Here is a 144,179-nt window from a genome sequence, read left to right on the forward strand (position 1 = left end):
ACCGTCGTTCTAAGTTTGCATAGCCGTCTTCTCAAATGCTCTGCGTATCTGTTCAGTGTAGCCTTCGCCACTACGGCATCATGGAGCAACTTTTCAAGCATCCGCACCCATGAGCTTTTGGGAATAGTAAGACTCTGCGTCTCACTTTTGGGCAGCATCGTCAAACGAGACGAGGAGGTTTTCTTTCAAACCATAACGTCGTTAACAGCTGACCCGCAAGGGAAGGCACCATGATGGGCGTGGCCAAGAATACAATGAACCCTTGCCTCTCTCATATACATCCACACGTTTATCAGTTGCACACAGGAAGCCCTTCTCATGTAAAACTCTCAAAATGCATCTCAAGCATCCCTCTCACTTCATTCATCTCTGGACACCAAAACTTTACGGTAAGCTCGCTTTCTTAGCTTTTTATACAACTACCTTATGCCTAAGTCCCTTTAGGCACACTGTTATGCGACAAGCGGATTAGGTTTTAATTTTGCTTGCTTTGTCGATATAATCCATGTTTCTTTTTCAAGTTTTGTTCAGTGTGAACAGCAGCAGCCCATCAGAGGCGCGATTGTCTTGCCAGCAGATTCCTTTTGGCCACGTGACATTCAGAGGCACACTATAGGTCTTGGTAAAACGGGTAAAAAAAAAAAAAAAAAAAAAACACCCTTTCATAACAAAATATGACACCAGGCGTCATAAATTCTGTACCAAGATTGCAGTTATCATGCAGCCGTAATTATTTAACAGAACTTTAGAGGAATTTGTGCAGATGTATTGCCTACAATATTCATGTGCACTCTTCTTTTTTTCTGGGAGCCAATACATCCAGTGAAGCGGGTCATGCAACAGGTGTAGTCTGTACTTTCTCTGGTCAATGAACAACCAATGGTTAGCTGGTAAAGCTCTGGGGAAGAGTACACTCAAATTACTGTAAAATAGTTAATTTTCATAATAGTTTACTTCGACTGGAAGTGCACCCTCCCGCCTGCCACCACCGCCAACAGCCTAACTTTTCAGCAGGCACCCAAACGCACTATTATACTGCACTAAGGTAGGCTTCCGGCCTCAAAATTTCTTATATAAAAGAATACGTACGTTGAATACATCCTAAGTGGAAGCGTTATGGAATGAATCTCTCCAAGTTCTCCGCTGTTGTTGTTTTACAGACACACTACTCGCGTCTATGCATTCAAATAGTGTCAAGTGTGCGCGAGGACATTAACAAAACGAGAATTGTACTCTCAGTTATGAGACGCCATAGTGGAGGGCTCCGGATCTTGACCAAGTGCTGTGTTCTAACTGTTGCCAATGCCACACACCACAAGCGAGTCTTATGTATACGACTTCCACAGAAACGCTGAATTCACGGCTTTGGTTTATGCAAGCTATAAAAGAAGAAGGAAATATTCCAAGATGTTGTCCTAATGGTATCAAAATGGCAGTACGATCTCGAAGGCTTATAGCTATTAAGTGAATGTAAGCTCGATTATAAGTGCATTAAATACGCGTCGCAACGCTTACATGAAGTGTAATGTGTCAAAGATGCGATGACGTTACCTGAGTATTGATCGCAAATGCGTACAGGCCAAAAGTGGCTCTTCTACTAGGCAGTTTGCTTCTCTTAAGTCGAGCTAGCCGAGAGCAGGCTAGTGACTTCCAATGCTGAAGAGCATGCTTATTAAATACTAACGATCATAATCGGCGTTTGAGCCTTTTTTGAAAAAATGTAATACTGAATGAGTGAGCGCATCAAGCGCTAAATGTCACAAGCGCGTACAGCTTGTCGATATGACGTCATGGGAACAGAAAGAGTGCGGCATCCAGGCGCCTTGTCAACACTTGTTCGCTGATTATTCCAGTATTCTTCTTGCCAACTTGTGACATTGAGGACGCGCACTGTCAAAACCCTGCGTATAACGTCACAGCAGCTTCTCAGGGACGAAAAAGGCAAATAATGCAGCGTAAGCCTTTCAGGAAATGACTCGTTTAGTGAAGCAAAAGTGTTACATTAGCGAGTGCATGTAAGGACGCGAAATGACGACCTTTGGGGTTTTACGTAGTGGTTTTCAAGCCAGAATGCGGGTTGTATGGGCAGCAGAATTTGTACATGCTGTTGAGACAAAGACCATCTTCGCGAATATTTTATCCTCGTAAGTTTAGCTCTGGACCCATGATGTGATCTTCAAAGGCAGCACGAGAAATCTCTATGTTATCTATATTTTGTTTTTGCTACTTTCAGTGACAACTGTGCAACAGAGATCACTTGGAAAAAGGAAGACAGTTTCGAAGCCAGTTGGGTACTGCCTTTCTGAATGCTAGTGGCCGCATTATGTTACACTGGTGTAATGTATAGGAACTGCTCTTGAGCACCTGCTAAATTTCGTTTAAATGTGAGCTCAAGGCGCATAATCTTACTGTTCGCCTCTAATATATTCTCTAAGATAGAGTTAGCCTTCCCTGGCATCCTTCAGCGGCATTTTCACCGTCCTTCACTATCAACCACACGCAACTGGGACTGCACTCCAACCATGCCTTTAACTGTACGAGATCTCTTCTCACAATTGCTTGCTTTGTTGGTGCCTCATCACTACATTTCGGAGCTTCGTGGATAAGGAAAGTACGGCCAAAATTAAGTTAGCTGAGAACTTATTACTACTACTCCTCAATACTACTACTGGCTCAAGTCGCGGGGAAAGGTCTTGCAGTACGGTATATAGCTGCCCGCCCAGGTCTGCACCGCTGTGCAGAAGCCGCTAAGCAGGGATGTGAATGTAGGAAACAACACTCGCCTCGAAAGATATTCATCGGTCACTGGAGAAGAAGCAACGCGGTTGACGAAAGCTGGTGAGGTAGGTAACGATTGACTGCGTACATCGTTCCTGTGTGAGGAACTGTCTAAATGCCTCTATTCTTGCAAACACTTCGTCGTTGCTAGTGCCCGCGTTTATAGTAAGTTGGCAGAGCAGGGAGGTTAAAGATGGAGAAGCTAGTATAAAAGAAAAAGGCGAAAAGGGCTGGGGGAATAGTCGGGCTGCCAGGCACCCAAGTTGCTTTTATGAGAGTCAAGCCGCTGAGACGACCAAAGCTCGATAACCATACCGATCTGGTAGCTTCCAGTGAACTCCACATTTCGATAACGTGTACATTCACTCGTCTAAATCTTAGAGGCGTTCAAATATATTTGCTCCAACGTTGCAGACGCTTTCCAAATACGACACCGTCAGCGCTTCTTTTTTGCCATATTTTGAGTACTTGCTTTGTAGCTGGTATGGCCTAACGAACTCTGAGTGCGATCTGAAATTATCGTCCCGGTGGGCTTTGCGTAGGGGTACCTTTGGTTAGGAACGGGTTCATCTCGTCGAGCGACGAGATATTTTAACTTTAACGGAAAAGACGCGGAAATAAAAGTAGAAGACAAGAGATAGTTTTCTTTTCTTTGTTTCATTTTTTAAAAGCACGACACTACCAATGAAATGATGTTAATAAATAACGAACACAGAAGTTATTTGTAGTAGCGCTTGAAGTTGCACAAGCTTTCTTCGTATATGAGGCGGATGAAAGCTGTTCGGTTGTGCCGAGGCTTGAAAACGTGTCAGATGTTTAGCGAGTGAAATTCTGAGAAGAAACAATTATGTAACAAATAAGTTAGCTTTCCTTTGGAACTGACGAAGGTCGAAGCGCGTTTCGACACAGATTTTCAATGCACAGGTTCGGGTAACAATAAATAAGATGACACAAACATCGAATCATTGCAAGTATTGAAGGCGCGTGCAGTTGGGATCCTTGGGGCATGCTGTTCACAACACATACATATTTCACGCACAAACAGGGGTAGTCAAAAGTTCCCAGGCCGCAGGTTTTGCTTCCGTTCAGCATATTCTGGCACGTGAGATCCCATTAAAGCCATCACCATCAATTATCTAGGAGGTTAGAATAGTGCTTCTTCTACCCTCCACATGTATTTTGAGATTTGGAGCCGTCGTAACTGCCTGACTATACTGCTCAGAAGCAGACCATGTGATCTGGAAACTTTTGACTACCTCTGTACGTGCTGCTAATATAACCAAGCACATTTGATTTTTTTTAGTAAGCCTGTACTCGATTTGGGATAACAGTGCGGGAGGGAAGTGAACAATTTCTTCCTTCACCAAAGTCATGAGATGAACACTGTCAATCGCTGTTGGTTAAATTAAGGTCTCGGTAACACAAAATTACACCTTTGAGCGCCTTGCAAGTATACACTCTTACAACAATTACATCGCGCTTACAAGACAACGCTTTCTCTGTTGCATTGTGTTACATGGGAACAAGACAACGAGACACAAGAACAACGTTTGCGTTGGCGCTCACGCACTTTCGACTTTCAGATCTTTTGAACTTTTCTAGCGCCATATCTCTCAAGCCTCACTGCGCTTAAGAGCTTAAAAAAATCAGACAAAGAAAACACGACGCTAGAAATTCTGTAACGCGCGCACACGCACAAAAAAAAAAAAAAATGAACACCAAGGAAACCCACTTTAGCCGACACTTCATTTCGTAGCTCATTGCACGGCATGCCTTTCAACTTGTATGTACAAAACACCTCCTTATGCTCGAGACTACAACATCTAGTTATGGCAGTAGAAAGGTCAAAATGCAATATGAGTAGTAATTGTAGTAGCAGTAGAGCGCGGAACACTCGTGGCGGTTGCGGTCACAGCCACGGCTGAGACGGCCCGCTTCTGTAAGGAGCTCTCAGGCAAGACCAAGACAAGCGCGTGGTAGACCCCTGCGTCCGGTCGGTCGTAAAAACGAATAACTTACACCATCCTATGACCCCACGAACGCATTCGCGTCTCTGAGCATGTATTCTTCGCAAAAGCCTTCATATCGCACAATATCGGTGCGAGAATGTCCAGCCAAAGAAAAAGCATGGTCCACCACAACGCTGAACCTGACGTCACGTGAAGGCTCCTTCAATACAGTGACGACAGTGAGGCTTCAGACAGCCGAGCTACGAGGAACAGTGGAAGCATCAAAAAACGCAAGCTACAATGAGGCGCCTGTTGAGTCAGCACCTTGTCACAACTCGTCGAGCAACACTGCGATCCCAGACGAGGTCGCCAAAGTCTCCTTCAGAACAGTGCCGAGGTCTCGCGTGTCTCGCACAGAAAGAAACACGCACAAAAGCGGCACTGCAACAGTTCAGCAAAACACAGCCTTAGTTCGTACCATAAGCATAGACTACATGTTCACGCCACTTTGCGACGGTCTTCTAGCAGCGTAGAAGAACGTCAAGCAGGCAGTTGATATCCGGGCAGCCAGAGTCTCGTTGAGCCACCCTGTGTTCCGGCACCATACCGTGATCATTACCGAAAGTCCTTGGTCGCTCAATAAGAGCAATTACGCCCGGCAGCAGAGGGAAATATTCGGGTGTTAGTCTCTGTGGGAAAGCCGTGATAACTTTTGTTTGTTTCTAACTCGTTTGTGGAACATAACATCTAACGTATGCTTAACTGCGAACCTTTAGCAGCCATCTATACTCAGCTCGAGACGACATGACTGCAGTTCCCAAAAGAAAGTGAAGAATTTTTAACTATTAGCAGTTGTGAGAACTTAATTGTACAGAAACCACGTCATGGTCAGAAAAAAAAATCAATACAAAGCTGCGAAATTTCAAGGTGCCATCAGCGAATCAGCACCTGGAGCAGATGGGATGGCCGGAATGAGGAGCCTGACACGAAAAGTCTAGCATTTCTACTAGAATTTTTTCGAGTCTTAGGGTTCGTTCGAGTTCAATTATTTCATCGCACTAGAACCGCAGTTATAGTAGTGCGTGCGTTTCGGCGTTCGTCAACGGCATTATATCGGGTGCCAAGTATAGCGCACAGCGAGAGAACAAGCGAGGTTTGAAACACGCGCGGATCTAGCTTTTGCTCTAGAGAAATCAAATAGTCAGCAGCGAGGGGGAGTGCGCACGAAGGTCGACAGAAATCTTGCAAAAAGCGTTGTTGACGTACGGCGCTGTTTCTGAAGGAAATCGCGCAATTCTGCAAGCGGTTAGGCTTAGCTGGCGACCTCCCGTTGGACACGATCAATCAACAGCCTGCCATTGGCTCCGGTAAGTTGGTGTCACGGAACACAGTGGTATGACGACTGGCATTGTTGACGCCGGGTGTCGTCCCCAATCTCGGACACACTGGATGCGATGTTATTGCGAAGGCTCGCACGTTCGCTCCTCTGTCATGGTCGTCGCTGAATGGTGCTGAACGTTATTTAGCAACTACATGATGGCGTAAACGAGCGACTAAAAGCACGCCGCACGGGAAAACAGTCACATCGAGAAGTCCCGCCGTCGGGAAGGCCTTCGGGAGACTTCGATCGACGGCTTGCTGCTGCACTGCGTAGCCCGTAGTTGGGTCTCAGGGCTTGAAGTCCTTGACGCTGCGTGGCAGGAAGTTGGTGCCCTTTTGTCGTGGCCGGCGGCCCCTCTTGACGTGGCCGTTCTTGCCAATGGACAGGTACCAGCGCCATCGCGTGCCACGCGAGTAGCGCATCGAGGAGAAGGTGGTATACGAGTTTGGGAGCTCGGTCAGCTGGAAGATGCACTTCTCCGAGCGCCTCTTCTGCGAGATGAGAAGAAAAGAAACAACAAATTGTTGAGTACCTGATACTGCTTAAACAGCTCTTGACACAAAGGCTCGGCAAATAATATTCTCAGCTTCGAAGACCTGAGCCGTGCCTTGGACATCACCTGAATTTTACCTCCATAACCGTTGCGCTTGTTCCAAAATCTCCTCAGTAGTTATACCTTATTATATTACTCGAAAACCACTTGTCACAAATTCTTATCGGTCTTTTGGGTGTTCTGGTAAAAATGGAAAACATGCATGACATAAACAACAGCTGCCTGTCGAGATTTTACGGTACTTTCACATCAGAGTAAAAAGAAATTCTATGCACAAAGGTATGCTGGCGAATTCTGGCATGCCGTTTGAAACAAATGCACCCTACAACGAATCTGTCAAGTTCAATGACACACGCCTCGCTCACATTTTTCAGCAACTCGAGTAAAACTGCGCGCGCGTCTGGCGTACACAAACCTCTTTCCTCTCCCACACATATGCGCACACTTTCTCATTCTTCACACACATACACTGGCGCGCACGCAATTTCTAGTTTTACGATTTTTAAACTCTTCTCCCCACACACAAGGCTGGAACAATGGTGTGGTGGTATACTCCTGATGACAAGGGAAGTGCGGAAACAATGGTGCCTTGATCAGTCATCGTACCTGCGGTGTCAGTTGCAGTTGCAACAATGTAACCCCAAGTTTACTACGCTACCTTCCACCTGCATCCTTTCTATGACACCAGATCCCTCCCCCCCCCAAAAAAAAAAAACAAAAAGAAAAAAAAAACAAAGAGAAGACGTAAAATAACATTTGTTTAGAGCCGAGCACACCAATAATACAGGACAGTGCCACTCTATCAATCTCTCTGCGGTTTGCAGTGTAGGCAGGCCAGACGTCTAAAAAGCAACCGAATTTCGTTGGCCTTTTGTTTTTATGCCGCGTAAACCATTAACCGAAACCGCCACAAACAAGAAAATAGAAGGAGGAACAAAAGGCCGGAAGCGACCCATGTATGGTAGTTAGGTGAGTTAGGACCGACGAAATGACGTCTCTACGCGAAGACGCTTCGTTATTGAGCGTGGAAGCCATCGAAGCCAATGCTTTGGAGAAAGCTGTTGGCACTGTTAAATTTTTCTTTCGCCCCTCTTTCAATACACGCTCGGTTTGAGAAAGTAGAACATTTACCAAACAGTTCCCAATGCATTTTTGTTCCTTGGAGAGCGCAGACAAAAAAAAAAATACTTATTAAGGTTAATAGTGCGATCATATATGGGTAGCACAGCAAATGATGGTCCTCGTAAATCCACGAAACGACACACAGCTAGGTCTGTCAAACTCCCGCGCAGAACGTGTTGTTTTTCTTTTTTAAAATTTTTTGCTTGCACTCTTCGCAGAGCACGCTGCTTCGAACGAATCTTTGCTGCTCGGTTGCCTTCGAAACGTAATGCGATTTCACTGCAAGCCAAAGGCTTGCCGCACTAGTTTACACGGGAAAGTATATCCGTAGCAGATTACTGTGGGCCACATGGAACATTGCCCTTCGCCACCCGAGCGAACTCTAATTTGTCGCGACGCGTCTTAGTGGGCGACTTTGTTCGCTTTGAATGCTTCCAGCCTACAGTACGCGCAAACAGGTTTTCCGAATCTCGTACCCGGACGTAGACGAAAGGCGCATTCATTCCTCTGGCTATCTAGCGAATGTTGATTTCCAAAGATAGAGGCTCAAGATGCTCTCATGACTCTCGCCGTGATGAAGTGAAGATGCAATGCCTAGGTCGTTAGGTCAATAGCGTCATATCTGTGACAGCATATTCAGAAAGCTCATCGATTACTCTGAGCATGGGAACTCGGTTAAGAAGGCAAGGCCCATATTTATGCCGATGTAAGATAAAAACCGTGTTCTCTCCACGGTACACGTGTTGCTATGAAGCTTGTTACACACAGTCGCAGGAGTCGAACTGAAGCGTTATACTCTACGTATAAATACTCTAAAACTTGCGTAATCAGTTATAGATAGTGGAGTGTAAAGTCAGGAGGGCTGATGGAATGAAATTTGCGGTGACAGGATGGCCACCAGAGCTTCTGCTGCTTGTAATAAAACTTAATTAGCTTCATTAGAGATATCGTTCTTATCAGGACGGAGATCTAATTCCCTTCCCGCGACATCTTTATTTTTTTGGAAGAAGCTCATTTGGGGTGTTGGTTACATTTATGAAAGCTAAATGTCTATATCGTATTGGGGCATAGGAGCCATTGCCATGCACCATTTAGTTCAATTGGCGCTACGTTGCGAATTTCCGCAGTTTCATGAATCATTTTTAGGTGTGTGTTGACTAACAAAGGACATTGGTTAAAACCCTTGCTCTTTAATATCAATCAATCGCCCAGCGTGGTTATATCGCTCTCTGTAGTCAAAGTTAAGAATACACAAGTGACGCATAATACGTATCGTTTAGAAAGGAAACGGTTGGGATCACAGCCTTTCCTCATATCAGTAGCCCACGGAGCAGTTCACCGTGAAGTCGATCACCATCGTAATCGTCATCTAACCTGAATGCACTGTGGCGCAAATGATACGTTGATCCACAAAAAAAGGAAACCGGTTCGGAATTGGAAACTTGCGTTTTCAAGGTTTCGTGTCTCTGCTGCGAGCCTCGGAAGAAGTGGGAAGGGAAAAGCAGGGAGGGCACGACCAGGAAGCAACGAATGCGATGGTAAAGTGGCGTGGGAGCTCGGCAGCTTTCCTTAGCCGGTTTGCATTCGGCGAGGGCCGTTTACCTACAGCGTAGTGACGACGGCTGGAGCGCGCCAACTGCCTGCACGCAGCCGTCAGCGCCGCGAGTGCGCGACGTAGCCGCCAATGTCAACGCGGGGGGCCCTCCCCCTGCGACGAGACAACAATGTCTACAGCGCGCGACAAACACACGTGGTCGGCGGCGACGGCTCTTCCGCGTCCCACACGCATGCACTGCGGGCCGGCACCCGGGCTCGGCGCCGACGGGACTCAAAGAGGTGAGGATAGCTGTCGACGAGACAAGTGGTCCCCTTCGGCGCCGGCGTGGCGGAGAACGGCGCGCGGTGTTTGTTGTCGGAAGAGACGCGACAAAGTACCGCTCGAGAATCGGCGAGCGAGCCTCCCCCGGAAGGCAGGCAGCACTGCAATCCTTTAATGTGCAACGGCAAAGCAGAACTTGGAGGATGCGCGTCCAGGTGTAGCCTGCTCTGAGGCAGCGAGTATAAAGTTTTGCACCGCGCGCAGACGACACCCACGCTACAGACAATATGGTGAAATCAACAACTGACAAGAATAAAGTTTCATCGGATAGGTTGTTGCGAGGTTGAATAGGTTGTGAGGTTGGATACATTTCCGGCGCAGAGCAACACTGGGTACAACTGCAATGGGCAGTCTCTAGACACATTTCTAGAAATTGTCCATTCTAGAAACTGCTATATAGCAGTTGCTCTTTTGTCTCCGCCTATTTTTCTACGCGTCGTCCCTCCATTTTTACAGCCTGGTTATCTATTCCTTACTACGTTCTGCATAGAAAAAAGAAAGGTCGTACTAATGAAGTAAAGAAATACGCTGTGAGAACGCACTCTAAAGACGCGTGCTTTCGAGGAACGTGCAGGCGCATATCATTAAAGGAGGATATCCTCGGCGCACCACGGCGCAGAATGGGAAAGGACCACCGTGAGGTCGGGAAAAGGTCGCTGATCTGAGACACGCCTAGCATATTACATACGTGAGGGCAAGGTGGATCAACCCACAAGAACGAAACGAAGAGCACTGCTCGCGGCGAAAACAGGAAAAATACGAGCCATTACCAAGAGCTACACGCAGAAAGAGCAGGAGCCAAGCAGGAAAGCACGGGAAACGTCACTAAAAGCCCGAAAATCGGTCTGCGCCGGTACAAGGACACACTGTATATCTTGGCTCGCGATGGCTGTTTTGTACCAAAAAAAAAAAAAAAAAAAAATGAGCGCCTTCCACGAACGTCCCCTGCTGTATAAATTTTCATTTTCGCTGTAACAACCGGCTGTAAACAAGCACCCTAACCTACCCGTGTTAGTGAGATAAATCCAGGTCATAATAAAAGAAGAACCATTATTGAAAGTGCAAAAGTGTAAGACAATGGCCCTTACTCTGCTGGGACCTCCTCGAATGCACGCTAAACCCGCGCTTTTTATCTCACCGAGATTTCGTTACCCAAAGTTAAGCTGGTATCACATTGTACGAAGCCATGTAACAAGACCTGGAAGTAAGTCAAGAACTCACAACGACTTTATTACTATCTCTGCTTCCCTTCCAGATGTCTGCGTTAACATAAATTGAACTGGTGGTGGCTGCGCAGTTAGTTTTGAGCAGCGAAATTTTACAGCGCTTCAGAGGAAATCCGGCGTATAAGCTACCCTACCACGAGTAAAGAATAAACAGACACGAGGCAGTATTGAAACGCCCGTATCATGCCAGCAAACATTCGTAACCGGCGCCGTGCAAATGCAGGCTGCTGAAAAAGCTTACGCGAGTCAACTGGGAATGGGGAAGTCATAAAAGCGGCAGACGCAACGTCGGTACCCGCAGTACGTAATAGTTTCTCCTATGGCTCAGCAGACAGCCTCGGAGTAGACTTTTACGGGCAGCCACTCAGACAAAACTAAGGAGAACGGAGGAAAAAGAAATAACGAGGAATGGGCAGAGAGAAAGGAACTCCAATCATGCAGTTTTACGAGCCATTTTGTTCTGAAATATGGTCTTGCTAACGTAGTTAGAAAAGCCTATCCAGACGGCTTAATGGAAGTCTTGTGTATGCCGACGTTCCTTACGCCATAAAGTGTTTTTCTTTCTTTTTGTCCTTGGATTCCCGGGAACTCGGAGTTTCTTCCTCTCGTTACGTGCCCGTCGGCGTGGCCCAGTTACTAAGGTGAATCAGGTTTGCAGACTGCGCTGAGCTCCAAGAATAAAATCTCGTTATTCCGTAAGAGGTGAACTGCTGGCGAGCATCGATTTCTCCCGAGGTCAACGTCCTTGGGGGTAGGAGAGTTACAATGTAATTGCCGGCGTTGCTAGACGAATGTGGAGAGAGGGGCAGGAACTGTGCATTGTTGGGATCAAAAGCTTTCGGGCGGCGCTGTACCATACACGAGCGAGGAATATCATCAAACAGCGAACGTAGACGTTATCAACCATTCGGAGGGAAACCTCTGAGCTCATAACATCCCTATATATAGTGCCGCATTAGTAAGCACTTCCCTGTCGGTCGGACCCCAGGCTTTCGCAACGTAGACAGAAATGGCTTCGGAGCCGTCGTGAGGCTTGTACGGTGGAAGTAAAATAAGAAAATGTCATAGTAAATCTGCGCCATAAAAATGAATAATAATTTCTTCGTTCGCTCATGGCATTTTAGTCATGGAATTCTCCTCGATACTTTATTATGACATCCTGATGATTCGACTATCGTTACGCTGGCTTGGTGGCAACGTTTGCGGAACCTGTACCATCACATTTGTGGCCGGAAATGCAGATAAGGGTCCGCTGCGGACGTAAGAATTGAGATACGTCTCTGTCCAGCGAACTAACAATAGCTTCAGCGGGGTGTTTTTTGTTAAAGAACAACTAAATTTCGTAACGACGTGGTATCGTTAAGTTGCCCAGCTTTATTTGCAAGAAAGCCACGCAGATATTCAACTTTTTCACGCCAGAACCTTCATGATCCGTAACAGGCCCTGACAACCGCCCCTCTCATCCATCGCCTGATAGAGGTAACCTCCAAGCTTAAAATTAATCACCCTACGGCGAACGCATCATGGAAGTCTTCCGAAGCAAGTACGAGACAAATCTACGCATTGCGGTTATAAGTTAACCAATCAGTCGATGTGCCTAACGCCACCAGAAAATACCTTTATTTTCGGTTTAAAACAAAATGCCCCGAAGACAACGGATTTTAGCCTTGTTGCGTGATGCACAAATGCGCTGCGGAGGAGTGAGTAACAGCTCGTTAAGGTCTTCGTCGCACCAGCCTCCCCACGAGACAGATGAAACAAGGAACCCAACGACTACGACGAAAATGACAAATCTATAGGGCGCGTTCTGCAGAACCAACCCTTCCAGCCCTTTCGACAAATAGTACCGGGCGTTGTCCGGAATCCGGGGCCATCCTCTTCTCTGCGCACCCCATTTCTATTCGGCGTTCTCCTTTGAAGGCACCGCTTCTTGGAGACCCTGTAGGGGGAGCCGCGCAATACAAGAGATACGCTATAAACGTCGCGGCTAACGCGTCTGCATTCCTGCCCCGTAGCTATATTCTCGGCGCGCGCTTTTTGCCGAGTACGCATAGTGGTACAGGGAAGAAGACGCCTGACGCAACGCACGTCGCTTGATTGGCGTCCCGTTGAGCTCTCCGGTGACGCGCGCGCTCCACAAACTCTCTGCGGGTGCCAGGCATTTCACCGACGCACGAGAGCAAGGTTTTGCGGCGGCATTTCAGGGAGGCTTAGAAAGGGAGTGTGTCTCTGTGTCGCTGTGGGGAGGCACGATCAGCTCTGTCCGTTTGACTCTCTGCAGTCGCGCCGCGCATGTTTGCTGGGATCAGCTTCATTAAATAGGCAAACTGCCCCACGTCTCGCACCTCCGTGGATATTCCGCAACGCACGAGCGCGCTTGCGCGTTTGAGGCAGCCCCGCCCGAGGTCACCTGGGAATCGAGCACGTTTTACTCAGAGGCGAAATGACAAGGACGTCGTTATGGACGCTCCCGCGTCACGTCCGCAATTGATTTTTGACATATGACGTGCATGTGCCTTGGAAACGCTGTGTGGATCACCTTAGCACAGGATGTGGGCAACACCACTTTTCGAAAGCTCGCCTGGTTACTTTCTCGCTTACTCGTTCAGTCGCTCGTTCGCACACTCACTCACTCATTCACCTCACCTCACTGTCCTTCATTCATTCCCTTCGATCACATGAATCATTTCGGTCACATTTCTCACCACTCACTGACATAAGTCCAGTCCCTTCGCCCACTCCGCAAATTCACCTCTGTCATAGCACTCACTCGCTTAATCACTTCGCTCAATTCACTTGTCAATCACTAACCCACATAAGTCATTTCACTCATTCTATTTTCTCACTCACACTCTCTCACCCACTCAACCTTTCTGTTCATTACGCGACTAATTGCCCCGCCCAACACTAATACACCGACTGATCACTAAGTGGAGCATTCGCTTCTTCAACCATTTATACGCGGCCTAAACCTCTTCGTTATTCCCCCTCTCATTTCCTCCTTACATAATTAAATTGTGTACCTGGTTCCTTTCAAGCATGGCTAACTGATTCTCAGCTCACTAACTTCATTACTGCCCTTCATTATTGGCGCGCTGCTCTCCTGAGTCGGTAATTAACTCGCCAATTAACTTACTTGGTTAGAATATGTACTATCCCCTCTGCAAGTCACTGCGATTTGCATAATCACATAATAATTCACCAATGGCGCACAGTTCTGTTCGATATACGTCGGGAAGCAGTAGGCGCTAACGAGAAGCGAGAGTAAATGTGCGCGCATGCGCTTACCTGTCCAGAGAGCTGTCCCTTGCGGTTCATGCAAAGGTAGCGCTTGCTGACCACTCCGCGAATACTGTACAGCTTCACCGCCACTGCGTTCATCTCCAGGACGGCTGCGGGAGAACAAGACACAGGCGACGGTTAATCTCCAGCACGGCTTCTTGGCATTCTTACATTCACAAAACTGCACATAACCAAAGAACGCGCGTTCTCTACGTTCTGAAGCGCGAATATCTGCAGTAAATATATCAAGAATGCCATTTTTTTTTCTTTTTTTGCGTAAAGCCTCAATGGCGATAGCAATTTTATGTATGTGCAGCGTTCGGGGGCAGATTTATGCGCAACCATAACTTGCACATTGCTTTTCTTGAACTGTTTTCTCTGTCCTTTGCGCCGAAATCATCTTCGCCAATTTGATTTACCTGTGGGAAATTTCTCGGGGCATTCATGTGACCAGTAAACGTTGTATTAAGGAGCGGCATTCCAGAAAGCATCCCGCCTCGTACAAAAGCGTCCTGACGCAAAAGAAACGAATGCAAACAAATTGTGCATTCTTGCTAATTAGTCTAAGAATATAGGGCAGACCCCTTTCGAGGAACCGACAATCAAAAAGGTAGCGTAAATATATAAAAGTTTCCAAGCGCGCCACAATTAATGCTTCACAACGCCATGCACGCACGCGGGCTCCGAGCCTTGCCTTCATTATCAAAATTCGCACGCATAACAGCAGCAGATCAGGTAAATGCAGCAGCCCATCGATGGTACCATAAATCATTACGAGCAGGAGGGTGAGAAGCACTCATCCGCTCTTGGATGACCTGCATTGAACCTTCTTAGTTGGGAAAACTGAGCCATTCACAAATCAAAGACCCCCCAGATTAGTACCAGCCTTTAGTGTACTACCCAGTCAGGACGCAAGTTTATACCCCTTCCCCCCCCCCCCCCCCCCCCCCCCGCCTTGCTTCCACTTTCCCCCTGCGTTTTACTTGAGGTAAATCAAAGCAATGTTTTGGGGCAGGGCATCAGCAGTGGTGTTCCTGTGATCACCCTCCCCCCTCTCCCCTTTTGTTCGTACACATGAAATACAGGCAGTGTTTGATTAAAGCTCACTGAGGCCGGCCTCCTTACAGAGCTCAGGCTGTGTTCATATTTGTTTCCCACGGACAAATCCAGCCCCACTCCTCCCCAACCACCCATCCGCCTCGGACGGGTCGGCCATTTGTCAAGGTGAGCCCGGATAGAGTTCGCTACGGTCGGGGCGAGGGAGGGGGCACAGTTTAGAGCAGCCGCCATTGAGGCGGCCACGGCGTGTGTAATTAAATGCCACCGTGGCTCGCCGCCGCCACCATCCCACGTACAAGAAGAGCGAGAGCGATTGCGCCGCCGAGATTGTAGGTTGCGCGCGCGCAGGGCGCCAGGTATGCGCTCGTGTGCCGCTCGCCCCTGCACGGGCGCTGACGTCTTCATCAAATAAACGGACTTTTATCATGCCAGGGTGGGGCACGAAACGGCGCCCCGTAAGTGCGAGCGCCGTCGGATGAACCGCTCTTCCTCGCCGCGGAAGGGTTCGCTCAATGAGAGAGGTGATTGCACGCGCCTCGAGCGGCGATGGACGACAGTGTTCGGAGCACGAAGTGCTACACCGACAAGAGAAAGGGGGGAGGGGGGGGGGGGTGCAGTGCAGGTACACTGAGACTCTTTTCGCAGTCCCGCCTCCCCTTTTACTGCTCCTTCCAGCGCCATTTGAGCGAGACAAGTTGAACGAACTCTTTTTCTTTGCAACGTGGTCCTCCCTCGCTGTACCTTGTGAACTCCTTCGCATCAATTCGATCAGAAACAGTGTGACCAGACTTGCACGTTCGAAGCGCGCCGAGCGGTTTGATCGCGTTGAAACTAGGTTTATAACGTGGCACAGTTACCTGACCGGGTTTGGAGGAGTTAGCTATAGGTTACGTCTCGTTATGCTGGTCTATCTCGATTTGCGCGTTACGTGTGCCTTGTACTTCTTTCGTTTCCTGTGATACAGTGCTCGCATGGGCACGGGAAACGGAAACAGCGTGGCGGTACAAAAGCTGGTAGAGTTGTGCGACAAAGACAAGAACATCAAGCAGCAATAAAGGTCTCGGCAATAAGCTCTCCAGTTATTACTTCGCAGCGTTCTGCCCCAGGCGCGCACACATGCAGCCTCACGTCTGTGCGGTGAGCGGTAGTCCAATCTAGTCCAATCGAAGACGTCAATAAGCATAATTCCACTTTTGCTTATCCTTCACAGCGCTCGGCAGTCACGACGGACGTAGGCTATTCCTATCGCCGCCGTGTAGTGCATCTAATCGTACTCAGAAGTACCATTTCGGTGCATGTATTCACGGTAGGCTTGCCGAAAGAGCCACGCACGAGGAAGTGGACTCGTCAAGCTTCCAAGCTCCCGCGCATAGCCGCAAGCTATGGCGCTGGCAAAATAGTGTCGACCGCATTCTGGATGAGAGCAGAGCGCCTCGCGCGCACGTATACATATACACAGACGCGCGTAGCAACGCGTCTTCAGAGCGTATTAAGCGCTCATTAGGGCAACGCAAAGGGCCCGAAGACTTGTTCGCCGATCATCGGTTTTCCTAGACGTCTCCTGTCGCAATTATGCGTCGAGCATGAGACGAGCCCTTGGGCGCGAGCGAGCGGCGTCCTCACGCATGCATGCTGGTGTCGTGATTAAGCGCCGACGGCTCGCCTTCAGCGCGAACGGGTTGAGCGGGCCTCTCCTGAAGCGCCGTGACTAACGGGTTAGCACTTGAGGCACGAATAATTAACGCGGCGTCGCGTATGCGGCGAGAACGCTCAACGATATTTGGCTCGGAGGTGAATGCGTGGACGCGATGAGAGGCTGCGGGGGGCCCGGCTGTCGGCGAGTGTTACTTTACGCCGTCCCTGCGCACGGCGTTGTGCATTGTACTCGTTACATAATGTTTCGAATACAGGAAATCTCGAGTTCTCGGTTCCCCATCTTGGATGCATATCATCTCCAAAGTGTTTTTGTTATTTTTTTTTACGTACTGATAACATTATTACATTTCACCATTTGGTACCTGAATGTACTTTAGACCAAGAATAATAATAATTGCAAATAAATTCTTTTCTTTTTTTTTAATTCATTCTGTCTCTAATCGCTGGCTTAAGGAAAGCCATGCCCACAATGTTACTGAGATCAGTTGCGCGTGTGCTGCACAATGCGATTACAGAAGGATACAATTCAAGAACGAAAGGCACCCACCGATTCTCATTAAATTGTGGATAATCTCCTCGGACACGCTCGCATGATATCGCAGAGTGTAGCAGATGAAAGGGAATTTTTCCCGGCTTAAACAAATTAACCGCGATGTAATGAAAATCGGTCGACGCCAGGCTGCAGGACTTCCTTTGAGAGGCATCCGCCGCCTCGCTCTGTAAAATTGCATCCGACTATCCAACAGAAATGAATGCAGCACACAGTCGCTCTACTTTAATAACAACATTTTAGCGCAGACGGCAATATATATCTCTGTATATATACCAAGTGCTTGCTTATCATTAAAATTTTCTTCTTGTTGCTTCGATCAGTTGCTTCGAGCTTGTATACCACTGACAACCAGAGAAAAACCCGAAAGAGCCTTTACAAGTACTTCAAGAACTAAAGGTATCTGCAAGTGTCCTGAATATTTCAATGCCAAGTAACAAATGGCGTATACAAAGGAGGCAGAATATACAAATTTTCATTAAGTCCTCTTGACCCAAATTAAACATCGAAAGACAAGACAAGGAGAAAGGTGAGCGTAATAAATGCACTAATTAAATCTTCATTTCGTTTCCCTCACATCGAATAAGCTTCGCGTAATATAAGACCCTTGTTAAATGAAGACACATAGTAATTTACCTCCGTGAATAAATATTCCCGCAGCTGATATCCCCCCCCCCCCCCCCCATCACTTTTTTTTCTTCGTTGTTTGGCCTTATCGGCCCTGTCTGCAGTTGGTCAATCCTACGATATGCTGACTACGATTTACTACTGTAGTTTTGCTCTGGTTGCTAAAAAAAGAAAAAGGACATTCCCTGTCTAGGTAGCATACCCCTCCGACTATCTGCTTTAGGCGCGACCTCTTAATCTACGGTATCGTTGTTCCCAAATAGAATCTTCCCACGCCGCTAGAGATATAACGTATGACCATCTACGCTGCAAGTGCCCACGCCGGTGCTGAAGCCATGATCGCAGAGCCTGGCTCTACACGGTCATCAATATTGCATGTTGGCTGTTGGCGCACTCTCACGCACATGATACTTTGCAGACTGCGCATGAAGTACGCTGCTTTCTCGGAACCCGCCAGAACCGCCCCGCTTGTGTAATCAATTACGCACTCTGAGGGCGCACGGGGGCAGAACGATGCAAAGAAAAGGAGAAGGACCATGCTCAGTGGTGCGCATAGCCACCGCTTGTCCCAATAACCTCATGCTGAGCGACGGGAAGGGAACAAAGCGGCGGCGCTAATTAAAATACGGCTTTCCGCTCGGCGTGTGTGCTACCCTTTCGCTGAGCGCGCCGGGTTAGTGATGTATGCTGAAGCAAACGCAATTACTCGGACTCCTCTTTGTTTGACCTCTTCTCGAGAACGTGTCGGGGTCGTGCTTGTTCCATCGCCACCCCTTCCCATTTTCTTCATCTCTCTCCTCCTTCCTCACTCTCTCCAATTCTTGCCGAAAGCGAAAGCTGCACACTGTGTAGACAGAAGACGAGTGGCTTGCTGTTCAGAGTTTACACTCGTTCACCGTTTGAGACGTAAGGACAGCGTTATAACACTGGCAGCCAAGAAAAAGAGAGAAAGGGAGAGGGTTCAGAATAGGGTGAGGAGCCCCGTACGCCTGTCGCCCGAATTGCTTCATCGGAGGCAAATGAAAAAGTGGACGGGGACGAACAGTTGGGGCCGGGATAGTCGAGTACGTCTTTATCGACGGAGTGGTTGTTACGCGGCAAAGGTTCTCATTATTTCCTCCGTGATGAGTGACCGGTGCACCGCCAGTCACGGAGTTGCCGTAAATTTGCCCGCTCCATTAGTCCCTCGCGTGCGTCGGCCACGGGAAACCCGATCGTCCGTACGCGCCTAATGGACTTGGAAATGTTCGTGAGCACTCGGATGCGCGCTGTACACAGCGTCTGCAGTGGTCATTCAAGACGGTATGATGCGATCTGGCTGACCACTAAGGCGGACAACGGGCAACTGCAAGCTGCTTGTGCGCGCTGTTTAGCTTGAATGGTATCTACGTTACCGGTCTTGGTTCGAGCTTATGTAATTACTTTCTGCCTTAACAATATGTTGATTCTCCAAACCCTAAACGATGCAAGTTACATCATTAGGGGGAAGCAAGAGGTATATTTAGATTGTAATTGAGAGATTAGTGGAAGTTTTGGGGCGCAGGTGGTCAGCTCCACCGCAGTAGCGGCTACAGACTTTGTCTGACTTGGGGGCGTCGTATGCAGCGACCAGCAGCTTCGCTGTAGAGAGCAAAACAGTAAATATATGTCAAGGAATGTGCATTTGCTTCAAATAGTCAAGAAGAAGTACCGATGAAAAAACAGCAGGTATGTAATGTATTGATTCACTTATTTTTGCTTATTAGAAATGGAAAACAGACGCCATAGAGTTATGTAATACTAACATTGAAGATATCGTAAGCAAGAACCAGCTGCAGTAGATAAGCTGAAAGTTCATGTTCATAGCCAGTTAGGTGCGTCTGTGCAAGGGGCGTCCGAAATAGGGTTAATCCCTAATTACACCTTTTGCAATTATGCACGCTGTTCTCCCTCCAGCTACCCGCATTCCGAAACTATACCTTGAAAACAGCGCGAGTGAAACTGCCTCGCTTTTTTTTTTTTATTCAGACGAAGTCTCGGATACAGAGGGCAAAAGGCAGATGAACTCTGCCTGACGGGGCTCAAGCACCCGAAACAATGCTCACAACAAGCAGCAGAAGCAAGAACAACATACGTTCTCACTACACAAAGAACTCACACTTATGCAAAAAAAAAAGAAAAGGGGGGTGAAGGTTTACACACTTGCAATGACATAATTATACATTGAATATTTACAAGGCATATTTAGAATAAGAAATATAAGAAATTTCACAGTTAACAAAACATCCAGGAAAATATATATTTTTCTCCAATCCACCGGATACCTCACGCGTCTGTGTGACGTCATTTCTGTGCTCTCGTGAGCATAACTCAATTAGCTGGTATGAAATATGGTCTGCGAAGCCTTCAGTTCTAACGCCTCTCGCCTTCGTGCTGAGAACAGCCTTGACACCTGTTTGCCACCAGTGCATCCGGTGATGCTCCCGCAGAGAAGGCTCAATGATCGTTCAACCATCTCACTGTGGTGCATAGGATACGGTGCCTGCGCCTGTCATGTTTCCTCTGAACGCTCTTGGGGTTGTGTACACCCGAGGTGTCTTAAAAGCTGCGAGCAATTCCACCTCAGGAGGCGTCGTTCATGAACTTCTCTCGACACCCACAGAGTCGGAAAACAATATAATTGGTAATTACAAATTTGGAACTTCTATCTTTTTCACCGCTTCTTTTATTTGCAGTTTTTGTCCTGCGAACTTGCAGCCCGTGGCCTTGAATCGTAGCGTGTCGGTGCGCTGCGTGCTCTTTCGTGGAGGCCAACATTGTCGTTGGAGCTCCACGGGGTTAAATACATATATGATCGCCGAAAGCGGCATTCCTAAAGAAAAAAAAAAAAGAGGTAATTGCTTTTTGCTCGAGAATTGCTTATTTTGCTGCAGCGTCAAAAAATGAGTTAGATGGCCTGCACGAAGGGCTGCATGGACATAACGATACAAAACTCGTTTTAAAGCCAAGCACGTTTTCTTTCGAAGCGTAAGTTCATGACTAAGAAGTGCCTTCTTTATTTGAAATGCCGATGTCTTCGCACGCCGGTGAGACCATGAACCGCAAGCTTATATTATGTTCTTGAAAACGAAGAAGTGAAGATCAGACAGTTTTGAGTGCATTTTCAGTATACCGCGTCTTCCCCGTTTCGTGAAATCTTGAGCTGCTTGCGATGGAACTGTTTCAAGGGGGCAAGACAAAAAAGTGATTAGGAGTTCGCTTGTCTTTTGCATCAGTTATTAGCTTTTACTATTTTTTCTCCAAAATAAAAAAGCATATGTACGGCCCAGCTTGGTGAATAACGCATTTGGTTTTTTTTTTTTTTTTTTTTTTTTTCAGCACTGTTATACGCTACCTGCTGACGATATCCAAGATATTCGTGACACTGGACATGTACTAAATGTAGCTTCCTCTCCAGATAGTGCGTTTGCTTGAACCGCCAGTTGCTACCTACGCGCATGCGCAAGAGCGTCTTCTCAATTTGTCTACATGCATTTCGGCGCCCCGAACGTCTACCGCTCGTTCCTTGCTGGGTCCGCGCCGCGCGTTATCCAGTTATTTCGAGACGGTCTATCGATTTTGACTCAGCATTACGAGAACTGCTGGCACCAGAAGCACTGTTCGTAGTCGCGGTGTGTTTGCTATAGGCCTGCCGCGAGCGTATTCAGACTGCTTGGCAAATATTCGTGTAGTTCACTATCCAGTAGGTCTTGCTCATATCCTGCACATACAATATCCAGGTACCGAAGAAGGGTATATACTTTTTCTCCCAGAACTGACCCCTCTTAACAAAACACTGAATGGGTGAGGCGAAATAGTACATAGCATCCTGAGTTTGTTACGGCGCACTACAGCTGCAGTGCATGCCTTTCTGACGCGTCAGAAAGCTCATTTTCTAGAAACCGTTGTTAATACAATTTCTACAGATGTGTAGAGAAAGCGGTACCCAATATACCAAGCTACCGTACCTTTAATAGGCTTTAATGAAAAAAATAAGTGCAGCGAGAAGAGGCCAGACGATGTGACTTTCTGTCGCTACATTCAAGGACTAAATACGCGTCCCATGTTCACTATAAGCCGTCCAAGAAAGGCGTAAATTTACAGAGTCAAAACTTCAGAAGGAACACCGATCATGTTTACTTCAGACTTCAGGTGTTAGCCATGGCAGCGGGCTCAGTGCAAAACATAATGAATTCAGCATATATCTGGCTGGGACTGAACGTATGAGAAATTAGAAGGCGAAAACAAAAAGTGAGTGAATCCACATCTAGTCCACACTGATCACATAACCATGCAGAGAAGGCCCTCTTCGAGCGCCCGCTGACACACCAGCCGATGCAGTCGATGAGAACAAGAGCAGAAAGAGCGGAAGCAGCGATAGCAGTGCGCACATAGCCCACAGAGGAAGCTTGATGGCCCCAGCGCGCGAAGCACTGCCTTTTTCTGGACAGAGAGAATGCTTGGTGAGTCAGGAGTCAGCCGCGAAGGCTAAAAGTGTCTCTCCGAGAGGTGACCGCGTCTGGGAGCGCGGGCGCCTTCCGTATACATACACAGCCGACACTTGCTCTTATCAGAGACGTCTGCTCTTCGGAAGCAAGCTACTAGTGATTCTGCAGCGTAGGACACCCGTGTGACATCTGTAAGCATGTCGTGACATCGAACGAACATGTGCAGATCGAACTTCCGGAACATGCTGCCAAACAACGTGTGCCACAGACCGCAAAAACACACGCAGGTTCTGAGGCAATGTTTGGCTGCACAGCCGGCAGCATGAGAGGCAAGAGAAAAAAAAAAAGGACTGTGGAAAATCTTGCGCATGTGCAGATGACCTCCTTAACTGCTGCTGTCACCTAATCAAAAGCAGCTGGTACTTCGGAATGAAACTTGTTCAGAACAACCATGACAATTTGAATAAAAGTTGAATGAAATCACTCAGTAGTTATTTCCTCTTGCGGTTTCATTTTGATTTTTTTCTCACGTATCCCGCTGCTATGCATCTTTGAAAGCAGCAAATTGATTTCCTCAGGTACGCCGTTTGATACCATTACGATATACAAAAAAAAAAAAAAAAAATCCCACTAATTTTGTCAAAACACAGAAGTATGCAGTGAGGACGTGAACCTATTACAGGCCACTCCCGAAGCATACAGCTCTTAACCCGAACACCAGATGGGCAACTGGCCACTGCTTCTTCGCGCTATACGCTGCCTACGCACGTAAACTATGGCGCACGTAATTGCAAATTGGGGTTAATTGCGAGTCGTTACGCAGTGCGTAACATAAAGCAAACAACCATATCTCTCTCACCCTTCCCTCAACCGGGGCTTCCTCCTTTTCCTTCGCAATAATGTCTCAGAAATATCATAAGAGAGCGAAAAAGAAGCCTCGACTTCTTCCATCATGTCCACCCGAGCTCGGGCAGTTACGCCATGTACGGAGGGGTCGAGGCCCATTTGACGCGAATATGCTAGCGTCTTCGATGACGTCGCGTTGCAGGGACGACAGTACTTAGATAGCCGCACACAAGAGACCGAGAAACTCACTGCCGGGTCTAGACAGGATTCTCGGAAGCGCAGTGCAGCTTCGGAAGGGGAAGGGTATACACCCACTGCGACGCTCCTTTTCTGTATCGCGCCTCCCGATGCTCAATTTGGGATCGCCGTCTTTTCTTTCTTCCCATGCCTGTTAGTGCTTGAGTGTGCGCTCGGAGCGTGTTGCGACTACGTAACGCGATTTGGGAACCAACTCGTTGACTGCTTGTTTGTTTTTCACGACAAGATTATAAATGCGATGCCCTATTCCATGGGAAGATGGAAGAGAAATGGGAGGAGGGAGGGGGGGGGGGGGGTATCGGAGCGTGACACGCTCGGTAATATGTATGCACGTTTCGCTCCGAGCATGTACGCTGTACATGCGTGGGCCGTTGATAAATGAACGGGTTCAATTAGTGCTCGACCGGCGACGTCGCGGAATCGGCGGCGTTTAATTTCTCCCCGACGCCGCCGTTGGCGCATTCGTCGCCATAACCAAGGATATAGTGGGCGTCTTGTACTGGTGCTCAGCCTACAGAGTTCCTTGTCGCGGAAAGTGACACCGATAATTATGCTTTGTAGACTTTGGTGTGGCTGGCCCGGAGGAAATTCGCGGGTCATTGAAACGACGTTTGAGCGGCGCGGCACTTATGAGAGTTGGCCTAATGTGGTGCGCGTCCGAAAATGAGAGTGCGTGGAAGCGAGATACGATGGTACAGAACGAGGCGGGCACCTTTTGCCTCTCGACGCATCTGTAATTTTTAGATGGGTCCAGGTTTTACGGATAAGGGCGCGGTGCTACTTTCAAGCTTCCGCCCCTTTAATGGCTCCCTTTTGTGGGCTCGACGTTTTATGTAACCGCAAGAACCGGCACGCATGTTTAAATATGTACCAGGTATTTCTGAAAAGGCAATTAATGCGTCAATGAGATTGCTATGTACTGCCCAGAGGACTTATTTACGCTTTAAGCCTCCTTGTTGCCCACAGCTGTTTGGCCGCGAATATAGGTTTGTGTGATGTGCCGGTGATAATAGGGAAACGAGGCAAAAGAGAAGATGAAAAGCTTGTGAAGCCTAGATAAGCCTACAGAAATCAGCTGCTGCGAAGAGATTAATCATGTCGATACTAAAACCTGTACTCCATGCTGCCACTCCCCCAACATTGCCTATTAACCCGCATCTCCTTGTTTTGCATAACATTTATGTGCGCTGTTCCTCTACCGTCTGCTATCTGTCTTTCTCATCGCTTTTTTCCTTCGCTCGCTTTACCGCAGTGCATGCCATTCAACCGGAATTGAGGTTGGTTAACCTATCGGCCTTTGCTTTCTTTTTCTCTCTCCCGCAATCTTTAGCGCTCAGGTTTGTTGACTCAGATACAGGAAGAATGTTTAAAGCGGTCAGCTCTGCATATATCGCTTTTTAGAGAGTTTTTTTGTTTGTTTGTTTTTAGTTTCGTGCTGTTGGCGTTCGTAGAGCCCCTTCTTCCAACCGAGATGGGGAGCGGAGAGACAAAAAGGGGTGCAGAAATTATCCTCTTTATAGTTATTCTTTCTCCTCGGCTGCGGGAACTGTTTTGAAACCCACTCCCGAGCAAGAAGAGGTCTCCTCGATTCGGCTGCACTCGCCGTTACAGTTACGTAAAGTTCTGTGGTGGTGCACCGAACATGCAGTGCCAGTTCCGGCAGTTCAAGTGGTGCAGTTGGCGGTGACTGATTTCAAAACAAATGGTCGAGTCCATGCTTGACCGTCTGCTAGCCTTGACTCCGCCAACAAATTGAGACCAACGGTGTACCGCTCACGGGTGCTGACATCGCGATTCGCGTAAGGAATTTTCAAAAACCACAATGCAATGCCACGAACCAGCCTCGATGCATGTGAAACCTCACGGTGGCAGGCGCCGGTATTGACATGCGTCCTTCTGCATGCACGGGTTTGCTCTTTAGACCCGGCGTCGAGTACGCACAACGGTTTCCTTGGCGAGCTCGAGCACCATTCTCGTCGATGAGTGGGATAACTCGAGTCCCTTCGCTGCTTATCACAACGCAGCAGCCACCGTATGGTAGCAAAATGGCAGCCGCCGCTGCGCCATTTTGGCTCTGGCAATTTATGATGTGCACAGTTTCCCTGAAATTCTCGTGAACCGGACCTGCACGGCGTCTGCACATATTTAGAATTTTTGCTTATCACAACGCAGCAGCCACCGTATGGTAGCAAAATGGCAGCCGCCGCTGCGCCATTTTGGCTCTGGCAATTTATGATGTGCACAGTTTCCCTGAAATTCTCGTGAACCGGACCTGCACGGCGTCTATACATATTTAGAATTTTTGCTTATCACAACGCAGCAGCCACCGTATGGTAGCAAAATGGCAGCCGCCGCTGCGCCATTTTGGCTCTGGCAATTTATGATGTGCACAGTTTCCCTGAAATTCTCGTGAACCGGACCTGCACGGCGTCTGCACATATTTAGAATTTTTGCTTATCACAACGCAGCAGCCACCGTATGGTAGCAAAATGGCAGCCGCCGCTGCGCCATTTTGGCTCTGGCAATTTATGATGTGCACAGTTTCCCTGAAATTCTCGTGAACCGGACCTGCACGGCGTCTGCAGGTATTTAGAATTTTTGCTTATCACAACGCAGCAGCCACCGTATGGTAGCAAAATGGCAGCCGCCGCTGCGCCATTTTGGCTCTGGCAGTTTATGATGTGCGCAGTTTCCCTGAAATTCTCGTGAACCGGACCTGCACGGTGTCTGCACATATTTAGAATTTTTGCTTATCACAACGCAGCAGCCACCGTATGGTAGCAAAATGGCAGCCGCCGCTGCGCCATTTTGGCTCTGGCAATTTAGGATGTGCACAGTTTCCCTGAAATTCTCGTGAACCGGACCTGCACGACGTCTGCACATATTTAGAATTTTTGCTTATCACAACGCAGTAGCCACCGTATGGCAGCAAAATGGCAGCCGCCGCTGCGCCATTTTGGCTCTGGCAATTTATGATGTGCGCAGTTTTCCTGAAATTCTCGTGAACCGGACCTGCACGGCGTCTGCACATATTTAGAATTTTTGCTAATCACAACGCAGCAGCCACCGTATGGTAGCAAAATGGCAGCCGCCGCTGCGCCATTTAGGCTCTTGCAATTTATGATGTGCACAGTTTCCCTGAAATTCTCGTGAACCGGACCTGCACGGCGTCTGCACATATTTAGAATTTTTGCTTATCACAACGCAGCAGCCACCGTATGGTAGCAAAATGGCAGCCGCCGCTGCGCCATTTTGGCTCGGCAATTTATGATGTGCACAGTTTTCCTGAAATTCTCGTGAACCGGACCTGCACGGCGTCTGCACATATTTAGAATTTTTGCTTATCACAACGCAGCAGCCACCGTATGGTAGCAAAATGGCAGCCGCCGCTGCGCCATTTAGGCTCTTGCAATTTAGGATGTGCACAGTTTCCCTGAAATTCTCGTGAACCGGACCTGCACGGCGTCTGCACATATTTGGAATTGAATGTCGTCGTCCACCGGGCGCCATACTACATAGCTGAAACGAATGGCGAAGCGACGCACAGAGAGAGTTTATTTGCTAGGGCGCTCGGCTACTGTGGCCAAGGATGCGGGATCGAATCCCGGCCGCGTCGCCGCTTTTCGATGGAGGAGAAAATTAAGGCGCCCGTGTCCTGTGCGATGTCAGAGCACGCTAAAGAACCCCACGTGGTCGAAATTTCCTGAGCCTTCCACTACGTCGTTTCTCATAATCGTCTAATTTGGACGTTAAACCTCATAAACCATTCATCCAAACTATAGAGCACTATTGGCATTAACGTGTGCCTGCAAGCTTCGTGATTTTCTTATCAACCCTGTTGTCCTTGGCTTCACTGAAGCTCATCTTGCCGACTTCTTCATTCCCTGCCCCTTTGACGGGCAATGACAAAATAACATCGTGTAGGAGATGCGACGATACTTCGTTGCTAGCGCATAACCAACCGCCACGTTTCATTCACAAAACAGTGGGAGCATTTTGTTTACCACATCCTTCGAACCTCTTGTTCTTTCTCGTTGTCCCGAAGAGACACGCGTCATGCACGGAGCAACAAATTCACTTCAACAAAGCGGTTCGCGCCTCGCCTGTACATCGCCCTGTATGACACGCTTCCACAAATACACACTCCCACACCACAAGGTGCGGCGCAATGAGAAACTGCCGCCTGTCTCCGCTCAAATAGCGGAGATGAATTGTCCCCGCGCACAACACGAGGCTCGCTTACACACCGCCACTCGGTGTGCGTGTGTCCCAAGGAGGCGCCACTCTTGGGCCGGCTTGTTTGCAACGCAGCGGGACGCTGATGGAACCGAGCAGAAATCGCGTTTTCGGACGCAGGTCACGTTTTCATTGGCAGCAGAGGAGGCGCGCTATTCCGTCGTGATCACGCTTCTTACAATGCGGGCACCCGCGTGAAACATTCTCGATCTGCGCTTTTTAGCGCTCGCGTGGAGCAGGCGTCAGCCGCGGAGACCGGGAGCCAAGCGCAAACACTCCAGAAGCTGCACAAAGGTCGTCCGTCCCCCTTCCTAAAAGTGCCTTGCCTCGCATCTCTTTCTGCTTTGCCCATCTGGCCAAGGTTCTTCGTGTTGCTGTTCTCAGCCTCCTCCTCCTCTTCCTCCACCTCTATTGGTCTCCCTCCCTGGCGCGACACATTCGCACGAGTCCAGCGACAAGGTGACGGGGGCAACAGGCGGATGGGGAGCAACCACTATATGCGCGAGACAAGGAATAAATAAGGCAAGGTTGGCGGAGAGACTCGTAATGGGACATGCTCTGTCACGTCCCTCAGGGCCCGGGGGGGGGGGGGGGGGGGGACGAGTCGGCCCGAAAACGAGGTACTGAAGAGCTTGGGCGGTCCCAGAGACGGTCCGGACCGGCTCTGGTCGTGGAATGAGACGTGGCTACAAGAGGCGTCCGCGACAAGCGTGGACAGCTCGTCGTTCTTGCAGTGGGGAGCGGCCGGGTACAGGAAAGGAGCGTGCAGAGTGATGAGTCAATATTGGGGCTGTGTGTACAACTCCATCACCGTTGCAACGCGGGCACGTCAACGGCTACGAGAGAATGATGAGTCTTCAGTTGCGACAATAGAACTTCACATTATCTGCTTGCAGTTTCTTATAGAAACGAATTAAGTAAAACGCGACGCGTCGAAAGAAACAGAGAAATGTTGAATGGTGAAGCTACAGATGCCATGCATGTCACGCTTTCTGAACGTACCGTGAGCCACTGAAAAGCCAGACGACGTGGAGGGACAGAGAAGGCGCGCAAAGAAAAAAAAAAAAAAAAAAAAGAAAGGCTTTGAACTTATTTTCCGGTTCAAGAGCAAAAGCTATAGATGAAAAGCTCCGATTTAAGAAACGGAAGCGTTTCCTTAGGCTAGCTTCGCAAAATAAGTATCCACGAAGCGAACGCCGATGAATAACAGCAGGTTTGCCGAAGTTGGCATTCTAAAATTCCGTCACGTGTCACAAAATCCTCTTTTCGCTAAGCAGGAACTGATCTTTTCGGTTTTGTCTGCTATGGCTTTTTGTTCTTTTTGCACTCGTTTACCTAAGAGCCGCTATCTAGCTCGCCAGCAAAGACAAGGACGTATCGGTACCCGCAGTAGGCGTGCAGATACGATCACGTCCGGAGTTTCTTTCCAGGCTCCCTAGCGTAGCGGCAGAAGACCAGATGTATCGATAGGAGCGACCGTTTGTGGCATACGCACCACGATGGCCGTCAGAACTGGCTTCAGCTGGTTCCCACCGCGGCGCCAGAGACCGAGGTGTTTTGAAGGATGATGTTGACGGCGCGGCGACACGCCCGTCGCCAAGTTGCCGCGCAGGCTCCCCAGCGTGGCGACGCCGACACCACGCATCGGACATATACCTTGCGGTTCTACTATGAGTGAGGACATCAAATGGTGTATTCGCTTTGCATGGATAGTCAAGAAGGGGGGTCCGCCGGCCGTGACTGTACTACCTGGCCACCAAGGAACGCCTTGGCATTGCTGACGCTCACACTGGCAGACACAATTCTCGTTCGGAACGTAAATTAGTGGGATTGATGACGTTGACAATGTTAAGCCGCATGTCGAACGAACGTTGCGTCTGTTTCCGATGCTCTGATTGCTGGGTCAGAGGTTTTGAGGTTTACGCCGTAAATGGCTGGAAAATGGAGCGACAGCTACATACTGTCGCCTTTCGACTAAAGGATACCAAAATGATCCATTACTTAGCCGCATAGCAGTATCTATTCATTGGTTTCCTGTGGCAAAAAAAAAAAAAAAAAAAATACACCTCAGAAGATACGTCGCGATGCCTTCGTACAGACTTTGATATTTAGATTTCAACCAAAGAGTAATGAGAGCGAGAAAGTCAAGATGAGTTGGCTTACAATTTCTAGTCTGGTATACTAAAATTGAGCAAAATGGTAAAGGCGGAATTGTTTTTTTTTTGTAGTTATTTAATAAAACAAGTTATTTTCAGCAAGAGAGCTTTAATTTTTAATAAGAAGTTCAATCAGGTACACGGTGGTCTGGAACAAGTAGCCGTTCCCTCAGAAAGAGCACTCAGTGCTCCCCAGAACTTAAACATACGGCGTCGTGTCAGGTGTGGGACGCCAGACCACTTACATCCGTACCTTTACTGGTTCCACCTTCTCTAATTGACCTAACTTCTGCCTGGCGATGAAATATACGCCTATCAGCAGTAACAACGACCTAATAGCCGCATCAGTACATGTGTACAGCCATCGGGACACACCCCTTTGGTCAAAGAAGTAGGAAAACAGAAAAGAAGAGTGACTCGTTTACCACCCATGGTGCTGTAATTCATAGTTGACTTGGCACTCCAATATTTCAAAGACCTCACAAACAGGCCTAATTTCAGAGTTCGTGCTTCTTGCTCGCGAACTTCCGCTTCACTGATACGACCAAGGTCTCGAGCAAAAAAAAAAAAAAAAAGAAAAGAAAAGAAAAGAAAAAAAAAAAGAAAACTGCAATGAACTTACTGTAGAACTCGAGTACCAACTGGGAATGGGAACAAAAAAAAAAAAGAAAAAAGGCGCCTGCCAGAAGAGAGGCATTCTCACATTTTGCATTGCAGACGCCTGCAGACACAGGCGCGTTTAGCGCGGTGAACGGCCGTTGAGATGATCTTGACACCGCGCTAACAGCCGGAACAAGGCAGAGCGCAGTGCTCTGTCCCGGCTGCCTTTTCATCGCATTAGGCCAGTGTTCCGCTCGTCCGTCACGCTGCGTGCGAGCAGCTGACAGCCGGGCAATACGACAGCGCTTTCCAGAGCCCATACGCGCGGTCGTCGGCGCTGTGGACCACCCTTAGAGCCATAATGGAGTCCGAAAGGGTTTTCCTTTGGATGAGGGGCAGTGGTGAAGCACTTTCTAGCTTCCTCTTTGAGCGATTGTAAGTCGCGCAAAGCACGTGCCCTTTCCGCTGCATACTGCGGTTCATATTCTGTACGCGTTCACTGCTTGCAGTAAGGTTATTGCTCAGTGCTGCGAAGGTCCCTGAGCTTTCGCGGACAAGCTCAGGAGGACGTCAGAAATGCGTTCAATCCACTTTTTTTTTCCTAGTTTGTTTTTGGAAGCACTGGCACTTAGACTGTGCGGTTAAAGGGGCAGCACCACGAAGAACCCTCTCCATCAGCTCACTTTCAAGAATGGTATAGCATGGCGAAACGAATGTGCATGGAGCGCAGGTTGCCTTGTCTCGCTCCTTCAAGTTTTGTCGAAGTTGTTACAAAGTGATACCAGCGCGAGCGAAGGGGCTGAAGATGAAGAATGAGCCCGGGCGGTGAATGATTCCGGCGCATGAACGCCGGTATAAATGGCGAGAAAGAAGACTAGCCGTTCAGCCGCAAAGATGTGAAAGGCGATCATACCTTTGAAAACCGATTATTTTTCACTCGTGAACGAAAGGCTTGACAGGACAGCGCCGCATGCTGCATTTACGTCGCCGGTGAACACTTTCACACTGTGCTGGGTATACCGAGGTCATCTTTGGCCAATATTGCTCACGCTTCAAAGGGTATAATACACACCCGCTACTTCGGAGGGGCGTGCATTTACACCAGTCAAGCCTTTCTAAGGCACAGAGAACCGCGAATCTGACGCCTCCACTGACCCTTTAGGGGAACGATAAGGGTAGACTGCACCCATGCTTGGTACCGCGTAATAGCCCCCCGTGATTACCGGAGACCACCCCCGAAGATTCGGCAGCTTCGATGGGGCTTTCACTATTGAACCCCCCATTAAGCGATTAATGCTCCGCGGAAAGCGTTGTCTCTGCCCGCGCCTCGTTCGGTTAGGCCGGCCGCGGCAATGAACCACTTCCAGGGCGAGCGCACAGACAATCTGGGCGCTTTTTCTCATGACAGTGTTGCACCCCTGGCCGGCAGCTCCCTGCAGGCTCTGATGGTGTGGGCGTGGCCGCTAATGAATAAGAATTGGCGCCGATATGCGGCGAAGTGGGTAGCGACGAAGAAAGGAAAGGGGCAACGATTCCTCTACGAACAGAGCGGACTATAAGGGGGTGAACCTTACGCACGCGGTAACCGCTGGAAACGGCGGCTTGGCGAAGAAAGTGAGCGAACACAGTTAAGGCGCAATGCGAGAAACCATAGAAACGTTCTTGTTGCCCTCGAGTCTATGACTGCGCAGAGCGCGAAAACCGTTAATATCGCAGAAAGCAATGTTTATCGAGGGATGATATTCAAAGTTCGCTTTGTATAACCTAATTGGAAATTACAATTAAAGATCACAGCGAACATTGCGGCAGGGTTACCCTGGGCACCTCGACGTCTGAGTCATTCACTTGTTTTCGCAACTCCCCGCAAAATTTGTAAACGTCATTTTGCACTTGCAGCGAAAAATTAAAATAATATAGACTGATTTAAAGAAATGGCAAGTGTTAGGGCCCTCGAAATACACGCGGATGCGTACACATTGTTATGAGAGGCTAGTCTGTAGAGAAAAAAAGCCCCGTGATCCCATTCTACCACAGGCCTGCATAGCGGCAGCGATAACCTCTGTCACGGGCAGGAGTGGCTGCTCTTTTGCTAACTATTAAAAAAAAAAAAGACTTACCGACAGCCCATTCATGTCGGCGTTGCATCTCTCTTCCCACCCCCACCCGGAAATAGTAACCCACACACGCACTCAACTCGCTCCATGTAAAAACAACATAATGATACTGTCCTCCGTACAAATTCTCTCTACATGGACAGGCAGTGTCCTGTCGGGAAGAGAGATGTTCCCGACGGGGCGGCCGGCCAATTGTACGCAATCACGCGACCCTCTCGTTGGCAGCCATTCGCCGCCGCCGGCCCACATAAAGCACGCATCGGCAGCACCGCTCGACAGCACCGCGAGTTAGGGAAAGAGAGACAGGGATGGAAATAGAAGAGGAAGGGAGCCAGCACGGCAGAGACAAGCGCGCGCTGCACCTTATGCCAAGCGCTGCGCCGAGATTGGATCTGCATACGACGCGCGCGCGCGAGCTCGCGGTCGAGCCCGCTTCCTCGGCCGCGGCAGCTCTCAATTGGCCGGGTTCAACAAACCGGACAGGGACAGCCGCCACAGCCGCGGGAGCAGTTCTACCGCCGCGGCGACACTGATCGTGCATGACACAATCGCACGGCAAACAACGGACGCCGTACGACGACGACGAAAGAAACAAGGGGGGAGGGTGTGCGCTACCGTCGGGTTCAGTCGAGCGCGTGCGTCGCCGAAGATTGAGCACGTATGCGGGGGCAAAACGGGAGTAAGACACAAAAAGCGCGCTGGCGGTTCTGCCGCGGGGTGAAGACAAACGCTGCCGTGCGTGCAGTGCGGTGCAGTAGCGGTGCCTCGAATAGGGCGCACCGTAATGCTCTCTTGTCTCTGTGTGCCTTCTCGTGTGTCGTGTTTCTAGGAGGTCGGCATTCGACTCTATTTGGAGCGGAATATAAGGAAAGGCGCTGCGTTGCACTGCTTGGCTTGTCTGCAGAATGGAGCATATGCAAACCGACTGTCTCAGAAGCAGACCGTACAAAGCCTGAGCTGGAGGGTTTCTAAGCATTGCTAGGCGCTCAGTGGGTGAGACGGGGCACAGTACCAGCAAACTTGCTTTTACTGAACCTGCACTGACTCAGTAATGGCTCTAATTTTGACCAATTTCAAAGAGTCAGAGTTACATCTGTCCTATTTGCTGGTGCCCGAATAAAAACACATGCGTATGAACGAGGGCGTCCTACATGTCATTTTTTTTAGCTTGCGTGATGATTCTTCTTGTTTTTAGTTAAATGCGAGCTCAACGAATGACTACCTAATCCTAACCATTCGACGTTTTCTTCCTGCCTGTCACGCACCAGTTCTAAAATAATAATATCAATCTTTTTTTTTTTTTTTTTTTCTAACTTACCCATTGCACTCTCGCAGACGGGAACGCAACGCTCTCTAGAGTTTTCTCGAGTGCCGAGGCTACTCATTATGTTTCCCATTCGCGACGCTCACCGCTCAATTTTCGGTTATTTTGCTTGGAGCAACGCCCTCTGAAGCAAAATAGACCAGTAAAACTCAACTTCGTGACTTGTGTAGAAACTGCCGTTATTCGCCCTTCCTGTTTTCCGAACAGCGATGTTCGGTGCTCTGTTACACTCGACAAGCTCTGAGCCCGTTTCTCCCGGTTTGTGTTGCACTCGGACAGCTCTTCAAGTGGCAGCACATCTGATTTCTTTATTTTCCATTCGTTTCTTTTTTTTTTTTTTAGATTTTAAAGTCATCGCTTGTCTGGACCCTGCTTGTAGAAAGACCCCTTCCAAAAGATCTTGGTATATATAAAAAAAAATGATAAGAGCGATGCTGCCGTTGCCGGAATATATGGAAGAATTTGGAAGCGCGACATAAAAATAAAAATGATTCGCAAATGACGCAAGGCGCCACGCTGTCGCTGATTCGAGGAGACTTGAAACTTTACGCGCAAGTGGGAACAGCATTTGGGTTCAAATGTTTCCTTCTATGCTCGCTTATAAAGTACTCGGAGCGTCTGTTAACGCATATATATCGGCAAGCATATATATATATATATTTTTTTTCCAACTGTGTGCCCCATTTATGGGTGGCTCATAACCCTTTGTCACGACACAAAATATAGGCCGACGCAAGTCACAACTTCCTGAAACACGCGCATTCAGCAGAAGCGAAGATGCGGCAACGCGCGCAGAATCCCGGTCGTCCGTTCCGCACTGCGGACATTCGGAAGCAACCGAAGCGTGTGGAGACACAACGACGCGCGGCAAGAAAGCAGCGCCACAAGATACCCGTGCATAAGTGCAGCAATACGGCTACAGAGGGACCGGGAAATGCAGAAACGGGTCTAGCTGTTGTTGTCTTTAGCTGCATACAGCGAGACAACAAAACGCCCAGAGAGTACCACAGCAATGCAGTCAGGCAGCAATGCAGCAAAAGATCCAGTAAGCCCAGCGGCTGAACTCCACATAAACATAGCAGTAGATTGCACTGTACAGCGACGAAGTAACACAGCAATGCGGTAATATATTGGTGCTGCAAGACAAAACGCCAGGGGGTCAGCACCGCACAAAAAGTGCAAAAAAAGATATCCGGATGGCCAGAAAGTGAGAGAGCAGCACTGCAAGATAGCAAAGGCGAAATATGGCAAGTCAGAAAGAGTGGAAGCTGGGCTAAATAACGCAGCAACGTCACAGAGCAGCATCGGCGACAGCGCCTCGCGCGCTCCTTGATCGAACGACCGGAGGCGGCGGGGCGTCGGAGCCGGCGAACGCGTGCGCATGCAAATGGCCTGCCGGCTGGCCGGTGTTTGTTTACGCATTCTTTTCGTCGCCCGCTCGCCTGACGTAACAGATTGGCCGGCTGCCAGGGAGGTGCTTGAACTTCGCGCGCCACGCCGCTCGCGCGTAAGAGTTGTAACGTGGGCAAACCGGCTCGTATTTTACTATTACACGCTCTTGCGGCTCTGGTGTCGAGTTTAATGAGGCTTAACAGCCGCTCCCCTTTTCCACCCACACGCGTTTTCACATCACTGAGCATCCAAGCGGCCGCCAAGCCTGGGACGGCATCTGTCATGCAAGCGGCGCGAATGTCAACCCCATAAAATTACGCAAATTAGAAGCCTTGCAAACAGGACGGACGCGAAAACGATCTCTATAGACCACACGCGGTACACGATATGTGGGAAAATAGCCAATAAATATAGACTCGTAACAAACTGATCTTAATAAACTATTATTATTATTTTTTTTATCCTGCAAAGCCTTGAGGTTTGCAAACACAAAATGAGATGTGATACACCAAAATACGTAGGCTTTAACTCGAGAAGCCCTATATGGCGACAAAACTGGTGAATTCTTTACTGGTATCTCAAACCAGGAAACACGAAACACTCGAGTGTGATAAACGTTATCTATGCAGAGCCGCATGCCTGCACTCCAAAGCAGACCAGCAATCATATGCAAGGCCCTCCGCCACTGGAGTTCGCGCACGTGTCCACCGTGATAGGAGCAGCGCCGGCGTCTATTATATAACTCAAGGGTCCCGTTCCCCGAGTGTTCAATAAATAGAGCTGGAAACATTGTTGCGGGGCGTTCGCGCTCCAAACGTCTATCGCTCCCGCGACACAATGCTCGGAGGTTCTTTACAGCGTGGCGTCTGAGCTGCTTCAGCATACGTTCACTTCAGCAGTGTCCCTAAATAAGGCGAATCTTGCATGATGACGCTTCAGAATGCAGGCACTAGTCAGGGCGATATTTCTCGCATAAATGTGCTGTCACGTTATTCACGCATCGCTGGATTTAACGGGGACGATTGTGTGCACACGCCCTCTGTTTCCATGCAGTCATGCGCATGAAGTATGCAGAAATGCATGTCCTGATTTTGACAGTATTTTGCCCGCACCTCTGCAAGCACCTGGCACCTGCGTTGGTACAACCAAGGAAAACTAAAAGGTGTCCCAGGTAGCAAAAAGTGGGCTATGAAGGGTGGTCCCCGGTGGGCCCGATGTAGGCAATGCAGGACAGCCCCGGTGGGCTCAATGTGGGTGCTGCAAGAGGGGCCGACGTAGGCCCGAAGCGGGCTGTCGACAAAGCCCCAATTGGCCCCACTAGGGGCCGATGCAGGCAGCCCTTGCGGGGCTGCCCACATTTTTCCGGCATTGTTAAAAGGGCACATCCCGCCAACTCCCCGCGATGGTCCTACTTCGGACCGATTTGGGCAGCCGCTTTGGAGGAAAATTTTTTTTTTATTTCAGTTAGCCCCTCAGAAAATGACATAGGACGAATGCGGGTTCTATAGCGCTAGCCACACTTGGGCTTGCCCACATTATTCTCATAGGGGTCCGACGTAGGAAATTGATGGAAAGCCCTAGTGCAAGTTTTCCCAATCAATATTTAGGCACATAATTAATTACTTTATACATGTCTGCACTTTCTAAACAGCCACAATATTAAATTTTACAATAATTCATAACATTCATCTAGCCGAAATGACTTCATTCTTGTTCAGGCTATGGAGATGTGTGTTCTGAACAGTAATATTGTACCGCGAGTTGCAGGCTGTCCAAAGCAACCACATAAGAGGCAACAGTTAGCAATCAGTTTGTTTTAGTATATGTAGCGCAATTTGCACGAGCGCGAGAACTAAAGCCATGTAAATTTCTAATCGACTAAACATGGCCACAACTGTTATACAAATCATCTATAACAGTAATTTAGGGCAACATCTAATGCAAATAAAAGTTGGAAACAATGATTACGCAATTGCACGCACGCCTTCTAGCCCCATTACGGCCGATGTGGGACCTACAGCGGTTTTGTGTGGGCAGCCCCAATTGGGCTGGGTGTCGGTTTTGAACCTAAAGCCCACTTGCTATTGCACGTGCCTTCAAATTCCCCACAAGGGACCAATTTTGGTATCATGCGGGCCCTCCCGCCTTCAAGCCCCATTACGGCCCATGTGGGATATAAAGCAGTTTTATGTGGGCAGCCCCAATTGGGCTGGACGTTGTTTTTGAACCTAGAGCCCACCTGCTGTTGCACGGGCCTTCAAAGCCCCCACAAAGGACCGATTTTGGTACCATGCGGGCACGCCCGCCTTCCAGCCCCATTACAGCCTATGTGGGACCTAAAGCGGTTTAGCTAAGGCTGCCTCATTTGGGCTTCACGAGGGCTTGCCCAAATTGAGCCCTTATTCATATTTCACCTGCCGTCAAGTAACCTACAAGGGGCCGATTTGGGCAGCATGTGGGTATGTCCGTTTTCTTGCCCCACTACGGCCGATGTTGGTCCCACAAAGATTTAATGGGGGCTGCCTCACTTCGGATCTATGAGGGCTTTCCCATAAAAAGCCCACATTTAGGTTGGATTGCCCTCAAATATCCGGCAAGGGACCCTTGTGGTCTGGATGCAGGAATGTGCTCTGCATTAGCCCAAGAGACGCCGCTATGGGACCCATGCAGGAGGAGCAGGGGCAAGCCCAAATGGGGCTTGCCCACATTTGCCCCATCGGGGACCGATGCAGGTTTTATGATGGTTGCCCCAGCCCCACTTGCCTACATCGGACCTACTGGGGCCCCACATTCTGTGCTACCTGGGGTACTTCTATGCCAAAGAAGATACATACGGAAGCATTTAACAGTCCTTGACTGCGGTAGCGGCATCACTTCATCTCGCTGTCGTCGCTCACGCAAGAGTTGGATTTTGTGGACAGGGCGCCAAACATATTTACTAACATTCTCCAAAACATCGCAAGTGATCCATCCATGTTCGCACATCTGAATACAGGGAGTATACGTCTTTATAGTTTTCATTTTGATGGCTGTTGTGAACAACATCGCAGCACACTATAATGGGAACAAAGTGCCTCTCGCATCGATCAGTGCACGCACGCCCCAAGAAGCTCTCGACAATCCATTTTCATCAAGCAGGCCACCATTCAGGATCATGTTCTACTAATCAACGCCCCGTGAAAGACAATACCGGGAAGCGTGAAGTACCCGAAGCGCAGTAGACAGCCCTGTTCGGGGACCAGGGAGTACATAGAGAACCAGCGCCTCAACAAATTTCCCACGCTCTCATTTTACTCCAGGAACGTAAAAATGTAGAAACCCGCTCACCAAGGCCACATCGGCGTACATTTCGTTAATGAGCGAAGTGAATACCACTGCTGCCACTTCAAGCCTCGGCAATCTCCCTCAGGGTCACGACGCCTATTGTTCGAACTAAGAAGTCCACCTAGAAACAATGCTCATCTAGACCTCCTTATATATATTAGATACTGGAGGGGCACGCCGACAGAGTGAAACTTGGGCATAGAAATCAAGGCGAACAAAGGACAGGAAACGGAGAACATACGCCGGGAAGCGTTGCTTGCTGTCGATATTTAGTAGCGCTGAGTAAGAAGAGATCGGAAACTTCGATCACTCATTTTCCATCCCTGCGGGAAAAAAATTGCGGTCGTTCTCGTTTCTAATTAACTCCCGTGACATGTTTCGCGTCGCCAACGGATGGCTTCCGTCCCGGTGCCGATCTTCCACATGTACACCTGAATGGCCAATGGGAAGGCAGATGGCCTTTCTGAAGACAACAACGCCATAGGAGCACTCCTCCTGCCCTATACAGCTGAGCCGAGCGTTAGCTTTAAGCAGACATCTAAAATGCAATCGACGTAAAGAGAAACACTCATCTTGTGTATACGCTTATAAGCGTATGTTCGATTTCAACTGTGGCAGCTTGTACAGTGCGCGGCCCGAGAGTATAGGCGCAACTAATGCTTCGTCCAAGTGGCCAGTCGAGGCTGAATCACCATTTCTCTTTTCTTCTCAAAAAAGGCCTCGGGCCAGGCTGCTCGAAGAGAGATACTATCGGCCTCCAGGCACGGATTTACACGAGTCTGGCCAAAGTTAGCAGTCGCCCACAAGAAACAAACACCTAGCTGCTCGGCCGCCGCTGACGCCAAAGGAAGATTAACGATGCTTTAAATCTGGCGTCTGGTCAGCGCGCCAGTGACCGGACGGACGCCGCTCTCCAAGTGCCGGGGAGTTGTTAGCGCGAATTCACGGCAAGAGCGCACACACAACAGAAAACTTTTTTTTTTTTTTCGTTTTTGTCTCGAGCAAGGCATTTCGTTTCCTAAATTACGTTCCATCCTTCGATTCCTCCATCCCAACACTCGCTTTCCCCGACCCCCGTTTTGCAGTACCAGGCAGAACCAGCTCTGGTTAATCTCCAGTCTTTTTTTTTTTTTTTTCTCTATTCTTCGCACGTTTATCTGGCCGCAACGGTAACCACGTTCGCTCAGTTCTTCCGCATCGTGTATTAAGTGCAGGGCAAATGCTCGCATTCCGTAGCCTGCCAAGACTATGGTTAAGTCCGCCAAACTAATTTGGTCAAATAAATGACTGCAACTCCATTAGAACAAGGGTAATGTGCTGGCCGGCATAGGCCGTTACGAAGCATGTTCTATCAAATAGTTTTAAAGTAGGAAGGCTTCAGGGGCAAGTAAGTAATGTGCAACATCACTCGATCCAAAATGTGATTGTTCAAGCAAAGACAGCAAGCTACTGGTAAACATTTTTAGCGAGGAGCAGGCATATTAGTCGCGAATAAAGCGGACGACGGAGGCATCACTGACATATATAACATGCGCCAGGTCTGCAGGCTCTCGCCAAAGACCGTTACCTTTTCTGGTTCAATTTCCCCGAGCTAAGAAAAGCGCAATGACAAATATTCGAGTGACCAATGTTCGCTGATGTACGCGTATTCAGTAGAGAGGAAAAGAGCCAAACGATAAGACAAGGAAGTAGACTAGACATTCAGATTCAAGATAAAAAGACCACAGTACCCACTTACTTCACTTGTCTTTGTGGTGAACGATCGCGAGATAAAAGCCTGATGAGTACAAAAGAAAAGAAAATACACAGAACAAACTTATTTTATATTGATCAAATATCAGGCAAATGACGAAAGAATCAGCGAGTATGAAAAAGATAACGCGCGACAAGCCATCGAAAGCCAGCGCACATAATCTTTGGGTGCACTGAATTTTATCCCGAACACTTCAAAACCAGGTCAACGGGTAAGGTCATGTTTCGTCACGCCCAAAAAGAGGAAGACGTTGCAGAAAGGTCTCACCGCGCCCCCAAACTCCCTATACAAAACATAAAAAAAAAAGAAAAAGTAGAAAACCTCGCAGGATTTCCTTAGGTAATCCGCGTCGCATGCGCGTCTATTCACTGGCGCCACCACCCAGCAAAAAATCTGTCGGTGTATGCCCAGATGACGCGGCCGGTATTTATAGAGCGCGCGGCAATCCACTCGACAACCTGTGCTCGTCTGAGGGGAAAGAGGGCGAAAGTCCCAGTCCTGTCAGTGTCACCGCGCGATCTGGCCCCCAGAGGTCAAGGCGCTCCATCAAGCTCGTCTCGCTCGCTGTCTCGGCGGGCGATGTCGCTGTGCTCGCCTCGTTAACTCCTTTCACTCGCACCATCCGGACATACGCATAACGCTCCTCCGGTTACTAATTGCGCGCAGTGGTGACGAAGGCGGAGCCGAGGTGCAAGTTGCATACAGGGAGAAGGGGATAACGAGATCAACCACAGCAAGTGTGGTACTTAACCTCTTCTTTACATAGACTATCTTCTAAACTGTCTTCAAACATCGTGGCGGAGAATTGATATGCTCGCCTGTTATTCTATCAGGCGTCAAATTTAGCCTAGGAATTTAATGCGGCAATATCAAAACGAAGTGAGACTATACGCCCAATGCCAGCGCCCGTTTGCAAGGCTGTCCGCTTTCCGAACGCTGTACGAAACTGGAGCGGAGCGAACATCGTATGTGTCGCTTTCCGTCGGTGACACACAGGTTTGAACTCCCGCGTTCGTTTGTGAGTGTGTATGGAAGCGGGGGACAAACTCGTCAATGCGCTACCAATGCGAGAAACCGCAAAAGAAAAAGAAGTCGATGAATGATATTCGCGGATACGGAACAAGCAATCATCTTCGCTCTCGAGGAGAGACAAAAGAAAAACAAATTTTGCCGACACCATCGTACACGGTGTGACATAATGCCGCCTCGTCCGAGATAACAGGCCTAGAAACCTGCTACTCGGCCTAGCATTCTTTAGAAACGGATATACTATACCTTTTTCTGCAGCCTCTCCGGGAGCAAGATTAAAAGGTCATTTACCCACGAAAAAAATAAAAGAAAAGAAAAGAAGCTTCTTCGCTCAAACGTTATGTATGTGGTTCGATTTTCCTTCTTTCCCTAATACCGGTCTGATTTCATGCAGTTCACCGTTTTGTCGGCGAGCCGGTGTACTCTAACTCTAACCCTCTTCGAGATTCTCAACGCAGCCTAACCTGCCTCAGACAGTTTTCCCTCGTTTCCCCCGAGACTACCGCCGACAGAAGCGCGTCATTGGTCGTTTCTAGAAAGACGCCTTCCCCTCAATTTTATTCGGCGACGCTCTTTGTTCGGCCTCGGCGGCGTGCCTATGAGATACGCCGCCGCTCCACGTCACGAGAGAGGCGGCAGCGCGCGTACTCTGATGATATACTACGTGTGCGCAAATTTAGGGCTGGCAGGAGGCAGTCAGCGGTGCAACAAGGCACGGGGCCACGTACGCGACCATTTCTCTTCTCTGGCGCTCCCCTCCCCCGTGTTCTCTCTAAACTGTAAGGACAGCCCCGCAGATTCATCTTTTCTTCTTGTTCACCCGAGACAGGTGTTTATGCAAATGGGCGCGCGCGAAGCTAGTTGCCACTCGAGCGCATCCGCCTGCTGCTGTTCTTTCTCTAGCCGCTCAGTGAAAGTGCACAGGGGATGTAGAAGGCGCCGTGTCGAACGGGGTGGTCCATCGTCCAGTCTGGGTCACCGGGACTCCCCGCGCTCACTTTCGTCTCGCCGCCCTTGCTGGCCACTGCATGCTTCGCTGCTGCTGCTGACGCTGTTGTCGATGCCGATGCCCGCTGTGCGAACAACGCACGAATCGTTTCGAAACAATAAAAGAAGCAGGGAAGACTGCTTGCTGGGTGCCGCGCATGATCTCGGTGTTCTCTAATGGAGGAGTGTGAAAGGGAGGGGAGAGAGATGACACCCCGCTTTCTCTCTGGCATTGGCGAACGATGCAAGCCGATGGTGGAAAAGATATATGTTCTGCAGTGAATGGACCTGGTGTGTATGCTACACGTATAGCGAAACTCCATATAGCCGCGGCTATAAGTTTTAGTTCATGTTAGGTTCGAACTTTATCAAGGTAGGAATGAAAGCAAGTCAGGTTAGCCTGAGGGAAAGTATATCGAAGCAAGCAGTACAAAAACAAGGGATGAGTGCGCATGCAACACTCACAGCGGGCGCTGTTCAATCTGGGACGCTTTTCTAAGGTTCATTGGGAGCCAGAGCGCCTCTATACAAATTTGGACGACGTGTATGCTTTCACATAGGCAACGAACACGAGATGGGGAAACAGACATTATGTGATACTAGGAATACGGCAACTAAGCGCGCAAAGCGAGGTAATTAGCCCAGAAAAGCATAACAGTGCCGATCGCATACTTTGTTTTCTTCTTTCCACAAAGGGAGTCTACGATTTTGGGCTATGAGTTAATTTCGCCCTTAAGCATATCAGCAAGCCAAAGCCTGGGTTCATACTCTTTTTCGAACCCCCTTCTTGATTTAGTGGACTATCTGCCTAACGCTGGCTACACAGTAAACGGTCTGTGCATGTTCCTTAGTCATGTCACAGAATTGACCCTATACAAGCAAATATTCCCCTAGATTGGTCTTGTATCAAACTTGCGATACAAATGCCCAACGCATGTCTTGCCATGCCACCTACATAAGCCATGGCTGGGCTGGATGCAGCGGCGGTGGCATCCATTCCAGCCATGATTTAGCGTGTCTCAACCGAGGCCGAGAAAAACGCGCTCCAGCAATATGAGTTGGACTTGACCGTTCTGGCCCACCAGGTCACTATTTTTTTTTTTTTTTCACCAACTCCAATGGATGTTTATATCATGAACGCCAGTAGGTGGATGCAACGCTCACATTTTGTCCCGTTCGCCGCTGACAGCTTGTCTGGGCCAAGCTTCCAGTGAAAATCGGTCTCGATGTCTCTCTGAATATCCTGCCTCTTTAGCCGTCCATGTTAATTCCCTAGGCTTTTCTCTATTTCACCCACATTGTGATGGCTCAGCTGCAACAAGTTTCCCTGGACATTCATGACGGGGGCAGCAATTCCCCATTTTATCGCATGTGCATCTATGCATCAGCGAATGCTTGAATCCGGTCGCCAATACGTAAACGGCATCGTCCAAAGCCTATATCGGTAACTAAACTTCGTCTCTTTACCTACCAGAACCACGCAGTTGAAATCTCTGAGCATATCACCTTCATTTCTAACTGACGACGCGCCCGGACATCTTTACCAAAACAGTCCCGTCAACTCTTCTTTGCCACAGAACCGAAGTTGACGCGGGGAGAGGAGAAAGGCATTAGATGTTATCGCTCAGTCACTTCTGAAGTGCGAACCGATCAAGCTTCTGCGTGTCACCACAAGCGTTCTGCTTTTCCTCATCTGCGAACAGCGCCGGTCCTTGTGCCCCACCGCCACCGTTTTCGCGTCTCCTGCGAAAGATCGAGCTGTGTTGTCGCATTCGCGACACGAACCCGGGAGTTCAGTTTTTGAAGGGGCGCCTGTCACGAAACGAGCCGCTCGCGACAGCGCCCCTCGCGCGTGGCTCATCGGCCCGATGAAAGAGCGCCCTTTGAAAAAGCTCCGCGGCCGACAAACGCACCCAGCGCTCCTGCCCTTGTTCCACTTTCCGCGCGAGCGTGCATTCTTTGTGCTTTACTTGGACTTGAGCGCTAGCGCTCGCAGCCGCCGGGCTTGCGGGAAAGCACCGCGACCGCGCTTGCCTGGACCTTGTAGTGTCGAGCAAAGATATAGAAAACAACGCCGCGTATGCGCGCGTGTGTGCGTTCGTGCGTGTGAACGCAGTTGCTTGACTTGCTTTCATAGCCAATTTCGTTTCTACGTAACAGCGAACCTTTGAGACAAATGCGCGCTTAGCGGCCGCTGTCGTAGAGTGTGCGCGAGTATGAAACAGAATTGAAACACAAATGAAAGTGGCGAAGTTAATTGATCTATGCCCAAGAGATATTCATTAAGATGTTTCTTGACGTTTTTCAGAGAACTTGAATGCAGCCCTGCTTGCTGCTGGTACAGGGCTGGATTGGAGCCCTTCCAGAAAAGAAACGCAATCTTCAAGGGATTAATCTCACTGTGTATGTCAGCTCAAGAACGTATTTTACTCAAGCTATGGGGTTTCTTGAATGCACCCAAATTATTCTGTCTTAGTTTTCTTCAAACAATTGCGAAAAAAGTCTGCCATTAAAAAAAAAAAAAAAAAAAAAAAGAAGCAAGCAAGGAGTTTTACGATTACGGTAATTTGATATGGCTGATATTAAGGTGCATAGCAAAAGACGACGAGGAAAATCCGCAATGAGACGCTGCGCTGGACAGTGATGCGACACGGGATGAGAGGGATATTGCCACTACTCCGTCAATTGCAGTACTCTACACAATTTCGCACATAACTGCAAAAATGACCCGCTGTTATTTTTAGTAGGAAGCTAATAAATAATATTTGTAAAGGCTTGACTCTACTATAAACGGTATATTGTAGTATATTATTAGTATTATTGTAGTATATTATATTAATAGTATGCTCTGTATAAAAGAGGGACAAGAACTGTCTTCAGACAACCAAACGACGCCTTGAGTACTGGATAAGGCCTTCTAGATAAACAGTCTTGGTGGCGTTGCGCCATGGCGGGACAGACTCTGTCACAGTAGGGAATTGACTTGGCTAGGACCTTTCTGGTCCACCTGGTAAAAAAAGGGAAGCCTCAGTACCAATCCAATCCAATCCCAAAAGTGATCTAGCGGCGCAGTGCATAAGCGGTGAAAGTCGACCATGAACGCACGCATTGTTTGCTCAGATTAGGTAAACTCGAGCCTCGAACCGCCGGAAATTGTAAGTTTGCCCAGGAAATGAAAACCTTATGGACGCATTTTTCCAAACAGCCCTGCGCAGTCCCTTCGTTGCTTGAATTTGAACACCCTACTTCTCTGTTCATGGTGAATCGCTCGCATCAAAGAGGTTGTTCTTTGGCTATGTACTTTAATAACAGAGCAACGATCTCCCCCGGATATAAAACTGCCTTACTTGTCTTCGGCTCGCGTTACGTTCCAGTAAATTTGGGTGCCGCTTCCTCTTTTTCCTGCGTCAGCAGACTTCAAAGCGGCGAAGGTTGTCAGATTCTCAACGGACAGGCTCTCTTGAGCGGATCCGCGCGCCTTGTTTATGGAAGAGCGCGCCCTAAAGGCTGCATACGTAAACATTTGGGACGCGAATGCGAACCTAGGATTCACAAGTCCGCTGTTTTCTCGAGTCCGCTCCTCCAGACAGCTGGGCGACAGCGCCCGCGGCTGGTTGGTATAACCTTGGCCGTTGTGACGCTGGTGACGGCTGGGTCTGCGCTGTGTGCAAGCGCCAAGCGCCGAGAGGTCAGCACACCCTGTTAACCACGAGCACTGACCGATATGAGCGGGTATAGGACGATGAACTGAGGAAAGTTGGAGCAACTTGCGTGCGTGTGTGCCTCCTTCTCCGTTCTTAACAAACACGCGTAGTATTCACTGTGCGGAACATCCTTACAAATATGTATACATGTACATCCTTTGTTAAAAGTGTACAGCCTAGCGGGTCTGCTTCTGAGTCACTTCGTGAGGCTTGTAATGCATTTCCAGTGTTCCGAATCTGCACGTTGATGGTAAGGAAATTTTTATCCTCCCTTGTCATTGGGAAGGATCTCCACTAATGCTAAGTCAGCGCCACTACACAGCTAAGAAGCAGATTTCCTGGCCTCTGCAATTTTGACAAAGGCAGTACAAAATAACTTCCATTTACTTCTGAACTATCTTCTTAGGTGCCACCGTGGAGACCACGAAGTTATCCGAGGTCGAATCTAGGCAGCGGCGGTAGCATTTGGATCGGAATACAAGGTATGATTATTTCCTGGCGGTCGGAATTATTTAAGGGCCCTCCGTCTCGGCTGCAGGAGGTGGTTAGTTCGAAACCCGCCGCCGGACACCCACCGGTAAAGTACAGCATCGGCACTTTACGCTACCAACACCATACGTAACCTGTTCCTAAAATAAAAATAATAAATATAGCACGTCTTCTTTTCGCTTGCTTGAGGCTTTTGTATAGTTCACACGTAACAAAAAATAGAGCGTATGAGGGTGGGCCCTTGTCTGTAGTTGCAGAATGTATTTCAAATTATAGCATCTTGGGGACAATAATAGGAATGTTACTTCCGCTTCTTGGCAGGTGGGAAATTAAATTGCTGGTTGCATAGCCAGTGCTCATACCCCTTATTTTCAGCTTTGTTATCATTGTGCCAGATTTCCTTCAGTATAGTCGAGAATTTTATCTGCACGGTACTGATCTTCTTAAGAATGGGTAACACGCATGAACAAATTTGGTTTTGGATTTTTTATTATTTCGTTAATTTAGTCACGGATGTTGTGATTAGTCTTTTTCCTCATCAACCACAAAACTGCAGATGTACTTTCACACAATTCAGTGCTGTAATACCATTTATAGAACCCGTCCCCCACCCCATACTTTCTCATATACACACGAACTCACTAATCTATAAGTTACACCAACCTATCCCAATGTTTTTCATTTCTGCACATGACTTTGACGCGGCTTCGGGTTCGAGCACGGCACCGTTTGCGAACTGTTTTCTCGCATATCCGCTTCGGCGCGGCCGTCGGTGCGTTCTAACTGCTCCGGAATAAATCTTCAATGTGGCAAATGCGGAATCTTCCCCTAAGCTCCGCGGCGTGCCTTCACTCGCGCCGCCGCCGACGCCTAGGTGGGCGCGCTCTCAAATGAGAGGCGCGCCGGCTAAGCGGTTCCGACGGGTGTGCGTGATGAAATCCCTTTCGCGACAGACACGCCACCGGAGCGGCCGAAACACGAATGTCGTGCACCCCCTTCCTCTGCCAGCCGAAAAAAGACGCGCCAGGCATTCTGCTTTTGCTATTTTCGGCAGCCGCGTATATTTAGAGGCCGCCGCGGAGATTTGTGACTTTTATTCGAGCGATATCTCTCTCACTCTGTCCCCTCGCCTTTTCTTCTGCTTGTCGCGCGAGGCGACCCAGAGGAGAAAAGGAGCTGCCGGGCTTTACTTTGTCTTTTTTCGCGTCGTTGACTGTTTTGCCTGCGTCGTTTGCGGGTACGTGAATAGGATCGCGGAAGTGGGACCGCTCTATGCCCATAAGCGTGCCAAACGGACGCTGTCCTCCGAGCGTCTCTGCGCGCGCGGCTACTGTGACTGACGCCGCCTTTTCAGCGGGCTTGGAGAGCAGCTGATGGCTTTCGCACGTTCTTGTCAGGTCGTTCTGAAATGATCGCAGAAGGCTGAGGTCTTCATATGGTCGGTCTCCAAGAGCCAATCGGCGACTGAGCCCTGGCAGAAGCGAGCTCAGGCACACGTGGTCACCGCTTTGGAAATAGCCAGCACGTAATTCGCGTAATTTGACTTAGAATGAGAGGCGCGGGTTGTATGATCAGCGGAAATGCGCAACTCACTCCCATAAGAAACTAAAAAGATTATATCGTCGGCTTATAAGGTACAGGTCGCTGAACGTTCTGCCAAATGGGGCATTTATCATGCAGCAAATGTTTTAGCGGCATATAAGAAATTCACTGTTGCCATCGGTCCCTAAAGCGAGGCATGTCGGCCTCGTGCGTATGCTCAAGCCCATGTTCATTTGTTTGATAACTCTACAGTCGTAGTTCAACGGCCTGAGCAGCGAACAATCAGGGTGCCATAGGCTATATGTTAAGTGATTCGTGCTACGAGATGTATTCGCGGCCACAACTCAGTTGCTTGCTATGACCTTGTCTGCTACGCCGTGTGCCTGCCACGTAAATGGGTGCGTATACAAATGTGCAACACGAGCGATACCGAAAAAGATTTGCTTGATTGTCGCCACACGAAGTACATGCTTGTTTTGATAGCTTTATTTTTTCGCAACGTTTATCTAGGCTTAGTTTAGATCGAACGATGCGCCAGCTCGCTTACAAAACACCGCAGTCAATTCATCGCTTACAGTCCCCAGTATGTTGCTACAATGTACGCAATGGCAGCAGCAGATGCGCGGGCTGCTTGTCTGAATTGCCCGCATTGCATGTCGGCCATGTCGACCTCCGCCGTTTGCTCGCTGTCTCACGATTCTGCTACGGGCGGTTCAATGAAACGCCCTGAATGATATACTAAGCAGATGCCGCAGCGAACAATAATGTGGCCGGAGAAAAGTCACGTTGTGCATGAGAAAACGTGGCGCTCGCCATCTTCCGTGGGCATCACGCTCCGTGTTTTGCTCGTGTCACTGAACCCCGCTCTTTACAAGAACAATGAAAACTTAGACAAAGACGATTCGGGGGCTCATAAGAGTAGATACACGGCGCAAAATGAACAGGACGAAACACAGAAACAGGCACGGACAAGGTGCTACTGCGACTGAAACTTATTGCGCGAACTCGCCTCTTATAGCAAGGTGCGAGCTGAAAAGAGCACAAACAAAACAATTGGCATGACTGTGTGACGACAAGCTCGTGAAAATAATGTGTACGCTCAGTCAAGAACAAAAGTTGCTTTTCCGTCAGCGAAACGGAAGGTGTGCTGGCACAATTTTCACCTGCTTTTTCGATTAGACATGTTTCAACGATTTTTCTCATCTCTTTGTCTTTGTGCCTATATCAGCTGCGAGGCACTGGTGTCTTAAAGGGTGTGAACAGGGACAGCAGCAGTCATTAAGTTTATTATGAGAACTTACAGCCTCTGAACACGTAGTAGAGAGAAATGGGTCGGAAAGGAAAGTAGAACTAGGAACGTTGGCGTGAGCAGGTAAGACGATAGTTTCATTTTAAATGTAGGAGGCCAGCTTGGACCTCCGAATGCATGCTTAGCGTTCCAGCAGCGCTTTATAAATTCTCCAAAAGCTATCACGTGTAAAGACAGAAAAGATGTACAAAGTTAAAGTACGAAGAATGTCGCGATTGAATAGTAGCGATGTCTATCTCAGTATCTCCTCAGTATCTGGCCGCTGAATCATATCTTGATTATAAAAGGAGCCGAACTTACTGATTTCAATATAGATGTTAACTGGAGAGGCATCAACTATTACTGAGACGTTTCAATCAGCATAGCTGCTGTCTGCCGCCAAGGACATCCATTTCCTTGGTATACAGTTGTCGCCCTCACGCGGTGTCATGTCTCACTCTGCTCTCATGCATTGATAGCTCCTCCAGTCAGTGGAATTACGGCGCGCGCGTACAAAGAAAAGGTCCGCATGCTAGACTTATCTTTACCATTACACCAATAGTAGTAACTTCGGGTTGATGTCACAAGTAGCGTACTATTCAATATCAGAAGAAGGCCGCCAGTCTAGTTGGCATATTATCCTAGAAAGCGCTAGCTTGTTGCGAACCACTTCGTCATGTGTGTTTGTGATTTCTTTGTAACAACTTCGCGCTTTCCAACCCTGACGGGCTTCAATATATCACTGTCTGTTTTATTCTAGTCTTTTTTTTTTTCTTAGAAACCAACAGCACAGCTGCTCCTAATTCCCACGACCACTTACTCGCCGCACAGCGAGCAAGGGTACCCGTTGCGACTGTCGCCTTCATATCACACTGTGCACTCCAGTATGTAGCGAGACGATGCTACGAGGCGCGCGAAAGAGCTCGTAAACCACCCACCGCTTAAGTCATTACGCGATAACCGTAACGGGAGCCCGCATAGCACAACACTCCAGGCACCAGGAAGAGCGAAGTCAGCGTACGGAAGGAGAGGGGGGAGATGCAATTGGTTATGTCTGCCGCAGTGTAGGACATACATCTAACTCGTTTTCCCAAGGCACCAGGAAGAGGAGGAAAACAAGCGGGTTGAACACATGTGCCGGCGATGCAGTGCCCTCCGTTCCTTACATCCTCCATCGCAGATGACTGTTCCGCTCCTTGTCTCACGAACGCTTACCACTTTAGGAAGTAAGGGGGCGACGTTTGTTTTGCAGTCGCGCCGAGGGCGGTGTTTTCGGCTGTCTGCCCCCTCCTCCTTTCTATTCTCGCGAACGAACTTTGAAGAGCGATAGGAAGCTCCATCGAAATCCACTCGTCCGCACTTATTATACGGGCCCTGCTGAGACGAACAAAGATGGTGCGTTTATATGACGGTCGATAAAGTCTCACGCGCTACAGAAACACCTGTATGAAGCTGGGAAGGCATGGTTAGCACTCGTAGCAATGAGCTTCCGCATTTTACTGTTGGCTTCGCCGCAATGTTCCGTTTTAAGTGCACTGTGGCGAAGACGACTGTCACAGTTGCTGATTTTATGTCAGATCCGTCTACAAGTATGCAGCTGAACGTTACAATCTGATAATAAGCTGATAATAACGCAGATGGGACAAATGAAATGAACGCCGAAGGAGGAGGAGGAGGAAGATGAGGAGGAAAGGCAGGGAGGTAGGCCGGAGGTGCGCCAAAGTAAGCTGTCAAGTTCATTCTAGAGGAAATTGCATGTCAGATGAAGTGCGAACATTTCAGAGAACGAGAGTTTCTGGCGCACACGCTCTATGCGCTGGAGCTTTGCTGATTTACCTGTCCTCCGTCAGCCATTTATGTCCCAGGTCGTGCCCTTCCCCTACCGCGCAGTATCTGAAGGTGAAAAACGCCCCTGAAAACGACCTGTGCCCATTCCGTATGTTAATGCTTCTATCAGCGTTTCCGAGAACGTCACCTTATAGAGACACTCCTCCCTACTGTTCTATCTTTACTCTGTTTCGTCGAATCGAAAAAAGTCGTATATGAAGACACCCCTGAAAGAACGTTTAGAACATTAATTTGCCCGTCGTGTTGCAATCGTTGAAGTGTTAATAAACAGGGCTACGGAAGATCGAAATAAAGTCAGGTCGTAATGTCGCGCTTTGCTAGCACTCTGGTCGTAAACGAATCGCACTCTTCGTCGGTCCTAAAAGATTGATTATGGTCGTAAAAGACATGCCAGGTGAGAACAAGCTTGTAAACTCGAACACTGCGGGAGTAGGGCACTCAGAAGCGTCACGACTGCCCCTCTTCTTTCCCTGGCACCACGCCAAAGCCTTTAAATCAACCATATAACGTCTATAGTGCGACTCCAATTAGTCTGCAACCGGGCTCTGGTAGTCCCGCCCCAAACATGGTTCGCTTCGTTGATCATTAAACAAAAATAAGGCAAACAAAGCACACATTGATCAAGGCGTTGAATCTTTGACCTGTGCTTTTTCACCGACTTTTACTCTGATCGTTGAATGGCAAGCTTCAGTTCGATCTTTCTGTCATTCTACTGTATAATGTCTTGACCCATCAGTTGATATATTGCCAAGTTCCTAGCTCCTTATTTGGTCCCAGCATGCAATTTTTCTCTTTGTGCTGTTTGTTACCGAACATTTTGTTGCTTTAGGTGACCTTGCTGCACTACTCTTCTCATCTATCGTCATGCAGTTGCTCTGCCTATAAAATCCGTAATGGGGCACCAATTAAGTGCAAATAGATGTACACAAGAACTGTCGAAAAAGCCTATGTGCAATGGCACGCAAACTAAGTAAGCTGCAGTTGCATAATCATGTCCCACCTCACCTCTCCTGCCTTTCCCGACCTTCCGAGTGTCGCGCCATGAGCACCACTCCGTGTTCCTAACTTTCGGCGCCTTGCACTTCCGCCTTGTGTTTAGGCGATGACGTAACGTTGTACACGACAGGGTCTTCACGCTGGGAGATGAGGAAGAAGGGTGGAAGGCAAATCGGGTGTACTCGCACTATCTGCCCCTCTCCCCTTCTTCCCCTTCCCTTCCAAGACAACACTGCTGCTGTGGAAGCGGTGCACTGTTTGGCGTCGTTGTTGACGGGACGCTGCTGCCACCGGTGGCGGCGGCGGCGGCCGCTGCAGCTATTTCCACAGTGCGCCGGCGAGGTTTCTGACCCCGGCCGCCGGTCGGCAGGGGGAAAGGACTCCGTCTTTCATTTCGAATCTGTGCAATCAAGCACCTAGGCGGCGTCGCCGCCACCGCTGCCGTTCCTTATGCTTTGAATTCTTAATTTATGCGGGCCGCCCTCAAAGCGGGTCGGGTGTCGAGTGATTGATGTCCGCAACGAGGAGCTTCTTGCTCCCGCTCCTGTCCTTTCTTAGCAGCGCTCATCTCACCTCTCCACGTGCCTTGTCCTGAAGGAAGTGTCGCGAGAGAAAGACGTCTAAAACTGACGGAAGCACCGGAGCTTGCCGCAAAAAATAAAATAAAAATAAACTGTGAACAATGGCGATAAATTAATGAAACGAATGGCGGGTGTGAGCTTGGAAATTTTTATCTCTCCTGTTAGGAAACATTGAAGTATATTTCAAGATGCACCTTGAAATGGCAGTCATATCGATGACCTCTGACACTGTGCGGCAGCGGAGCCGATAGTGAAGTGAATGAGTGATGGAGGTGGGCGAGTGAGTGAGTTACGTGGGCTAATGACTGATGCAGATCACAAAGTGTATGAGTGTGCGAAGTGTGCAGATTAGTGAGTGATGCATGTGTGTAGATGAATAAGCGAGCGAAGCGTGAGGATGGATAAGTGAAGTGGGTATCAGTGAGTAAGTGAGAGTGTGTCGTGTTGCTGCGGAGGTTGCAACTCTGCGATCGGACGGAAGTTCCAGAGCGTAGTTGCCATTTGCAGACAAAACAGTGCCAGTCACAGCTATTTATTTTCCTTTTCCATCGGCAGGAACAACGGCTACGGCGTACGCGCATCTGCCTCGGCTTCTGCTGCACGAGGTGTATATGCAGGCTGTCAAATTTTGGCGGGTGGCCCTGCTTCTTCGCCGCTATTTATTCTGTGCAAGCGCGAGCCAAACAGCTACTTTTCGAACAGGATGCCCAAAGCTAGTCAGCCTCTTCGAAGCGCTCCAGGCGCAAAAACTTGGATTTATTTACGACCTCGCTGTCAGCCCGCTGAAAGATGCACTTCGTGCAGAATCTCCAAATTCGGACTTCTGGAAAATCCTCGAAAGGTTTTCTGCCGGGCCTATGGTTCTCTTTTTTGTGGCATATGTTCCGCTGGGAGCCGTTTAGCTTGTATCTTTATCTGTGGCAGAATTGCCTGTTGGAATGGGTTCGGCCGTACAAACCCGAATGCAGTAGAAGGAAAAAAAAAAAGTTAGCTGCTTATATAGAAAATAAAATAAACAAATTACTGCTGCCGTTCCAGTCCAGCCGTGACATAACGCATGAGTAGAACGTGCTGGCTACAGCTCTAGTCCGGTCTTAACTACACATAACAAGATTTTGGCTGTTCATCGCATCCTGCTGACACCCTGCTTCAGTCGTAACTATTAGTCCGCACTCATGCGGTCGTCAAAAAGAAATGTGCACAGAAACCTTTCTTCGCAGGCGTCAGAGCACTCCATCAAGCATTTCGTAGTGCATGAAACGCCTTTGTTTCGGTTTGACAAGGTCATCTACCCTGAAGTAGTTAGACGACAGAAACAACGTAGTAGAACGCCGCGAACATTAACCACCCACGAAGGCGACAAGTGTCTGCAGGAGTTTCGCAAGCAAAGAGCAACGGGATGCTTCGGTTAAATAAGGCTACCAAAAGTCAGTGTCACCCCCCTGAGAAAGAGAGAGCGAGATCCTGAAAGAGCAGACGGGGACGCTCTCATTATCTTCTCTCGGTCTTTGAATCTCGGCTGGAAAGCACGTGGGAGTCTGTTTTCAATCACGGTCGGCCCAGCCGTGGGCATCGTTCGCCCTTATAACACGCCTTTAACGAATGCGACAGCGCGGCGTCAACCCCCAGTAAAACATCTTGAAGCATGCACGCGCGGAAAAGCAAGAAAGGCCACCAAACGGGAGCGGGCTTCGGGGTTTCTCGGCAGTGTCGCTTCTTGCTTCGTTATTTTTTGTTTGGTCCGCGAAAAGCTCTGCCCCTGCCCTCGCACGCTCTTGAACTGCCCCGAAAAGCCGGCGGGCCGGAAATAGAGTGACTTATGCGCGAGTGCCGTGTAGCCTTTCCCGTTAACCGCGTCTCCGCAAAGCAGAGGAAAAATGGAAAGTCCCGCTAACCTCTCAGCGCCTTCGTAATGGGCAAGGATCGCGATGTTACGAAAAAAAGAATAACAAACGTGCAGGAATTCGAAGCAGCGACATGGGTTGAGTCAAGAAGGGACAATATAACAGTGACCGACCGCTAATCGCCTTTCAAGAATGCCCTCTCCCAGGTCCTGAGTGCTGAAGAAGCGCCCGGGCCGCGGCTTAAGTGATTGCGCCCTGCCTCTCGTTTGTCTCTGCTGAAGGTCAACATGCGAGACGACTGTGGTTCCCGGGGAATCTCCAAATACTCTTAACCCTGCCAGCCAACTTCCCCTTCGAGACCAGTCGTCGTCGGAAAGTTTATCTCGAGTCTTCTTTTTCTCTATGCGTTGGTAACAATGCTTATCGTCTCGGCACGCCAGGCATTTATTCGCTGCAGCTATCCATTACGGTCGGCTGTTTTCTTTTATCTTTTCATCGCTGCCTTTATGAATTTGGAACAAAACCACCGCTTTTGCGTAGCGTGGCCCATGCAACACCTTTGTGCAGCGCATGTGACACGTCCGATGGTTCACCTTGAAACTGAAGCTGCACTCAGTTTGATGGGTTTCCGCTGTTATCTTCGTAACAACAACAGAGGCGGAGAAGAGAGTGTACCGCCCATCACATCAATCATCAGTTATCATAGGAACACGCAGCAGGCTTGCGGGAACTCCCTTTCCCTGCGCTCCGCAATCGTCCTAGTCGTTTTCTGTCAACTGCGGTTGCGTATATAAACGACTGCATTCGAAGAAGTGCTACTCATGTTAGCCGCCTTGTCGTCTCACTCTGATTGCTGGTGTCTTGCATTTGCATCTGCAGCCCGTATAAAGCATACCCCCTGTCGAGTGAAATGTAAAATTCGGATCTCTTAAGACATTCAGTTGCAGCAGACTATATGGACCAATTTCCCTAAGTGATCTGCCCGCTCTCATACTGGTGATGCATGCAGATTTAGTCAAAAAGCCAATCACACGAACCTTTTTCAAGGGCAAGGACAAAGACCCGTTCTTTTTTGAGAGGACAACGACACTCTTCATTACTGTAAAGCACAGAAAGCTCGATTGAACTGTTTTTCTTTATGTCTTGGGCAACATGGACAGTGATGATTACGTTACGGGAAACTTATTCATAAATGCACGTTCTTTCTTCTTTGGTGGGTAGCTTCACTGCAGTACTTTCTTGCGATGCAAAGAAACATTTTAAAGGTCATTGCGCGATTAATGGTGCTGTTGATTCCAATGCACGGAAGTGCATAGTAGTGCAGGAGTAGGGCCTGATGTTGTTGATTCTAATGCACTAAAGTGCAGGAGTAGGGTCCGGAGAAGAATAAGCATTTATCACTTAAAATTTTCGAATCTGCAAAGCTTCGTTTTGACTGTTTCGATCGTTCCAGCGAATATTGGTTTGGTTTAAAGGGTTTAACATCCCAAAGCGACACAGACTATGAGGGACACTGAAGCTGCGGTATATAGTTGGCCATAACCCCTACCACTGCTCGTAAAGTTGAAACCGAGCTTCTGCACTGCCAGGTTTAACTTGGCCCTGTTGCAGTGAAGATCGCGGCCGACCCGCTTATAGCCCCACCTCCATAAAGAACACAGAGGCATTGAGGTTAACATAGTGAAGAGCATACGCGACCAGATTAGTTTTTTACTGTAGCAATTTTACAACTGCTTCTGTACCCTTCGGTTGCCCGAGAAAATGGAGCCATAGCCTTCGGCGTTTTTACTGCCGCGACCCGGCCGAAACAGCGCTGACAGAGGTATTTGCGGCGCCTCCGCTCCGGTCGAGTCCGGTCCCTCGTTCGCGAGCTCCACTTTATACATTGTGAATACTGCCACTAGTAAAACTTTGCACTGACGCGAAGGCAGTAGCCGGAAAGCCGATACAAGTCAGATTCGCAGCTATGCGTGTGTGCGTACGTGCTTTTATGCAAACGGGTGAGGAGAAGCGCAAGTAAATAAAGTGCCCTTCCGGTTCACGAACGCGGCTTGCTATGTGCGCGCGGTGAAGCCTCGTCGATTTGGTATTCCGCCGGCGTGCGATGCTCCACGAGCTCCGGAGACTGCCTGCGCTCTCTCGATAAAGTTGACCGGCGGCGAACTGACCGCTCGGTATTTAAACACAGCCCAGTGTTCTACCACGCGCAGACTGAACCGGTGGCGACTGCCGACTTACGATGACCAAGCTTGTTTTGTTTTGTTTTTTCCTTTTCATTTTGCACAGATAGCGATATTTTCTGCGTGGAAGCTATAATTCATAAAAGGGTTTTTCATTGTTGAAACAAACTGTTCGGAAAGACAGCAATGCACGAGTTCATTCCCCTACAGCGCCAACTGACGATCTCTTCTATGAAGCGTTCAATCGTGAAGTTATAAATTTATTATTGACTGTTAAGAAAATCTTCCGCTTATTTTTGTGCACGGCAGTATAATCTTCAATATTCAGGAAAAACAGGCGGTTCCATGCCACTGTAAAAAGAATTAAAAAAAGAAGAACACTGCAGCTTTTAGCGGTATCCCTCAAGTCTACTATTTTGGAATAAGGCTTTGGTTGATTTGTAATGACTGAATGGATGAACGAACAAACGATTGATTGATTGATTGATTGGATGAAATCGAGAGCAGGCTTGGTTTTATATAATGCAACTTGATCACTCCCCGCCGAGTTAACAGCGCGTACACGTTTTCCTGGCGGGCCGCCAGGAAAACACAATGTCCCCAGGTGTCAACGAAGGTCACCCCTGTTAGCACCTACGTTTATGGCTCGTTGACGTACGTCGCTCATGCTAGCAAACATCTCTTCTCCCTTTCGCAGTCTCGAACTGAGCTCGCATGTGCGAGTGTAACAAACGGCATTGCTATCCTCCAATTTCAGATTTCTTGTTAATTACGTGTTTGGGTTTTCATAGCGTCTGTATTGCACTGGTACTTTAGCAGCCTACCCACGTGTCCTAAACAGTGCGGTAACATCTAAACGACTCCAAGAGAATTCCATCTCACAATCGGAGCTGGGAATTCGGCCCTCTTTTATTTATTTTTTTCCCCGCAATGCGTAAGCAGTGTTGGAAGCTCGGAATTTTTTTCTCACTCTCGCGGAAAACGTTCAGTTTCAGAGCGCATTTCGTTCGACAAGGGTCGTAAACCACTGTCATCGAGTAGCACGCCGCTTCGGGATTAAGCGATGATTCGGTACATCGATACAAACACTTGCCCGATTGCTCCGCGGAGATAATTAACGGAGATATGGTAGGGCGGCTCACTCGACCCGAATCCACCTCAGCATAAATCCTCGCCTCATGAATTAAAACTAAAGTCTCTGGCGACGCCGACAAACCGGAGATGCGGCGCTGGGATTGGCCAGACAGAAGACCGCGGTGTCGATGATCAGTTCAAGAGTCGGCCCACGGACGTATGGCTGCGGCGGCCCCAATTATAAACGGCGAAAAAATGCAGTTGGACGCGGTCGGCCCGGCGCAGAAGCGAGTCATCGTGTCGACATGCTCATCAGTATGACAAACACAGCCATCGCGCACACTGCAAACTCCGGCATTTGGAGAGGGGTCTGTCAACGCGAATTTACGACCGCCCTAAGGCAGGCCTCCCATGTTGACTTAGTGTATAGCAGCTTATTAGCAGCTTTAGAGCCGATAAGGATTCTACGCGCGGCCCATGCCCTGCGCAAAGAATGGGTTCTTCTCTAGTCCTCCCGAGTGTGGTCTCAGGTCTTCGCCGCTCAATTCTTTCCTCCTCCACTATATCTTCTTTCTTTCGGGACTCTGGAACGTCTTCATTTTGAGAACACAGAGTCGCATTGGTCGAACTAAGGCGTATAATAAACGGATAAAGTAAGCTTACAGTGGTCATAAGTTGACGGGCAAAACACACACGCGCGCGGGGGCATGCGGAGTGCGCGCAGGGATGAGCAAGAACACGCGAGGATCCTCCTGCAGAAACACTACGGCAAACAAAAAAGGATGAAAAAAAAAAAACGACTGCGAAGCTCTGTGAGCAGATGCTGTTCCACCCTGATAGAGCCATTGACTCCAGATGAGAAGTGTGCGAGGTTTTTGGCACAGAGGAAAAAATACATTCAGGTGCGAAAAAGTTGCGACACAAAATAAAATGGCAGCTCGGCACGCGAACGTCGTGAGAGCAAAGCGTGAGGTTTAGAGGGAAAAAGGAGCCTGCTTGAAGCACTGAAGTATAGGCACGAAAAATGCTCGAGGAAGTCGTAAACGAAATTTCGTCTCCTGCTCAGTACGATTCCTGCGCCTCTCTGTATATGTCGCTTCCAGAAGTTTCGTTAAATATGGACTCTGGCTCTGCATTCAAATATCACCACTCGGCCTTGCCAAGAAGCCCAACAAAGGTTCTCCATGACGGCTTAGACTTCCGCAAGGCGGTATGAAGTTATGCATCCTTCGCACGCGGTGCTGAGAAAGACGTCAGTATAGAAGGTTACGTTCAGGGTTTATACATGACGTAGTCTTCAGGAGTTGCAGACACGTTACACTCGCAGGCACTAGAGGCGGTGCATGTGAGGGGTCTTCAAGGCACCTCATCACGCAGGCTGTTTTGAACGTGTACACGAAACCACCTTTCGTAACCTGTCGTGCGTCACGGCGATAAACCTAATCTTATCGTTAATAGCTGCAGACCTCCGCTAACCTTACGCGGCGCGCCCGCTTTGCGCACACATTCCTCATCTTAGTGCTGCGCGGAGCCAATGACCCTTCGTTAACCAAACCAAGCGCAAAGCACCCTAAAAGCTTCGCCCGGTTTGTATACCGGGACTGACAGACGGGCGTGAAAGAAGCTGGGCAGGCGTGTCTGCCCAGTAAAGGAAAATAAAGTAACGTTGAAGAGCAATTACTACTAGCAAACCAACCCTGCTTGCTTTCTGTGAACACTCTCCGCCAAAAGAAACAAGTGCGTCACGGGAGGGAGGAGCTGCGATTTGCCTTGTGCGGGTAATTTTGCGACGTGCGGCACTATTCTTTCTCGTCTGCGCGTTTGTGAAAGCCATGCTCGGCGTCCAAAAATGCACACGTGTAAGGAACTCGGCAACCATGTTGTTTTTCGGAACTCTTTAGGATGTCACTTAGTGCAATCCATGCGGCGACACGCAGAGCTCGCGTTCGGCAAATTGTCCCGCTGCTGTTTTATCCCGCACTATATATAAGCACTTAAGTTTGAAGATGCGAGCGCCCGTTCGTCTACATACTGCCAGGAAGGAAGATGCGATTCCCCGTTTTTACTATAAATCTCTGGGCGTGTGACAGGCTCCTTTCCTTGGCACTCTTTCTTTCTTTTTTCTCCCTTTGTTCTCCTCCCACCGTGTATCTACTGGGCATCACCCAGTTAACCTCCCTGCTTTTCTATTCTGCTATTTCTTTCTTCCCTGAAGCAGTACGTCTCAAGATCAACAACTCGGATCTGTAGGTCGCGCTTTCTGATATCTCCTTCTTGAGCATGGCTACTGCTTTTTAAAGTAAAGCGTATTGGAGTTTTTGTTATTTTTAACATTTTGAGTTCGTAATAACATCACACTCTTTGTCTCCCCTCTCTGGTACAAAAAATGTTTTTAAAACACCAAGTAGAAGCATTCTCAAAAAGAAAAAAATCGAGAAACAGCAACCGAACGTAGGTTTCGACGAAACTATGATGTCACAACATGACAACCAAGGACGTCATGGATACGGCTACAAAACCTATCGTGCGCGTGTTGAATGGCAAACTGGCTGCTGCAAGTGATATCTGGGCAAACCCAGAGAGACTAGTAGTAGTAGTAGTAATATAGGCGGCCTCGCATCTAGTGACGTCAGAAACCCAATCTTGCCTGTAGAAATTATCCGATAGAGGGCCCGAAATATGAAGTTTTAAAATTCACCTGTGCTGGAGGGAAACATCGAACCGCTGCAAACTTCGATGCAAAGTACCAAACAAAAGCTGGACAGAACGTACCGTAAAAGATTTAGTACACACACACAAAAAGAAAACGACGGATTTGCCCTTTTAATAGACCACTACCTCTCAGCCTCGCTGTGACTTGGTGCTCTGAGCCGTATACAAATCATATCTCATGTCATGAAAACGAAGACCAGCTCTACATGCAGCGACATACAAAGGCGGAGGTGCAGTAAATGAGTCTCTCATAACACTCGATATCGATGAAGTCTGGCCTCTCATGTGCGTGTTTGTCTTTGTGCATTTCGTCCTTGTCACGTTGCTTTCAAACATATCAAAAGCACGAGGTCTCGAGGCTCCAAACGCGCAGCTCCGCATGCGGGCAGGCTCACAACAAAGGCGTTCGCCTACTACTCAAGACTGCGACCCTCGCGCAAGATGCGGGCGCCCGTTCGTCTACATACTGTCAGGAAAGAAGATGCGATTCCCCGTTTTTATCTCATATAAACACAACCTACATAATGGTTCAGGTACTTTGCGCAGGCCACCCTTTCATCGCTTTCGAACCGGAAAAGAAAAGAAAAGGAAACGAAATAAATAAAGAAAAAGGATCGCTCTTCAGTATTCAAGGATGCGGGAGATCTACGGGAAAGGTATCCGCTTGTCGGCCGCGGTGCTTTTTTCGAGGCATCAGGCGCACGGCTGGCGCGGCGTGCCAAGGGGGTATTCCGCTCACCGTGTGCACTGCCCGTGCCATGCAGGGGTGCGCTCTGGATACACATTCGTGCCCCCGGCTGAGAGAAGAGGGTCCACTGACCCAAGCCCTCATATCTTTGGAGGGCACATGCACTCACTCTCACACGGGCGCCCACCGTGGTCTTGCTGCGGGCAGTCGCCGGACTAGGAAGAACGTCTGGCCGGACACTGCAGAAGCCGTCCTGTCTGGCAGCCAGCAACCACGCATCCTTGTGACTGACCAGACGGGAAGGGGGATAGGAGGGGGGTCGTAGTTGCAAGCATCGAGAAGATGCGGCCTTGCAGGGGAGGGGGTGGCGACTGTCCAATTATGCCCCCTCTAATCACACGCCTGCGCGCCCCTTCTTCTCGCCGCAGCTCCTGCTCTGCGGCCGGCTGCACGTATATTCACTCCTTCTTCGTCCCCTTCTCTCGACGGCACGTCCCCTGCGTTCCTGCCTGCTGAGTTGCTCCTCCAGTTTTGCGGCGCCGACCTTTTGATGCTTCCGAAACGCCGTCATGCGGTTTCTGGCGCGACAAGCGTGGATACGTGCGTCTTCTCCTTTGCTTGCTGTTGTGTATTGCCTCTTGCAGTGCTCTTTCCCACAGTCCACATCTTCGTTCTCGCCTCTCCCTTGTTCCCGTGCAGCGGCAGTGTTCACGGCGAGAGGATCACCCCCCTGTCGCTTCGATTCGGCGTCGAAACTCCCCGAACGAGTCCGTATACACAGCGGCGACTTCGATTGCGTTGATTCGGGCCCGCAGGAATCCAGACAGCGCGAGCTGCTTGTTTGTTCACTTAGCGTGCTTTACATTGCATACATTTTCGAATTCTCTCGGACCTGTCCGCGCGGTGCTGCGCGCTCGCCCTGCGACGACGAGTGTGTTCGCGAATGTGGGGCTACAGAATGAATGACACAGTCGCGTACAGTTGCAGTAACCCGGCCGCTTTCACTGTCACGCACCTCGAGATGCAGGAGTGGTGCAGGAGAGGTCTTCCTTTCCTGACATCAGACAGCTTTCTGTCTTTGTCAAACACCAAATTTTGTCGTGATTCGGAAGCGTCTTCTTCAACACGTGCGGTGTTCAGGATTACATAAATATGTGTTTGGTGACTGTTTGGTCGTTCTCGCTCCCTCCGCAGGGACCAATTAATAGCTACTACTAAGACGACGTTATAAGTAGAAGCCATAAGGCGGTCGGGGAGGGGAGGGGGGCAGTAAGCTCACGAGACCAATCTAAAACTCGACGGTGGGCGCTCACTTATTTTGGGCGTCGGCATTCATTCTCGGCTACCTACTGTGCTACTGTAGTATGTCGCATATAGAATATATCGAAATTCCTCGAGTTGAAAATAAACTGAATTGATTGATTGATTGATTGATTGATTGATTGATTGATTGATTGATTGATTGATTGATTGATTGATTGATTGATTGGTTGATTGATTGATTGATAAAGCGACCGAGTAATGTACTGACGAAATGGCCTAAATACAATCCGTTTGCCACTGAAAACAGCGCTCATCAAGTGTTATCAGAGAGTAGTGCAGTCTGCCAAGCCGAAAAAAGAAAAAAAGAAGAGAAACGTAAAGACAACTTCTTTTGTCATTTTTAGTTTTTCGTATTAAGCTCGAACAAGAAGCTAGTGAGATATCCTTTTACACACAGATGTGAAGGGAGATTAAGTTGCGTGTATATGCATGTTATTGCGAGTAAAGGAAGAATACATGGAAATGCACGAGCCTGCCCACTAGTTCCGGCACAGCCATCACTGCTGCCTCGTACGGGAAGGAGAGAGTTGAAAGAGTTTTGAGAAGAGGGATTTAAAAGGAAGCGCGCGTCACAGCACCCGTCGTCGGCCGAAACACGACGACAGCTTTAACAACAGATGCCCATGTGACAAGGGGCCTCCACTACAGCCAGCGAAAGCCCTTAGGCGAAAGGCCTTCGAGGGTCAGGAGAAGCTACTCTCAAATTAGGTCATTATTTTATATCGGAACAGATAGCATAAAGCACGCAGTTGATGTTCATTTTCTCGTTTAGGTACAATACATGGTTAATACTGGCGCTGACTCAGTGATTACGGGAAGGCATCCCGGCATACTGTACGGTACTAGAGAGCGGTATGGCGATCTACGCACGGATGCACATGCAACCATAAACAAGATGAAATGCGCGCGAATTATAAAACGAACAGTGTGACGCAGAAGACACATTTCCGTCACAACCGGACTGTCACAGCAGGGACGGCGGCGGCGCGACTGCGCGCTGAATGGCCCCCGCTGCCCCCTCTGTGTACGCGTGTGTGCAAAATACGCGCGCGCTGTCGTCCTGACTGGTGGTTAGCGCGTCGACCGCTGCAAAGGAGGTTTGTTTAGCTGATGGATGGGCGGCCGTACCCGACGCGCTCAAGTGGACGGAGGAGATGAAATGACAGGTTGTCGCTGTTAGCGTGTTCTTTCTTTTTTTCCTTGCCTCCCTTCCCCTCCAGGCTCGCTCTCTATCCTCTCAACTGTGCCAGCCTCCCGGAGGTTGTGGCGACGTCGACGGCTCAGACACGCGCTGACAGGTGCTTCGCCCCATCGCAGAGTGAACACTATTCTTTGCGCCGCGGTGGTCTCCCGCTACCCCCGTGCACTGATGCCGGTCGTTCGCGCTCTCACAAAAAAAAAAAAAAAAAAAAAAAAAAAAAAAAAAAAAAAAAAGAAACTACTACTTGCGGCGTATGTGTGTGTTTGTGTGTTTGCGCGCGAGACAAAAAAGAAGGACGATGGTTTGCATTTGACTTTAAAGAAAAACTACATACTAGTTAGGGTCATTGCCATTGTCAGTTACCGCTGAGGATACGCACGGCACACAGCTGCTAGTGACGTGTACTGCTACAATGTACCATCCTCCTCGAACACCGCTTGTGTAGGCCGGCAGCAAAGGTTCCGCTTGTTCCGCTACTCGCTACTTCATTTGGACAAAGCGTTAAATCAATTAAACCCAGTATAAGTGCCAGTCGACGGCTCAGACACGCGCTGACAGGTGCTTCGCCCCATCGCAGAGTGAACACTATTCTTTGCGCCGCGGTGGTCTCCCGCTACCCCCGTGCACTGATGCCGGTCGTTCGCGCTCTCACAAAAAAAAAGAAACTACTACTTGCGGCGTATGTGTGTGTTTGTGTGTTTGCGCGCGAGACAAAAAAGAAGGACGATGGTTTGCATTTGAAAAACTACATACTAGTTAGGGTCATTGCCATTGTCAGTTACCGCTGAGGATACGCACGGCACACAGCTGCTAGTGACGTTGTTACGACCAAGCATCCGCATTTGCGCGCTCTATTGTTCGCCTGTGGGCATGGAAAAGTTTTGTGAATATGTGGTGATGGTCCATTGGCTCTAAGTGAGCCTGTTTCCAGGAATCCTGTTTTGTAAGCATGTTTTGCTTTGTGGACAACCTGCAAATGCCAAATTGGCCCTGTCAAGAGAACGTCTGGAAAAACACAAAGAAACGTCCCCCTGCGGGAAATAGCAGGAAGTGCTTTCTTTTGTTCACCCTTCCAGTCGAGAAGTGCTATCCTCCAGTGATGAATGCCTCCTATCCAAAGGAGACGACAGAGTGACATGTCCGCTGACGTGCAGGACAAGAGAAGAGCATGACTCATACGGCCATTAAGTGATTTCCCGGGAATGCAGGAAAGATTTGCAATTGTCGAAAAGGGACCATGTTGGGAGCCCTATGCGGCGCCACGTGCACTCGGGTTTCTGAGAAGTAAAACCCCCAGAACCAGCCTGTGGTTTCTTTGCTGAAGAATAGAAATGTACCTCCTCTCCTCGCCGTTCCCAAGCTTTTCCCGCCAACAAGTGATCACGCCCAACGAATGAATGCCGGACCAGTCAGTGCTTCAGACCATCAGTGCAGTGATGTGTTCGATTGGATGCCGATACCTGAGGGGCGTGCCCTGGATTTGGTTGGTCAGCATCTTCAGAGAGGGGCTGGACATAGGGGGTTTTTAAGGACGCTGCAGAGCACGAAATGTCGCTCTGGGCCCTGGGTAAACGGCTCATCCAGTCGATTCTCGCTATGAACTCTTAACGTTTGCCATTTTGCTGATGTACCCTTCTTTTTCGTGTAAATATTGTAAATAAGTTTTCTCAAAGTGCCATTAAACCTGCTTGTACATATTTCACCAACTTCGAAGATTCAATCCTACTTCAACCCCGAGTCTCTGCACGCTACCAAGTGAAGGCCGGGTCGCCATAGCCCCAGCGTCACGACAACTGGTGACCAGCGGTGGGGTCTGAATCTACAAGCCACAACATCTGGTGATTGGAGGTGGATCTGAAGCTACAAGCCACAACACCTTGTGATCGGAGGTGGCATCTCAAGCAACAAGCAGGAGCAACAATCGGCCAACAAGAGGGCAGCTCGGAACATCGATCGCATGTGTGGGTGAGTGCTTGGCTTTTCTTCTGATGTGGACCAGGTTCTAGAACAGGGTTAGATTTTAGAACTGGTAAAGAGAGTGTGGAAACGCCTTTAGGTTTGGTAGTTTGCACTGTTGTTTTGGAAGTAGCCGACACTCGGAGCGATCATGGACCTACAAAAGCTGCAGAAACCGGAACTGTTGCAATTGTGTGAGGAATTGGGAATTGATACAAGTGGTTTGGCACGAAAACCTTTGATTATAAAGGCAATCACAGATTTGGGAGCCGATGATGAGGAGCTCAGTGAAGCATGGAACCTCATCGGTCAAAAAAAGGAACAGCTCAGACAGCAGAAGGAGCGGGAAAAAGAGCAGAAAGAGCGGGAAAAAGAGGAAAAGAGGCGTGAGCGTGAACTTGAGAGGGAAAAAGAGGAAAGGGAGCGCGAACGTGAGTGGGAAAAAGAGGAAAAGAAGCGTGAAAGAGAAGCAAAAAAGCTGGACCAAGAAATTGAGCTCCGGAAATTAGAACTAGAGTTGAGCAAGAGGTCGGGCAATTGTCCCCAGCTAGCGGTACCTCTTCTCAACAAGGAGGCAGATTTCAAGATGTCAAAGTACATGCAGCCATATGTGATATCAGGGGATATCGGTCTGTATCTGGCTAACTTTGAGCGAACCTGCGAAAAACTGTCCTTCCAGCGAGACACTTGGTCTCAGAGATTATTGACGGTTCTGCCCTGCGAGGCAGCGGAGGTTGTCGCGCGGCTAAGCAAGGAGGACGCGGACAACTACGAGAAGGTCAAAGCTTGCCTTCTGAGAAAGTATAGGCTTAGCGCCGAGGCGTTCAGACAACGTTTTCGGAAAGCTACTAAGTCCAGGGACGAGAGTTACCCTGAATTCCTGTACAATTTAAGAGTTAATTTGGGCGAGTGGCTAAAGAGCACAGATTCCTACAGTGATAGGGACGCTGTAGTCGAGCAAATTCTTTTGGAGCAGTTTTATAACTGCCTCCCAGAAAAAGAAAGAAATTGGTTACAGGACCGAGGCGAAATTAAGTCGGCAACTGAAGCTGCCGAACTTATTGAGGAGTATGCTTCGCGCCGACAATTCAGCAACCCAGCAGTGGATAGGCCCCGCAATCCCAAGTTCAGTATGAAAAACCGTCAGGAAAGGCACTTTGCTAGAGTTGGAAACGAAGAAATGAAGGTTTCTTCAGGCAAATTCCCTAGAAAGGACGGCAGTGAGAAAAGTGGGGAAGTGACCAACGTGCAGAACACAAAGAATAAGCTTGAGGCTAGGAAGCCGCTCACATGCTTTAGGTGTAATGAGCAGGGTCACATTGCCGTCAACTGCCGGAAAGAAAAGATTGCTTTCTCGTATGTCAGGGACTGCGATGAAAATATGCAGCTTTTAGAACCCTACCTGCATGACCTAGTAGTCAACGGGAAGCCTTGCAAGGTACTGCGCGATTCGGCCGCAACGATGGATGTTGTCCATCCGGCGTATGTATCGCCTTCCGACTATACAGGACAGTGTGCATGGATCCGACAGGTAGTTGAGGAACAGAGTGTGTGCTTGCCGATCGCGAACGTGGTCATCGAGGGCCCTTTCGGCGAATTAACAACCGAGGCTGCCGTTTCAGGAAAGCTTCCTAAGTGCTATCCGTATTTGTTCTCCAACAAATCGGACATGCTGCTGCGAAAGAGGGGCATCCTTTTCGGAGACAGAGTTGTGCAAGCCTTAACACGTTCAAAGGCGCGAGAACTAGCTACACTGCTCATTCCAGAAAAATCCACAGCGGAGGAAACGGCAGTTAAAACAATGGTAAATGCGGAAGATAGCAGGTCAGAAAACTTTGAGAGCGAGGCATCTCAGATAAGTCAACTTGAAAGTGAGCTTGATGAGACGCGGAATGAGGACGTTCTTGAGAGTAACCTCTTGCCGCCAGTGTCTAGTAATCTCACGAGACTTTTAAGTGGAACCCGAGAGGACTTAGCTATAGAGCAAGCCAATGATCCCAATATACAGGAGATAAGGGAGCGCCACCGCGCCACTAAGACAGCAAACAATATTTCTTTCGAGATGAGAAAGGGAGTGCTGTATCGCTTATTCAAGGATAAGCGCGGAGTAGAGCGGGACCAATTAGTCGTTCCCCAAAAGTACCGCGGAGACTTACTGCGACTTTCCCATGGCAGCTCGTGGTCATGTCACCTTGGAATAAAGAAAACAAAGCAGAGGCTGTTGCAAGAATACTATTGGCCTGGATGTTTTAAGGACACGGAAAATTTTGTACGGTCATGCGACACGTGCCAGCGGGTTGGAAAGGCGCAAGATAAGTGGAAAGCTCCGATGGTGTTAGTACCAATCATTACCGAGCCGTTTCACCGGTTAGTAATAGATATAGTTGGGCCACTTCCTGTGACCGAGTCAGGGTACCGTTATATCCTCACTATGTTATGCCCAGCCACAAAGTTTCCAGAGGCTGTTCCGCTGCGCGAGGTGACGTCCGAGAGTGTAGTGGATTCGCTGCTGTCAGTGTTTGCACGAGTTGGATTCCCTTCCGAGGTACAAAGTGATCAGGGTAGCGTTTTCACGAGTGTCCTCACCACCTCATTTCTCGAGCGATGCGGCATTAAGGTAGTGCATAGCTCGATCCATCATCCGCAGAGCAACAGCGTAGAAAGATGGCACTCTGTTCTCAAACGAGTCCTGAGGGGACTGTGCTATGAAAACAAGCGCGAATGGGATACCTGCCTGCCTGCAGCGCTTTTCGCTTTGCGGTCAGTGCCGCACGAATCCACTGGATTTAGCCCAGCCGAGTTGGTGTACGGAAGGTCACTGCGCTCACCTTTGCGAATGGTGCGCGAAGCCTGGGAGGGGCGCGGAGAAGACCCAACAGTAGTAGAATTCATTCTGAACCTCTTGAATCGCTTACATAACACTAAGGAACTCGTTGAGGCCAGCATGAAGTCAGCCCAGGCTCGTTCCAAGGTGTACTATGATAAGTCAGCCCGTCAAAGGACGTTTTGTATCGGGGACCAGGTGATGTTGCTGAGAAGTTCAAGGCAGAATAAGCTCGAAGTACAGTGGGAAGGACCGGCTGAAGTCGTTGCAAAGCTTTCTAACACTAACTACGCAGTGAAAATTCCCGGTAGGCGTAAAGAAGTGCGCATTTATCATTGCAATCTTATGAAGCCTTATGTGCAGAGGGAAGCCGTGGTAAATCTAACGTTAAACCTTCCCGAGGAGATGGGGGACAACTTGATTTGCCTCAGCGGAAAAGGAAGCAACGCTCAGGAGCTTCTCAAAAAGACGGAGCAGAGAGGAGAACTAAAGAAATCCCAGCTGTCCGATCTGGGCGAGATAATAACAGAGTTTGAGGCCTGCTTCGTGGACAGGCCAGGCAGAACTGATTTGACTGAGCACGATATTGAGCTGACTTCAGACGTGCCAGTGCGATCAAGGTGCTACCGATTTTCTCCAAGGCAAAGAGAAATTCTGGATAGGGAAGTAACTCGCATGCTGGAATTGGGAGTAATAAAACCCTCGGAAAGCGATTATGCTTCGCCTATGATCTTAGTAGAAGCTCCAGGTAAAGACCCTAGGCCTGTGGTAGACTACCGAAAGCTAAATTCTCTCACCAGGGATCAAGTGTATCCTATTCCGAATATTGAGGAGAGAGTAGAACAGGTCAGTAGAGCGGCATATGTGACTACGCTGGACCTTACTCGAGGATACTGGCAAGTACCGCTCACTGAACGCGCCAGCAGATACGCGGCTTTCGTCACTCCGACGGGCAGCTACCAGCCAACAATGATGAGTTTCGGGCTCAAAAATGCTCCATTTTGTTTTTCCCGACTCATGGATAGGGTTTTAAAGGGGTGTGAAACATTCGCGGTGCCTTATTTAGACGACATTGCGGTTTTTTCCGACTCATGGGCGGACCATATGGTACATCTAAGAGCTGTACTGAGCCTTTTGCGTCAAGCTGGACTAACCGTAAAGGCCGAGAAATGTTGCCTGGCAAGGGCGACCGTGGACTACTTGGGTCACAATGTAGGTCAAGGTTTCAGGAAACCCAGCGAGATTAAGATTTCTGCGGTAGCAGACTACCCGCGGCCGAGCACGAAGACGGAAATTCGAGCATTCCTGGGTCTGACTGGGTACTACAATCACTACATCCCTAACTATTCAGCTTTGGCTAGCCCTCTGACCGACGCTCTCCGCAAGACAGAACCGACAAATGTAGTCTGGGACGAACAAAAGGAAGCCTCCTTCGTAAACCTGAAGGCTGTGCTGATTAGCCGTCCGGTATTGCGAGCTCCAGACTATGGCCGAGAATTCACGGTCCAGTGTGATGCCAGTGATCGAGGGTTAGGTGCTGTTCTCTGCCAGAGAGATGACGACGGTAATGAGCACCCCGTGCTCTACTTGAGCAGAAAACTGAGTTCTAGAGAGAGGGCTTATTGCGCGTCAGAGAAGGAATGCGCTTGCATTGTATGGGCCATTCAAAAATTGCAGTGCTATCTTGGAGGGGCCAAATTCACCGTAGAGACGGACCATTGTCCCCTGGCTTGGCTGCAAACTGCGACATCGAAGAACAGTCGCCTTCTTAGGTGGAGCTTGATTTTACAGCAGTACAATTTTGAAATAAGATACAAAAAGGGGAAGTTAAATGGGAATGCGGACGCGCTTAGCCGCTCTTTCTAAGCGGTCCGAGATGTTCCTCACCATGTATCCAAATTGATAATCAGGTTTTTTTTTTTTTTTTTTTTTTTTTTTTTTTTTTTTTTTTTTTTTTTTTTTTTTTTTTTTTTTTTTTTTTTTGTGCGCTTGAATATAGATGACTATGTAAAGCAGCACGTTTGGTTTTCGAGGCATACGTGGGTCCTGAACGTCTTGAGAGTGGGCTTTTCTCGAACAACAATGGCAGTTTTCTTTTGACCTGGTCTCTTCAGACGGGAGCCGAGTGCTTGCTTCGACATGTGGTTGAGTTTCAGATAGCTCAAGCAATTTGGCCTACAACAATCAAGACAACGCGACAAGCAACAGCGAGCTTCAAGCGTTCACGTGCAGGCCATTAAGTCGTCTCTTCATGCAGCAGCTGCGGCTGCTGCCCTCCGAGTCTCTTCTGGCGGGGGAGGAGGCTGTTACGACCAAGCATCCGCATTTGCGCGCTCTATTGTTCGCCTGTGGGCATGGAAAAGTTTTGTGAATATGTGGTGATGGTCCATTGGCTCTAAGTGAGCCTGTTTCCAGGAATCCTGTTTTGTAAGCATGTTTTGCTTTGTGGACAACCTGCAAATGCCAAATTGGCCCTGTCAAGAGAACGTCTGGAAAAACACAAAGAAACGTCCCCCTGCGGGAAATAGCAGGAAGTGCTTTCTTTTGTTCACCCTTCCAGTCGAGAAGTGCTATCCTCCAGTGATGAATGCCTCCTATCCAAAGGAGACGACAGAGTGACATGTCCGCTGACGTGCAGGACAAGAGAAGAGCATGACTCATACGGCCATTAAGTGATTTCCCGGGAATGCAGGAAAGATTTGCAATTGTCGAAAAGGGACCATGTTGGGAGCCCTATGCGGCGCCACGTGCACTCGGGTTTCTGAGAAGTAAAACCCCCAGAACCAGCCTGTGGTTTCTTTGCTGAAGAATAGAAATGTACCTCCTCTCCTCGCCGTTCCCAAGCTTTTCCCGCCAACAAGTGATCACGCCCAACGAATGAATGCCGGACCAGTCAGTGCTTCAGACCATCAGTGCAGTGATGTGTTCGATTGGATGCCGATACCTGAGGGGCGTGCCCTGGATTTGGTTGGTCAGCATCTTCAGAGAGGGGCTGGACATAGGGGGTTTTTAAGGACGCTGCAGAGCACGAAATGTCGCTCTGGGCCCTGGGTAAACGGCTCATCCAGTCGATTCTCGCTATGAACTCTTAACGTTTGCCATTTTGCTGATGTACCCTTCTTTTTCGTGTAAATATTGTAAATAAGTTTTCTCAAAGTGCCATTAAACCTGCTTGTACATATTTCACCAACTTCGAAGATTCAATCCTACTTCAACCCCGAGTCTCTGCACGCTACCAAGTGAAGGCCGGGTCGCCATAGCCCCAGCGTCACGACAACGTGTACTGCTACAATGTACCATCCTCCTCGAACACCGCTTGTGTAGGCCGGCAGCAAAGGTTCCGCTTGTTCCGCTACTCGCTACTTCATTTGGACAAAGCGTTAAATCAATTAAACCCAGTATAAGTGCCAGGAGAGGTTCTGTGTTGCTTGTTTTCCCTCCGCCTTGACGCGCAGAACACTGCTACGTTTGTAAAGCATTTACGGCCTCGAAGATGCAAAAAGGAATACACTGTGATCAAACTGGTTTTTGTCGTCAGGCGCTCTCTCAGGACAGCAACGCCAGGGTAAGGAAAAAGGAAACAAAACTGCGAACAACCCTACAAAAAAGGCGGCATCACCTTTGAGAGAATCCTGGAACCGATTTTTGTTCTTACCAGTCCAGAGGAAGAACGAGACAGCATATAACCTGCTAGTTTGGCGAACCTTGTTTCCGATCCCAACTTGAATTTCCTTTTTTTTTTTTTTTTAAACGTGGAATTCTTTGCCGGTTCTGCATGATATACGCGTTCGCAGACAGGGACGTCGGGACTCCGCAGCATAGACAGCAGTGCACCAGCAGCAGTAGCAACAACGCGAGGCGGAAGGAACGGCGTGCCATGCGTACGTGGCGTGTGGGACGTAGAAAAGGGCGCCGACGGCCGCGGCGACTTCGGCGGTTCTGCGTCGCTGGTAGCGGTGGCCACAGGCGATCAGGAGGCAACAGCAACACCGGAGCTGCTGTCGCCTCTTGGACGCCGTTCGCCGCAGCTAGAGAGGTTTGACACCGGGAAAAAGTAACTCGAACCGCGTGACACCACCCCTCGCGGCAGCCGACCGCACGGCCCTGTTGCTACACGTTGATAATTATCACAATCGTAATCGCCTTCTTGACTGCGTCTACTCTTCGTTATCTCTATCTCCCAACACCTCGCCATGCCGGTGGTCACCTCAGGACAACTATACGTTGACATCTCTGAAAGAAGGTCGGCACACCGAAAGGAAAAAGCTACACGCACCAAGATGATATGATGTTTTTGTCAGTGTTGCGTTAGAAAAACTTGTTGGCTGTCATGAACGTAGCAAAGCTGATGTGAGTGATTGGAATGCCCTTCGCGTGATGTCTTGATTTTGTTTACATTTTTTTCCTCTAGCTGCGTGAAAAAAGAAAAAGAAACTCATGTTTCCCTTTTATAATGTTTATATATATATATATATATATATATATATATATAATGCGGTTTCCATGAAACGCGCTGTCGCCCAATCTTCTTTCCCAACAGGTTTGGAAAGTTCTGTTCGCAGTTAGGGCAAAAATAAAGAAAGGATCCTATTTATTTTTATTGTAGCTGTCGTTTACACTCTACCAAGCTTGTTGCCTGTTGTGTGCAGCGCACATTCTTATAGTACCGATTCCTAGGATATAGTGAGGCGCACGGGGCGTGGGTGAAAGGTCCTCGATCTCATTTCCTGAAACACTGGCGCAATCACTGAGGGCCACTGACCTCCTATGAACATCGAAAGGGTGCGGAACGCACGGCGTGGAAATATCAGCCAAGAACGGATTGATTAAGGGCGTTGACAACAATCGATCATCTTGCGCGACGTCATCTGTGGTCGCGTAATTATGCTCCCCAGCCTCAGCAGCGGAGGCAGGCAGCCGCGAAACTGCCGGCGACTTTTAAATGCGCGCACACGCGAGTTGGTATACTGCGGCCCCGCACACAATCCCCGGAACCTTGCCCCCGAGACGCATGCATACCCTCCTGCTCCCCCTCATCTTTCTCTTTCTCTCATATCGACTTACACACCTCACTGTCAAACACACAGCCAGTGTAAAAAAGGGCCGCTTCACTTCTGAAGAGGTCGCTGAAGTTTAAACCTTACGCAAGCACTTCAGTCCTGTTCAACGCTAGCCTTAGATTTGCTGTCCTCAAGACCACGCTACAGCCCCTCAGTCTCTCTAAGCACAGGAATAAGAGGGCGACCAATCAATTACAGCCCTAGCTTGTGAAACGCTCCCAGTTGCGAAGTGTTTCTACTAAGGCAACATTTTCGACGTTAAACGCGGTACTAAATGTAAAAGCACTGCGCAGGTCTCTCTTCAGTGTGCTTAACAAAATACACGAGGAGATCAGTACGCGGGCGAACAACACGCACATTAACGACGATACGTTGTACAGTCGTCTTTCGTATCCCACGCAGCCTCAGTGTGCAATGTGGCCGCGGTCCCATTACAACGACATCACGACTCTCATGTAGGTTGTATAATGATCAGCCGACTGTCCGCTCTGGTATACCACAACACAAACTGAAGAAGTTCCTCTTGCATTCTGTAATCTGGCGAAACGAAGAAGGGTGAACCAAATTTTCTCTCGCAAAACTGTTGTCGAGCAACAGCTCAATAGCAAGTTCTTGTTTTCATTAAGTCCCGGGAAACCTGAGCGCAACTGTCTTGTGAGAACACCCGGTCATTACGACTCTTCTCGCCGCATGTCTTTCGAGCCAAGAAGTCTTCGGGGCGAGAAGATTTGCGCAATCTACTTTTTATTGGGTGTTAATAAACAAAATATGAAAAAAAAAATGGCAGAGAGCAGCTGATAGTTTATTTATACGTATAAAGTCAAATGCAATTTTAAGGTGGTCACTTCAAGCTCGGCGTACATATGAGTGCTCTATAACGGTTTATATTTACAAGACGGCTAGACGAAATAGATGAGCTTAACTAACCGCTTCGTCCTACAATTTTGTATATTCTTGCTGATAGGAGAGTAAGTGGCCGTGACATCAGGAACAAAATGTTGGCCGTGTTCGGGCGAAACGGCAGCTACAACCCTTAAATTAAATTCACTCCATACGCATGGCTGTCCTATTCAATGCAATAGTGCGTAAGCTGCTGACAGTGCGCATGGCAAACGCAAGGACCTCCATCCTCTCAATGGAACGTCACTTTATCAATTAAGTGCACTTCGATTCAAGATAAATCAACGTGTAAAAATGAGTCTTCATATATTGGACGCACATGCTAGCGCGATATGCAACCATTTCCTAAGACTTCTAAGTGATTACAGTTTTTGTTTTCGTTGACTCATCGGTATGCAATATGTCGGTGATGATAAAAAGGCTGACAATTGTCTCCGACCGTGCTGTATCCGCACACTTATCTCTTAGTATCGGTAATCATACGGGCATTTCGGTGCACCCCTTTGTTAATAATGTTACCTAATCAGGCGCAAATAATTAAATGTTGTGCATTGGCCGTTAGCTATGTGATCTATCTCAGCCCTTGCTAGCCCTTAGCGCTTATCTTAGCCATTGCCTGCTAACACGTTGTAAATTCGGATAGCATGGATCTTCTTCAATAGTGAGAGTGACGTTTACTGTTTTCACTGCTTGTCTATTTCTTCTGTCGAGCGTAAGCAACGCACAGATTACGGCAGATTGCACTGGATCCGTAAGAAAACGAAGCAAGCAAGCCGAGAGCCAGCGAAGGCTGCGTGAGCGGACACGAGAAGACCAAATAACCCCTAAGTAGTGCAATCTTAGTTGATGCTGTTGACAAGTCGTGCGAATAAAATGGTTTCACAGGCAGAAACTCTGAATCATCGGCTCCACCAAAAAGGAAAGCACATCCTCTCCAGTAGTATCGGCACCTCGCTCTCGAGCACTGTCAGGACAGCGTCTCGAAGTAGCACTGCTCTTAATGATAACTCCGCCAACGGACCGGTTTTGCTCGTTTCGAGGATTATTCTCCTGCAGTGCGCGAGCGAGGCAGTAAAAGGGCGCAGAAACAAGAGCGCGCCGCCCTGAACTCCACCACTTCCCCTCCCCCTCCTCCTAACTCAGTGTCCCGCACAGTTTTCGGGGCGTTTTGCATCGACCTTGCAACGGCGCTCACTCTTCTCCCCCGAAGGAGCAATTTGTTTTGTTCGTTTTTATTTCTCGTTAAGGAAAGCAACGGATGGCCCCCTCGATATACCGGAGTTCATTACGGCACCTTCCTAGCGGCTTCATTAGCACTTCTGCGCGTAAAAGGCGAGGCAGGCTGAGGGAGAAGGAGTAGGAAAAGGGCACGAGGGATCAGCCCTGAGCAATGTAGGTACCGCATATATGTTCACGTAAACTCTTGGCTTGTTCACTCTTGTAGGCTAGATTAAGGTCCATAAGCTTTTGGCCGGTACAAGGTAAAGAACATTCAATATGGGAAAGGAAAGAAAATAGAGTAATTAACCATTTGTCGCTTCAGGCAGAATGAGTGCTTTCTGTAGCTTTCACTTAGTCTCGACTTTTTCGCTTGTGTATGTTATGCCGAGAAAATGCAAGAATGCAGCTCGCGGAGAGAGAGGAACCTATAGAGCAGGATTCGACATTAAAGAGAGAGAGAGAGGAGGAGGGACAGCTTCCGCATTCTTCGCTCCTTTTTAATTTTTTTAGTTAGGCTATGAGTAGCGAAATAAATGCAGGCGGATTCGGCCTCCACAGATGTCCTCGTCAATTTGCTCTCCAAATTCGACCGACCTTCTTCACATTGTTCTCAATCAGCCTTCTTCCATTAAACTATATTCGCCCTACGGCATTGCCACAAGGTGCGCACTCCACAACACATCTACACTTAAAAACATCGGCGCTCAGAGAACCGGCTTTCCGGTCACGGGAGATCCATTGGCACGAGCTCTCGCGATGCGTCACTGACAGAGTGTGTTGAAAAGCGGGCTAGAAATAATCAGCATCTCTTTAATTCCGCTTTTCCATTAACAGCGCAACCGCGAGGGTCGCTTCAGTCGATCGTGACGTCGTCGAGAGGAGGTCCGCTTATCAATCAGTATCTGTAATAGTGTGTCATCCGAAATCTGCGCGAAAAGCGTGGTTCCGGGAGACATGAAATGGGAAGCTGGCAGGTCCGAGGTCACCGAACCTCATGCGCATCTAGCGATTTATCGTGTGTGTGTTCTGCAGCTTTTCTCTGCCTTTTTCGAACCTGATCAGTGAGCTGCAATCAATGAAAGAGAATTGTGGTCGTCGAAACATGCGAATGGCCAATTCGTGTGTCTATACTTTGCGGCGGAAGGGTTCGCCTCCAAAGGGTCTGCAACTCTGAAAGTGGCTTTCGCATTCCACCGTCTCCGGTTGGGTAACACAGTGATCTAAAGCAATGCAAGGAATTCGGATGAGAGAGAGAAGAAGTCGGCGAGAAGCAGAGACCGCCAAGGTAGTGAAATAGGGAGGGAAAAGGTCCCGTGTTGACGGCGTGCACTTGTAATCGCACAGCGATCACTTTGTCAGAAGGGGGGAGGGGGGGGGGGGGGTATTTTGGGTGCAACTGTGCGACAGTGTTGCGAGGTGACCCGATAAAACGAAGCGCCGCCGTAACTGTTGACGGACTACCGAACAGCTTTGTTTGAGTATGCGGACGAGCGACCGATAAGAATCTCCGACACTGGCCGAAGCACATCTTGAATAGTTCGCCTCTGCCCCACTGAACACGTGAAGTCAATGATTCGCGCGAAGGAAAAAAAATAGCGATTCAGTTACGCCTGTTAATGCCTGTTGCTCATTTCTTATATCAATAATGGCACTGATAGTTATTGCACAGCTGTACAATTTACGTGGGCACGGTAGCTCAAAACATATCTTGCCCAGGTACAGCATTTATCAAAAGTTTATCTTCTATATGGTGATTTGCTTCTAAGATTTGCAGGGGCTCTCGTTGTATCCGTGGAAATGCCAACTTGCCAGTAAAAGGGTAAGGAAGAGGATCAGACTTTAGGCACTTCCATTTTCACTTAGATTTCTGTTTCGGGTCGCACATACTCGTGAGCTGCAGTCATTAACTATCGCACTATATTGAAAAACCACCACACATAGAGATGAAAGCATTTAAACTCAATTTAACTAAAACCTACTAGTATAGCGCGTCCGACTCGGCACCCAAGGGATCCGGTGGGTTTGGCTCCCATTTTGCATACCCCACTGGGCCACAAATGTGTCCCAGTTCCTCTCCGCGGCGCATACGAATTGCAGCGCTGTGCACCTCCACCACTAACAGAGATCTTTTTTTATTGTTCTTATCCTCCTCCTTTCCTTCTTATTCATCTTCCTCTTCCCCTTCTCTCCAATAGCAGTTGGTGAAAGCTGGAGATGATGACGTATGATGACGCATGCGCTATTTTGTTAGCTGAAACTTTACTGTCATAAAACGCCCTAACAGGAGCAGCGGGGAGCGGGGAGTGAACTACAGGGGAAAACAATGTTTACTACTCTGTGCCCTGAAGGTTACACAAGCAAACACAATACGGAAACGTAGCACGCATGTATCCATGTGATGAGAGACCCTTCTGTAGACGAGAGGTTACCCGGAAGTGGTGGATGCGGAAGACGCAGTGTAACAGACTGTTCTGCTATCGCGCTTTCTGAGTGAACAACATGATAAGGCTGTTTGCACGAGATTAGGCGACAAACGACAGCCTGAAGTGCGAATGCACGAGTGGTAATGCATGGGTTTCGTACATCTCTGCAATGCTAAAACACACCTGCGCTTTTAAGCGCAGGTTTTGGGACTCGCACTATGCCCGCGATACCTGCAGCTAAACTTTTTTTGATGGTCTGCGTTTTGTTTACAGCCAAATGGCAGAGCTCCCGGATGTTATGCGACAACCGACAACAGCAGTGGCCCTATGCTCCAGGTTTTGGCGACGAAAGAGTGGTGTGCATAATAAAATGGCGAGGTAGTCTTGTTAGTGCGCGCATTGTCTTTAGATGTGCACTATCATGAGACATGCCAAGTATTCCAGGAAAATGTTACAACGCTTTTCAGAAAAGCCTCGGTGCCCAAGCTAATTAGAGAGCTGCTGATAGTCACCTGGCCTGATCCGCAGTATTCGTTTCTTCGTTCGGCAAGTTGATAAGATAGTAAAGCTAATTAGGCAACCTTTAATGATCGGCTTGAGGAAGAAAGTGTTAACATTAAACTCGTGGATCGCTTTAAAAATCGCTAGCTGCAATGTTTCCATCAAGTTACGATTAGCGCAGCTTTATTTATTGGCCTTCAAGGAAAGTTATCGCATGACAGTTGCTGGCTCACATCTCTCGCCCAGAGCGCAAACGAAGCTTCAGCGGGAGAGGCCTCCTGAGAAAAGCGGATTTTGTTCTCTAACACGTATCTCGGGACGCTGAACTGACATCGCTATCATGTGGAAGCTTTTCTCTATATTTTTTTTATTGCCTGAGTTATCGTTTTAGGCTGGCAAGAGGACCAATTTGCGTAAAAGAAGCTTAAACATTCCGGCCAGCTGTATTTAAAGGCGGCATGCATCCTTCTGTATAAGCACTTTCTATATCCAATCAATAAATAAAATTAAGCACATTAGTCTTTGCTAATTATTAAAAATTGGATAGCAAACAAATATATGGCACACTAGGCCACATGGTCCTCACCAGCCCTCGGTTGATTTAGTGCATGCCGCTACAAAACACTTAGCGGGGACATCCGGTATAAAGAGGTGTAAAGTTAACACAGCCCTCTACATTTCTTTTCACGTGAGAGGCGTGTGACCACTGACCCCTTTCCTAGCCATAAAAGAAGCATGAGATACAGTTCTCAACCCGCAGAGGCAGTTTATCTTATTGCTCCCCCCTACAATGCAATGTGCTTCAAGGAGCCTTCTCCATTGTCTTTACTGCACTGGCACTTAGTTTTGATTGCTATGGCTCGCTGTCTGCTCGCCCGACTGGAGGGGAAAGCTTCAGTTTCTCCAATTGTCGCTCACGAAGGCAACTTTGAGGTATTTTATTTATTTATTTATTTATTTATTTATTTATTTATTTATTTATTTATTTATTTATTTATTTATTTATTTATTTATTTATTTATTTATTTATTTATTTATTTATTACAAATACCTACAGCGCCCATTCGGCATTATCGTAGGGGGGTTGGTTTCAAACATAAAACAAACAAAAAGACAGGTATCTTAAAAAAAAAAGTGCTAAGGCGAGGAGAAAAACAAACAATCCCAGAGAGGGAGAAAGGGGGGAGGGGGGGCTGAGTGAAAATGTAATGTTTCAGCTTGAAATTGTAAACTATCCATTATCACAAATAAACCGTGTGTTTTACTAAAGTTCAAAAGGCTTGACGACAGAAGGCTGCGTCTAATGAAATGTTGCGAAACGAAAGGCAGTAGAAAAGTTTTATTTGTGTAAACCACAAAAATATCACGCAGGAATAAATAAATAAATAAATAAATAAATAAATAAATAAATAAATAAATAAATAAATAAATAAATAAATAAATAAATAAATAAATAAATAAATAAATAAACGTTAATGCAGAACGACCTGCAGTAATCTGCGTTTGGCTTTATCCTTCATTCTCATCAAAACATCCTTCACCTTTAGTCATCCTAATATCAGTCCCAGAAAATGCGCAAAGCATATTCGAACAACATCGTGGGTAACTTCCTGTGGTGTGGATCTCCGAACGTGTGTAAACGCGCTGCCCTTGCTCTAAGATGCTCTCAAACTTTTACTAGCTTTTAATCGTGATCCTGGTGACGTTCGCTTGAAAGTGAGCGCATCATTCATTAAATTCACCCGAATTTACCACTACGCCGGGCGGAAAGCATCTGCAGCACTGATGGCCGAAGTGCAGCACATCACTTATAGGGGAGAAAACCTGGGCCAGGGGGCGCTGCGCCGCTCTGTGCGTCAGCGCCCTCCATGGAGACCACGTCAAAATCTACGCGCAGCCCGGCCGCGTCGTCTGCTCCCCGCCTCATAGAAAAGCATGCTGTCGTCTGCTCCGCGCTGCTTTCCAGCACGTGTTTGCGCGCGCGCGCTCGGTTGTTTCTCTCCTCCTCCGGCCGCATTGTGGCCGCCGTCAAGGTCAATGTACAACTGGTCGCGCAACTTGGAAGAAAACGCGTGCAGCTGCCTACTGCCAGCGGCATCAACTCGATGATGAGGGTGATGAGGGCTCCTGCGAACTGTGAGGCAAATTACTAGCACACAGAAAATAACATCTGCCAGAATTCCAAAGAACTAGAAAGCAAACATAATATTCGCGCTCAGGAATGAATGCAGTTTTTGTTTCTTGCGTAAGAAAAAAACGTGTCACATTTTTAATAATATTTTAACTTGTTTCTAACGGCCTCTCTCGGCCACGTATTATCCGCTGTGTAGTTGCCCAAAGCTCAGAAATGGCTCAGACCAAAGCTTTTTTCATTCGCGGATGGGTGTGTCATCGGCCCTGGTTCAACGTTCATCGTTGCGTGCTGCGTACAGAGTGGGTTATCTGTAACAGTCAGTATTTCATTCTGCTGGTTGTGGTAGAGCTTTACAGCAAGGCGAAGACTGTGTGTGCTCGATGAGAAACTGATTGCCGCTGCATGTGCGCATTTCCGGACGATGGGACAATGCTGCGTCACAGCTCGGCGGCTCGGTTCGGCCTCCCAGGCACGTCGCAAAAGTGGTGGATTGTTTTACGGATACACGTCTGCATGAGCCGCGTATCGCTGCATGTTTTAATTGAGCGGTGAAGGTGAGATTTTATTGCTCCCAAGACGCGTGTCGCATTGCTCAAAGCCTTCCGTTCCGCTCCCTTTGCTGCGTGTTTTGCTTACTGCGTCGTATTACCGCACCAACGTTCGCTGAACGTGCTTTAGCTGTTATTACAGTGAAGTTCCTATTGTCAATGGGATCTTTCTCATGAACATGTTAAATGCTTAAGTTGTAAATTTGTAACCTCACATTGACTTCTTTCAGTGGCAAATGAAGCGCGAGTAAAATATGGGAATCATGAACAGGGCGAGATTTATTGGAGCGAAGCTATATCGTAGATATTTTCACTTCTCAAACGCAATAACTTCTAAATACTAGCAATCCCAATTTGAATTGCTTACCTAAGCTCTTACAGGTTGGCGTTCTAGCGCTAGCGTTAGTTATTCCGTTCGTTTGTTTTTGTTGTTCTTTGACGCTGATATGTACTTTGTTAGCAAGATCTTTTACCCTTTTATAATCTCACCGCGTCTCGTTTGGAGACCTACGCTCAGGTCATTTTGTTATCACGAGGATTTCATGAAGACCGTGACGAATGAGCGGTGGTCGCTCTCCTACACTTATTTTTCATTGTCGTGAAGCGTCTATGTAAGTAATCGTGAATTAATAAAGCTTGGCTTTCTATGCAGCACAGCTTCACTCATTTATGCCCTTAGTGAAATGCCTCAAGCCATGTGGTTCTATCCATGTGCTTGCCGAATTCACTTGAAGGCCCTTGTTCGGAAACGTGCCCGAAGAAATAAGCCCCAGAATGCGTTTACATGACGCGCGACGAAAGACTAGGCCAACGACGACGGAGGCAGAACGATGCTATGATAAGGTGGTTAAAGATGCCGTAACATTTCAGTTAACGTAAAACGACAGTAGAAATCCATGTCAAGTAAAGTTGACTGAACAGTTACGGTGTCCATTTTTCTGCCTTATCCGAGCATCGTTCTGTCTCCGTCGTTGTTGGCCTTGTTTTTCGTTCATAAGTAAAAATACAAATTCCTCGCCAAAAGTACGTCACTGTGACGTCACAAGCAACGTCATGTGTTTGTTGTGCCTCACAGTTCGCGGGGGGCGCTGGGAAACTAAAGCCTCGCTCAGAGTCGACACGCAGGCTTCTATGGGAGTTACGCTACCATTTGTTCTTCTACCATGGCCGCCGTCACGATCTAACAAAGGGGGCAAGAAAAAAAAACTGGAATGAAAAAGTGACGGCGCGCTTTTTCGCAAAACTCGTGAAAGTGTTTTTCTTTCTTCTCCCTTTCGTGTTGAAACGATGGTTGTCGGTTTTCTTTTTAGGTATCTCGCACCTCTGTTTGTAACTGGCGGTGCCGCAGCAGCCATCGCGGAACCAAGTCGGCCTCAAGAAACAGATACATGTCATTAATACCATCACTCGGCGCTTATAAAGGGAAAACACATACGTCAATCGTTCTATCCTCATACGCGATCCTGCTTCGGGAGCTCAAAACTGCGCATTCGCTAGGGATAACTGAAATAGGGATTGCACAGCGTAGCTGTGGAATTAAGAAGACAAAGGTTTACTTGGAGAGATGTCCCCGCCTGCATGAAAAGTCGTCAGGCATTTGCTCGTTCTTCGTCTCGCGGAGAGAGGAAACTGCCGAAAAATTGGCATGCCTCGGCTTCTCGTCAGTGATCCAGGTCGTTAAGAAACCTCTCATCGTTAAAGGTAGATAAGTCATTGATTTCGGATGGCAGCGCCACAGCAGCGAACTCCCCCTGACCGCTGTCAGCAGGAGCCAAAGGGTATACAAGGCGGCATGCTTTGTGCCTTTGTAGGGAACGCGTCCTAAACGCGCCGAAAACAGGCACCACGGCGCCGGCAGCATCGCCTAAAACGCCTGTCCCCAAAGAGTTTAATAGGCTCCTTTCAAGTGAGCAGTCACAAATGGAAAGGAAGCTCCCCAACCAGCGCCCGGAGCACTCGTCGCTGTGTACACGCGTATCAATTCTCAACGAGAAGGCTGGACCCTTCATTCTCTGAGCAACATGGAAGTGACATCAAGAGGTGCCGCCTCAAGTCCTTCAAAATACCTGCCGCTTGCCTCTGCCTTCGAGTACCGAATTCGCGTTCATGTTGTTGTTTTTTTGTCTGAGCCTGCCAAGAAGCGCTCTTTGAAAACAATGTCCGCGGCGATCAATTAGTCATAATTTCTCACTTTCGAAAGCACCGATAAAAAGCGTGCCTCCAGCCAGCCTCTATGTCAGCCGGGGCACAGAAAAAAGCAAAAATAAGAAACACCACTGGCAAAGAGCGCCGGCTTTGCGCGCACAGACGCACGACCATCCCCCCTCGTCCTCACTCTCTTTCTCCCGCTCCGCGTGCACGTGCGGCTGCCTGTAGCACGCGCTCCCGGGCGAGCGGGCTGCGCAGACTCCGCAGACAGCCGCGCGCTGCGCGGGCGCGGATGCGCGTAGGTTTTGTAGTTCCTCTCCGCTCCGCTGGAAACCGAGCGCTGGCGTCGCGGAGCAAACTCCAGCTTTGGTTCCCTATTCTGGCATGCGCGTGCAATAAAAACTGGCAAAACAAGTCCCTCCAGAAAATCCTTGATTCAACACTCGTTTCTTGGAGGGACTTATTTCACCCTTTACTCGCAATTATTCCAAATTTTCAATGCGGAACATATGAGCTAAATTATTTTATTTACCTTTTTAATACACCCCTGCATTGTCTGTTTGCCTTGCATACTAGCCGATGTTGATAGAAACCTTCCCAGTGTGAATTTACTTTAGGAGCTGAAATTACTTTTGAAAAGGTATGTATATTGGGCTCTATCACCACCGCAGGCTTGCAGCGTTGTTTTGCAAGAAAACGTATGACTGCAGTGATTGAATCAGACTTATATTATCCTCAGAGAATCGGCGATTACTCTAGAGAACAATAACAGAAATTACGCTTTATGTACCTGTCCGCTTTGAGAGTTTTTTGCGAATGTTCCATTTTTGGAACATTGGCGGCTAGCAGTGAGAATATATTTAGAAGATGTCGATTAGGCGAACCTCCGCGTTTTTTTGTTGTTTTCGTTTTTAATATTTTTCAAAGGCTGTGTCGGTTGCCAGATATGTCTTGTGATATAGCAAGATAAAGGAATCACCATTATGCAATCTTTTTCAGAGAACCTTTTTGTATGATGTACACGCCAATTAAAAAAAAAAATGAAACATGACAGTAAAATATGATTTGTCATTATAAAAAGAGTAGTATTTTTAATCATGGGTAATTGAGAAGCCCACTTTGAATCTTTAGCATCAGTTTAAAATTTCCAACTCATAGTACGGCTTCTAAAAGGTTGTTACAAGTTTTCGGTCAACGCATGTGTTTGTATTTGTCGGGGCTTGCGCACGCAGCACGACAACGTTGACATAGAGCAATATTTGAAGTCGAACTTTGGCATTTCTAACACAGTCCCCTGACCCCTGTGGAGCGTCAAACCCATATTTTAAGTTTCACAAACATTCGCGGCCGCCTGGAACTCATGGAAGGACGCGCTTCATCTCACAAGTGAACATGCGTGGACAAACATATACGCTACACGTACCGACGAGAATCTTTAACGCGAACAACTCGGCGAAAGTAAGAAAGGGGGGAGGGGCGGGGAAACAGGGAGGGTACTAGGCAAGAGTTATGGACCCGTTCGCCTCTGAGGATTTCGCAACCCTGTCTCCATTCACAACAGATGATGCTCGTCCTTTCAAAAATACCGCGCTCTCCGTCGTCGTGGCTAGCACACGTTCGGTGGCTCTTGACCGGGTGAACGACATCTGGAAAGCGTCTCGCATGCGTCTTCACACTCTGGGCGGCAGCGAAACCCATGTATTCGACAAACGACGTGGGGAAAAGACACAAGAAACACACACAGATATTATCCTCGCATCCTCGTAGGTGGCAACGCTCATATAATAGCGCACGTATCGTTTCAGCAGCTCTAGTTTGCGCATCGACGCCGTGGGCCTTCTCCGAAATGAGAAACGGGCGGAACGAATGCTTGTGACGTGTGCGCGAGGTCGTTCTTTTTTTTTTTTTTTCGCATCCCTCCCTCGCCTCCGCTTCCTCCGCAAAATGACTTATGAGTTTGCACGTCGATGCGAATGTTGACGACCCCAGGCCGTTTACATGTTACACATTCGAGTTCGGTCGCCCTCTGTTTCCTTACTTCGTTGTTTTTATAGCCGGAAAACTCTCTCTGAAGGTGGGTGTAGGCCAGAACGCGTTGAAAATTGTGAGTTACTACCGTTGCACTTCCTGCGCGCGCGGCGCTATACCACCTTTCCCCTTCCCTCATTCTCTCCTACAATTCCAAGCATTGCACCCCAACAACACCCTCTCCCACTTCCCCTTCAAGCAGCTCTCTCTCTCTCTCTCTCTCTCTCTCTCTCTCTCTCTCTCTCTCTCTCTCTCTCCAACGCTATCAACGCCATGGTGCGGGTTCGAAGTCGGCGGAGGTGGTTTCGCAACGCGGACGAGGCGGGTTCAGCATACGTAGTATTCTTCGCGCACAAGAGAGAGTACTGCCATAGTTTATTTCTTTTCGAAACAATCTGACAACGAGAATGTTTTGGAGATGCTCACTCTGCAGAAGCCCAACGAGTTGCATCCGCAGCTCACTTTTCATCGCGCGTTGAGAGGAAGCGCCCCGATCTGCGGAGCGTTTTTCTCTGGCGCTACCGAGGCCAGGAACTGCTCCCTACGACGCTTCTTTATCCCCTTTCATTTTTGTTTTGTCCTTATACGTTGTTTCCACGTCTTGTATTTGACGCGAGGATCGCCCTTCCTATCTCGTGTCGCTATTTCGGGCACTCTGACTGAACGCTTTGCAACATGCCCGCTTGCAAAACGAAATGGCGCGAAACAATGGCCTTGACAAGTGTTTGTAAATTTTAATGCGCGATAATAAGAATGTAAAACATACGTTTCACAGTGTTCGAAAGACTCCCCGGCGAATGAAGGCGGCTTTCCTTTGAGAACGCACTCGAAGAGACGTCTGCTGTTGAAGACGAAGTGACGAGTGCATGCGTAAATACCACAAGCCACGGCGCCGTGGCTCGTTGGATTAAGCTTAAACGGGGTAACATAGACTCAGCTGCATACAGTCAGGCATGAAATATTGTCTGAGCGTTGCTGGATCAATATTTTGAGCGATACTTTCCCGTAACGAACCGCTCCAATATGTGTAACCCTTTCACGAAGTCATATTTTCATGCCTCATTGTTCATTCCAACTAAAGAGTTGCCTTCACTTCTTGGTTTAGTTTATTTTTTCGTCTTATAGCGCCTCATTTAATTGGACCGTGTACATTTGCCGAAGGTCGACCGATGTGAGCTCCGAAATGTGCACTGTATACACAGTCAAAACTCGATTTAACGAAACCCGATTTAACGAAGTAATTTGTGGTTCGCCTCAGCTTTGTTAAATCGAGTTTTAACTGTATGTTGAATAGCCTATCTACATGGGTCCCAATAATGTGCTGATAACGATGAGCAATGATCCCTCATCTCCAGGACTTCGTGACTTTACGGCCACTCCAACCAATTATTTACTTGATGAGAAAGCCTGCATGCTAGTATAATGTAACGTTCTGCCAGTTCTTGCTGCTGAGCTCCCCTTTAAACAAAAAAAGAAATGAAAAAAATTATAAAGAAATAAAAAAAGAAATGCACTAATGCTTTGGTAGAGCATGCTTCAAACTACTTTCTGTTTTTCAAGAAATAAAGGGTTGGAAACTAGGAATGAGTGTCGCAAGAGGCCCATATGCACATTCCGGCAGCACACTGATGTCTGTAGCCCTCACCAAAGATGTTTAGAAAACGGACTGCTTCATCACCAACACCAGCAGTTGACATTACGACGCCGGGTATACAAAAGACGTTCGCCTTAAATGATGTGCTTTCACACCTTGAAGCTATTGCATATCGGTCCAACGCTAGGAAGCCTAGAAACGTAAAGTTGCTGTCTCCAAAATAGTAAGCAGAACATCAGTAAAAATAAAAATAAAAATTGTGAAAAGAGTTCAGTGCAGGTTTTGTAATCATTCTAGCTTTTTTTTTTTTTTTTTTTCACCCGCAAGGAAGGTGTCGTATTTCCGAATAGCCAGGTCCATTGAACTCGAAACACTGAAAGCGGTAAGTGCGAAGCAATGTACGAGCAACCTTGCGTTCTATCACTCCCTGCCGTCAGTAATGTGCAACGAGATAAGTAAAGCCTCTACGAAAGGATCGAACTCAGTTTCATAGTTCAATATTTTCGATAGCCCAGGCCGCCTTATACATTCCATCGATCAGACAGAAGCCACGTTACCCTAAATAAGCTGAGATATATATAAAAGAAAGTCCATTTGCGCATGTGAGCAAGGGGCACATTACGCAGAGGCGGCATGCAGGCGTCCTAAGTTGTCACGGCGGATGGACCTTTAAAACAGCATTTATCAAAACTCCGCCTCACGCGTACCTATACTCGCCAATAAAAATGCTCGAAGCTGTGTTTCACCGCCGATGCTACTTTGAAGCCTGCCTTTTGCGAGGAAAACCACGCTGGGTCCGCGATTCCGAAGATAGCAGTTATGACTCCTTCCTCTCTTCTTTCCTCTAAACTCCGGCACTGTATTGCAGATAGAGCGTGAGCGGTTTGCTTTCTGTGCAAGCCGGTCATTTGCAACACCGGACCCGACGGACCGACGATAAGCCTCGGGAAATATGCTCAAAGGGAGACGACGCCGCGTCCGGCTCCTCCAATCGCCGCCCCACACACCGGTGTATACATTTTACCTCTGGCAAGGTGAGAGAATAGCACTCACAGCGAGGAGGAGTTGAAAAAAGTTAAGAAAAGAGAGAGAGAGAGAAAGAGAGAGAGAAAAACAAAAAAGCGAGAAACAAGGGTAGAAACGGTGCAAACAGACAAGGAGGAAAGAGACGGTGCAGAGCATGCCTCGACGTCGTCGGCGGCCACCGTCGTCCTGTTTTTTTTCGCCCTGGAAATCAATCCGCCGGGAGCGGGCAGCCATAGCCAAAGCTGTACGTCTCTCAGTCAAGTAGGGACTGAACTGGTTCCACCTCGCGTCGCGGAGCATAGAGCTTTTATGGCGGACGACGGGGTTTTCTTTAATGCTCCACCACCACCCCCTGGCAGTTCCCCTTCGCCCTCCTTTTCTTTCAGTCCACAAATGTCACACCGCAGGTACAAACCACCACGGTCGCCGCCACTGCTGCCGTCTGTGGCGCGGTGAGAAAGGAAAGGGTTAACGACCCGGCCGCGGGGCCCAGTCCAAGTGTATATAGCAGCAGTGCAGTCGAATGGGGGTTCCAACCGAGCAGCATAACGAGCAAGCCATGCCTCCAGACTCTCTCAGCAGAACTTGGCGGACAACACCGTTGAGAAATGCGAGGGTGTAAAAAAATTGATGGCTGCCATCACGGCTTATTATGTAAAGGAAGGATATATACACGAGACACACTGCCACCACTTGTGGTTGTCAGTTGCTTTTTATATCATTTTTCCTATTTATTACTTTATATACTTCCCCTCTCGCTCCGCCGCCTGCGATCAAGAGAAATTATACTTCCGGTAAGTTTTAACGGTCTGCCAAGCATCCCATCAGCTTTAATACGGGGCTACACAGCGGTTGCCTGGTCTACCCTATCCCACCGCCACCACCACCACCCCCGTCTCATCTATCGCCGTGTCGTTTCCACTTTCAGCCATTACCAATTCGCCTTGCCTTGCATTCCCGCAAGATTTATGTGGGGGCGTTGTAAGGGGTATCGGCACGAAGAGAAGGGGTGGCGGAGAGGGGGGCAGGGTTACCTTCCCTGTCATTATTTTTTTATGGCAACGATCATTATGACTGGCGCCTTAGGCAAGTTAATTACGATGATCTTCTCTGGACGAATGTCGAGCAATGTGTCTGCGTGATCGCATGCAAGGTACGGGCAAAAAGATGAAACTCGACTATGCCATTATTTAAACCTGAGAGAGAAGCAATGAAAAACGCCCCCACGTGCTACCCCATCGTACGAAGGGAAACCAAAAAGGAGTGTAAGGTTCTAAAAGAAAACAAGAAGACAAATCGCGCGCTGGTTATGAGCGGCTTACCAACTCGAAACGACACTTGAACCTCTGAGGAACGCAGTGTAGAAGAAAGTGGGCTGTGGATTACTGAGGGTTCTTAGAAGTGCACTGAAGTCGCGGAGGTGTTCGATCCCATGACCTTGATATGAGTATCCGAAGCCAATCAGCCACCCCGACGGATCTTAATCAATTGAATAAGTGCCTTCTTGTTAGGGCGGAAGCTGAGTGTGATTCTCAGTGCTTACCACACTCTGAGAGGTCTTGGTGGACTGAATGAGCTAAACTCTACGGTGCCGTTATTCAGACACCCATACCGACCAACAAGCAAACAAAACGTTTTCTGTAGCCTCAGCCGCTAGTTCCCATTGCTTCTTATACACGCGTTACATGCATTGCGCAGTGTAATTTGAACAAACGTGAATCCGAGATCCCGAAAACAAGTTGGCGCTCACGCATTTGCTCCGAAACCGTCGAATCGACGCAGGAGCTGGTACCCCAACCACCGCTGAGGGCTCACGAATTATCGTAGCGCGCATGTTTGTCGGCGAGATTACAAAGTCAAATGACGAATAAGGAGCCGAGTTGAGCACTCCAACACCACGTTATAACTCGCGCGCACCTCTCTTCAGCACTTCTTTTATACAAGGCTAGAGGAAGGTGTCCCGTCACGCATAATCCTTCCTTTCCTTCTTTCTTGGCGCCTCCCGGTGGTTGGTCTCGTCGGCGGCAGCTCCCAGGCAAACATGTGAGGGGCTGGAGAAGGAGGAGGGGTGATTGCGCATGTCAGGGGATCGGACTGAGAGAGAGAGAGAGAGAGAGAGAGAGAGAGAGAGAGAGAGAGAGAGAGAGAGAGAGAGAGAGAGAGAGAGAGAGAGAGAGAGAGAGAGAGAGAGATGGGGTGCAAAGAAGGTTGGATAGATCGGAGGTTGCCTCTGTGTACAAGACCAGCACGTTCCCACTAAGGCACCCCGCTGTCTGAGACAGCATTAATAAGCCGCGCGATCAGCTGAAATGCCGATTGGCTGCGGCCTTTGACCGCCATTTCAGAGCGGCTCCTCTGAAGGCTCCGCCGTTGCCCCTTCTATGGCAAGAGTATAGGCGCGAATTGTCGAGCATGGCCTCCGCCGCAACGACGGGCACAAAGGTGGTTTGGAGAGGGGGTAGCCGGTGCGATCACTAATGAGTGGCCGCGTTGGGAGCACCTACAGCTCGCCACGTTGCAGGTTACTCCCATTTGAGGCGCCGCCGCCAAGTGCCAGAGATAAAAAATTGCTCGTGACTGAAGGCGCACACGTGCGCCTATGCAAATCTCCCGTGCCGCGGGCTGTTTGCATTTTCCTAACACGGGGGGCGTTTTGGTTGAGTTAGGTTTTAATGTTGTGGGCGATGCTCTAGGTTATACAACGTGGTCAATGCTTTCTTCGTGGCAGCCTGAGTGGGTTTGCTGAACGGTTGAGTGGTCGAGCTCTGCAGATATAGCAGGCTGATCGATTAACTTTTTGGTTAATGGGTTATTCGGTTTGTTCGCCTCCGACTTTTTAATCGGCTGATTGAACGAAGTCACGTCAAGTAGACCAAATGAATGCGCATTCGTTCAGTTTTCTGATAAGTGCTCTCGTGTTCACGTGTGTGCATTTGTGTGTATCAGGACACCGAATGCATAGTTATGTTCCTTCACAGGCCATAACGCGATCACAAAAGCTGGAAATGGTTACTGCAAGCGCACACTGTTAGCGAGAGGGAAGAAAAGAAGGGAACTGCTCCGCATAAACCTTTAATTAGAGACAGTCAGTTTAGTGCTTGATAACTGGAAATACCAAGCACGACAGTTAATGTGACGTTGAGTGGAGGACAGAGCTATTGTAAACATCACGTAATCAAACTGTTACCTGCGAAGAGGGGATGGTTCATTTGTTATCTGAAAGTGACCCTTTTATATATATATATATATATATATATATATATATATATATATATATATATATATATATATATCCACAACGAAAGTAAGCCAGCTCCTCTAAATTATTGAACAATAGTGTGACTGAAGACAAACTGATGACTGAGTAAAATACCGATCGGTGCCTAGTTTTTCTGAGGGCATGATTTATTTTGCGATATATTTAACACGCAAGCTGCGTCTATAGCGTACGTAAATCAATCAGTTCACGACGTCCTCTCAGTGTGTCGACGGGGCACTAACCGCAAAAGGGCGAACCATGATTAAAATAGTCCGCGACCCGCATGCGGCGACTACGCATGCGATTTGCACAATACTATGCACAAACGAGAGAATAAGAAGAAAGCGAAACAATACAAGAAATACCGAATTCCGTTACGCTCGTTGCCTGGATCTATTTCTTTTTTCACCTCGCTTGCCAAAAGTACTGCGGCGCCTTCGAAACCGTGCACGTACCCCCATTCGCGACGACACTTGGTGTCAGAGACACCAACATTGCGTATAATCTGGCACGCAGCTCTTGCGGGGAGCTCGCTGCAGAAGTCGTCGCGTCGCTGGCACCCCGAGTGAGCGCACCAGACCAACTAGGTTCTGGCGTACTCTCCCCTACTCCTGACACCTCACGACTAAGAGAGAGATAAAAAGAATTAAAAACAAAAGGGCCGGTGAGGACGATCATCCTCCTCTTCCACCTGCCATCGAAGTAGAGAGAAGGCAACGATGGGGTAGGCGAGAGAAGAGAGAGACGAGGGGTGCAGGGCAGGCATCCGTGGCATAAACAAAGCCAAGGGTCGCACCCCGCGCCTTCTATCCAGATCCTCTCGCGCGCTCTGAGCTTGACATTGGCAACAGCTCTAAACCTGTGCTGATGACGGTCGGAAGGAGTCGGTCGGCTCAGCACTGCCAAGGAGAGGAGGAGGAACAGGCACTGCCACTAGAGGGAGGAGTGAGAGGAGAAGAGCGGGTGGAGAAGGATAGGAACAACAGCACAGCAGGAAGTAAGGAGAAAAAGAAAGGAGAAAACCGAGGAACGAAACAAAAAAGCAAGCCGCGTCTGACAAGGTCGGCCCGATGAGGCATGGATAATTTCCGAAAGGGAAGTCGGGGTGGAGGAGGGTGATTTATAGAGCCTGCTGCGTTGGTTGATCGGTGCGATGAGAAATGCGGAGACAGTGACGGCGAGCCGTGCGGTGGTGCCAATGATTTAGGGGGAATACAAGGGGCGACAGGGAGTATACGTAATAAAAACGTCCCTCCGAGGTTTCCCATTCAGAGACGGCGTTTCCTCCAGGGCGTGGACTCTGTTCGCATGCTGATTAAGGCGTCCTCTGCGGCCTAATTTGTGGGAAAGAGAAAGAAGGGGAGAAAGAGAGAGAGCAACAAGTGAAAGCCACGGATGAGACAAGATCGCACGGGGGAAAACAGGTAGGATGATATCTGCGTGTTCTCGAGTTTACACTGACGCATAAAAATACAGTTGAGGAAGGAAAAGAGGTCAACGGTGACGGCTCAACCAGAATCTGACGACACGGGAGCCCTGCTATCCCGTCTACATACCCCCTCTTCCGCCGAGATAATATTGTAATACTTTGTCGCGGAGATATGAGCAAATAATATTCAAGAAAACAGAAGCTGCTTAGAAGCAAGCACAATCTATTCGCTCTGTCACATCCTGCCTGGCCTACCGTGTTCTGCCAAACCCGCAACACACCTTGAATCCGCTGTTAAATTGACGGTTCCAGCTGTGTACCAATTCAAACCGATAGATAACAAAACGAGAAATAACAACAGAAGTCTAAAGTATTCATTGTATACGCTATAATCCTACCCTCAAGTCGTCTACCCCCCCCCCCCCCCCTCTTTTATCTTTTGTTATAAAGAAAGACAGGAAGAGGGAGAGGAAATTGTTCTCACGCTCATCCTTTACATCCCTTTGGCGAGCTGCGTATAAAACGATCGACCAAATAGCCACCCCTGAGCCTATTCCTTGAAACCACCTTTGCCGGCCAAAGTGACAAATGCTCGGAAATTACTCGGAAACCTGCCCTCAAGCCTTCATACGCGGACAAACATAGAAACAGTGAGGATTCGCCGGTGCTCTCGTGATAGGCTCCCGCCTCGCTCGTTTCGTTCAGTCTGTCCCGCGGAAAAATGTGTTACGCTTTTATCCGCGCCGTAGCATCCATTACTGACGCCTTCTCCCCTGACATGATCCTCGTTTCTCAAGGCGGCAAGATTCAAAAGCAAACGAGTGCCCACTCCGTCAGTATATATATACACCCACTCTCGTTATGGCTACCGGCCGTGCAACACATTCCCTGCCAAAGGTGGGTCACATCAATTTTATTGTAGCGAACTCACGGGTACCGCACTCTATGGTCTTGTGTCCACATACATATTCCCGGAGTCCGCCTGCGGCGTTCTCTTCCCTCTTCCCAACCCTCACCACCCTGCTTTGCCTCACGCTCGCGGTTTCGCGCTGCCTACCGCGAGAATACAAAGTACCCCGCGTGTCTCCAATGGCATCATTTTTCTTCGCCCCTCGCACAGTCCGGCGGGCTGGCCGTGCTCTACGCACGCACACCGCTGGCACTGCACGCGGTTGAGTGGAGTGTGACGGGCCCTTATCGATGGCGACCACCACCGCGGTGTCCAGGGTGATGCCCCTTCACCGCACCTTACGGAATCCTGATGAATCCAATCTATGGAGTGGAGGCGAGAGTTAGACTGCACTGCTTACTCGCGTGCTTTATGCAGCTGTAGTCGGCAGCACACCTTATTGGGACAGAATCGGGAGATCAGTGCTAATGGATGGGTCCTTCGACTCTTGATTTCAAACAGTGCCGCCTCCGACGGCGCGGCGCTTTCTGCTGCTGTCCACGATGACGAGAGTTCGATAGCCGCGTTCGTCAGCCTTTTCACGAGGGAGGTGCGAAAATGTCAAAAGCTTCGCCTGCTATGAACCTCGGAAAGTAGGGGACGGCCAACATAGCTTGTAGCTCGGGCTTCTAGGCATGCTGCAATAGGCACGTTATCCTAATGATTTCCTTTTTTTCCCAGAGGCGATAGTAACAAGAATGATAGAAATCAATACCGTTCGAGCGTGTGTACGGGTAATTTTTGTAGTGTGTGTGATAACAGCGCTTCTGCGAAGCAGCTCGACTGAAGAGTCTTAAACCTGGATCATTTGAGCGAACCGAAAAGACATGAAAACCAGCACGTGGAAGAGGCGTGAATAAATATCTGCGCTGTCTACCACTACGGCCCCTGTCCCAGCTATACATACATGCTTTCGATATGTCATGCTTATATATGTATGGTTTGAAAATGACGTCTTGTACGGAAAACTTTTTTTAACACTCCGCTCGTTTTCCTCCCCCCATCCCTCCCACATCACGAATCAGTACATTATGACCACATTCTGTTCGGATACGACGTCGCCTTGAGCCTGCAGACAAACCTATCGACATATATTGTTATCAAAATCACAGGAAAAAAAATAGAGCTTCATGATGGCGCTTGAGTTCTTGGAGGAGGACATATCGCATTAAACAAAAAAAAAAAAAAATTGTTGATGCTTGCGTCAGCGAGACGTCGATTTCATTGTAGAACTTGGAGAAAATATTTTTGCAACGTTTCGCTTGATACATACACAGTATTATTGTCATCAAAGTTTTCGGCACGTTTTTCTTTTTAAATATTTGTGTATATAAGCTGTACAGGAAATCAAATCGATAGAAAGTTCGTGTTCATCCCGTTAACATTGTCTCGTACGACTTTCTTTCATGGTTGCGCAATTCCGCTTGTGGAAGACATAATATACAATTTGAATTATCCAATATGAGCAAGCATCGCCTTATTACTTTGGGGGTATGCTATAGCTGAGCATGACAGCGCTCCGGTGCGCATTACACATTTCTCCCTCGTCTTTTCGCGCTGAATTTTAACTATCAAGACACTCCAAAACGCCCGCTTCAGCATCTTCTCCTATGACAAATTTGCAGTGACGGACCTGCAAATTATCGCATTCTAGAACAGTACTTGGTGTTTACAGGAGCAAGAGGAATATGTTTTACAAAAAGTCGAGGGGGGGGTGGGGGGGGGTCAACAAGTTGTCAACCATGTGAACGACTTACTAAAAGTATTTACACACGAATCAGCATGCAGATGCAAGAGCTATTTTCAGAACTCTAATTTCCCTCCCCCATCCCCTCGCATTATCACTGTGCGACTGAAGAACAAAGAAAGGAAAAGAAAGAGAGCAAGGGCAGCCAGTGCTTTGACATTCGCAGCGCCTGCTGGCACTGTAGCAAGTAACGGCAGCCAGCACTCCACGCCGTGAGGGGCGTTTCCCGCGTGCGCTCGGCACGCGTTGCAATGAATAGTTCGCCTTCCCCCATTTATTTACCATAAATCATCCCTTTCCTCTTCTTCTCCCTCCTTTTCTCTCTTTCTCTAGCATCTAACCTCGTGCTTCGAGTTCGACCTCTGCAGCAGTAAACCGCTCTTCCGCGTTTGCACGTGCAGACTGCGCTCTCTCTCTTCGCTAAAACAGTGCACCGCAGTCAAGGTTAGAGTCAGAAGCGCCATCGGCCGATCACAAGGCTGAGCTCGCAAAGCAGCTTAATAGTCGCGTCAGGACGATGCTTTCCTTTGACGTTACCGTGGAAACAGCCGTTACATGCGACCAAACTGTGCAAGTGTGAAGCACCGTTCATAAAACGAGCAAATAATTCAGTCAGTCTGACCTTAGTTTTGCTAAGGAGAGCTGGACCCTTTCCAATGCTGCACACATTTATCGCGACATGCGGAGCATCATGTGCGCGCCGCGCTGCGGAGAGAAATAAGAAACAGAGTCCTTCCCCACCGTCATGCTATACGTCACGTATCCGTTCAACGGCGTCTAGGTTGAAGCGGATGGAAGGTTAGTGGTGGAGAAGGCGTTCAAATGAGCAAAGAAGGCGGGAACGCGAAAAGGCGTGCAACAACAACGACTACTGAAATCCGCCTCATATCCGCTACCGAAGCGGGCACGAGTTCGCTACGGCGCAACGGGCCCGGTGAGCCGAAAGGGAAGGCCTCCTCTAGACTCCCGCCATTCTTCCGCTTGTCTGAGCGAAGGCGCGAGATCTCTGCACCTTTCCTTTCCGCCGATCGCTCCTTGCATGAAGCTTGAACGGACGAAAGGGTAGCGCAAAGTTTTCACGATGAGAATAGGGGTCTCCGTTCTACGGCGCGGAACGGCTAGGTGGAAGCAAGTAACACGTTTTGCTACCTTCTTCAACTTTTCGCCTCAAAATGTGCTTCGTGCTTTCTTTTGCAGTTCATACTCTTAAAAAAAAAATGCAACAATGAGCGGTTGCAATGTCGGTTCAGGCTTCAGGGAATACACGCGGAAGTAAAAGCGAGAAATCCTAGTTCCTCCATCAGCTTCGTTTGTTGCCCGACTGACAGAGACTTCCAACCTTTCTACTCTCTCCAGCGATTTTTATCGAGTTCGCAGATACAAGCCCCACCAACAAGCACATATGTTCGAATACGCTGCGAGGCATCTTATTTCGACTTCAGTGGTGCACTTGTTAACACTTTCTGGAGAATTTATTTTGCCGTGGTCGTGAAAATGCACATTATAGTATTTTAGCATACAGGAGACTTGCTAGAGTAGACATATACCGGATCGTCGGACGCTTCCTACTCACACGTAGTGGCAAAGACGGCGTCCCTGCAAGAGCGCTGCCGGATGCCCGTGTCACAGTATACGTTTACGCTAGTGTGTACCCGCATGTTAAGTCTTTTATTTTATTGCGACTACTGAATGAGTTTGGCGAAGCATATTACGTACTTGATAATCATCGCAACTTCGGCAGCCGTTACCCGTGGTGACCCGTCAGCCATGTATCATTAAAGGCTTTCTCGCTTTTTCCCAGACCCAATTACTCAAAAATGACTATCCAAAACCCCTTCCTCATAGAGTTACTGCACAGCGTCAGATGCCCTATACGATATACGGAATTAGACACAGCCTCTCCTGCATGTTAAGGATGATCCCTGTAGTATTAGAGCGCTTTTAGGAATCAGATACGGGCCTTAAAAGGAAGCTGATCAATTCATCTGATTATATTTTCCTGCAACAGGGCATGCAGATGTAGAAGACCCATGACGCTAGAGATTGAATGCGTGCTAGCTTTTCTTTAAAAATTGCCAAGGCCCCTTGAGGGATCTCTTTCTACTTGCATCTAGAGTAAATGGGCAACGGTCTATTTCTCTCACAAGTCTACGTACATAGTTTGCCCAATCAAGCTTCATCAATCAATTAACCTTCGTGCCTCATTAGCCATGTCTTCTTCCTAATACCTATATATATATATATATATATATATATATATATATATATATATATATATATATCGTTCTTTAGAATGTCAAGAAGTACAAGTCCTTAAATGTGAGTATTAAAAACCGAATGTCCAAGGATCCCCATTTAGAATTAGTACGCAAATTCAATGTACTATATATGAATAGAGATCCAATGAATACTTCAGCATCCTTTAAACAGATAGAGAGAGGGGAAAATACCAACTCACTTCTTTATTCGTGTTTATGTGCGCACTGGAGTTATTAAGTCTAAAAAGAAATAAGTTGGAAAAGGGATCTGGGGTGCCCCAGAACGTTGCGAGACGTCATTTCGCCAGACGCAGACAGCACTGCCATAAAAAGCGATGTATGCTCCATACACATACGTTTGCAGTTGTGCACGGCATAGTTTCAGCTGCGTCGTTCTTTCGTACGTTAGAATGTACCATGAGCACGCGACCATACACAGCTGCTCTCACACACGCAATTGCTACGGGGCGCTTGTGCAGAAAAAAAAAAAAAAAGAAAAAGAAAGTACGAAATTATCAGCGGCTACGCACTGCACGAGCACAGTGAAGCGCAGTACTTCGTAACGTTCGTATAATTAGGGCGAAACAGGGAAAAATAAAAATAGGTTACGCGCAGTTAGTACAGTCGTGTTTATACACGCATGCGCATGGCTTCCCTGTCCATACAATGAGAGCGCACGGCCAGCGTGTTTCCTTTTTTTATCCCGAGAGGAGCTGTCTATCCAGGAAGTGATGCGGAAACGAAGTTTCGAATGGAGCTGGCACATTCCAGCTGCTGGGACACGAAGTAAAAGAAAAAGGCAAGGCAAAGTAAACTGTGCGTCTGCTGCTGCACTCACACGATGATGACGTTCGTGAGAACCTAGCAGTGGTCCTCGGGACGTAAAGGGGGATTACTCTACCGCACTCTCTCCCGCGCCATCACCGCAGCTCGCACTGAGGTGGCGGCTCGAATGAACAAATGAGCGCTGACCGCCGCTGCGGTCAGCGCGGCCGATGAAAGGACGTTAAACCCAGCGTATCGATCACTGCGCGGGGCCTCCGCCGAAAAAGACACCTGCTCACGAGGAAGCCGAACTCATCCACTGTGGCGAGAAAGCAGCGCACTCCTCAAGAACACACGTCGGCGCGAACGACGGATCGTGTTTTTCGGGTCAACATTTGCTCCAGACTATGGCGCTATCACGCATAATTTGGAATGTTATCCCTTCTCACGAGGAGAACCTCCCTGCACAACTCTTTCATCATGCAACAAGCATTCCATAGAAAGCTACACACCTGACGGGAACGTTGATGTTACCACTGACATGACGCGTCACGCGCATGCGCCCGACTTGGATATCTGCCAGCATGTTCTGTTTTTCTTTATGTATATTCTCCCCCCCCCCCCCCCCCTGTAATGACGCTTGGCGCTGTGAGTAAATAAATAAATGCTGTGGAGGCAGAAGATTACGTCATTAAGATATTAGCTTGAAATTTTGCGCCGGTTACAAAAAAAAAAAAAACAAAAAAAATGGAATACCGAAGGATGTCCCACCCGCTAAGTAAAGAAAATACACTGTATAAAAAAAACTGTTCCCGCACGAAAGCGAGTCGTTGTCATTTACAAACATGTGTCAAGATAACAACCGTCGTTAAACCGTACTCGCGCCATCCATCAAAGATAAGGCGTGCGAACCTCCAGGTGTTGGGGAGGACGCATATTCGCGCGCATACCTCGTCTCAAGTCTGAAAGTGCTCTCCACCACGAACGAAGGATCGAATACATTAAATGTCCAGCTTGCTTACTAATGGACTCCGCACAAATTGACCGGCGCCTTTGAAACCGCCCTCCCTGAATATTTGCGTTTCTCGGACATTCGTAGCAGTTTTTATCTACGGGACTTCCCGGCTGCTTACGAATAATTCAACTGCACCGAAGCAAATTGCACAGGCCAAGGAAAAGACACCAGTAATGGCAGAGAAGAAGAAAAGCTTGTTAAAGTTTGGTATCCACAAACCTAACGACACTGCGCTGAAGAACCTTACGATCTTCGCATTTAAGCGAATGTACAGAGTGCACATCAATCAATGTGTGACCGTTCACATAAACCGTGCAAGGAACATTAGGTCACGTCTCGAACTTCAGCCAGTAAAGTTTGCACGAGCCAAGGAGTCTACCGCTGTCATCGGGTTAGAATGTTTCGAGGTCACCGCGTCCCTAACGCGCTCTCGGATACACTATATACGGCAATAAAACGTAGCGAACTGGTTTGCCAGACAAGATACATACGTTCCCATGAGCCTCAGCATGGTGTGCCGCCTACACTTTTAAATCCGAGTGTGCCTACCTTTCCTCGGTTCATCAAGAAGGGTCACTAAGCTTTTCTATTTGGTAACCGCGGTGATGGGCCTCCATATCATGCAGCTCCGAGCTCGGGCTATCAGCTTGAAGAAAAGCCCAACTCTTTCGCAGAACTATCAACGTGTAAACTTTTTTTTTCCTTTTTTTTTTTGTCACGCTCATTTTCACACACCCTCGCAGCCACAATCTCTCATGAGTAGCTCTTAGCCACACGGAAACCAGTCCCTCGGGTTTCCGTCACAAAATCACGAGCGTTTGATAATAAAGAAATAATAATAATAAAAAAAACTGTTGGCCTCACTGTTTGTTCCGCCTTCGTACAACTTCTCGATACAGTCATTGAAATGCAAGCAACGATGCGAGCGCAGTTTTTGTAAGTTTGTCGTCGGTTCTCGCCTAATCTGGCAACTAACTATAAGCGTCCGTATAGGAAGGTTCGCATTTACGCTGTACGTGCCTTGACTGTCATTCGACGTATGGCCCTTTCCCGCTTTTTTAGCCAGGTTGAGCAGATTACACGAGGGAAAAAAAAAAAAAAAAAGCGAACGTTGTGTCACTAGAGTTTCAGTTCATCTTAACTGCATATTTGCGTTACGGGCTTCTCAAAAGGTAAAAAAAAAAAAGAAAAATGGTAAGGGAAAAGTCACATCGCTAAAGTAATTAAAACGTCAGCATTGTTTAAGAACAAATGAAGACAATCGTAGCAAAACTGTGCGCATATCTTTCTTTTTTTTAAATTCGTGTTGTAAAATAAAGGTTTCGACTGTAGAACAGTAAAAAATTCTAAACAAGAACTGACCAGAAAATACTACATGGCATTAGAGGGTACCGGACCCAATACCGCCATGAGTCGCGGGTCCCAATTCGAAGTGCTTCCGGTGAAAGCTCGCACGACGGAGTCATGAACGCGCCAAAAATCGGGGAAATATCGTCACTCGCTCTGTACAGCACAGCGGTCAATGCAAATCAATACAAGTTCGATTATGGTTACTCTGACTCGAGAAAACGCGCCAACCGGTCCAAACAGGCATCTCTTCGACACGCGGATTCTATGAGTACGAAGTCTAGCTGGACGGTCTCGCAATCCATGCAAAAGCGAAACCAATAACCTTGTCCATTGCAACTACCTGATGCTTGAAAAGCCAGGCCCTCGAGTCAGCCTGGCTGATGTTACACGCGCGGTTAAAAGAAGTGCGGAATAATGGAAAAGACGGGTTGTGCCGCACTGCATGACGCCCATGCCACGCAGTGCAGCAGCATAAAAGAACGAAGGGGGAAAAAAGGAGAAGGAACAAGCTGCTGGCGAAACTCGCCGCGCGCATGTGGAGAGAGAGGGAGAGGCTACGTGCGGCACGAGTGCGTATCCGGAATCTTCACTGCCAGTGATAAAATAGCTGGCGATCCCGAGAGGTCGCCGGCGCCAACCTGCGACCCATCCAGATCGGCGATGGGAAGGCAAGGCACCGACAGACGGGAAGCGTGCACGAAGAGCGAGGCTATCGTAACTTCCCATTTATTGATGCCGGTGAGCTGCCGCTGGACGAAACGAAGTTTCACACTGCAGCTGGACTCAGCATGGAATTCACATCTCGAGAGCAATGTGGAGATTGGGCAAACGGGGAACCTCTGGGTGGCACTTCGCGCGCAAAGTATACGGCCACCTGTCAAGGGCGGTCTACTCCGATGCACCAAGACACTTCATGACCGGCACCGAATTTTGTTGACTAAAATAACGAGGAAATCGCGGAGGCGAATCGAGATGTTTGTAGAGGGCTCTGTATATGTGACACGCGCAAGGAAATAAATACACAACAGCGCGTCAACGAAGAGGAAATAACTCCGGGGAGGCAGCTGGGATTTCAGCTGTCAGACTGCGATAAAAAGAAAAGGAAAATATGACCTCCTATCAATGCGCCCCCTCTCCAGCAATCAATTGTGTCAACCAGCGACGTAAACTCACACATGTCCCAGGCCTCCGCTATCACACGATTCGGTTCCCGTAAGGGTACCACCGCCGGTAGAATGTCCACGATTGAGAGACAAGTCATTCATTCAAGATAAATAAGAGCAAAACGAGCGCCGATCCACACACACGCACAGGCACACACGCAGGCTGAAGAAGGGTCCACTGACCATATCGGTTGCGGTCCTCCCGGGTCCCGTTGACCTTTCCGTTGGCGTGGATGACCAGGTTGTATCCCGTGCGGCAGTAGAGCTGCAAGTAACGGCTGGTGCCGCGCGGGTGCTTGACGGCTTCGCTGCCGTAGTCGCTCGGGTCGTCGGCCACCATCGCCGCGTCCTGCTCTTCCGAGGAGCCTTCGGCCATCTCATCGACGTCTGCGCTAGCAGCAGCTGCGGCCGCCGCCGCACGCGCCCGTCCGTGTCGCAGTCGGCGCACCTCCTGCGAGCTGTCGCTCAGGTTGTCGTCGACATCTTCGGCGCTGTTGGCGTCGACGCCGCGTAATGCCAGCGGCGATGCCGCCGGGGCGGCCCGCGCCGACGCGGCGACCAGAAGCAATACGAGCATCGCAGCAGAGAGGAGCACCACGACCAGGTTCCGGCATCCCGGCAGCGGCATGCATGATCATCGCGGCACCGCGGAGCACTGCACAAGCCTGACGGGCCTCTTCGGCCGGCGCCGCTTTTGAAAGCTCCCCTTTGCTGCGCCCGGCGAGCGCTCACCCCCTTCCCCCGCAGCCACGCGATTGGGCACAACCCCTTCTTTCTCTCCACTCGCACGCGCGCGCGCGTCTCCCTTGCCCCCGCGACAGAGCGCGAGAGGCTGCGACGTCGAAGCGACGTCGCGTCCACCGCCGCTGCCGTGCTTCACCGGCGTCCGAGAAACTTCTTGGACAAGCCCTGCTCCTCTCCTTCTCCGAAGATGCTGCGGTAACTCCGATGAGTCACATGTGATGGTGGAGGTGGTGGTCGCAATGAATTCAAGCGCTTCTCTCCTCTCTGAAGGAATTCCGCGTGACGCCTTCCTGAACCCCTCCCCCATTACTTCCTCCTCTTCCGCAACGTTCTTTCTTGTTTTCGATTGCCCGAAAGTGAGGTTGCGGGAAAACGAAAACGAGGTCACTGCGGTCAGGCACGTCCCACATTTGGTTCACAAATTTGCCGCCGAAGAATGTAACGGTTCGAAGAGTGTATGGACAGACTTTGATGCTCTTCTTGAATGGTAGTTTGTTTCGCGAACGGACTCTTGTATACCTTTTCCTTTACAAACTTTAGGGGACACGACTGACTTTTCACCTTTGCGACATCTGTGTCCGACCTTCTTTCCTGAATAATGGCAGTGTAGCAAAGCCTGAAAGGCTCAATACAAAATCTAAATCCCGTGGTAAGTTTCATAAAGTCGACTGCAGTGCCAAGTATTGCTCAATGCTTCCCGCGTTATTGATACATCTACGCCTCTAAGCGCTTTGACATGACGTCATGGCAAAGACGGCATCACTCTAGAGTCGCTGCTTTCTTTTTAATCGCTGTCTGCCATGTCCCAGTTACCGTCTTCTGCCTCATCAATGTGCTCCGCATTCAATTTAAGTCATCTCAATTCCTCTATCAGATTATCTCGCGTCAAGGGCGAGATTTTCTCCAGACAGTGCGTAGGCATCCACGACCCAAAGCATCTACTAGAAATCCACGCACCCGAGACCGTACGCACGTGAACAGCTCGTCTGGCTAGTTTTCTTGCTGGCGCCCGTTACCTCTCTTTACTTTCGCCGACAGTTAGGTTGAATTACACGCACAAGCGGGCAGTTAGATCCCCTCGGTCTCAAGGTCACCTGGTAGCAGCGTACCTGTCCACAACGACTTTGGGCGATAATTGATCATTAAATAGCGAGAGAGCCCTGTTTCGAGGGCAAGGGCTTCTTTTTCTCAGTTCCCTTTTGTTTTTGTTTTTCTCTCGCAGGGCAGCACCTCAGTGCGGCTGATAAAACTGCGCTCTCGCAGCCCGCGCCACCGAAGATATAAAGGGGCTGGCTCTAGTGGCGAGACCAGCAGCTGCCGACGTCGACGAGGCCACGTACGGTGATAGCTCGGCTCCTGCACGTCTCGCTGCTCCTGGCGGCTCCGGTGTTCGTTCGACGATGCACGCTCCCAGGCCAGGCGTACGTGCGATGGACACGCACGTACGTAAAACTGCCTTCGCTGCCGCGTATGATCGATTGTCTGAAAACATGTTATTCTCCAAGAAAGAAGGGATGGTTAGCTCTACTTTGTGATTCTGTAGTAACGTGGCATGTTCGGGTATGAGAGAAGGAAGGGTGTTGTAATTGACTCATTTAGCGTGTACACACGAACCAGGCCGCGAGGGAATGGATGATGTAAGGTATAAAATAAGGCAATGTGAAATAACTGCCGTAGAGTAGAGGTCGTCGAATAGATTTTGAGCACAGGAGGTTTTTTTAGCGTGCACTGACACTCACTGCACGCTGGCGACTTTGAATTCCTTTCTCATTGAAATGCGAGGGCGAATCCCTCGACCACATGCTTAATGATGAATTCGCACGCGTCGTTTCTTCCTATAGCACAGGTCCCACAGGGAGCCTTGAGTTCGTAATTCCTTTCAGGAAACGGGTCCGGGCCTTGACTAGGCTCCGCGATGGGCTACTCCCTTCCCGCTATGACCTTGGGCGGACGTTTATTGCAGTTGTATCCATATCTTCTCTTCTCCAGGCGTTGTATTCCATAAATACATGCATGATTTCAATATGCAAGCTAGGTGCCGCAACTGTTAGGAAGCACAGAAGTTTCAGCTGTTTTTTTAGAGAGTTTTGTCTGGCGATGTTGACCAAATGGACTGTTTCATTTCGTATAATGGGCGTGGTGCTAGCTGTTCAGCGTCGGGAACTCTCTTACGACGTGACATCGGAAAGCACGAAAGTCCTTATGCATCGCCCTTTAGTGCAAAGCCAGTAGAAGCAGTGAATAATTAAGACATATGCTTCAACGCTATAGCGTTAAATGGCCAGGGAATGAGATGGGAATTGAACTTAGGGCCCTCCTCGGATCGCGAGTCAGACAAAGTCTTTGGTACGGCTTGGTTAAAACGGAGTTTTTTAACCGTATTGGGTGATCTTTCACAAAGTTGGTAGCTTATTGTGCGTTAATCAATACGTGTGACATAACTGAGACGCATATTAAGAAGTTAATGACTGAGCGATAAAGCTAAGCCAAATCTCGAGCACATAATGCCCATAAGTTTTGCCACCACTGAGAAGGTTATCTAAGGAGCTGAAAATGAAATAAAATTAAATGCAATATGCAAATATAGAGTAGGGCAAAACGTCCTTACGCACCTAAGACGCATTTAGCTTAGCCATGGAAATCAGAAACTTCTTTTTATTGAATATGTTTAGTGTAAAACGTAGGTTTTACTTAAAGCAGCGGTTCTCAGCCATGGATTTGCCAGGGACCCCTTGTGAACCAATGGAACTGGTGGGGTAGACCAAGTGGGGGAGGGGGGTGATTTTCTGCGGTGATCTTGTGCGGACTGCTGTCGCAATTCCAGGAGAAGGTCGCGGAGTCGAGATTGAGTCAGGGTGCACTAGCCTCTTAAAAGCGCGCACTTGATAGTCTAGCGCACCAAGGCCTGCAGTGGGAAGAGGGGAGGCGCCGGGGCCGGTATGCATGCCGCTAGAAGGGATTAGAATTCTCCGAGGCGCTTTGCATTGTAGTCCCATCCTGCAGTGCAGCCAAAGCTCGAGTTTCACCGATGCCGGCATCAAAAATAAATAAATAAAACGCCGTACATGCTTTCTCTACCCCCTCTATCTCTCTCGCGCGCACTCTCTCGTTACACTTGTGTCGCGTTCCAATTTCGCTGTGAGCAACTGGAGTCGTCTTTGAACCTCCGTGATTTTAATTTCAACCCTAGAAAACTGTGTCTAGTCAGGCCAGACGTCTACCTTTCCTTTTTTGGGTGTGTGTGGACGCGGGTCTCGAGGACCCTCGTTTGAGAAACACTGAAGTCTTAAGGGACTAATTAGCGACCGGCATCTAGCTGAGATCAACCACATTGCCACAAACGAAAGCTAACGTATACCTTCCTCGGGAACTTCAAAAAAGGGGCCAGTTTTGCGGTGCTAATCTGTATGTGCTTTCTTGGCGAGAATTTTTTCTTTCGGAACCAAAGCCAGTTTCTTTAAGCAAGGCAATTCTTAGTTTTCAGCAACGAAACCTCGTCCTGAACTGAAATCCGAGCGCTTACGGTGAGAGTCCACGTAGTTACCCTGCTAGAAACGACAAACAGGAGGCTGTTCCCAGCGCTCCAACCTCATGACATTAAACCGCGGGGCACTAACATTTATGAAAGAAAATAGAAGCAGGAAACCAGCTTTGCAGTGTCGCACGTAGCGTAGCCATGCTTTTGTTCCTGCATTCCCGCACACGACACCGCTTCCTGTTAAGCACTGCCAGACGCAGCTGTCAAGCAGGACGGGGAAAGAGCGCAAAGAGAAGAAATGGTGAATGTACGTTAAGCGACGTCACACGTTCGTGCGTGGCCGGTTCTGAGCACAGGACGACGCGTCGGAAATAAAAACGGATCGGATATTTTTCTCTCCCGCGAAATGCCACGTCGAGTTTCAAATGAGTACAGAAGCAAGTTTGCGCGAGCTATACGGTAAATCATACTTCCCAGTCGTGCACAAAACTCGAAAAACAGGGGGAAAATATTGGAGTCAATTGTACAACTATCTAGCTTCTTTTTAGAAAAGGTTGTTGTGAACATGCACTTGTTTAGATATTTAAAGGAAGTATATGTATTCCTTTGTATAAGACAAATACAGTCAAAATAAATATAATTCAATAAATACCCCCAACGAATTATACTTAGCCTTCTGTTCGGCGCATGATAGCCTTAGTTGCTTATCGGCCAGTAAACCAAACACGGCTCAAGTTTTTGTTTATTTTTGTTTTTAATAATGCGTAGGACATTCGTATACACGGATCACCACTTCGTACTTGGTTACGACCGCTAAATAATTTATAACTGAACCTTTTCTCTCACCGGTTCCGGCTTCGGTTTGAGCAGCCAAGCGACGTATATGATGTCAAAGGTCAGCATAAGTCACACAAGACATTAAAAAAAAAAAAAAGCGGCGTATTTACTTCTTGGTCGTATTAATTTGCTACAAAACAAATGACGCCCTGCTTCAAGAGTCAGGAAAACAAATGAATGTGAACACGCGAAGATGTGGTCGCTCCCTTCGAAGCGCTGTTGCGTCCAATACGGCAGCATATTGGAACAAAGCGCAGCCGACACTGAGGGACCAGGAGATGGGGCTTCACGTGGCCTGCCTGCACTGTAAACAAAATGACACGTTTAAAAGTGCTTGTTGTAAAAGCGTAAAAGTAAAAGTGTTGACCAACACCATTTTCCCACTTCGAGTTATAGATCAATTCGGCCTCGCCCTACCATCTGATCTGCTAACCGTCCTGATTAGCTCTGTCGGTAGGGCGACTGCCCCGGGAAGGTGGTGGTGCCGGGTTCGATCCCCGGATCAGGACGAATTTTTCTTTAACTACGAAGTTTCTGAGAAAACTGTATAACTTTCCTTTGCATCCGTATGGCTGCATTTAGATGGACATTACTGAGTAATTACTCCCTTATTAAAAGTGTTTGTCCGTGTCTATAACTTGCACCTTCCAGAAAGCTCTAGAAAGGCTGCAATGAGTTACTGATGCGCCCTTTTAATGGGTGCTCTGTTGCTTTCTGCACCCTTTGAAAGGGTTCAGCTGTATTTCAGTGCACCTTTCTGGAGGATGTAAGTTATAGACACATAAAATGTGCAATTTTGTTCGCAGTGCCACTTAGTCTCATTGCATGGCCGGGTATGACGCAACGGCGCTTTGAAGAGAGAGCCCACGTGCTCGCACGTACAACCTAAAAGTGGTCGACCCTGTACAATAATATCGTACGCATAATTACAAGCAAGAAAATATGCAGGCGAAATTTGATGTCCATGTACTCCTTTAAAGACGCTTTTTCGACGCATCCTGACCTCCTATGCGTTAGTGTGCAGTTTAATCTTAGGAACTGTGCGTGCTTAACCGGGCGACTTTCTTAATTCAATGTGGCCTGTGTATCAAACTCATTCTAGTAAGAAACATGAACAATATTGTATTTATGTTCCCTTGTGACGTTGCGATATCCTTGTGACGTGTGGCTGGCGTGCTTCACAACCTTCATTCAAGCTTTCTAGGAGCAGAGACGTGCCATTCTTGTTTCCGAAACAAAGTACTGCCACCGCTGCCTGTACTGAACTGAGGGCATTTGAACTGGCTTATTTATGAGGTCGCTGCATCCTTGTCCAAGCGACAATGTTGCCTTTCATCGAGCTTTTCGTAATATCGTGACTCCAATATTCTTACGCAATATTACTCTCCCAGTAGCTTGTTGGCTTTTCCTTTAGGACGAATTCCAACGCTTGCAAACTTGCTTAATAGCAGTTGTAGATTCTTTTGCGGCTATATATAGCGCTTTGGTTGACAGCTAGCCTGTCCACAAGGAAGTGTAAATATAGATTCATTTGCATGCGCGTTACAGCTAAAGGAGCGTTACAAAATTTTTAGTAGTGGAACGCGCAAAGGTGAAAGACCACTTTATACCTGATGCACCGAAATCCGTGCACAGACTAATGAGACGACTTTTTTTGTTTCTCCACAAACTGAAAGAAGGCTGCAATACGAGTTTACTCGATTCTGCGTGGTACCGTGTGCTTGGGTTTTTTTCTTGATGCAAAAGACACGTTCAAGGGTGAGTGTATCGAAGACGCGCTGAAAGGGCATCGAGAATTCATCCGGCTTATTTTTGCATTTGGGAAAACAGCAAGAGAGCAAAGCAAAGCAAAGGTCCGGTACCTTCGCACGTAGAACTGGAGGGGTGGTCAAATAAAGTGATGCTTATTCTACAGGAAGTGAACGGTAACAATGAAATCCTCCGAAGATGATTAATTTTTGACAGATTATGTATTAATGGTACTAATGTGGCATGTCGTTCGTTCTATGGGAGCCTTATGAAACACCTCATGCAGTCCAAATGCTAATTTAATTTTATTTCACTCTTTGCGGGGGTGTAATGGACGTCATCGGAAATGCACCGAACGCAAGGAACACTTATAGGTCTGAAATGTGTCAACAGGTTCGCTGTTCTAATGCCAGAGCGGATACAACGAGAACAGTGTCATGCTATTTTTCTGTCATTCATTATATGTAGTAATCAATAAATTATAACGTCATTTATGGAATCAAGGGCTGTCGCCAGTTGGATGGAAAAATGAACTCGGTGAATTTGTTTGGACAGCATGACTTCACCCGGCGAAAAACAGGAGGAGGTTGAGGGCACTGATAGACGTCATTGTTTTACAGTGGAATCAGATCTGCTGATTAATATATGACGAAACGTTCTAACGAGATTTTTTCAAAGTACTCGTGGTTTATAATTTCTGAGAGTATTTTATATGTATAAATCAGGCAGCGCAAGAGCTCCCATATGGTTAAATAGCAACGCATCCTGCAGAAAACTAGCACATGCCTGACCGAAGTGACCTTTGAAAGTATTTCGTACGCTGGGAATTCATAACGAAATCACCTTCGTACAACCCCACAAATTAGCTATTTTCGGCAGCTCTCTCTCTCTGTCTCTCTCTTCTTTTTTTTTTTTTTTTTTTTCATCTCATTGCCGTTTAGGCGGTGATTGTTCGTCCTCAGCGGGCGTGCGAATGCCCCAACGCAAGGTCGCATGATTACTCCTAATTTGATTTGCCTCGTGCTTGTTTTTGCATACGAGCGCTCGCCCACGCTACCCGCCGCGAAGCGCCCAGCCAGCTATGTCTCCATCTTCCCAGTAAAGAGAACGCGTCTGAGAGATGTGGTGCGGCTCACGCAAAGTGTGGACGTGACATTCCTCACCCAGGATAGCATCACGTTCGCTCAATGCTCGCATCGTCGGCGTTATTCATCGATTTATGTCCGTGGCCGTGCGCGTGTTTCTTTTTTTTATATTTATTTTTCCGTAAAGGTCTGTGAGCGAGCTTGTTTGTTTCCTTTAGAACTTTCGCACGCGCGCGAGCGCCCGCACGTTAGAAGGGGGCTGGCGTAAACGGCGCCTCTGAATATTCATGGCACTTGTTTTCCCGTGCGTTACACACTGTGCCGGTCGCTGCCGTGCCTACGTGAGCGCTGGCTCGTACTAGTCAAGCCGCTGTTAAGAACAAAAACGGAGCGGTTGCCGCAGCTGTGTAGCAGCGGAGGGCGACGGCGGCCTCTAATCCTCGCCAGAGGTCGAACGCGTCAGTCGGGCAATCCTTGGACTCTGCGATCACGTAGACCCCCTACCGCCGCCGCCGCTTTGTAGACGATCGGGAACGCGTTGCAAAGTCACAATGAGGCTTTCCTCCCGCGCGCATGCGCGGAAACGAGGATAAATTGCAGGTTATACTGATCTCACTGCAGTAGACACTCCGCTTTCTTCCGCCCCTTTCCAGCAGCAGCCGCCGCCACAGGTAAGAAGCTAAACCAGCATCAGCGCGCCACCACAACCGGCCCCAGTATATTAACGACCACAACCACCACTCTCACCATTGCGTGGCCCCCTTTCTCTTCATTTTTCCCGTTCCCCATTGTCCTACTACCCGCAGTCCTTCCGTCCCTCTGCCCTCCTCCTACTCCTCACTCTCGGTCTCGCCGCGGTCTATCCCGTTCGTCTCGGCGCCCCCTTGTTCGAGTTTGCTCGCGGTCACCTCCAAAGCTGTGGCGGCAGGCGAGGAAGTGTGTGTGTGTGTGTGTGGGGGGGGGGGGGGGGGGAGGGGGGGGGGGGGTCGAAGGAACAGCAAAAAAATGTTCCACCGGCGGAAACACGCTCAATCGAGCTGCTGAGCTGCGTGCGCTTGTATTGGCACCGCCTGTCTCTCTCTGCTCGCGCGTTTTGATTGTGGGACAAAAAAGTAACAGTCTGTCCCCCTTTTGCCCCCTCCTCCCCTTGTTCACTTTCCAGAGTCCACGGCAGAGAAGTAGCAAGAGCAGGTGCCTACGTGCGGGGTCGGTGCTGGCGTAATGGTTGCGCGGCTGACACGGGGAGCCTTGTTTTGCTCGGGCGTGCGAGTGTGTTTGTGCGTGTGTTTGTTACACTAGACGGCAGTTACTAATGCCCGAACGCCACCACTGCCTCTCCGAGCCGGTGAAATCACTAGGTCGCTGGACGCGAGGAGCTAGCTCGTCCGCCTCTCGTGAAACTGGACGCGAAAACAAAGAGGGCCAACACAGATATACGAGCTCCTATCCTTCTTCCCTTGAGAACTCAAAGAGGCGCGGCGAACAGTACGGAGAAAGGCAGGAGGGGAAGGGCGGTGAAAGGAAGATTGGTAGAACGACAGAACAAAAGATGAAGAAGAATGCTGGGCAGCGTTCTGCATAGTCTCTATACACGTTTGACAGGGAGGACATGCCGTGACGGGGCAAGATGACGTGTGAGTGCCCCTGTAGTAGAGGCTAGTCTCGTCTCACCTACGTTAGATATTCTTTTTTTATATCTTTTAGCGTTTAATCATTTCGAATATGAATACGGGGGATTACAGCACACAATTCGCTTTAGATCGGGTCAGTTTGTTTTTACTAGGAAATTGAAGGAAGGGATATCTGGGAGGGACCTACTTACGGATGTGCGACGGTACCTAGGAAGTCATAACAAAGATTTGCTGGATATGGAAATACAACAGCATAAAAACAGAGCTAGTAATGAATCATACGCAGCCTTGTGCGCTATGAGCTTCCAGCCAGTCCTGTTCAGCTTCAGAAATAAATTATGCAATCGGATAAAGCGTAATCACCAGCAAATAGAGTATGCAGCCTAAGTAAATAGCAAATATACGCTATAGCACATGCATATGTACCAGAAAAATCGAGGCGATATCTGCTGCCACTCACGCGACGACGGGTCTGAATTACCGCCTGGCCGAAACGCATGGGGAGCGGGCATCACATAGGTCCTGTGTAAGCTTGCACTCGCAGATCTGAGCTAAGCTAACTCTACTTAATTTTCTGAGTCAACTCGTCCACGGGAGGCCGGTCGGTGAAGAACTGGTCGTCTCAAAGAGCCACATAATGTTACTGCATTCTACACATGCCGCATTGTGCATCCCGCGCATTGACGCCGCATTGTGCACATTTCCACATCGCTCCTGCGCAGTTCAGTTGAAGTGGTATTGGGCTGAAGACGCAAAGTACCATTCAGACTTGCAGCATGTGATGCATTTTACAGCCCCTAAGTCTTGTGCTATACCTGAGCAATTACACCCTGCAGACGATGCTGGTAAGTTCAGGACATGTTCTCACCAGCGAGTCAGGGACTTCGCGAGACAGTTGAAGTGAATCCGTGGAGGTCATCATCATCAGCCGGACTATACATACTGCAGGGAGAAGGCCTCTCCCATACTCCTCCAATTAATCCGGTCCTGCTAGCTGCATCCACTTGACCCCTGCGAACTTCTTAACCTCATCTGTCCCCCCCCCCCCCCCCCCCCGAACTTTCTGCTGCCCCATGCTATGCTTTCCTTCCTTCGAAATCCAATTTGTTACCCTAAGCGACCAACGAATTTCTTCTCCTTGATTTCCACTAGAATGTCAATAACCCGAGTTATTTATCTGACCCACTCTGCACGCTTTTTATTTCTTAACGTTACCCCTATCATTTTTCATTTCATAGCCCTCTGCGTTGTCCTCAACTTGAGTAGAATCCTTTTCGTAAGCCTCCACGTTTCAGCCCCATAGGTGAGTACAGGTAAGATGCAACTGTTGTATACTTTCCTCTTGAGCGATACCTGTAAGCTGCTAGTCATAATCTGCGAATACTTGCCAAATGTGCGTGGACGTCTTGAAGCCTTAATCAAGTAGTGAGCAGCCGTAAATAATTGACCGAAATCAGTCACGAGACATTCGCAACTCGCCAGGGCGAATTGACCTTAAATGTGCCTTGTTTCATGTTTTCTGTCCAATTATTTGCCTTTTCGTTTTGCCACCAATAGCCGGCGACTCGAACAGCAAGCCGTTATCAAGGTCTTTTTTTTTCTTCTGTGTTTATGAAAGTATACCGCCTCTATATCTCCGCACTTCAGGGTCAGCGTAAAAACCGACCAGCTGAAAGCAGTTTTTTTTTCCTCTTCCGCTGTTCTTATTCCTTTGAGTGCATTTTCGTGTCCTTATAACAAGGTTTGACAGCGCACGCAAGGAAACCCAGACGATGACAATAATTGCTTTAAGTTCTAGACCTGCGTAGAAAATATAAATGATGAGCTCGAATAAGGTGTAATAAAAATACAATAGCTAGTGCTATGCAATCCTATTTTTCGTCGCCTCAATTGTCCCTAACATTTCAAGGTGCTCTTTTCATGTCATCCTTCTTATTTTTCTCTTTCTGTCTTTGTAGTCTAACCATTTCTTGCACTCGTTACAATCTTCAATCTCACAAATTTGGGAAGAACTGTGCCGGAACGTAATGGCATCAGGGACGATTTCACTTTCTTTCTGCGAAAGGCGCTAACGTGACAGGGGGAAAAAAAGTGTGCGTGTGTGTGTGTGTGTGTGGGGGGGGGGGGGGGGGGAGATTGTTATACATGCTCTCAAGTTTTCTCAGGTATCATACAAGATTCACTTCTTGTAGATCAGCCTCACCTCCGTGCATTGGGGCGGGGTAGTGGCGAAACCTCCGTCCTGTCTGGCCGAGATTCGCACACCCGTTCACAAAGACCAAGATCACTGGCACCAAGCCGGTTTATAAATTGCAGCGCCCCTTCATTTTGAGGGCGGCCTTTCAACGTATCGTTCATTCCCTTGCTCAAAAAAGAAATCAAGTGAGACGCGGTAATTTTGCGTGTGCTAGAAGGTGTTTTCTGCACAACTATTCCTCTCCTATTTTTAGCTATAGCGTGCAGCCCTGTTTTATGCTAAGCTATCAACCTACTCTATCCATGGCTATATAATTCGTGCTTATCATAGCTTATCTCACTTCATGTTGCACTGTTTTATTCTAAAACATTCTAACTTATCTAATCTTATTCTGTACTCTCCTATTTTGCAATACTTTATAATATGCTATAAAAAACTATCTCAACTCGCACAGACATTTGATACTCAGTTCTGTTGTATCCTGACTAGCTCAAGCATTTTGACCTTCCTATTCTATGACAACCGTATCCAGAGGTTTTCGACAAATTCTAGGGAAGAGTTATTGAGCGTATATATTTTTTACATATTACGTAACTGCACCGTAACAATCAATATATCCGTAAACATACCTCGGGATGCTTTAATTTTGTTGCTATTTATTTTAAAACCAAACTCATTGTTTTTACATGCTAGTTTTAACTGCTCGGTGCGAGCGCAGGACCAACTTCAGAAGCGAAATTTTGGTACGCATTTGAAGTTTGGACCACTTCTATAAATATGCTCATATAAGTATTTTACAATAGTTTGCGGTTAACTGGTGCAAATTTATTTTTAAAAACGCAACCCCGCTGGTTTTCTATGGTAGTTTCAACAACTCGCAGCGATCGCAGAAAATTTTTTAAAAGCAGAGCTTTGTTACATATTGAAAGCGTAACTCATTCTATGTGTATAACCGTATCTTACGATACCCACTGGTTGCCTTAGAATTAAAAGGTGTCCCAGAAAGTTGGAAGTTAAATCAACCTACCCTATTTTATCATATATGGTAGCCCGACACTGACGATTGGTCATGTTGCACTAGCCCATCCTATATTATTTCTTCGTATTCAGAATTTTCATCTATTCGATATTGAAAGCCACATGACATGTTGCACACACGGGAGTAAGAGAACAGTAAGTAACATTTGGCCTTGAATGAGTATCATCACGTGCTTAATAAAATGTGATATCAAGTCCATGCTGAGAATCCTATATATTATTCGATATATTCTAACCTATATACTCCATACTATCAGACTTATTCCAAGTCTTTCTATAAACCTATCATATACATTCTATCCTGTCCTATCCTATCCCTATATATGCATCCCATCCTATGCATTGCAATTTAGTGGCAGTTACTGTGTTACGTGCGTGGCAGTGATGGGCTGCTGGCGGTGTGCGGACTTACAGCACGACGGAAAATGCTGTGAAGGTGACTTTGAAGGGGATGAGGACACGACCGGGATTTTTCACGATGTTTCAGAGCACGCCACGGCTGCAAGTTGTTTTATGGCTTAGTGGTGTTTTCGCTGGGCAAGTAACGGGACGGGTTCTTGCCGCTTATTTCTTCTGAACGTACGTAAATTGATCGCGTCCGCGAGATAGGCATGTCCTAAAGATACTTAAAAATGCAGCCACATTTGATCTGGCGTAAACGTGCAGGTCGGCGGTAGCTTCACACAATATGGAACGAAATACAAAGCGTGCATGGCGGGAGAATTAAACTGGTGACTCGGATGCTGCGGTTAAAAGAGCACAGAAAAGACAGGAATAATTACTACTACTCTCTGTCATAACACGCGACGAAGATGGCTCGGCATCAGCTCATGCCATGCCGAAGGCACGACAACAGCTCCGATGTTGTGCATTTCATAACACAGATTACTTGCTAGTTTAATACCTGAACGTATCTATACTGTTGCAAATAATCGTTTGAAATCGGAATATATTTTTAGAGCTACGAATCTTTTATTTCTTGGTTAAAGTACGGACAACACGCTTCTTTTCAAAAAAGCGCATAAGCATGCAAGCCACTTAAGATCTTGAGGAATGATGCAGAATTAGATGGCTGGATAGGCTATTCAGTCAGATTTTTTTTTTTTCGCCAAATGCTGCGTTTCAGTTTGTTCTCGCAAGCAACCTTTTAAATTAGGTATCCGGTATACACAGTCCGTAATATAGCCTTAATACGAAACTGAGACATAAAAGTAATAATCGCTCAATAAGACTATTTTGAAAAGTTAAGAGAAGATGTAAGGAAAAAAAGCACAAGAAAAGTAGCATGGACAAATAAGACTAAATGACACACCTTAATTATTTTCATCATAGATACTTCCTTTATTTGTATCTTTGCCGATTCAGCAGGAACCTATGTCATGAACAAGGGAAAAATAAATGATCGTATAAATGATCGAGTAAATGAGAAGCGCTAATTTTTCATTACAGGCGCCTTTCTAGAAGCACAGCTAGCGCTCATCTGTGAGGATATGAAACACAGATAATATCTTCTTCATTAGCAGATAGCAGTAATGCAAACCCACACGGCGTGTCCTCCTTCGTCAGTCATTAATTGTACGCTGTAAAGCTAAATCATAAGCGTAAACAACCCAATAAGATAAACGTGCGGTCGGTATGTTGATATAGCCAACCTGCCTATATAACGATGGCTATAACTTTAAAAAGCTAGGTTACATTTATTTACGTACGCAGCTGAGCTTATCAGTGGAATGGGGTGCAAGGCGAAAAGGCTCGTTAAAACCAAAAGTTGAAGCTGAAGGACAGGCTAGGCACCGGTATCTTAATTAAATCTCTTGATGTGCCTCTCTCTTTTATTGCCTGCACGCCCTCAGCTACGGCCGCCGCCCAGCCGGTATCCGGCCAGCCGTTCCACCATTTTCTTACTTTTCCCGCTGTCACTTCTATATACCCGCTTTCTTGCGTCTCACCGAGCGATGTAGTTACTCTTGCTCCAGCTGATACGCTTCACTGCGGATATGGCCTGCAAGGTCTTCGGAGCCGCTGTTCACGCTGTATCACTGCTGTGTGCGACACAGTTTTCCAATGGTAGTCTTGCCGCGCGTGCTTTTTTTGGCCTTTTCTAGCTTACACAATGATCAAAGAAAGACCTATAAAGCAAAAGGAATGCGCTGTTTAGGGTGTCTTGTCAAGTGTGCACCTCTGGTGTCATCAAATGTTATACAGGATCAAAACAAAAAGTTGAACATATCGATAAACGTGGCTTTCTTTCTTTCTTTTTTTTTTTTTTTCTTTTCAGAGCTGGCTCACACCGGCAGCATCGCGAAAAGACCACCAACGCAGGCGGATACAGCAGGCTGTCCACAACGCACCTGCTTTGCGCTTGTCTATGTTGATACTCTTTATGCCCTTCTGTCAGTTATGAATAGAGTGTCCCAAAAAAGGCATTATATTCATCTTTAGAGTGGACGCTGTGGAGGAGAGGCCGCTGAGAGAGTGACTACCTGCGGAAAAGACGAGCAGAAATACTACATTTCACAGTAGTGGCCACGTGCGGAATACCTCCTCGTGGATGGGTAGTGGATGTAGATATTTTACCCTGAGTTGCCACTGTGTCGTATGGTGGCACTTGACTAAAAGTGGAAACAAAGCCGGATACGTAATAGAGGGGGATTGTACAGCTATTACTGTCATTTTTCGACCCCCGTAGAAAAAAAAAGGGGGAGGGGGAGTTATGTCTGGGAGCCGTTGTTTAATTGAATAATTCTTTATCTTTGAGAGACATCTATTCCATCTTTCGCAGTTCCCAGAGAATATCTCGCGTAGTCAGCACTCCTAGCATAAATCTGCCTTCGGACTCATGGCAGCTTTATAATGACCGCGGTCAGAAAAGTGCGCGCTTGCTGCGATCGCATTGAGCGAAAAGATGCAGTGCAGGTAAGGGCATTAAGTGATATTCCGGTGCCTTTCATGACTGTGAGGTCATCGGGTCACCAGGGCCTGGAAGGTAACCTGGAATGGCAAATATGTCTAGGTTTGTCATTTTCGCTTCACGCACTACGAGAGAGAGAAAGGAATTGAAAGCATGGTGGTTAACCAGATAAAGGCTACCCGACAGGATAGCGGAAGATAAAGAGAGGACGCGTATATAGAAAGCGGCGCGGGGGATATGGCAACAAGGATGAATAAAAAAAAAAACATAAATGACGTATGGACGAAAAATTTCTGGCACTACCGTTGCCCTGTCGTACTTCCGCGCCACTCTTCGCGCACGACTGCACGTCACCTCGTCGGTACGTTAGCGACGAGAAAAGTTGCAGCCGAACTTACCGAAATGCGTGCTCTCTGTTTAAAATTGTGGGAAACTGCAAAGACCGCGCACGAATTCTACGGCGCTATACTGCATTCAAAGTAGAAAGTGGCATGCTCCGCACTCGCTGTAATATATATAATAATTCAGAACCGATCGTCATCTGTAACTTGCCCGAAATTTCCATACGCCACTGTATTATATGAGGCCACATACTGGGGAGATAGCTGTCCTATATATATTTCATGTCGTTTTTTTCTATACGACCGGCTCCTCGCTAAACATTGTTTATTTAATTTCAATTTGAGAGGCTGACAACTCTTCCCATACAATGTTCGCGGGCGCGAAGCGAGAGTCCGCGGCTTATGTGTGTGTGTGTTGTGAGTTCGTCAGCTTGTATGAAATACCGATCAATATTCAACAAGGTTGACGACTGGGCACGTTGGTATGGGTTCATACTTCACCAGCCAAAAGACGAGACACAGCAAAGAGGAGGACAGGACAAGGCTGGACTATAGTCCAGCCTTGTCCTGTCCTCTTTGCTGTGTCGCGTCTTTTGGCTGGGGAAGTATGAACGGATCAATATGACCTGTGACGCTCAATAATGAACCAGTTGAGGTTGCCGTTTTATGATACTTTAAAGCACTTTTATACAAAACCTTTATACTCCTTTATACGAAACGTGCCCAAACATTTAGTGCATTTTTTATCGGTTTGTAAGTGCACAATTCAGGAACACCGTGGTGTTCGCACTGTTCGGGAACTGAACCTGCACAACATCTTGTTCGTTGCAGCTCGCATTGAGGGCGATATTGCATTCATTCGCGCATGCGTGTGCCAGCACCTTCGTATCAGCCACTGTTGCTGTTATAACGCCTCTCACTATCACAGCGCACGAGAGACAACATGGTCAGCAATTACAGCGAGACGCCCATCTTTCACGGGTCATCTATGACGCCACACATTCAGATAACCGATGGGTGGCTCCGTGAGTGCACAGCTGTGACCTGGTACACTTTTGCAGTTCTCGTGTGCGCGAAGTAAGCATTCACACTCATCAGCTCATTTTTATCTCGTTACCCGTTTGCCCTCGTTCGTCGCTGCAGCGCGCACCATTCAGGACAACAAAACGTAGCCGCAGCAGTCCGCATTTGATCTTTCGACCTCGAGCTCGGGAGACCATGCGTCATGAACCCTGAGTCGTTACGACACAGTGACAGATCGAGGGATACTGTACAGCCTCCCACGAAATGAAGAAGAGATAGTCTGGGTTTTAGTTCATGGGGCTTAACGTCCAAAGCGACTCGGGTCAAAAGGGACGCCGCATGTGGAGGGCTCCGGAAGTTTCGACCATCTGGGTTTCATAGCACACCAACCACACAAGCGACTTGCTTTGCGGCCCCATTGAGATGCGGCCGCCGCGTCCGAGATCAAGCCCGTTTTCTTGGGTCCAGTATTCGAGCGCTGAACGATACAAAGTGTACAACAGCGTTAATCCAATGGCACCAACGTATTACAAAGTTTTCGCACTTTGTCAATTTTCTTCTTTGACTATATTTAGCTCCTAGTCAATGTCCAACTAACTGCGGCCTGTCTGTTAAAAACGTCTGAGCCGTTATTTTGAGATACCTCTTTTAAAGGTGGAAAAGTTGCTGCCCGCCATACGCCATGTACCATAAGCTGCCCTACAGCGAGTTGAATTCATTTGCCAAGAACATCCGCATGACTGTAGTGTTCACATATTCTAAACCAGTCCTTCAAGGCCTGTAGGCTGGCCTACGCCGCGGGTCTCACGAGCAACTCGTTGGAGATATCCGTCAGCTGTACCACCGGACGCAGTATTGAAAGGTCACGATATTATTTTCATTTGCTGCCAGGACACTGCGGTATCAATGGAAACCACCAGGCGAATGAGACTGCCCGTTGTGCCCACAACGACGGAATTCCAGTCAAAATCCCCATATTGAGGGTTGATGCAGATGTGCGCTTCGCTTTTTGGCCTTGGAAATCACACTTTCAGCGTGTAACACGGAGGAATTTTGCCTCAGGGCACTGGGTTCTGAACTGCGCCTCCGCCTTCCCCCGTAAGATAGCGCGCCGAGAAGCAACATTGCAGTGTCGTTTATGGTTCTATGTTGCTTTCACGAACAAGTATGCTTTTGAAAATTGAAACGGCCGACAGCCCTGCCTGTGAAAATTGTGGCTGTGAAGAGACAATCAAACATCTCCTAAGTGAATGTCCTGCATTTGTGAGTGAAACACATGAGCTGCGTTGTGCGCTGGACCGCCTCGATCATCGAATTTTAACGGCGGATAATTTGATCCTTAGTCCGTGGCTACGACACTCGACTGCCTTCAAGGCATACAGGACACTGTTTCGTTATATAACAACCACTGGCTTGAGTGAGAAACTCTGACTGTGCTTCACATGGAGGAAGGAAAGAACTTAGGAGAGGCCCTGACGTCATTTTTTTGAAGCCGGCGCGGCCGCGCCGCGACTGGACGCTGCAACGTCTCTCCTCCTCCTTTACTCTTCGCATTCTTTTTCTCCGCGACGCCACGTACCTAGGAACCTTTGCTAGTGGCCCGAGTTCTCATAGCAACAGCGTCGCCGTTGCTAATGGCCCGACTTGGCTAACCCTAAATTTTGACGTCACTTCCGCCACACTTTCTCCAATGCATTGGGAATTGCAAGGGCCTCTCCTAAGTTGTTTCCTTCCTCCATAGTGCTTCACGTCCCTTTTCTCTTTCCCTCTTAATCCCCTTTCCCCTGTGTTGGGTAGCCAACCGGATGCCTTTCTGGTCAACATCCCTGTCTTCTCCCCTCCTCCCTATCTATCCCTCCGTGCCCAGAAGTGAAACAGGATGATTCGTTTCTTTGTCACCCTCTTCCTGTCTTCCCTCATTCGCCACAAATTCATTTCCCTCTCGACGTGACTCGGGCGTCAACCCAGCAGAGTGACACACGTTATTTTACGGTCCTATAGCGGTGGTTTTTCAGCTCATGTTCATCGCCTTCGCGCAGCAAGGTAAATTTTCAGCTCTGCATTCTTGTTTGCAAGCAAGGTTTTACGCGATGCAGCATATATACGGAGGCTCTCATTATTCTCATATGCCGTCCATATGTTGAACAAAATGTGGTGCCATGGTCGGATGCAGGGATGAACGCCGCGTAAAAACTGCTGATTAAAACTTTTTTTTTTTTTTGACTGACTTATCCTCTAGATTCAGGGAAAGTAGCGTCTGGCGATCCGAACAAAAATAAGAAACGAGCCTCGTGAACCTCGCAGCGTAGCAGCCAGCACAGTTATGCAAGAAGCTTTCCGATCCTTCATGAAGCCTGATAATTTGTTCTTTACTTTTTCCCCGTCCTTATCTGGACAAGAACCCCACCCTATCCTCTTACCGTCCTTCACAACGTACATGGTTGCCAACAGTTGAAAGCTTGGCTTGCTTTGCGTTTCACTCGCCTCATTCTATCTCCCCCAGGCCTTCATCGCAGCTTCTTGCTTGACGCTTGTGCAGAAAACTATCCGAAAGAGCGACGAATGAATCATATCCAATGCATGGCGACTGGGAATGTCAGAACGTTGAACACCGGCCTGCAGTGCAGGATTGTGGTACGCCCTAGGGGCAGGCGTGGTTAGATTTGCAGTGGGCGTTGGGGAATTCCGAAGGCTAAAATTGGCCGTACGATAAGGCGCATCCTTCATAGCTCAGCGGCATTGGCCCCATGCGTGCTTCTCTGCGCTTATAATTTTCATTTTCTTTATTATAAGGTACACGCGTTCTTTCTGTTCATGCTGGTGTCTGCGGGAGAGTGGCTCCGCCTCTTTATGGCTTCCAAGTCTCAGTCGACTCCAGTAGCGAATCGCAATTGATATTATGTTTATAACGCTTATTTCTTCTTGTTCGTTTGCTACGGACCTGGTCTCCTAAATTATTAACTGACGCGGCAAATGTTGGCCAAAAATGCGCATTAAACTGCGAATGTATAGCTGGGTCGGTATTCAGATTGTTGTTTATATCAAGAAAATTGCTAATTAAAATGCAAAAGTACCCACATCTTACAAAATTTCGATCAGGTTTATCAAACAAACGCAATGATGAGATTTTATGCCCTTATTGTGGAATTACTTCATCGATTGAACTTTTTTATTACCTTTGAGCTCGACGCAAACTATCGCTTGGAGTTTCGTCTGTTAATCCACAAAGCATTTTTAATGTTTTCCTTGAAAAAGGAAAGCATATCTCTTGGTAGATAAATTCACCTTTGTGTCCAAAGGTTGCCTGAAGTCGAGCTCCAAGTTTATGCTTCCCGGCATTCTGCTATGAATGAACGATCGCAGCACTTCTTTTTCACCTAGCAAGCTGCATGAAACTCGGAGCCCGACGCGTCGACGCGATCCGCGTCTAACGCGCTTGTCCTTACGCGGCGTGTTACGGTCGTAGAACTGGTTTAGGAGGAAGGGTTGACTCCGTGCAAACGAACGATGCAGGCCGTATTTTTCCTCTTAACGAGCGATGACAGCATCATCAATGGCGCGGATAAAAAAAAAATTATAATTGAAAGGTGCACACAACGTCCCTTCGTCGGCGCTCTGCGGTAGCTGTGAGCGGCCGTACCAGCCGCTCTGTTCTGCCGCAAAGCGCGCGGAGTCGCGGCGAAGCCAACGCTGCTGCTCTCATCGGAACAACGGCGGCGGAGCCGTACGAGCAGCGGCCGAGAGAGCGGCGGTCGGCGCGCATACACAACAAGGTCGTGCGGTCGACTCTCCTCGGCGCTAGAGCACGTGCTAATAATAAGCATACCTTCCCGCCCCGGTCGGCCGACGTGCCGCAGTGCACGTAGTGCCCAAGAGACACAGCAGAGACGACGTCTATCTACTCTCCTCCGTCCACTCTCTTTCCCCCACTTTTGTCTTTTTGCCCCTTTCCTTCCCCCAACTCGGCGAATGCAGAGTAGCAGCGAACGCGTCGTGTGACGTCACGGCAGCGCGAGCAGCGTCATGCATACGTGGATGGCTCATAACGGCAGCCGCCGCCGCCTTGCGGGAGAGTAAAGTCGCGCCGCCGGATAAAGATAGCAGGCGGCCTAGTGACGCTGTGGGAGAGAGTGGACCGATGGAATTGCGTGAGCGGACCTCAGTGTCGGGAGAAGGTGTCGCCGCGGGGTGAGGGTCGTTGACGGACTATTGCGCGAGCACATCGGGCGTGCCTTTCCGAAAGGCTTGCTCGGTTGCCAGCTCAGAGTCCGCGACCGGCGGCAACGCGTCGGTTGGCGGGAAATTCTCAAAAAATACGTGCGCGTGGTTGCGGCGCAACGCGTTAAAAGGGAAATGAGCCGTGTGCGGGACTACGTGCAGCAGCCCACGAGCTATGGAGTGAAATCCCCTTTCTTGAGATGTGCACTAGAAATGCTTCGCGGAAGTTGAACATCGTCGTTTTCTTAGCATGTGGCCTTCTCCGGTTTTTTCACCAACTCCCCCCCCCCCCCCCCCCCCCACCTTTGTTTACGGCGGTAGCCGCATGATTTGCTTCCTCCTGCAGTTTGAGTTTTTGCATCCTGGAGACGCACTATAGCGTACACGTGTAATGATATTCCAGTTGAACCAATGACTGAGCGCTGCAGATATTGTGCTCGGTGTGGTCATTTGATTTAGCCAAATGAACTGCATACTGCGAGCTCCACGGTTATTTCGCTGTATGCCATCTTTTAACGCTCTGAAAATGAGACTCTCGAGGGGTTTTGAGTTCCGCCTTCAAAGCTACAGTTTTACAAAGAAAGCATCTGGAAATGTGTTCTAATCCGACACTGTCAAACGTTTTCTAGGTGGTTTTAAACCACAGATCAGTTGGAAATTTTTACGTTTTCACCAAGCACCAATCGCATTTCTCGTTCTATAAAAACAGCCAGCTTTTTTTTTTTAGTTTTTTTTTTTTTAGAGTAGGTGGAATTTGATGACAATCCAGCGCAGCAAAGGAAAATGAACACGCTGTTTCACTTTGTTCCATATGCTGCTGTAGATGCGAGTGATGAATAAATATGTCGCAACGTATCTTATCTAACTTATTAGCACTTCTTGTGCAATTTGAGAGCGTGGCTTGTGGAGATAACCTTCGCTAGCTAACTACCCGCCCTTCCTCGAACACAGTGGCAGCGATTTCTCTACCACACCTCGCGCAGTGACCACTCTTAGGCTCGCGCTCATGGCCAAGGTTCTCACTGACCGTGGGAGTAATATACATACCGTGGGAGGCGCGTGACCGTGGGAGTAATCGATAATGAAATAACACCGGACAAATGAACTTCAGATAATGTCTCTCACAAAGCCGCCACTGTTAAACTACTAAGAAAACTAGCCGTCAGACTAGTTGGCCACAGTTTATCTTGATTTAAAGGCACCGCAATAGGTAAACACGCGAACAAGGACGTTGGGATGATGCGCCCTTTGTCTTCTGTTTTTTTTTTTTTTTTTTTTTTTTTTTTTTTTTTTTTTTTTTTTTAAGGCGAAATTCTTACTAGCCTGAATACACAAAAATTCGTCTCTCGCCGTTGCCGACATCACTCGATGGTACCCATATATATGGCCTCACAATAGTCGCTGAAGCGGCAAGCGGGAAGACGGCATGCATAATCAACTGGAGAAGAATTTATTGAGAAGAATGAAAGCAGCGAAACATACCAGAGAGAACATCCACGAGCCGGTGAAACCATATGACTACGGGGCGCGCTTATGTGTCATACATTTGGTGTATTAATGAAATTACCATATTCAGGGCTAGTCAAGTTGACGGCTAATTTGCGATATCGATTCGAACCAACGGCACATGCACCTAACTGCATGTAGAATTGTATTCATGCACGTACCGTGTATGCGAAAAGTAACCAAGCAGTGGGGTTTGCTTTTTTTTAGCCTAGTTCAGTATGTATGATATCGCTTAAACTCTTAAGTTTTTGTGAATAAAGAGAACCCTTATCGTCGCCTTAAAAAATCTCTAGGTATTTAAGGCTGTCACAAGCGCTTCACGATAGGGTTGACGAGTTGACCTAATTACCAGCTACTTTTGGCAAAAAACGCACATATATACCCTCCGACTCCCAACTTCTCCCCCCCCCCCCCCCCCCCCCCAACAGCAGATATGGCCTAATGTATGCTGAAAAAAAAAATCGCTTTCGGCCATATGCATAGAAACTGAACTGGTGATTCACCTACCACAAGTTAAGCTGCCTTGTTAATAAAGGAGCACTTGCGTTAGTTCCCGGGCTTTCGTGTTCATATGGAGTAAAAGATTGCTCGCAAAACTCCGTCTCAATCCACCCATCGCCACCCCAGCAAGTGCTACACCTTTCATGATCTCTCCGGGCACGCAGGATCACATAAACCAGAAGCCCCTACCACGCAACATGGGCGCTTGCCTTTATCAGGGAAGGCGGAAAGTTAGAGCCAGCTATTACACCAGAAGATACCGCAACAGCTCTGATATCCTCTATGTCGACGCGGCAGGGAATTCTAAAGTAGGATTTTTCACTGCAGTCGCTGCCTACGAAGATGGCAGAGTGGGGGCCGCCGCCACTATTCGAACTAATTCGCCTGCAAAAGCGGAAGGAGCCGCCATCGCACTCGCGCTGGCCCATTTAGCCATTGACAAAGACATTACCGAAATTTGTACAGATTCCCAGGCGGCATACCGCCACTACCTAAACGGCGTGGCGACACCGGCCGCGAATCATATTCTTGCCACCGCCACCTCTCTCGACTGAACGGTTAATCTAACGTGGATCCCAGGGCATGCCTCGATCCCCGGTAATGAGCGCGTTCATGCGCTGGCTCGAGAACCCTCTACCCGAGCCCCGGATGATCAGACACCCAACTCCGCGCAGGAGGCCGCATCGGTCCTTTCTACATACCACCAAATCACCACATTCTACAAACACAACCGCATGACACTGCCACCACCCCACAGCTCCTTGTCACCCTTATCCAGTGCTACATGGCGACAATTGCAGACGGACTGTTTCATTTCCCCCTACCGTCTCTCATGTCTTCACCCTGGCTTGCCCCCTCACTGTGACACCTGTGGCGAGCCCAAATCCTCACTTTTCAACTACCTGTGGGAATGTCCTTCCCCCCAGGCAGTGCCCCCCATCCCCCATCCCACCTTTTCTTCCTGGGAGGCTGCTTTGCGGACAGCTCAACCCGCCGGTTAGAAATGGCTGGTAGATCAGGCTCTATGTGAAGCAAAAGCCCGTGGACTCCTGGACTAGTAGGGGACCACCCTAGAAGATTTTTGTTTATTAAATAAAGTTGTTTCCATCCATCCACACATAATGTACAGGATTTAATTTGTTTCGGCAAGACGCACAGCGACGTCGTCTTCCTTTATGTCCTGCCTTATTGCGGCCCCTTTTAATCAAGTTTAATTGTATCAATAGGACTGCCCACGCGGCCCTTTTTACTGCCGCCTATCCAATTCGCGTCTCCATTTTTTTTTCAGGTGCACTGGCCATTACTCTGAATTGACAGAAAAACTGCCGTAGTAGAATGCCATCGTGGACCCCACCCATCAGTTCTAGACCATCTTGACCCTCTTCCGAAGACAGACAACGAAGTCGTCGAACGGTGGTGGCGTCGATTGTCAGGCCTGAAGGCATGCAAATCACTGTTAATTTTTTGGGCATGTCCTTTTTGCGCGGCAGGTTGTTGCTTAAACAGCAGCCCGAACGTTCCACGTTCTTGATTTCTACTTCACCCCCCCCCTCCCCCTTTTCGTTCCCTTTCATATCCCACCGTCGTGATGATGATGCAAAACATTGATTTCTTGCAGTAGGAAGCTTTCCTTGTCACGGAGAGGCCACAATTTCCTATTCGGTGAGGGTGGTATTGATCGTCACTTTCGGAGGTAAACGACACTGCAGCCTCTCAGCTCACGGGCTTCAACCCGGTTCCGAAGGCGTTCACACTGTTGTCCACATGCTCCGCATATGGCTTGTGTTGACTAGAGGAACGCCTTCTGTGGCCAGGATGTTGTTGTTGTGGCTGTAGGAAGATAGAAAAGAAAATGACGGGCCTGCTACTGGCTCTGTAGCTGAACCACCTCCGTTGCCTCGTGCAGACAGAAGAGAAAATAGAGAAGAAAGAAAAGGAAGAGGGAGAGAAAGACGCGCGCTGCAACAACAGCCGTCGTCCACCACCGAAGTGGTGGCGGGTGCAATGACGGCCTACAACAGATAAAAATTCGGTGGCAGGCTAGCCCCCACCGCAAGCGGCGGTGACCTACCTGTCCCAACCCTATCTCTATGGCCAGGATGCGGATGCGCCAAGGGACGCGCTGCCACATCCAACAGCGGTACAATCGCCGTCACATCGTTCATTGGAAACATCTTGTCCGCCGTCCTGATACGTGGAATTCACCAGGACCAAGAGGGTAGTATCGTAAGCTAAAGAACTTGCAAAATTTGTTTCACGCGTTCTGCTTACTACTACCAGCGCCTGCAATCAGGCTACGAGAGTAACCGAGTCGAACGTAATTTCCATGGAAATCTATCTGATTCGCCGGACTTCGATCAAGGTCCTTAGTTTCCGGTGCTTTCTATCTCCAACCACTCTTTTCACTCTCCGTCAGGTCATGACATTGTTTCGTTGTCTGTTTACAGCCTCCATTGTTTTTGGCGGCGTTCTCTTTCTTCCCGAGGTCTTTTTTGTTTTGCACGCTTTCCGCTGCTCGATGGAAATGCCCCGTAGGCGCATCACATGCAGTCTCGAAAATGAATGGGGCGAGACGTGTGCATATTATTCGCCGGATACGTGCTCGGTAATTTTGCTTTTGCGACCTTACCGTCGCTTTCCCCTGTCGGCCAGTGACCTTGGCTGTACGGCTGACGCGACAAGAGACCTGTCAGCCCAGGATTCACTTACGTTAGCTTCAGGAAACCTTGCCGCTGCTTTTGCTGCTTCTTGTACACTTAGGCAGTACGCCCGACAACAAGCTACCACTGCTGCTCGCTTAGCTCTCTTGTTATCGGACATCGCAGACCGTTTGTCTCGGGGGCACCCTTCCGCGGAGGTCCGCTGCCGGCTAAATAACACTCGAGGAAAAAAAAGAAAGTGAGCCCGGCCTCTCCTGAGCCGGTGCACGCGGAGTTTATGGGGTGATTTTGGCCCTCATGCAAAAGGACGTCACGCCTGCATAATACTATCTCTCTCAGTCTCGCCTCTTCTCCCAGGTGTGCGTCCGTGACGGGCGCGGATTCCGTAATGGAGGTTGTCCGCTCGCACGTGCATGCGAATAGGGCCTGCAAGCATCAATTGAAGGAATTTTTATTACGACGTGCTTTATCTCGTGACCTCCATTCTTCTCCTCCTTCATCGACGCAGCCTCGACATAACGCCTATGAGGGCGCAACCTTGAGGAGACCGCTTGTTCAGTATCAAGTTCATGTTCAAGCGCGGGTGGGTTCGCAGGCATTTCAGTAACTTGCAATGCCCTCGGAATGCACTTGAATATTTCTTAGCAAGTGTTGCATCATATGTATGTATGTATGTATGTATGTATGTATGTATGTATGTATGTATGTATGTATGTATGTATGTATGTATGTATGTATGTATGTATGTATGTATGTATGTATGTATGTATGTATGTATGTATGTATGTATGTATGTATGTATGTATGTATGTATGTATGTATGTATGTATGTATGCATGTATGTATGTGTACGTACGTACGCACGCACGCACGCACGCACGCACGTACGTACGTACGTACGTATGTATGTATGTATGTATGTATGTATGTATGTATGTATGTATGTATGTATGTATGTATGTATGTATGTATGTATGTATGTATGTATGTATGTATGTATGTATGTATGTATGTATGTATGTATGTATGTGTATGTGCGTATGTATGTATGTATGTATGTATGTATGTATGTATGTATGTATGTATGTATGTATGTATGTATGTATGTATGTATGTATGTATGTATGTATGTATGTATGTATGTATGTATGTATGTATGTATGTCCTATTCACGTTAAATTCTGGACAAGCGTCATACATGCCAAAGTGCTCTGAGATATTAAATTATCTCATGCCTCCCACTTTCCTCTGACCCATACAGTTTCCCTATACAGTACCCTCTATACAGTTTCCTTGAACGTTTTCGTAGCCCTGTTCATTTTTCCTGCTAATAAATGTATGCTACTGAGTACTGACCACCACTTTCTCTCTCTCCCTACCTCAATCTCGGTCTTAAATTGTAAATGAACCGGTACCGATGCATTAACCCTGCAAGTAAATGCTAAAAACGACGTTTTACTGAATAGTTACCGAAAGTTGAGTGTCTGGAGCGATAACAGCCCGACAACTGTCTAGTTGACAGCCGCCTATTTTTTTTTTCGTTTAGAGTTACCGCTATTAATTATGCATATTCCTAAGATTACAACCGGCGTCGACACTTAACACGCCAGTGCCGATCGATAATGTCAGTGCTATCATCCCCAAAGATATTAGAGCTGCTGCTTAAAACACGTGCATGCACAGTTCAGGAGGTTCTGTTCTGATAATCTGCTGCAACCGATTAGAGGCTCGTGGAAGCCAAGTTTTCATTCATTTTTGTTCATGCTAGCCCTATGGGAGCACGAAGCCGCACCCGATCCACGGAGCACTTCTTTAATCAGACTGGTTAATCAGCTGCCAGTCCTCTCGTTTACGAACAGGAAAAGCAGCGCCATATGCTATATAACGAGGCCGCTTTCCCGGTCTTCCGGTACCCGGAGAAGGGGGCCGACGTGGAAACCTGTAAGACGAAGAAAAAGAAAAATAAGAACAGGAGGAGAGCGCAGGAGGAGGAGGGGGAGAAGGTCGACTTAGAACAACGGGGAAGCCAGCTCGTTTGCGTGCGCTCGCCGCCGTGCATACGGAGTGAAAAAGTGCGCCGCCGCTGTTCTTGGCAAGGTCTCGTCGACTTCGTCGTCATCGGTGCGGACTCTGGCATCCGCGGCGCACGTCGTCACCCTCTCTCAAGTCCACTGACTCCCCCCTCACCCTCTTCTGTTTCCCCTCTTTCTATCGGCCGCAATGTCTTTTCAATGTCGGCCACATAGTCTCCCGTTTATCGGGCCGTTTCCTTCACGCGCACGTCGCCTTCTGCGTGTCAGGGTTAATCGCTCATGCAGATTCCGAGAACGCCACGTCCGGAGCAATCTGCAGCGCAGAGCAAGCTGCGCGGAGCGAAGATGCGTTCGCCTGCCGGACGGATCGAGAGCTGTGAGGAGAGCCGTATCCACGCGCGGTGATGCAATCGGAGGAGATACGACGCTTTGGACCGGTCCTCACCAGTGCTATTTGTACCTAGGGCCATCTATCTCTCCCTCGTGTCGTTGTATTCCAGTTATCAAAAATGAGATAGGAACGAATTATTTCTGCTGTAACACTCAAGCCCCTCTGAGAGTATAACTTCGGAAATGATCGAACAATGTTAATCAGATGAGGAACTGGCTTGCTGGCAGTCGAAAGGGTTGCGAGATAATTTGCATGCTACGCTCCTGCCGTATACTGTGATTAGGTGTCCCCATCCCCACAGCTTTTATAGACGCAAGAGACAAGAGCATACTATTGTTCTGGAGATTGACCGCTCGAGCGATATCTTGAAGACTCCTGATGCGGTTTCGAGAGCTTTAGATAAGAGGAGTCAATGAAGTTGAATGTATCGTGGTATCGTGGTATCGGGACGTCCGAGATGAAGGGGGAGGGGGGGGGGGGGTAACAAAAAAGAGCTAACTATGCGAGTAAACTGCTTTCTCCTTATTATTTTTCTCGATCATAGCTTTCTGGTGCATAATTTGCGATTAATTGCGTTGTTCGCGTGTCAAAAAATGTTTAACAACTTCATCAATATGCAGCGTCGCTTTTCGAGAGACGTTTTCGCATGATTTAGCTGGTGTGATACAATCCTTCATTTTTTCCAATTCTACCGTATGTACTGACATAGGGATCGCACTTTTGTTTCGGATATCTGGCAGTCCTGGGGCTGCGTTCATTATACGGGGCAATATACATTCCGGTAAAAATTGTGAGGTAATATAAAACGGTGCAGAGGACAGCCACGTGGAATAAATATTTCTTCCGGTACAGCTTGCCTTTTAATTAAAATTCACTCAAGCACGATTATTGTGTTCGTAGCCGAAGGCACCTGGATTAAATGAAAGCTGAGGACATTTTTATTTGACTATTAATCTTCCTAAAGATTGGTTATCCGGCTTTTTTTATGCATTTTAACGCTTCTCCAGCACCAAACAAAATTAATTAGGGCAGATTACACTCTCGTGTAAGACTGATGGCACAGCGATGCTGTTTGCGTTTGGTTCGACTAAGTTATCCGCGATTTTACTTCGAGACTCCTCATTTCTCTCTGTTGTCATCGACGGAGAATTGTGACAGATACTGCGTCTTTACTTTTCTGTAAACCAATTTGAAACGCCGCTCATTCCTGCTCTACTGCGTCCGCTTCTGTATGCTATGTGGTGCGACGTTCGAGGAAGCGCCAAATGAAAGAGCGCGACACGGACGCCTGGATCGGACGCCCGGCGTAGTCAGCTTCGTAAATGCGTGAATCACCTGAAGTCATCGGTCATGACCGGATGTGACGTCATAATTAGGTGTGACGTCAGATCCGGTTATTAAACATGACCAAATGTTACGTCACGATGACGTTAGTTGCGGTTATTCGACATGATCGGATGTGACATGACATCACATCCGGCCATGACGTCACTGCCGGTCATATGACGTCATTACTGCGCGACAGACGCACGATAGACGGAACAACCTCAGGCTTAAGCAGCATCTCTGTTAAAACACCAGACCGCCGATCCACTGGACATTTGATACAGAAATGGAGTGTGGTGACACTTTGCGCGAAACAGTTCGACGCGTTGCGAAATGGCGCGCTTCGAGTAAGCTACCAGCCCACATATAAAGGCACGCTTCAACCAAGCCGCATAGACGTGCCTGCGTGTCGTGGGGGTAACGAGAATGCAAACGGTTCTGGCAGGCTAATTCCGATATGACCCTCCCATATGAAAGGAGCGACCCGAGTTGGCAGCTCCTGCTCGTGGTACAGGGGTAATGTGAATTCAAATGTTATGGCAGGCTGATTTTTTTTATTGCGAAAGCAATACTACGACAGCCAAAACGAAACCTCGGGTGGTCGCAGCTACGCCGTGAAGAGGCGTAGCTACGATCTCCCCAGAACCCTTTGCCTCTTCCCTCCACATCCTCTCCCTCTGCCCGGCGGACCCTCCCCCGCGGAGCCTAGAGCAACTGAAGACCTGGGAGGACTGGGAGACCCTGCTGCGTTCGGAGGACCCGGCCGTGCAGACCATCGCCACCGGCCGGGCTGCCAGTGTTATGATGCTCAGGGACATAAACACTTGAATCTCAGTGGGGTCGTGCGGGGACCCAGGGGCCTGCGCGCCCCGAATTCCTACGTGTAATAAAATTTCTCTCTCTCTCTCTCTCTCCCTTCCCTCTATGCCACGGGCAGGAGATGCCAACTCGGGTCACTCCTTTCGTATGTGAGGGTGATATCAGTACCAGCCTGCCAGAACCGTTTGCATTCTCGTTACCCCTACGACACGCAAGTACATCCATACCGTTTGGTTGAAGCGGATTTTATATGTGGGCTAGTAGCTTACGCTCTCGCGTATACCCTTAAAGGATGAGAATAATGTGGCAGGCAAAAGAAGCTTTCGCTGTTGCTTTCGCAATTCGAATAGGGTTAACAAGAACGTGCGAGGGGAGTTACGATTGGGTGGCCGAACGCAACAGAGGATATACCAGAAATACACATTGTGAGGTTCAAAAGAATAAAAAGCAGCGACATTTTCAAAGGGTCTCTTTTGGTCACTCGCGCAGACACTGCGCGTACGGTTTTTAGCAACGATGTTGTTGGAAGTTTTAGTACTAACCGAAACTATAGAGCGACCAAGTGCTCCTTAATAGCTTAGTAAGAGAAATAGAGAGGGGGTAGGGGGGTTCTGTTGGTGCAGCAGTTGGCGAACGTGGTTACTGCGACTACTGTCTATTCTTTCAACCTTTTGATGGAATTGTATTTCGATCAACCCCCTTCAGTTCCCATGCGAAATCCCAATCTGTAGCCAGTCGAGAGTCCCGCAGATTTATTTTTCTTTCTTTAATGGATATCAATAGGAGTGCTGCCGGATCACGTCAGTGCAAGCGGCCTCAGCCCCAGCGCGCCGCGTTTACACTACCCATGCGTTGTGCCTAAAAGCGTGGGCTCGAATCCCACGTAAACCGGGCGAAAAACCGGGAGTAATAGGACACTCCTGCTACCAGCGCACCGGAGAATGGGAGGAAAGTATGGACGAAGCGGAAGAAAATTGTGTGAGAAGAAAAATAACTATTGGGAGGACACCAGCGGACACACTTTCTTTGTCGGTCTGAGCCGCTGGCCGCTCGTGTAATCCGAAAGCGCGCAATGCATTACATGATTCGATTTCTGCATTAAGAGCCCCTTTATGGATAAGAAAATTGAATGGAAAATTGTTTCGCCACTTGCTCAAATTCGCGGTCCAGAGCGAAGAGGGCTGATTGCTGGAGTTTATAGGAATGGCGGTGAAACAGATCCTCTCGGATCACCGCTCAAGATTCGGTGCCACCGCACGTAGCCGACTTGCGATATTAATTGTTCTTGTCTATTTTAGCTTGGAAAAGCTCCACTTTCTGTGAGAGTGGTCTCTCTGTACTTTGAATGTTTTTAGTTTATAGATATAAGTCAGCTTCAATTTTTCTTGACAATCATCTTTAAACCACCACGTATAAGTCGCGAGCACTCATGGCCATCCATCGCGGAACAAAACCTCAGAAACTTGCTACAACCATTAGTTTGACCACTCGAACCGAGAAATGATTTGTACACAGGTGTGCTTTCTCTTGTTTGTCGCATTTCTCGCTGAACATTCTTACTGGCAGTTCGTTTCGCAGAGTAAGGTAAATTACTCTTACTAATAGAGAGGTCTAGCTGTGTACTATTCCGCAGTTATTTCTGAGGTTTCAAAAACGAGGCACGCACTAGCACTCGCTACTGTTTTCTGCAGACTGAACGCAAAAGACGGAAAGCGTACATGTGTTGCGCGAAGGAAAGAAAACTGCACTATTTCACATGCACAGTGGGATGTCTGCGCATTCTGTGAGTAAATACGGTACTTCATTAGCGGGTAATGGTCACACTGAAAGTTCAAAGCAATATATACAGTGCATGGTGTACTGTCTCCTTTTTAGCTCAAGTGTACCAACCGCCGCATGCATGCATGCATGCATGCATGCATACATACATACATACATACATACATACATACATACATACATACATACATACATACATACATACATACATACATACATACATACATACATACATACATACATACATACATACATACATACATACATACATACATACATACATACATACATACATACATACATACATACATACATACATACATACATACATACATACATACATACATACATACATACATACATACATACATACATACATACATACATACATACATACATACATACATACATACATACATACATACATACATACATACATACATACATACATACATACATACATACATACATACATACATACATACATACATACATACATACATACGTACGTACGTACGTACGTACGTACGTACGTACGTACGTACGTTACCTATGTATGTACGTACGGACGTACGTACGTACGTACGTACATACGTACATACATAGGTAGCTATCCCAAAGGTATCAGACTACGCACGACCTTCCTCGATTTCTTCCAGGAAAATCAAGTTTCCAATTTATCGCGCTGCCCAAAGTAAATTTTCTCTATTTCTGGAAACAAAACTTTTTCCAGTCTTGTGACAACGTTTTACATTTTCCAGATAAGTGAAAAACTAGACGTAATTGAAAAATTACATTGTTTTAATTTTGCAAGCTGGAATATTTTCTGCGCAATATAGAAGCACAGCACTTTTGTTTTAGCCTGAATAAACTGCCTGCAAGAGTATTATTATGTTCCTTTTTTTTTCTATTTTAGCCCCGAAAGTCCCATATCGTTTCTTTAGAATAAGTAGAAGACTCCATGGACAGTATTTGAAGCATCATCGTCTCTCTAGGAGATGCACGCCTTACTGGCTAAAATGCTTGAAATCGAGTAAAGAGAATGAGGTGTTGAAATGAAGTTCCTAATTTGCGAAAACTGCGGTTTTCCGCGTATTCAATCTTGAATTTCATACTTAGTGAGCCCAAGTACGAATACAAAATGCAGATCATTATACAGCTAATATAAGAGAAAAATCTGCTCGGCGAGTTTATTGAGTGCTTTCGACCACCTGGGGATCTTTCTTTAACATGCGCTGACATCGCACAGCACACGGACGCCTCTTCGTTTCGCCTCCATCGAAACGCAGCCGCCGATGGAGGCGAAACGAAGAGGCGTCCGTGTGCTGTGCGATGTCAGCGCACGTTAAAGATCCCCAGGTGGTCGAAAGCACTCAATAAACTCGCCGTGCAGATTTTTCTCTTATATTAGCTGTATACTCCGTAGCCCTCACACTTTAACTCCCACCTTCCTCCCTTCCCTTACGGCGTGGTTCAGGTGTCCACAGACACAAGTGTGACAGATACTGCGCCTTTCCCTTCCTGTGAACCAATTATTACTATTGTTATATTATTTTTATTGAGTGCAAATTTTTCTAAGGTCAGAAAAAAGAAAAAAAGAAATGGAATGCTATCACCGCCGGATATTTTCGCGTAATGCCCCTGCGCTGCACAACTGGGATATCTAGTGCACTCCCCTCCACCTTCGCTTGTTCCCTCCTACTTCTCATCTTGAGTCGGCACATTTCGCCTGGCTCCCGAAATACGAAACATCACTTGTTCGCCTGATCCAAGCCGCTTCAATGGTCGTCCAGAGCGCTGAGAATCTGAAGCGTGCGCTACTGCATATGTTAATAACAAAACTTTCCCTATGCCGAAGGTTTAATCTTAGTTACATATAATACAATTCCCGAGTATATATTAACTATACAATACGTTAAACACCAAAAGCAGCTGGACTATCTTTCATCCAGCTGCACCTCATCACCTCCTTGTTAATGAATCTTTTGGTATGTTCTGTGACTGATGCAATACGTCTCAGATTTAGCAAAACAGTTGTCACGTCTCTCACCAATCGCCTATCACCTTCATATTACAACTATTCATCACTGCATAGAGTACATAAATATAAATAAATACCTTGGTGTCATTTTTACTCACAATATGTCATGGTCAAAGCACATCAATTATATCACTACTAAAGCTCTTAAGAAGGTTAGCTACCTGAGGCGCACAGCAAGAGCAGCTCCTAAAGAGGCCAAGCTGCCAATGTACTAAACTTTAAACCGGCCTATTCTTGAGTATGCATCAAGTGTCTAGAACCCATATAAAGACCGCAAAATTTATCAAATAGAAAGTGCACAACGGAAAGCTGTAATATTTATTTGTTGCCCTTACGACTTCCATGCAGTTCTCACCCTCATCTGCACTGTCTTCACTAAGTCCGCTCTCATCCCGCCGTAAAACTGAGCCCCTCAAACTTCATTTTATAGTGCATTCTTCAAAATGCCATTCAGAACATATCTTGTTTTCAGAACCATCTGCAACTAGTCATCATAATCTTAATATACAATCTTTTTTTGCCCGTACCAATGCTTTAAAATAGTTTCTTTCCTCACACTGCAGATAGTTGGAACTCCTTACATGGAAACACCCGTTCATCATCAATTTCGCGTCTGCAGTTCAGTCGTAGCGTCAGAACGTATTATGTGTTGTAATATTATTTTGCTGTTGTTGTTATATGTCTTTGATGTGTTGAATTGTATGAAATTGTGTATACCCATAACTGCTATAAGCTCTGAATTGGGTTGCAGTGTTCTCAAATAAATAAATAAATAAATAAATAAATAAATAAATAAATAAATAAATAAATAAATAAATAAATAAATAAATAAATAAATAAATAAATAAATAAATAAATAAATAAATAAATAAATAAATAAATAAATAAATAAATAAATAAAATATATATTGTAAGTTTTAAAGAATGGTAAATTTAAAGTTCATTTTCTGAAACAACATACTGTCAACGTCTACACGTGTGCACCGAATTAGCGAAACGGTTGGTTAATGCGACGACTCTCAAGAGAACTCAACTTCCTAAACCGGGAATGACAACCAACTTGCTGCCACTATCAGAGGGCTGTTTCGTAGTTTAACACGCTTTGTCCATGCAGCTTTAATGCATCAAGACTTCACTTTACGCCGCCCGTTTACTCAGCTGATGCAACTATATAAAGTTAAACCAACCCGCAATGAACCATGACTAAGTGAACAGATCTTTATTTTCTCCTCCGGCCCGTGCAGGTTTTATTACTGAGGCAGAGCACAGTGACAGTGATGGACTGCACTTATCTGGTAATTGACGCAGGGCACTTACACTTAAACGTGGCAGCCCGGGAATTCTGAACTGCAAGTTATATAGGCCATAAAACTCGACCAGATCTGCTTTGCGAAAGCGCGAACATGGCGCCTGCATTCGACCGCAACAGAAGAACGAGAGCTTTATATGCCGACATTGAATACGAATCTAAATCAGAATGAAGGCAACATGCATGTGCACTTTTCAGGTCCCACTTGAAAAAGTAGGGCACAAACCAGCAGCATGTGCCTCTTACGAACTGGTAAGAGCGTGCTATGCAGCGCAGCGGCATAACGGGACGATTAGTAGCGGTGATTACAATTTTTTATCGCCTAATACAAAAACTGCTCCGATAAATATAATTGAGTGTAACTACAATAAAATTACCTATATTAGCCTACGCTGAAATTTGTATTCTTACTTGAACCACCTCAGTAGTAATACCAGTTGAATACGCGGAAAGGCGCTTTTTTTTTTTTTTTTTACAACTTCGGACTTTTTTTTAGCATATTATACCTACAATTAACGTAATACATGTCTCAGCCAGTCGTTGGTGTCTTTTATATTACTCATAAATGTCGCGTACATTTTCTGGAAAGATTTCTCAAAATGGCACTTTTGAAATTCTGAGGCAAAATAAAGAATACAAAATAAGAATATGAATAAAAAAATAAAGTGTCTGAAATTTTCTGGAATGAATCGGGGAGGGTCCGGTGCTAGGTATGCGTTTGCCGTAAATTCACTCCCCGCAGGGTCACGCGCACGCACGCACGCACGCACGCACGCACGCACGCACGCACACACACACACACACACACACACACACACACACACACACACACACACACACACACACACACACACACACACACACACCCCGCCGGGGTGGCGCAGTGGTTACGGCGCTCGACTACTGTTCCCAAGGACGCGGGATCGAATCCCGGCCTCGGCGGCCGCTTTTCGGTGGAGGCGAAAAGCAAAAGCGCCCGTGTGCTGTGCGATGTCAGTGCACGTTAAAGAACCCCAGGTGGTCGAAATTTCCGGAGTCCTCCACTACGGCGTCTCTCATAGCCTGAGTTGCTTTGGGACGTTAAACCCCACAAACCAACCAACCAACACACACACACACACACACACACACACACACACACACACACACACACACACACACACACACACACACACACACACACACACTAGCATCCATAAATGAGTGGTAAAAGTTACGCCAGAGTTAGGTACAGCGAACTTATTGTGGAAACCTGCAGCTTGCATGCACATCAGGGCAAGAACTCTGCAGATTCTATGTCCTCTTCAAGCAATTTGCCCAGGCTAAAAAAAAAAAAAAAACATGTGCCTGCAGAGTTCGTGCCCTGATACACAGACTGCAGGTTTCCAAACGTCTGTCCAGGCTACCAACAAATGTCAACATTTCTTTAGGTGTTTCAGGAAACCGCAATTTATCATGGTACCCGCATTGCACTTTTTTTTTAAAGCTCAAATTTCTTGGCAGAAAACCATAACGCCCACCAGAGCAGTCAATGTTGGAAATGTACAGACTCTTCTTGGAATTTTTGCGGTAGAATACGTCTATACTTTCAGACACGTGCAATACGAATTTTCGCACCACGCAGAATGCGCAAGGTCAGGTGACAACACTGTCCTCGTAAATTATTCACGAGCAATAAAGGCAGTATATATATAGAGAGCACGACAAAAATACGATCTCCTAGGCTTAAACCATATTTACAACCTTAACATGACGGCGTTAAATGTTGTAAACTTGTAAGCAAGGAACGTCGCATTAATGTTACCCCCACGCAGGCACGTTCATGCGGATTGCTTAAAGCAGGGCTTTATATGTGGGGTAAGTAGCCTACGCTATGGCGTCATAGCCTTAAAGGCGAAGGTTAAGTGTCCCCTATAATTTTTATAGCGACGTAGGGATAACAGAGTGGAAAGTTCAAAACCCCATCGCTACAGTTCTGTGAATGTATAGCTTCCAGTTGCCGTCCTCAAAGTCAAGGGTTCGAATACCAGAAGCGGCTGTTGAAGTGCGGAAGTGCCTATGCTCTGTGCGATGCGTGGGCCAAGTTGTTCCACTCTTTGCTTTGTTTCCCTCTATTCCCATTCCCACGCGCAGGGTAGCCGGCAGGGACATTGTCTATAACATCCCTGAATTTCGTTCTTTCTCTCTCTCTCTCTCTGGCCCGGCTACACAAAAATCATGGTTTCCGGCGACGCGTGCGCCTTCGACAACGTTAAGATGCTAGGAGTACATAACATTTTTCTGGATGGTGTGCTCGCGTAAAAAATTAGCTGTGGTTTAGCTTGTGCGTAAACCTGGAGTTACGCAAGAGCAATCTGCATGGCTACGCTTAGGTCCGGCATGAAAGTAAAGACATGGCTTTTGCACATAGTAGTGTAATTTATTTATACAATTTATTTTATTTATTTTATACAAGTACCTGCAGCGCCCAGGGGCATTATAGCAGGGGGGGGCAATAACGGAAAAAAATACCTAAAATGAGCATGTTACAATACCGAAAGTATACAGTAAAGCACATTTGTTTAACAATAAAAAGAACAACACTGAAAATGTGAGTGCGAGAAACAGGTTTAAAAGGGTGGAAAGCTACTACGACAAATTGGACGCCAGGAAAGACTGAAAATGTTTACCTGTTTTACATTGTGCTATGCTCTTAGGAAGACTATTCCAAAGTGAAGAAGTGTGAGGAAAAAAGGAATTACGGAACACATCAGTTCGACATCGCGTTACAAGAACTTTCAGCTTATGGTCGCGGCGTTCAGAGATAAAATGTGGAGGTAGAATGTACAAGCTCTTGTTTATTCCCGTAAGATCAGAGTATATTTGGTAAAAAAGTTCTAATTTTGCGGTTAGTCTCCGGTGAGCCAATGTTTTCCATCTAAGGTTTTCTTTAATTAATGTGATGCTACTACGGAAGTTATAGTTGCCGGAAACAAACCTGGCAGCGCGGTTTTGGATGCGTTCAAGTTTTTCCACAAGGTAAGAGCTTTGAGGGTCCCATGCCGCACAAGCATACTAGAGTATAGGACGGACGTTAGTTACGTATAGCTGTTCTTTTACTTTTGTGGGGGCTTTATAAAAATTTCGTCTAATGAGATTTAGCGTTCTAGATGACTTTAAGGTTAAATATTCTATGTGTCGGTTCCATGTCAAATTTTCTGAAAAATAGACCCCTAGATACTTGTAATGTTGGACCTTTTCAAGTGGTAGCCCGTCCAAATTATAGACTGATCTCACGGGAAGACGTTTACGGGAAAAAGACACATACTGGCATTTAGCAGTGTTCAAAGACATGCCCCATTTAATGTATAGTTTCTGCTTTATTTATGCCATAGGGACACTTTTGACAGCTAAAGTGCGATGAGGCGAAAGCCTTTATGGCGCGGTGGTCCGAAGCCCTCCACTACAGCAGCCCTTTCCCTATATTTTCACTCCCACCTTCGCGATGACGCGATAGCGTAAGCTACCAGCCAACATATAAAGCCCCGCTTTAACCGAGCCGTATGAGCGTGCCTGCGTGGCCTGGAAATAACGTGAGCGCAAGGATTTTGGCAGGCTGGTTGTGATATCACTCTCCCATATGAAAGGAGAACCCGAGTTGGCAGCTCCTGCCAAACGTAATGTCAGGAAGCCCTACGGACGCCCTACGTTCACGTCTTTTTCTCCTTTCTTCACTCTTCGGACATGCACGGCGAAATTGCGAGACAGTGGCCAATGTAGCCCTCGCTACAAAATCGCTGACAGCGTTGTTTCAACACTCGCAAGCGGCTTGCAGTGCGCAAGGCTCGAGACTTCCACCGTGCTCGAGACTATTGAGGGAAAAAAAGCATCGAGCAAACTTCGCAAGCGTGACATAATGATCGCTGCCTTCGTCATAATCATCGGCATCACCATCACCCGATACAAAGAGGAAAGCTGCATATTCAAATGGGAGCCCTCCTTGCCATCCAGGTCAGTGGTAAATCAGCTGGGCTTGTACCTCAGGCAATTTCATCAAAAGCTTCGCCGAACGCAGCTACATTTCGCTAGAGTGTGTTCACTCCACGATTCGATGGAGTGAACAGCGTGCGCGTTTGGCACGCGATCCGGGGCGATTTCAATCTGATGTGCCCAGGTCGTAAAAGTATGCACTGAGTGCGCGTCGTCCCCACATGCGTTCTAACCTGTACGCTGGGCGCGATATCATACGGCAGGTCGTAACTTCAATGCACACTGCGGCCTGAGTGATTGGATGACTTCTTTTACGGTTTTCCTCTTGCAAGGTCAATGAAGCCGCGCGCAGCTCGAAGATCTTTAAGTATACTGAGTAACCACATATAGTTTGTATCGACTTAAACGTCTCTGCAGAAAAAAAGAAAAACAAGAAAAAAAAAAAACTACATAGCTCGTTTTTCTCTTTGTTTTGTTTTCCGGATAGGAAGCAGGATTCGGGCATAAAATCTTTCAAGCTGTCATTTTTCTAAGTTGTCGGCGATATTTCAGGAACCCAAGAAGTTTTAAAAAGCTCCCAATCGCTGCGAGTTGTCCTGAGTCTCGAAGACACAGTGGAAACCTGAATCTGGCTCTTTATCGCATGCAGGGAAAGGTCAAAACAGTTTCGAGTCCAAGCACTTTCCTGCAGCGAACAGATGGCGTGACTGCTGGTCGGTTGAACTTGGTTCAACCAGACATGAGAGAATGCGGGATGCTTGTCGAGCTCGTGCGAAATGCTAGCCGTTAGCTCGCCACTGCCGTTAAGGCTGGGTGTGTAATGTAGAGTGATGAAAGATAACATTTGACCTACTACTAACAAAGGTGCATATAGGGGTCGAGTATATAACACTACCAACATGGCTTCTCAATGTATGCGCGCGCATCGGGTTCATGTACATGTAGCAGTGGAAGCGAACGCGTTCACTTAGAAGGCAACTTAGAACTTTCTACTAACCAAAAGGTAGTTCAATCAGTTATTGGTGCACTCCGAGAGAAGGTGAAGTACTGAGTAGGACCGCTGGAAAACACGTTACATTTATAATTCAGTCGTGTCGACGAAGACTGCAGCCAGAGCACGATACCTAACAGCCCTGCAGTTTCAAGGACCCCGCTTTTGATTTACGTCTATACTAATTGTTGATATGACCTTCCGAACACGTATATATACAAAAGGGTCCTGTGTGAAAGTATTTGTATTCCTTCCCGACCCCCTTTAGGGCATACGCTTTTTTTTTTTTTTTTTTATTCTTGTGACTATGCAGCGACTAGACAAGGGGAGCACATGAGATTGGAAATCCCAGCAACTGTCGCGAATCCGCAGAGAATGTGTACTGTCATCTTTCGTAGAAGCGGTCATGTCAGGACAGCGGTCTATTTCAACGAGGAAATATGTCATATTTCTTGAACGAAACTGTAAAACCAGTGCGAACTTATTTGAGTTACTGCCTAAAAGCTTTCTTTCTTCTTCAAAAGCAAGATTACTTCTAATGTGTAAAAATTACTCAAGTTTGTTACTCTGTCCCCTAAACCGAGTTTATTTAGATTTCCCCTCCTTACACGAGACGCTAATGCGACATTGTCTAACGTGCTTTGTCCTCTGGGCGCATGTGCTGTCAGGCAGTCATTTAAAGTTCAAGCGTTAAAACCCTGAGTGGCGATCATGGTTGTTTACGGTACGTATTACTTATTCTTGTTTGTTACGGCATGGACTATATTAGAACTGTGCGTACCTTCATTAGGAATTCGTAGCTGGCCTGTAAGAGCATTCTACGGCACCCCACATTTGTGTACCTTCCTTTTCAACAAGATCGACGACAGCGCGTAGGCAGGGTAGAGACATCCCTTGAAATGCCAGACGTTTCTCCGCAAGAGATAGCTCAAGCTCATAGTACACCACTTACCCTGAGCCCCGCAAACAGTTACTTCAAGAAGCTTCTTTCAAGACATAGAAAACCTTATCAACATTGCTCATCACGGGCTCCCGCGCACATCGTCGGCAACTTCGGTTCGGCCGTGCCCGCGCCTGTTTTATTTTTCTGTTCGCTTCAATTTACGAGCCCTTCTCGGGGGCAAACGAAGATGGAGTAGGCGGGGCATCCCGTTATACCGTGAGTCGACTGCTGGTATGCTGACAACCTGCCACAGGGGGTCGCGATAAGCGTTAGTATCGCTTCGCGTAGGAGACACACACAAGAAAAGAAAAAAGACCCCCGTCCGCCGTTGTATAGTACGAAGA

General features: G+C 47.9%; 1 protein-coding gene and 1 long non-coding RNA gene across 2 annotated transcripts; one reads left to right on the forward strand and one right to left on the reverse strand.

The window, feature by feature from the left end:
• Positions 1 to 791: 791 nt before the first annotated feature.
• Positions 792 to 102,990, reverse strand: LOC146207501 (fibroblast growth factor 9-like). The gene is made up of 3 exons (XM_084588007.1): positions 102,499 to 102,990; positions 14,177 to 14,280; positions 792 to 6,599 (listed from the first exon to the last, which is right to left on the reverse strand). The coding sequence occupies exons 1-3, from the start codon at positions 102,941 to 102,943 to the stop codon at positions 6,396 to 6,398; spliced, it is 753 nt and encodes a 250-aa protein (XP_084444133.1). The 5' UTR covers positions 102,944 to 102,990; the 3' UTR covers positions 792 to 6,395.
• A 157-nt stretch (positions 102,991 to 103,147) lies between these two features.
• LOC146207502 (uncharacterized) lies at positions 103,148 to 118,257 on the forward strand. The gene is made up of 3 exons (XR_014703327.1): positions 103,148 to 103,254; positions 104,282 to 104,501; positions 117,353 to 118,257. It is a non-coding gene; the product is annotated as an uncharacterized LOC146207502 (long non-coding RNA).
• The last annotated feature ends 25,922 nt before the right edge of the window (positions 118,258 to 144,179 follow it).

This window comes from Amblyomma maculatum, chromosome 1, assembly GCF_055883805.1.
Source record: "Amblyomma maculatum isolate TAMU_Amacu chromosome 1, ASM5588380v1, whole genome shotgun sequence".
NCBI classification, from domain to species: domain Eukaryota; kingdom Metazoa; phylum Arthropoda; class Arachnida; order Ixodida; family Ixodidae; genus Amblyomma; species Amblyomma maculatum.

Bases quoted from the DNA above. Each gene is read 5' to 3' on its own strand.
- LOC146207501 (XM_084588007.1), bottom strand. From the start codon at position 102,943: ATGCCGCTGCCGGGATGCCGGAACCTGGTCGTGGTGCTCCTCTCTGCT. The intron at 14,281-102,498 runs GTCAGTGGACCC...GTTCTCCCGCAG, and splicing joins GGAGGACCGCAACCGATATG to CCGTCCTGGAGATGAACGCA. The intron at 6,600-14,176 runs GTAAGCGCATGC...CTCATCTCGCAG, and splicing joins AGGGACAGCTCTCTGGACAG to AAGAGGCGCTCGGAGAAGTG.